General features: G+C 41.8%; 3 protein-coding genes and 2 non-coding genes across 5 annotated transcripts in view; 2 read left to right on the top strand and 3 right to left on the bottom strand.

Moving 5' to 3' along the window:
- Positions 1-27: 27 nt before the first annotated feature.
- Positions 28-160, bottom strand: LOC126012585 (small nucleolar RNA SNORA51). The gene has a single exon (XR_007497039.1). It is a non-coding gene; the product is annotated as a small nucleolar RNA SNORA51 (small nucleolar RNA).
- Positions 161-44,736: 44,576 nt separating this feature from the next.
- Positions 44,737-68,189, top strand: LOC126011412 (cytochrome P450 4B1-like). The gene is made up of 12 exons (XM_049775182.1): positions 44,737-44,916; positions 57,240-57,381; positions 57,525-57,569; positions 58,035-58,162; positions 58,773-58,897; positions 59,161-59,296; positions 59,373-59,507; positions 60,200-60,390; positions 66,050-66,183; positions 67,250-67,314; positions 67,421-67,503; positions 67,930-68,189. Exons 1-12 carry the CDS (start codon positions 44,737-44,739, stop codon positions 68,111-68,113), a joined length of 1,548 nt encoding a protein of 515 aa, XP_049631139.1. The 3' UTR covers positions 68,114-68,189.
- A 9,431-nt stretch (positions 68,190-77,620) lies between these two features.
- LOC126011427 (cytochrome P450 4A11-like) lies at positions 77,621-93,945 on the top strand. Its single transcript, XM_049775199.1, has 11 exons — positions 77,621-77,815; positions 80,394-80,535; positions 81,235-81,279; positions 81,747-81,874; positions 83,042-83,163; positions 83,472-83,626; positions 83,988-84,094; positions 84,350-84,540; positions 84,627-84,760; positions 93,672-93,736; positions 93,865-93,945. Exons 1-11 carry the CDS (start codon positions 77,621-77,623, stop codon positions 93,943-93,945), a joined length of 1,365 nt encoding a protein of 454 aa, XP_049631156.1.
- A 42,456-nt stretch (positions 93,946-136,401) lies between these two features.
- On the bottom strand, positions 136,402-136,533 carry LOC126012614 (small nucleolar RNA SNORA51). Its single transcript, XR_007497065.1, has one exon. It is a non-coding gene; the product is annotated as a small nucleolar RNA SNORA51 (small nucleolar RNA).
- A 3,551-nt stretch (positions 136,534-140,084) lies between these two features.
- LOC126011416 (cytochrome P450 4A11-like) overlaps positions 140,085-144,179 on the bottom strand; it is a 10,420-nt gene continuing 6,325 nt past the window's right edge. The window contains exons 7-12 of the mRNA XM_049775187.1: positions 143,907-144,013; positions 143,412-143,602; positions 143,194-143,327; positions 140,987-141,051; positions 140,781-140,857; positions 140,085-140,269 (exon numbers count right to left, since the gene is read on the bottom strand). Of these exons, the coding sequence (XP_049631144.1) occupies positions 140,101-140,269; positions 140,781-140,857; positions 140,987-141,051; positions 143,194-143,327; positions 143,412-143,602; positions 143,907-144,013 (743 nt within the window). The 3' untranslated portion in view covers positions 140,085-140,100. The remainder of the gene's footprint in view (positions 140,270-140,780; positions 140,858-140,986; positions 141,052-143,193; positions 143,328-143,411; positions 143,603-143,906; positions 144,014-144,179) is intronic.

Genomic DNA, 144,179 nt, shown 5'->3' with positions numbered 1-144,179 from the left:
CCCTACTGCTGTGCTATTGCTCTGGCTCCAAGGACCACAATTCACAATACAGACCAGGCAAAGGGCCTGGGTTGAGGTGTATATGGGGTGCATTTACTGTACCTCCTCTTTCTATACAGTCAGTGGAAAGAACACAGCCTGTGGTAAGAATTGGGAGGCCTTATCTTTTCTCTTTTTTTTGATATATATATATTTATATTTATATATATGTATGTATATAAAATCCTTTACCAGTGCAACATTCTCATGACCAGTATCCCAAGTGTCCTTCCTTCCCAACGCACACAGGCCTGCACTCTAGACAGGCTTTCTAAATTTTTAAACTTTCAGTTCTGGGACTCACAAGAGAGGCTCTGCAAGGAAAGAGATGCATTCCTCTCTGCACTGTGATTTTGTGGCTTGTGGCTATTCGTTCATCATATCTTTTGCCTCTTGAGGGTTTCTCATGGTGACTGGTCCATGAGAGATGTTTCATTTAGGGCACAACCTCTGTGTATCTCCAGCACGCGTCTCTGACCAGTGTAGTTACCCATATTGGCCAGCAGAGGGGAGCATGGAAACATAGAACTTTATAAAGCTCTGACTAGCCAGGTTTGGGTGCATTTTCAGCATCCGAGCCTCAGCTGAGTTCTAAAACAGTAGAGACATGAGCAGTTTGGTTCTGAGAAATGTGCTATTAGCTGATTTTTTTTTCCACTGAGGAAACTGACCCCCCCCCTCCAAACTTTCACTTGTTTGCAGCCATTGAATTGGTAAATGGTATAGCTTGGACACAAACCAGACCTGCTCATTCCGAAGGATATTTGTCAAGACAAATGTCTGGGGGCCAGAGAGATAGCATGGAGGTAAGGCGTTTGCTTTGCAACGGAAGGACGGTGGGTTCGAATCTCGGCATCCCATATGGTCCCCTGAACCTGCCAGGAGCCATTTCTGAGCGTAGAGCCAGGAGTGACCCCTGGGCGCTGCCGGGTGCGACCCAAAAACAAACAAACAAACAAAAAAAGACAAATATCTGGTGAGTGATCTATTGAATGACATCAGGGAAGAGGATGCCTATCTCTGAGACCTTTATCTTCCAACCAGTATCCTTTCCTAAGTTAACTTTAGAGCTGGTGTAGATCCTCAGCTCAAGGAGGGCACCATGCTGTTGTCTGCCTCTCCAGCTAATTTTCCCAGTTCCCAGGCTTTCCAACTATCCTTTCCCCTCTCTTCAGAACCATGTGATGTTGGAGATAGAACCCAGGACTCTGGGTGGTGTTTGGGGGCCATAAGTTGTACCAGGGATGCAAACATGCATTGATCACTTGTAAGGCTAAGGCTAGTAGTGTCCTAGTCACTACTATCTTTCCAGCCAATTGCACTCTTTCAAAATAAACTTGTAAGTCTAAGTGTTTCTCTGATGTCTGTGAACCACCCTTTTAAACCAATCAAACCTGACATGGATAGTAGTCAGATAAGATAATCACTTGGTCAACAGTATAGGTAGCAACCGGGGCTTAACACTGGCATCAGAAGTGTTTGTGGTGTGTGTGTGTGTGTGTGTGTGTGTGTGTGTGTGTGTGTGTTGTGAAACTGGACTAATTCTGTAGAATCTACCACTCTCAGAACTGAAAGAAATTGTAGGATACCCACTTAGCAATTGCTCTGGGTGTAAGGAAAAGTCTCTGTATGTTTGCTGACTGCTAGAATTAGAAGTGATGAGTTCTTGGGGGCGAGAGAGATAGCACAGTAGTAGAATTTTTGCCTTGAATGTGGCTGACCTGGGAGGGACACGGTTCGATTCCCAGCATCTCATATGGTTCCCCAGCTTGCCAGGAGGCAACCCCTGAGTGCTGCTGGATGTGGTCCAAAAAATAATTAATCAATCAATAAAATAAAAAAAAAGAAGTGATGAGTTATCGATGATGAATGAAACGGGAAAGGAAAGAGGTGGTATTTCTAATAAAGAGCAAAAGATGCTCATCTCATTTGAGCTTTACATGGGCTTTCAATGCTGTGTCAGGAGCCAGCACAGAATTTGTGCACATTGGCTTATAAATCCAAGGCCACAATTTCTTTCCTTTCCAGAAGCTAAGGGCCAGACTCTGGATCTCTGAACTGAGCTAGAATCCTGACTTCTGACCTGTTCTCTTGCTGATGGTCTGCACCTGGCATTCCTCAGTGTCCCCTACCATCCACTCTGGTCAGTCATGTACCCTGAAACATTGCCTTCAGGTCTTTCTGCCTTCCCAGGTGAGTCCCACAGAAGAGCTTGAGTGGTCGGTCACTGGAAAACCTCCTCACATCTTCCAACATTTTTCCTGATTCTAGGCTTCGTCTCTAAACCCTCTCCTGGTCTGCAGGCTGGGCATGATCTAATCCAGTGTTTTTCAACCTTTTTGTGTAAAGGCACACTTTTTTCATGAAAAAAGAAAAATGAGGCATACCACCATAAGAAAATGTTAAAAAAAATTAACTCTGTGCCTATATTGACTATATAAAGTAATTCTCTTGAATAGAAATCAAATAAACACAAAGAAATTATTTTATAATTACTTTATTATGAAATAATAAAGTATTTTATAATTGTTCATATTTCTGTTTACTTACTCACTGCGAAACCTGGGCCTGTTTGGCTGAACACAGAGCTGATGTTCTGGCAGGAATCGAAGAAAGACACACATGTAGCTCTTGGTCAACAGCTCTTAGTCTCTCTCTGTCTTTAGTTTTTATAGTCTGTAACTTGTGCTTTGGCTCACAAATAGACCCATCAAGTTGAAGCTGCATATTATGGATGAAATTGAAATTTTTCCCATGGCACACCAGACAATATCACACGGCATACTAGTGTGCCACAGCAGTGGTTGAAAATGCTGATCTAATCTAACTCTCTTGCCTCTTCCCTTATTCTGTCATGTCCTTTTCCTCAGCATTCCAGATTTATTATTATTATTGTTATTATTATTATTATTATTATTATTATTATTTTGGAGGTGGAGTTGGGCCACATCTGGCTGTCCTCATGTGTTACTCCTGGTTTTCTGCTCAGGAATGACCTGGTGATGCTTGGAGAACCATAAGCAGTTGCTGAGTAATCATACAGGATAGACACATGCAAGTCAAATGATTTAAGTCCAGTTCTACCTTTCTGCCATCCACCTCCCACCATTCTAGCTTTATCTAACAACTGGCCAGCTGTTCCCTGTATCTTTGGCCTTGACCATATGAGATACTTCCTCTGCTTGAGAGTACTCATTTCTTTCTACACTTAGTTCTTTTGGCCCTTTCTCTGGGAATGCTTCTCCTTTCACCCCAGCCAGAACAAACTCTTCCTCCCATGCCCATGGTCTGGACACCAACACCACTAACCTGACTTAATTTTCTCTCCCACTCATCTGTGATTTCCTGGAGGGCAGGGACAAGTCTAAGGTCACCCTTTATATATGGTCCTTGCCCTTAGCCTTCTGTTAGGTGCTTGAACTTGGTCTTCATTAGCTTCACAACTCAGGCCCATGGTGTCAGGTTCCTGCCTTTTATAACTCTTCTGAGATTATGAGAAATTTTGCAAAGTTCCTATAAAGAAAGAACTAGCTTCAGTGTCGCTACTGGTCAGAGCCCACCCTTCCCTGACCAAAGCACAAGCCCTTGGCCAAGACCTAAGAAAAATATCACCTTTGAGCTCTGCCATTGAAATCTGCCTTGATCCAAGCTTTTTCTCTCCTCCCTCAACCACTTCTTCTCTAATCTACCCATGAGTTATTATGAAATTCGTGTAGCTTCCAGCCACCACCTGCTCTCCTGATTGTCATTTATCAGGGCAGAGGGAGCCAGTGAGGTTGGAAAGGAGAGAGCAGGAAGAGGGAGTGAGTAATATCTTCTGTTCTGGGATGTCCATCTTCAGGGAAAGTGGCCAGCACTGATTACACCAAAGTAATTCCTCCTGCCCAGAACTTGCCACAGGGGAGGAAATGATTTACTGTTGTGAGCCTCAGCAACCATCCTCGGGAGGATCCTTGGAGGCTGCACTAGAGCTGGTAAGCCCCTGACACTTGCTTTATTCTGTCTCTTAACAGCAGCAAATTCAGACCTTCTGCCCATCTTTTCTGCTGTCCTGTCTGATGGGGTGATCTCTGTATCATTAGACCATATCTCTGATGGGGGGTATTGTCTATGAAGAGACATCTTCCATCCATCTCCTTTCGTTCACCTGCCTGAACAGTTGGGGAGTTTGTTCTATAGAGAAACCAACCTCGTCTATGGTCCAGGGAGCCAGCAGAGTCTGGAGTTAACCCCAGATGCTCATTCCCAAGTGTTCACAGAGCTGTTGTCTTTCACCTGGGGCTGTTCCTTGAGCACCCAGGTTGAACACTTGATTGAACTGTTGAACAAATAAATATGCTGTGTGAAAACTAGAACCACACACACACACACCTCTCTGTCCTGGGTTACTCATTCACCAGCACTGCTCACCAGGCCTACCCAGGGGGGCGAGTAGACAGATGTCACTGACCATGTTGTCCCAAAGTCCACTAACGTCACTCTACTCTCTGCTATTCCAGTAGACTCACTGGTCTCCTATCCTCACAGGCTGGGAAGGGAAGGGTGACCTTTCCAGTGTTCCCTGAAACACTCAGGTTCTGTGCTTCTCTGGGGATCTCAGTAGTACATTTCACACTCTGGTATCCCTCTATCTGGGTGTGGCACTTCTTTTTTTTTTAAATACATTATTTTATTTATTGATTGATTGGGTTTTGGGCCACACAAACAGCACGCAGGAGTCACTCCTGGCTCTGCACTAAGAAATCACCCCTGGCAGGCTGGGGAACCTGCGGGATGCCAGGAATTGAACCAGGTGCCACCGGGTCATTCACATGCAAGGCAAACACCCTACCTCTGTACCTCTGTGCTATCTCTCAGGCCCCCACTCTGTCACTTCTAATGAATAGACCAGAGACTGGTGTGAGAGAGGGGCTGCTGACACCTGGTGAGATAGTCCAAGACTAAAGACTATCAGGTTCTCCGTAGAGTTTAGGGGTTGAGCTGTGAATGGCCTCTGGCCACATGTGCAGGTATTCTAGCCAGCGGCCTCAACTGAAATAACCAGTGGGTGGCACAGGACTTAGGAAGATTTTTGGGAGTACTTAAACCCCAGTCAATGTTCTTCTGCTCACCCCATTTCCTGAACAGACTGTCCTATTTTTTTGTCACTGCATTCCACACTCAGTGTTTCCTCTCCTTTCATGCAAAGCACCAGGACTGCAAAGGTAGTTTGTGCAGTGCAGTGGGTTCTATTAAAGATTGGGGTTCCTGGAAGAGTCATGCATAAGAATGAGGAGATGAATTTCGGTGTCCTTCCCTCTAGTGAAAACTCAAAAGTTCTCCAGCCTGTGGGTAGCTGCGGTCATACTGGCCCCAGAACAAAGCTTTCAGCCTTCACCATGGGTCTTTTTCTTCTTCTACCCTCGGTCTTCTTCCTCTTTAAATAATATTGTAGGGTGTTTTATGTGGCCTTTCCTGTCCACAAAGCCTGTCTCTCTGAACATCTTCATGCAGGTGCCAGATACTTTTGGCCACTTGCTTCCTGTGGTGGTGGATGGGTCAAGTTCTCCAAGTTTTTCCAGCTGCTCCTGGGAGGGGGTGTCCCTCCATGAGCAGTGATTGCTCCCCATTACTGTCCCCTCTAGTCCCTATTCCAGCTCCCAGGACTCTCCAGCTCCAACTCCCTCCAGCTTTCCACGTATCCATTTGGGTTCCCATGTGTTCCCACGGAAGCCAATCATTTTCCTCTCCTCAAGGCTGATGCAAGCAGTCACTGCTTCCTGGAGCCACCTGGAATGGGATGTCCTAGATTCTGCTCCAAGTTTCTGCTGAGCACTTGCTGGCCTTCCTCAGGGCTTTACAGTCTCTCTTCCCACTACTGCACCCACATCCACTCACACACCCTCCCCTCCACACCTTTCCTCTGTGCCTGCTGCTCTCATTCAGTTTTTCTCTTTTTTGTTGCTGTTTTTGGGCCATACTCGACAATTCTCAGGAGTTACTCCAGGCTTTGCACTCAGAAAATACTTCTGGCAGTGTTTGAGGGACTATTGGGATTTGTCACGGATCAATCCCAGCTCTGTGGCAGTCAGGGCAGGCGTCCTACCCACTGCATTCTCTCTGACTCACCTTAGCTCAATTCTGACCTACAGTTTTTCTCCAAATCAACTTTGTGTTTTGTTACTCCACCCTGGATTTACGTGTAGCGACCTGAGACCCACCCATTTCTGGGAGGGGTCTTGGGAACCGGATATTAGGTGTGACTTTACCTGCAAGACCCGGCCCATTCCTGGGAGGGGTCTTGGAATAGGTAGATAAACCCGGAAGCCAGGGGATTAAGGGTCTTGGCCTTTTGGCCCTGCTGGGGGCTCTGAGGAAGATGGCTGAAAGAGTTAAGACACAGGGCTAGCCAAGAATGGCTGAATGCTTAAAAGGTTATGAGATAGGCCACACACATGTGGTGGCTAGGGCCTAAATAAAGATGATTCTTCCTGAAGCCTGCCTGTGAGTGAGTGATTTCACATTTCACCTGGGCCTGAAACTCGCCGGTTCATGGGGTTGCTGAGCCACGTGGCTGGGGCCTAAGCACAAAGGCCTCCATCCATCGCCATCCAGCCACATCGTTAATTAATTAATACAACAGTGTTTTATAAATATAATGCTTTCAGTATGTAGATACTTTGGTGAACTCAATATGCACAGTTTTTGAGTCTCAATATCTCAGTGTCTGAATCCTTTCAGCAACAATGTAATGGAAGTCAAAGGGCAGTGGGTCTGGGGACAATGCAGGGGACTGGGTGAAACTGAGAGGTCTTGAAACGTCTTCCACAGAACCATAACCTAAAGTCTCCTTTATGCTGCCTCACATCTTAACCTACAGTCATCAGTATTTCCTCTCAAAGCTTACCACTCTGGTCTTCCAAAAAACCAAAAGAATGCAAACAAAAGAATGTTCTGCTGATAAGAACAGCCCTGCCTTTTTCCAAAGCCAGTTGGCTTGAATTACAGAGGACTTTTCACAGCTACACTTCCTTTTTCTTGTTATGTAATTGCAAACCATGTAATCAGTGCTTTGGTAACAGCCAGCAGAGGGAGGGGGTGAGATGGACAGAGAATCTGGGGACACTGTGGTTAGTCAGGGTGGGTTAAGGAAGACTTCTTAGAGGAAGAGGCTTCTGAACTGGAGAGAGAGCAACAGGAGCTGCAAGGTTGCCAGGGCACTAAGAGCAGGAGATAAGGGGGGAGTGCAGTATGCAGGGTGCAGGAGGAGCAGGGATCCCAGATGTCCTGAGATAGCCTGGATGTAAAGTGTTCCCTCTCCAAGAAGTGACCCTTGATTAGCTTCTAGAGAGCATCATTGCCCAGTTCCTCTTTGCTCCCTCCACCCCCCTTCCCCCCAGTGTTTGTGCATTCCAGTCTCCTTGCCTGAAGTGTCCAGAGCCATTTGCTTCATTGAGGGGAAGCATTTCTGCCTTTTCTCTGGGCTCCCTTCCCTGTCCTCTCTAGTTCTGGTCTCTGCAACTTTCCTGCCACCATTGTCACCCCCCCATTATCTACCCCCCCCTGCCTGTCTTTGACACAGGCATTGTATTTCTCTCTTATCATTGTCATGGTAGCTGTTAGTGTAGTTATTTCTCTAACTGCACTTACCACTCTTTGTGATAAGCTTGTTATCATGGACTGGTTCCTCCAGCCCTCATCTCTATTATCTCACTCACATATGAATGAGACTATTCTGTGGTTAGTGCTCTCCCTCTGACTTATTTCACTCAACATAAAATCTATTCACTCATAAGCAAATTTTGTGACTTCATTTTAATAGCTGCATAGTATTTCATTGTATAGATGTACCACAGTTTTTTTTTTAAATTTTTATTTAAAGAAAATGCATCACATAGTTGACATAACTGTTTATAATACATTTGCTTCAAGATAAGTGAAAGCAAAGTTATTTAAAAATAGAAAAAAGTAGAAAGGTCATTGCCAAATCTTTGTTCCTTGGGAACAGTCAGGCCTGGGTCAGGGCAGGAACGAGGGGGCTCCTGTCCTAATCCCCTTCACCAAGCTTAAATGGGGCCTCTTTTCCAGCCTTCTCTCAGCCTCCTACTGAGTTCCGGTGCCATCATAGTTTATCTGTCCTTTGGGGCCAGCCAGGTGTGTCAGGGAGCATTAGAGGACCTCATGCTTTAATCTCTTCCACTAAACATAAATGGGGCTATCCTTTTGGATCTTTTCCCAGCCAACTTCTGTGTCCCACTGCCATTGCCAAATCTTTATCATTACTAAAACCACCTCCCTTCCCATTATTCATCCTTTTTCTAAACTGAAGTAATTTCAATTTATATAAAAGGTTTCCTGGCAGATTGGATTTAGCACTTTTTTCTCTTAAAGCTCAAAGACCAGCTGAACAAATCAATAAACTTGTATGCAATATTTTATACCATACTTAGATAACCTTGCTAGTTTAGAAAAATAACCTCTAAGCACATTTTATATAAACAATTTAATAAATCACTTTCTTGGGGCTGGAGTGATAGTACAGTGTAGGGCGTTTGCCTTGCAAGAGTTTGATCCAGGACCAACCTTGGTTTGATTCCTGGAATTTCAGAGTGTCCCTCAAGCCAGGAGCAATTTCTGAGTACATAGCCAGGAGTAACCCCTGAGCATCATAGGGTGTGGTCCAAAAAGCAACAAACAAACAAACAAACAAAAAACACTTTCTTAAACACCCTTATACTACAGTACTCTACACCACTAAATCTAAGTATCAGTGGGGAAGTTAAAGAAGACATCTACTATCTACTGTGGAGAAATACGGAGAAAAATCCTGGCAAATCTCCAAGTCCAAGTCCACCCAAATGCCTGAACCTTATGAATGAAAACCTAAAATCAACATTTAATGGTTTAGCAATGAAAATCAAGAAGTCACTAGCCTTCAAAATAAAGAAATATATAGATAAATAATTCAACCAACTCAAAGAAGAACTCTTTCAGAAGACGACAAAATCCATACAAATGGAACTGAAGGAATAAAAAAACATGTTAGCAAGCCATAATAGTAGAATTACACAGGTGAAGAATCACATAGACAAACTTGAAGACAAATTACAAGCCAACAGTGATAAAGAAGTCAAAAAAGAAAGGAGAGACAAAAACCTGGAAGAAAATATAATGTAGTTAAAGAACAAAGACAAGAGAAAATAAAACTCTGAATTATAAGAACTCCAAAAGGAGAAACAAACAAGAAAAGGGAAAAACAAGTAGTGAGAGAAATAATAACAGAGAACTGCCCCATCCTTGCGAAAGAGGTTTCTCTACAAATCCAAGAGTCAAAAAAGAGTGCCAAACAAAATAGACCAAAACAAAACAATACCAAGACATTTAGTAATCTAAATGGCAAAAAAACAAAGAGAGAGATTGACTCTTTAAAGCAGTAAGGGAGAAAAAGAAAAACCTTCATGTATAAAAGAAACAATATAAGAATCAAACCAGATCTTCCATTTGAAATGAACAGTTCAGGCAAGAAAAGTGTGGAATGACATATTAAAACTACTGAATGAAAGAAACTTTCAACCTAGAGACTACTACCCAGCAAAACTCTCATTTTTATGGGAGGGAGGGTTAAAAACATTCTCAGACAAAAAAGATCTTGCAACATTTGCAACATCCAACACTGAATGAGCTACTCAAAGAGCATTACACAAACCAAACCCTCAATTGTAACAACAACAACAACAACCCTTCACAATATAATGGCACAATAGCCCTTTCTGTCAATAGTTTCCTTAAATGTCAGTGGATTAAACTCTCCTGTCAAGAACAGAGATAGCTGTTTAGATTGAGCAGGTGTCCAACCAACTGCTCTTTATAGATGTCTATAATAATGTGCTAATGCCTTTATCCACAGAAATAAATGCAGAATGCGTTTGGAAGTTATGGACTTCCACTACAATGTTCACTATAAATAGTTTTAATGTCTTAATTTTACTATGTCTATAACTCCTTGATCTTTTTGTCCACAGTGGTACTTGGAGATATAGGTTGGTCACCCCAGTTCCACATTGCAATGCTATACTATATTAGACTCAGAAGACAGGGCTCATTATGATAATGTCATGAAAAAAATTCTAATCTATTCATTTTCTACTTGATTATGCCTGCTAATATAATCTAATGTTTATGTCCACAGATAGCAATGGAATATGCAACTGCATGCCATGGACTCCTGTTACAGAGCTAATTTACTGTGGCTGGAGAGATAGCACAGTGGCAGGGCATTTGCTTTGCAAGTGGCCAACCCAGGACAGATGGTGGTTTGATTACCAGTATGCCATATGTTCCCCTCAAGTCTGTCAGGGGTGATTTCTGAGCTCAGAGCCAGTAGTAACCCCTGAATGCCACCAGATGTGCCCACCTGAAAGGATATGTTATTGTAGGGGCCAGAGTGATAGTTCAATGGTGGGCCATTTGCCTTGCATGCAGCTGATCCAGGATGAAACTTGGTTCGATCCCTGGCATCCCATATGGTCCTCCAAGCCAGGAACGATTCCTTAGTGCATAGCCAGGAGTAACTCTTGAGCATAACTGGGTGTGGTTCCTCCTAAAAGGACTATGTTATTGTAATCTGTTTTCAATTGTAGGTAGTTTACCATTATACCATAATGCTCATTATTTTATATTACTTTTAGGAAATTAGATGCTCAAGACTCATTAGACAATATTTCATGGTGTAGACTCCTCTTACAGCGCTCATTACCATATAACTTAGTTTTTTTTAAATATCTTTATTTAAACACCTTGTTTACAATCATGATTGTTGTTGGGTTTCAGTCATAAAAAGAACACCCCCCTTCCTTCACCAGTGCAACATTCCCATCACCAGTGCCCCCAGCTCCCTATCCCCACCGCCTATATTTTCTTTCTCATGGATACTTTTTTTTTATATTATTTATTTATTTTTTAATTAAACACCTTGATTACATATCATTGTGTTTGGGTTTCAGTCATGTAAAGAACACCACCCATCACCAGTGCAACATTCCCATCACCAATGCCCCAAGTCTCCCTCCTCCCCACCCAACCCCCGCCTGTACTCTAAACAGGCTCTCCATTTCCCTCATGCATTCTCATTATTAGGACAGTTCAAAATGTAGTTATTTCTCTAACTAAACTCATCACTCTTTGTGGTGAGCTTCCTGAGGTGAGCTGGAACTTCCAGCTCTTTTCTGTTTTGTGTCTGAAAATTATTATTGCAAGAATGTCTTTCATTTTTCTTAAAACCCATAGATGAGTGAGATCATCTGCGTTTTTCTCTCTCTCTCTCTCTGACTTATTTCACTCAGCATAATAGATTCCGTGTACATTCTCATGGATACTTTTAAATCTTCATCTGTTGGATTGTCTGCGGCCCCAGAAACCCCAGGGACGCTATCGGGAGAAGAGTGGAGGCAGAGGAAGGTCCCCTACCATCTACTGGCCCCGGAAATCTCGGAGTGAGACTATTCTGTGTCTATCTCTCTCCTTCTGATTTATTTTACTCAGCATAATAGAGTCCATGTACATCCATGCATAGAAAAATTTCATGACTTCATCACTCCTGATGGCTACATAATATTCCATTATGTATATGTACCACAGTTTCTTTAGCCATTCATCTGTTGAAGGGTATTTTGGTTGTTTCCAGAGTCTAGCTATTGCAAATAGTGCTGCAATGAATATAGGTGTGAGGAAGGGATTTTTGTATTTTTGAGTTCCTAGGACAGTGGTCGGCAACCTTTTTTTTTTTTTCAAATCTCGCCAAAACCACAATTGAAATTTATTTTGAGAGCCACACAGGGAGCACACTTACAGAGGCTAGGAGCAGAGTCCTGACTCCTGGAGTGCCGCCTGGCACACAGAAGAGCCAAATTAAAGTGTAAAGAGCCACACGTGGCTTGCAAGCCGCAGGTTGTTGACCACCATCCTAGAATATATCCCTAGGAGTGGTGTAGCTGGATCATATGGAAGCTCAATTTTCAGTTTTTTGAGGAATTTCTATATTGTTTTTCATAAAGGCTGGACTAAACAGCATCCAACCAGCAGTGAATGAGAGTTTTGTTCTCCCCACATCCCTGCCAGTATTGACTGTTTTTGTTCTTTGTGATGTGTGCCAGTTTCTGTAGTGTGAGATGGTACCTCATTGTTGTTTTAATTTGCATCTCCCTGATGATTAGTGCATATCACTTAATTTTCTAGACTTGAAAATTATGATTGTTTTTGAGAATGCTCTATACACAGAACCTTTCTTCAGTAAAGTTTACCCTCTTCAATCATGATTGACCTAGAAAATGAAAACATTTCCATCTGACTTGCTGGCTTTATATTTTTTAAGCATTCTGTCCCATTTCACTGGATCAACTTTTCAACTGTAACCCATGGATTGATCTTAAGTGTCTGTCTATGTGTGCTCATGAGTTTATGTATGGCCACCTCAATGTCTGTCTAATGTCCATCAGTAAAATACATGTCTATCTATATTGTATACTGTCCTTCGCCCTGTTATGTATAACCCCTCTTCTCCCCTTCTCTTACCACCTTACAAATTCTTTTCTCATCCTTCAATTTCTCACCTCCAATCAGTTATTCACCCCATTTATCCCTTTTTACCCTCAGTTCTTAACTCCTCAGGAAGTGGAATATTTCCCCCACCCCAACCAGCTGCCAACCAGCTCTCAAAGTAAAAAGATAAATTCTCAGCCTGAGAAGAAGTTGCTACTGTCGCTGCTGCTGATTTGTTCTCAGTGGCCCCTTTCCCCCCACCTCCCTTTGCTGTGGTCTATTGCTTGCTACCAAATTTGGTTTCTGAGAAGCCCCCAACTTGAGAACATTTCCTGATACGTGACTGCTAGGAGCCAAATTTTAGATTCCACAAGACCAAATCAAATCACAGGCTGAAGCTGTGATATAGATTTTATCCCTCCCCCACTAAACTATTTCAAAAGAATTAAAGGGGACATGTATATCTTCTTTGAATATTTCTTTATATGTATTTTCTTAATAGGTATAACCCTTATTGCCTATCTTCTTATAATGCCTATCCCCATATTGGGGGATCTGTTTAGTAGAGAATTCTAGTAGATATGTTTCTCCAGTGTTTTAGTTCATGTTAGAACCAGGTTATCAGGATTGTTTAGCATGTTATTTTTACCGCCATATGCACCAATAGTACTATGTGGCATTGTTCCTTTTTGCATAGGCACATTAAGAAGAGGAAATCTTACATGTGAAAACAACTTCTTATCTAATAGAGACAGAAACTCATAAATTTTATACTTCAGTGGGGCCTTAAACCCTGAATACTTTTCATAGTGACTTGGCTTAGGCTTCAGAAGACCACACATTAACCATTCACCCCGAATCTTGGATCCTATCTATGGACACAGCACGGTTTTCTACACCAGCACCAGGAATTGGACTTCTACCTGAGAAGGCCTTACAACTGCCCTGGCATAGACTTATGCAAGAGTGGGTTCATATGATACCCTGATGACTTGGTGACAGCAACAAACTGCTTTCAGGGCATGGCTCTCTGCATTGCTACCTAATAGTAAGAAGAAACTAGAAGATGCTCTTTATCACCCTGACTTGTGCCAGATTTTAGGGGAAAGACAGTTTTTCCCCATTGAGTATGTTTGCCATGGGCTTATTATAAATGACCTTGACTATATTGAGAAAAGTTCCTTGCATTCCCATCTTGTTGAAAGTTTTTTTTTTTTTATCAAGAATGGGTGTTGGACATTATCAATTGCTTTCTCTGCATCTATTGATATGATCATATGGTTTTTAATTTTTCTTTTGTTGATGTGGTGTACTATGTTGATTGACTTGTGTATGCTAAAACCATCCTGGCATCTCCAGAATGAATTCTACTTGATCAAATCCTACTTGATTATAGTGTATGATTGACTTTTTTTTTGTGGTCACACTCTGTGGCACTCAGGGGTCAGTCCTGGCTCTTCCCTCAGAAATCGCCCCTGGCAGGCACAGGGGACCATATGGGATGCCAGAATTCAAACCACTGACCATTCTGGATAGGCTATGTGTAAGGCAAAAGCCCTACCACTGTGTTATTTTTCTGGCCCTGGTGTATGACTTTCTTGATGAGGCATTGGATCCTATTTGCTAGAATTTTGTTAAGGATCTTTGCATCCACGGTCATCAGAGATATTGATCTGCAATTCTCTTTTTTTGGTGGCATCTCTGTATACTTTTTGTATCAAAGTGATGTTAGCTTCATAAAAACTATTTGTTTTGTTTGTTTTTTGGGGGGGGCCACACTCGGTGTTGCTTAGGCATTACTCCTGACTCTGCACTCAGAAATCACTCCTGGCAGGCTCAGAGGACCATTTGGGATGTCAAGAATCAAACTCTGAGTCCATCCCTGGTTGGCCATGTGCAAGGCAAACTCCCTACCACTGTGCTATCACTTCAGCCCCCACAGAAACGATTTGGGAGTGTTTCTGTTTCTTCAATGTTATGGAAAAGCTTGAAAAGTATTGGCAGTAGTACTTTTGAAAAGTTTGAAAGAATTCATTAGTGAATCCGTCTGAGCCTGAGCTTTTGTTTTTGGAAAGATTTGTGATTACCATTTAATTTCCTCAATAGTGATGGGTCTGTTGAGATATGCCAGCTAGACCATCATGGTTCAACCTTGGGCAGTTATAAGAGTCCAAGAATTTATTAATTTCTTCCAGGTTCTTATGTTTTGTTGCATAGAGTTTCTCAAAGTAGTCTCTGTTTACCCTTTGAATTTCTGTAATATCTGCAGTAATCTTCCCCTTGTCATTTCTGATTTGGTTTAGTAAGTTTCTCTCTCTTCCTTTCTTTGTGAGTTTTGCTAGTGGATTATTGATCTTGTTTATTTTTTCAAAGAACTAACTCTTGCTTTCATTGATCTTTCAAATAGTTTTTTGGATTTCTCATTTATTTCCCTCAGTCTTTCTATTTTTGATTCATTTTGTTGTTCATGTTCCAGTTTTGTAAGCTATGACATTAAGTTATTTATGTAGACCCCTTCTTTCTTCCTGATAGATGCTTACAAAGCCATAAGTTTTCCTCTTAATATAGCTTTTGCTGTGTCCCACAGGTTCTGATAATTTGTGTCTTCATTCTTGTTTGTTTCCAGAAATCTTTTGATTTCCTCTAATTTTGTCTCTGACTCACTGGTTGTTCAGTAATGTTTCTAGATGTTACAATTTTTTCTCTGTGATTGCTTGTTATTCACTTCTAATTTTAGTGCATCATGATCTGAGGAGGTAGTTTGTACAATATCTATTATCTTTATTTTATGGAGGTATACTTTATGGGCTAGCATGTGGTCTTTTTTTTTTTTTTGAGGGGTCACACCCGGCAGTGCTCAGGGGTTACTCCTGGCTCTACATTCAGAAATCGCTCCTGGCAGGCTCAGGGGACCATACAGGATGCTGGGATTCGAACCATTGACCTGCATGCAAGGCAAACACCCTACCTTCATGCTATTTCTTCTGCCCATCATGTGGTCTTTTTTTGGAGAATAAACCATGTGCATTGGAGACAAATGTGTTTCCAGTTTTCTGGGGGTGGAGAGAACACTATACATACATACATACATACATACATACATACATACATACATACATACATACATACATACATACAAACATATACTAGGCCTATTTCTTCCATTGTTCCTTTCAGTGATAGTATATTCTTTTTGTTTTTGTTTTTGTTTTTGGGCCACACCCGGCGTTGCTCAGGGGTTACTCCTGGCTGTCTGCTTAGAAATAGCTCCTGGCAGGCACGGGGGACCATATGGGACACCGGGATTCGAACCAACCACCTTAGGTCCTGGATCGGCTGCTTGCAAGGCAAACGCCGCTGCACTATCTCTCCGGGCCTGATAGTATATTCTTGCTAGGTCAAGGTCACAATCCCTTCAACCCCTTCTTGACTCTTTTACCTGCTGGCCTTTGCACTTTAAGGTCCTGCTACAGGTTGAAACACCCTTTTCTGGTTATCTCTTACCCATCTTTCAGATGCTGCCTGTACCTGCTTTCCCATATCAAAGTGGCTCCCTCAGGCAAGTCATAGCTTTGCTCCCCTCCTGGAGATGTCTTCTCTTGGGTCTGGGTAGGGTGGCAGGGTGGCATTCTAAGGTGGCTTTCTTTGGCCAGTGAGCAGGAGGATGTTAGGCTGGGTTCCCAGATTCCAAGTCTGTTTGACTCAGGGTTCAGAGTACACAGTGTACAATAGGATTAGAGGTAAACAATTAGGCCACTCAGAGGGTGTGGACACAGGCAGAATAAATCTCCATTGAGTTTCTTCATTCCAGCTTTGCCCTCAGAAATGCAGGCCCTCACCCACCAATCTCTCTCTCCTCAACTCTGCTGCATCCCCTTCTCTCCTGAGCCCCAGTTTTCTTCTCTCTAAAACCAGATGAGCTGTCCCCCACCTTCACAACAGCTCTTCCCCTGCACCAGGCTGGCATTGTGGGTGAAATGGGCATAAAGCAGACTGTCCTATGGTTCTCAGGCTTTCTGTCTGCCACGAGTTGCTGCTGACAATCACTAGGGATAGTCGGGAGCTTTGTTGACCATATAGAATGATTCAGCCAACTTGGGTGAAAAGAAGCTGACAACTTTTGTTTAGGGGCCAGAGCAACATCACAGTGGGTAGGGTCTTTGCTTTGGGGCTCAAACCCCAGTATCCTATATGGTCCTTTGAGTCTGCTAGAAGTTATTCCTGAGTGCAGAGTCAGGAGTAACCCCTGAGAACTGTCAGATGTGGCCCCCCAAAAACAAAAACCAAATAACTTTTGCCTATGGAAGGGGTTAACAAGGTGAAATAATGGTGAGGGGGTGTTGAGGAGTTGGGGAGAGAAGAAACATGTGGAATCAACATGTGTACTGGACCTGGAGGCAGGAAGTACAGCAGTCTGGAGAGCTGTATGGCCCTGGGGTCCTCTTATGCAACGTGCTGGGGACCCCGATCCCTCCTTCATTCCCAACCCCATTCTCTCCCAGCACTAAGAAATGCTCAGCTGTCTCTATGAAGGGTCAACCTCCTTTGGGGCTCCTTCACCGTTCCTCAGAGTTCCAGTTAACCCTCACTTGTTACGCTCTTTACCCTCCTGACTCCTGTTTGCTGGTGTCCAGCCCTGCTGTCCTCTGACCTATGCCCTAATTATTCAAGCACTCTGCACTCTCTGCCCCTCCCCAGTTCTGCTCTGACCACAGGCCTTTTCTCTCAGGCTGCTTGGTGACAACCATCAGCAAGCCTAAAGGTTTAGGCATTGTTTGCTGATCACAGGAAAGCAGTTCCCAGGGCAGGACTGGAGGCCGAGCAGAGACAAAGGTACTTAGAGAGCACTCAGTGAAGCCTAAGTACAGTTCTAATTGTCTGAGTTGCCTAGGGCAAGATGGCATTACAGTAATCTGAGCCTTGTAACTTGATCTCTTGCTCAGACCTGCAACAGTCCTTAGAGACTGGGCCACCTTTCGGCCTGCTCTCAAGAGGAAAATTTCTGAGGGCATTGGCTCAGTTTCTCTTTGCCTCCACCTTCTGTAGAAACCTCAGCCCTCCTTGCTAACTTCTAATGATGCAGGACTCATTACTGCATTGCTCACAAGTAGCTATCCTTTAGGCTGATTATGTAAAAGGCCTGGCATGGAAAGAGTTCTATAGCTGAATCTTGAAGAGTTTGTCCCCACATTGAGTGTGATTCAAGCCTGGTATGTTTTTTTTTTTTTTTTGGGGGGGGGGTGTCACACCTGGTGGCCTTTAGGCGTTAGTTTTGGCTCTGCATTCAGAAATTGCTCCTGGCAGGCACGGGGTGGGGGGGGGGGAAGGCTTATGGGATGCCAGGATTTGAACCACCTTTGGTCCTGGGTCAGTTATTTGCAAGGCAAACACCCTACCACCACTGTTATTTGCAAGGCAAACACCCTACCACCACTGTGCTATCTCTCCGGCCCCAAGCCTGGTATGATTTAACATATCCATACACATAGTTCAGGAGAATCCATGGACAGATGTGCTACATTGCCTTTTTTCCTTCTTTTCTATTTTTTTTTTTAACCTCGCTTGCATTTGGGGGCATTGATTAAACATTTCCTTTTCCCCTTTTTTTAAATTTGGTTTATTTTGGTTTCGGACTACACTCAGTAATGCTTAGGGGTGATTCTTGCCCTCTCTACACTCAGGTGTTAATCCTGGCCTTGCTCTGGGACCATGTGAGATAACAGTAGTCAAACCCAGTTGTCTGTATGCAAGGGAAGTGCTTTACTCACTGCACTATTGATCCGGTCATCTCTTTCCAATTTTTACAAACAAGTTTAAGAAATAAAATGAAATGACTATCTAGAAATTTTAGCATGTATTCTTTATGTATCAAAGTTTAAAGTTACTATGCTTTATTCCCATTCTGAATAATTCAAGAAACTTTGAACACTTGAACTCTTTCTATCCCCTCTTCCAGCCCATAATTTAGTTTTTTTTTATTCCTATTGTTGCATTATTCCACAAATTAGAGAAGATACAAATAGCCTTGAGTGGGGGAGACTGTTGCTTCCCTCTGCACCTACCCAAAAAGTGCTTGGGGGAAATTGAGGAATAAGGAAATTTTGTTTGAAGGAGGATAGTATAGTGGGTAGGGAGCTTGCCTTATTTTTTGGTGCTTTATTTGGAGATTATGCAGAAGAGAAAAGAGAGAGTGTAATGCTTTTTCATCGTGAGCTTCTCCAGAGGCAGAGAAATTTGAGAGTACATATTTCAGGTGGAGAGCTAGGCCATCCCTCAGAATGTGAAGGTGTGCACTTGCCTTTGCAAGTTGGTTTTTACAAGTTTTTTCCTAAGCTTCCCTCATGTGTCGTTGGCTTATATATATGAGAGAGAGAGGAGAGAGAGAGAGAGAGAGAGAGAGAGAGAGAGAGAGAGAGAGAGAGAGAGAGAGAGAGAGAGAGAGAGAGATCAGTTATTGTTACAGCATTATCAAGGAGAAGAGTTTGGAACTTCATTTCTCTTGGTTTTTGGGCCACACCCGGTGATGCTCAGAGGTCATTCCTGGCTATGCATTCAGAAATTGCTCCTGGCTTGGGGGACCATACGGGACATCGGGAGATTGAATCGAGGTCCGTCCTAGGTTAGTGCTTGCAAGGCAGATGCCCTAGTGCTTGCTCCACCGCTCTGGCCCCCATGAGTTTGGAACTTTTTTTATTAATAAGTTTTACTGTGACCAAAGTGAATAATAGAGTTTGGAATTTTATTTGGGGGGGGTCACACCTGGCAGTGCTCAGGGGTTATTCCTGGCTCTATGCTCAAAAATCGCTCCTGGCAGGCTTGGGGGACCATAAGGGATACTGGGATTCGAACCACTGTCCTTCTGCATGCAAGGCAAATGCCCTACCTCCATGCTATCTCTCTGGTCTCCAGAGTTTGGAACTTTTAATGATATTATTTTATGTACATATCGCTATAGCTGATACTGCTGGAACTTCTCTCTAAAGAAAAATAGGGTTCTCTAGACCTGTACTGCTACCAGACTCTTACCAGATTTATTTGACATTTTATATTATTAATAAGTAATAATATAGCATTATATATTAAATTACATATAACATACTATATTATATATTACTTTATATTTCCTCTGTTCACAAAGTGAGTTGAACTAATAATGCTTTAGTAAGGGCTATTGACAGAGTAACTTTTTCAGATTCTATCTTGGTTTTATTATGACTCAAGAACTAATTACCAAGGGTGTCCCCTAAGTAACTGCTGCTTCACTATCAATATGTATAAACAGAAAGTTATTAAAAATTACACATGATTGTATTATTTTATGTCTATAAATACCATACATATTATATTTATTTATGTCAATAAATGTCACTTATTGGTGCTGGAGAGATAGCATGGAGGTAAGGCATTTGCCTTGCATGCAGAAGGATGGTGGTTCGAATCTCAGCATCCCAATTGGTCCCATGAGTCTGCCGGAGCAACCCCTGAGAGCTGTTGAGTGTGACTCAAAAATCAAAAACCACAAAACCAAAAAAAAATGTCACTTATTGACATTAACCTATGCGTTTCTATTCTCTACTCTTTTATTTATTTTTTAGGTTTTTGGGTCACACCTAGCAGTTCTCAGGAGTTACTCCTGGCTCTGTGTTCAGAAATCGATCCTGGCAGGCTCAGAGGACCATATGGGATGCCGGGATTCAAACCACCATCCATCCTGGATTGGCTGTGTGCAAGGCAAATGTCCTATTGCTGTGCTATCTCTCTGGCCCCCATTTATCTACCCTTTATTGCTTCTTAGGCCTTCCCTCTGGTGTCTATATTACTTATTTTTAAAGTATACTCTCTTAAAAAAGTTTTATTATCAATATTTGTTTACAATAGTGTTAATGTTTAGCTTTTGGTGTTCAAAGTTATGCACCTCTAACATCACCACCAATGTGTCATATACCACATATATATATATATATATACATACATACATACATATATATATAGCAATTGTCATTACATCACTTCTAATGCCTTCTTCTATGACTTCCCTCTCATTCTTCCTTGGAATCTCAGATCTGTTGTCAGAGTCCAAGGGTTTGTTTTCTTTGAGTACTGTTCATTTACTTCTTTTGTTTCTTTATATTCATATATGCCTAAGGTCACCTGATATTTGTCCTCCTTCTGACCTGTTTTGCTTACCTGATGCCTTTTTATTCCATCCAAGTTGTAACAAATAGTAAGATTCTCTTCTTATAGCTGATTAGTATTCCATTGTGTAATATATGCGTACCACAATTTATTTTTCTTGTGCGTGTGTGTGTGTGTTGTGTGTGTGTGTGTGTGTGACACCTGGTAGTGTTCAACTTATTTTTGGTTATGTACTTAGATATCACTAGTAACAGTGCTCATAGGAGCATCTGTAGTGCTGAGGTTCCAATCCAGGATGGGTGTGTACAAGGCAAGCACCTTACTTGCTATACTTATCTCACTGACCATACCACAATTTCTTTATTAATTTATCTGTTGTTGGACACTTGGATTGCTTCCATATCTTGGCTATTGTAAACAGCACAGCAATGAAAAGAGGTGTATGCAAAGATTGGAAGGCTGGTAGTATCCCAGGAGACTTAGCTGCTAGGTGGGGCCTTGTGTACACTCAGGAACACTCATTAGTTACCACCACCTGCCTGGAACTGAGAGAGAGAGAGAGAGAGAGAGAGAGAGAGAGAGAGAGAGAGAGAGAGAGAGAGAGAGAGAGAGAGAGAGAGAGAGAGAGAGAAAAGAAGAAGAAGAAGAAGAAGAAGAAGAAGAAGAAGAAGAAGAAGAAGAAGAAGAATGTAGAAATCAATTATCATTTTTATTCCTCCTGGAGTCTGAGGCCTGCTACCAAGGTCTGGGGATTCTGAAAGAGAGGGAGAGATAAATTGAAATTCACAGGCCAGAGGTGGTCAGGGGAAGTCTGGATTCGAGAAAGAAAGAGAAAAGAATAAATACAAAGTGGCAGCATTCCTCCTGATGCTTTATCTCTGCCTTCTCCCACCCCATCCCCAGAGGACCAGCAGGTGCTGGTCTGGTCACTATTCTGTCCCCCTCAACAGTCCAAATTTTTCCTTTTATACTTGGCATGACAAGGGTGTGTGTCCAGGTTCAATTATCATTACTTTGGGGGTATCCAAAGGGTGTGTCCAAGTTTAGTGGAAGTATCCAAGGGGCATGTTCAAGTCCAATTGCCATAACATCAACAAATTCATCCTTTTATTATTTTTTAATTATACGTATAGTTATAATTATCCTCAGTTGTTAGTGAAATTCAGTCAGGTGTGCAAAAGCCATGGTGGTTGTCAGCTGCATTTCTCTTCTTGAAAGTTAATTAATTAATCATTATTTTGTTATTATTATTATTTTAATAATACAATTATTTAATATTATTATTTATTATTATTTTAATAATATCTTTATTTAAGTACCATGATTGCAAACATGTTTATAGTTGGGTTTCAGTTATGAAAAGAAGACCTCCCATCACCAGTGCAATCTTCCCACCAATGTCCCCCAGGTCCCTTCTCCCCTACCTCCTGTCTGTATTCTAGACAGGCATTCTATTTCTCTCACTCACTACCATTTGGGAAGAAATGAAACAAATGAACAAACTTTAACTTTGTAATTTTTTATCAAACCTATGCCTAGCCTAAGAAAGTGAAAAACTTCAATCCTTTAGGGTAAAGGGGTAACAATTCTTTGTAGCTGCTTCTTCCCCTATAAAGTGGAGAGTGATGGGGTTATCAGAATTTTTATTTCTATCTATCTATCTATCTATCTATCTATCTATCTATCTATCTATCTATCTATCTATCTATCTATCATCTATCTATCTAAAAGACAACTATTCTCTATTTAAATTTTACCTTTGCCTGTTTCTCTGTTTAAGTCTTTTGCTGATTTTCTCTGTGTCTGTCCATTTATCTGTGCCAAACATCTCTTTTTATCTCTACATAATAAATCTGTTTTTCTATTTTTTGGGGGGGCACACCCGTTTGATGCTCAGGGGTTACTCCTGGCTAAGAGCTCAAAAATTGCCCCTGGCTTGAGGGGACCATATGGGACGCTGGGGGATCGAACCGCGGTCCTTCTTTGGCTAGCACTTGCAAGGCAGACACCTTACCTCTAGCGCCACCTCGCAGGCCCCCTGTTTTTCTATTTTTATCAATTTCTCTCTCTCTTTTTTGTTTTGACTACACCCGGTGACACTCAGGGCTTACTTCTGGCTATGTGCTCAGAAACCACTCCTGGCCTGGGAGACCATATGGATGCCAGGGGATCAAACCATGGCTCATCCTAGGCTAGCACACACAAGGCAGACACCTTACTGCTTGCCCCACAGCTCTGGCTCCAATTTCTCTCTTTTGATTTATTGATTTATTTTTGGTTTTGGTTTCTGGGTCACACCCTGAAGTGCTCAGGGTTACTCCAGGCTCTGTGCTCTGAAATAGCTCCTGGCAGACAAGGGGGATCATATGGGATGCCAGGATTCAAACCACCGTCCATTCTGGATGGGCTGCTTGCAAGGCAATAGCCTTATTGCTGTGCTATCTTTTCAGCCCAATTTCTCTTTTTTTAATCGTTTTTCTCTATTACTTTTATTTCTCTCTTTATTCAATTTCTCTCTCTTTTTAGCTTTCATCTTTTTACTTACATTTTTTCATTTTCGAAATTCTTGTAGAACCCAGACTTAATTTGACCTGTTAATGCTGCCATTTGCAGGTGTATATCAATCCTTTCTGAATTAGTGTTTTTGTACTGAAAGTATGTTCATTTTGCTTCCTTTAAGTAATATGTTGGTGATAACTCTTGATTCTTGTTTGAAAATTGCTTTTTTTCTCCTCTATCTTGGAAGATAAAGAAATACTCTGATACAGCTCTGGCATCGACTTGCACCAGTGTCTGTACATATGACACCCTGACAATGAAGAAACAGCAATGACTTGACCTAAAGATAGTTGCCCCACCTCATCACCTAATGGTGAGATGAAATCAGAAGACTCTCCATCTTTTGATCTGTGCAAAACCCAAAATCACTAAATACAGAAGACTGACTGCAATGACTGTGACTGAGACGAACTTTGGAAGCATAAAGACTCGACCTGTGCAAAAACCAAGATCTCTAATTATAGATGACTGACTTTGACAACCACAGCTGAGCATAATGTTCTCAGGCAACATAGACCCAGGATTTACAATGAACAGGGCTGGAGCCTGTAGTCAATCCCATGATCAACAGTATGTTTCAAGGGTGGAGAAACCATGTATTTCTTAGGTCAGAGGAATTTTCTTTCTAATTTTCCCAATACTTACACTGTACCTATGCAAAATAAACAAACAGCTTGCTATACCAGTCCCCCATTTCATTTATTTATTTATTTATTTATTTATTTATTTATTTATTTATTTATTTATTGTTGTGGTTTTTGGGTCACACTTGGTGACACTCAGGGGTTACTCCTGGCTATGTGCTCAGAAATCACTCCTGGCTTGGGGCCATCATTCCTGGCTGGAAATTGAATTGAGGTCTGGCCTGGGTCAGCTGTGTGCAAGGCAAATGCTCTACTGCTGTGCTATTGCTCAGGCCCATTTTATTTATTTATTTATTTATTTATTTATTTATATTTTTCACTTTTCTTTCTTGCTTCTATTAAAATTATATTAATGGCCTCTTGACAGGGACTCCTGACTTTTTTCTTCAGTAGAACCATAGAACATGAATCATCTTGTTCTGCCTCATAAATTAAGAAAATAAAAGTGATGGCAGGTACCAGGTACCCCATGAACATTGAGTGGAAACAAAAAATGATCAGATCTAAATACCAAGCCCAAAGTCAATGACAATAGAATCAAGAGACCCAAACTACAGCAAGTTATACAAAAAATGGACCTCTTAAGCTGGCAGTCCAGGAGGCTAAAGGTGGAAGTAAGGGAAGCATGCTGTGGAGGGAGGTCAACAATGGTGGTGGGAATTGCCTTACTTCACTGTCATGATGTATCTTAAATATAACTGCGAGAGACTTGTAATTCACATTGGTCTCAATAAAATAAAAAAAATTAACAACAACAACAAAAGAAGTACTGTGGGTATAAAAATCTAGGTTGGCAATTATTTTCTCTTAGACTTTGAAGATATTCTTTTACATCTTCTGGCTTTTTGCTATGGTTGTTAAGGAAGTTACCTATTTTTTCCTCATTTATTGTAATATCCTTTGTCTACTTTCCTGTAGATTATTACGATGTACTGAAAAATATATTTATTTTTATTTGAAAACATAGAATTTATTATATAATCGATTTTAAGTATTGTTCTCTTTAATCAGTTCTAAAATTCTTACTTATTATTTAATCAATTTTTTTACTTCATGCCCTATATCTTATTCTAAAATCTGTTTAAATGTAGATTATATCTTATTAATATTACTCTGAATTTTTAGTAAACAACAGTGCTTTTATCTATATGCTCTATTATAAAAAGTGACTAGAACTCATTAATCTTTTAGCTTGTAATTATTTCTTAACTTCATTTAATCTTTCATTAAAATAATGAATTTTTATTCATTAATTAAAACGTTTCCCCAAATTTTTTATTATACCACCATGATTTACTATGTTGTTCATACATAAATGTTTAAATACTAATACAACTAGTAGTGTGACCTTTTCTTCACTAGTGTCCCAAATCTCTTTAGGAACATATTTCTTTAGGGCCATAAGCATTAGTACAGTGGTCAGGGTGCTTGCCTTGCATGAGGTCAACCTGTTTGATCCCTGACACCTCATATGGTCCCCTGACCCATGCCAGGAGTGATCCCTGAGTGCAGAGTAAAGAGTTAGCCCTGAGCACTGTCAGGTGTGGTCCCCAAATCAAAAACAATAAAATGTCTTTATACTTACAGCATACTTATTTCATAAACTGGTTAATAATTTTAGTATTGGAAATCTTTGTGTGTCTGATTGTATAGTCTGTTATTTCTTTTGGTCTTGTTCATAGTGTAGTTTTCTGTAGAGCTTTTCTAATTTTGACTATAGCTTATCTTTCTCCTTGGAATGTTTTCTTGTTCAAATATGTTTAATGTGGTTCTTTCTTAGTGAACTCTGCTTTTTTGTGGAAGAGGAAGGGTGGAGAGGAAATATAGAAAGTGAGAAGCACTCAAAAAAATTCCTTGCTCAAGTTTCTTCAAGTAAACTACATTTACTGATATATTCCCAAATAAAGTTTACATTGTCAGTTTATAATTAAATGAAAAGAATCTCTAATCTATGTAGAAGCTTGAGACAACTTTTTCTCTTCTCTTGTGGTGTGTGAAAATTATTTGTTTTTGTTTTTGTATTTTTTGTTTTTCTGGGTCGCACCCGGCAGTGCTCAGGCATTACTCCTGGCTCTACACTCAGAAATCGCTCCTGGCAGGCTCTGGGGACCATATGGGATGCCAGGATTCGAATCACTGTCCTTCTGCATACAAGACAAATGCCCTACCTCCATGCTATCTCTCCGGCCCCAGGTGTGTGTAATTTATAGTGAACTCTTTCAAATCATTTTTGGGGTACTACTGAAGGAGTATTTCATTTTGTTGTTTGGGGTGCTCATAACAGTGCTGGTGGACCTTGCTGTGCCAAGGGTCAAAACTGAGCATATGTGTTCTGTCTTTAGAGGCTTTCATAATATTTTTCTTTGGTATATGTTTCCCTGCCTGCTTTCCCACCTACAGCATTTCAGGTAGGGGCGCTGTTTAGATCCAAATAAATAGGAGTTAAACTGGGGAACCAAGCATCTTTTGCAGCTGGCTAGCGAGCTCTGGAGTTTTGGAGCAGCTGGCAGCTGGAAAAGTATTTGGTGTCTTACTTTCCTGCCTCTTTTTACCCTCCTGTCTGTGTGGATTATTTACCGCGGATCTATTCAACAAGAATTGCTTTCCCTGTCCCAGGAAATCTGTGGGAATCAAACCTCAACCAATCTCTTAGAAAACGTGACTCTACACACGTGAGGCAAAGCATGTGCTCCAGTCCTTTGAGACATCTTCATGCCCCCACCCCCAATAATCTCTTACTAGATGAGGCAGATTTTCTGTATCTTAGACTAGCAAATAGTAGGCACTTGAAAATTGTCTCTTTTTCTTTTTTTACCTTTTTATTATGAAAACTTCTAAGTTTACAGAATAATTGAAAGCATAATGACCATATAAATGCTCCAGATTCTGGATTACTTCATCCTGTTAATTTCTCTCTGTAGAGGCCATGAAAATGTTTTTTGTAAACCTTTAATTTTAGAGAATCAACTACACATGGACTGAGGTACTACACCCATACATGCTTGCTTTTACATCACTTATAGTGAACTAATTCTAGTGCATGATCAAGAACATTAGGATTAGCTGCACCCCCAGATTCAACTATCAGCATAGCCTCTCATTCAGGTAAAAAAAATCAGACCTTATTGGAGACATTCAAGCAAAAATTGGATAACTGCTTTTCCAAAAACAGAAAGGAAACACATGCATCAGAAAAGTGACTAATATTCATACCCAAAATATGCCTGCACAAGTACCAAAATCTGATCAGGTAAAGCAATTTAAGAAATTTCTTGGAACTTATAATAAGCAAACAGCTACAATAATCTTGCTTTGTGAATTGTGTTAAAGACTTCACCACAAGAGAAGTCAAACCTAAAGAGACCACCTGCTCAGAACATTGCTTGCAGAAATATTTAAGAATGACACAAAAACTATCCATGAGATTTCAGGAATACTATTTTCAGTAGAATAAAGTCCTGACAGCCAAGGATTCCTTAGCAAATCACTATAGAAAAGTCCTGATCAATAGACTTTCAGTGAGATATTGCCTACAGTTATTATGCTGGAAATAAAGATCCACCTGACAGAATCCCTTGAAAGCAGTAGCCACTATGTTAAACTCTCTGTCCTGAGTATCTGGCACATGGAAACCACTGGAAAAAACAAAATTACAATCTATCAGGAATAATCAGAAGATTTTATTACTCATTGAAAGTGATAAGATGCAACATTTGTTAAGGCTTTAACAAATTCAGTAGTTTGGTCACTTGATTCAAAAAAATAAGGAAATAAAAAATAAATCATTGTTGAGGCTGGAATAATAGCACAGCAGTAAGGAGTTTTCTTTGCAAGCAGCGGACACAGGATGAACCTGGGTTCAGTCCTGGTGTCCTAAATGCTCCCTTGAGCCAGGAATGATTTCTGAGTGCATAGCCAGGAGTAACCCTTGAGTGTCACTGGGTATGACCCCCCGCCAAAAAATCATTGTTTCACCAATTGTGGCTGTTAAAAACAATCAGGTATTCTAAGGTGACACATTTGTTCCCATGAGTTAGGAAATTTCACTGGTAGATATTGTAGCAAATAGATTTGCTAAACTTGGGTTAGACTATATGGCATTGTGCTCAAAATTTTAATCCTCTTGCTCAGGATCAGACATGCATTACATTTTGATGACTCTTAGTTTTTTTAGGCATTTTCCCCATCTTCTTACCTAAAATCCTTGTATTCATAATTCTGTATTGGTATCTACCCTTTTATTTATTTTGTTTTGTTTTGTTTTTTGGGCCACACCCGGTGACATTCAGGGTTTATTCCTGGCTATGCGCTCAGAAACTGCTAATGGCTTGGCGGACTCTATGGGACACCAAGGGATGGAACCAAGGTCTGTCCAAGGCTAGTGCCTGCAAGGCAGATGCCTTACAGCTCTGTGCCGCTGCTCTGGCCCTGGTATCTACTCTTTTGAGGATGTTGAACTGCAAATTCTTGGGCTCTTCATGCACACACATACTTTACATACATAGTCATATAACATATGTACATGTACAAATCATTATATATTACCTATGCATGTATATTTATATAGGCATGATGTTTTCCTGACTCATTTGAAGTAATTGCAATCAACATACTTTATTCCGAAGTCTTGAACTTTTGTGTTTAATATATTTAAATGTTTTATAAATAAAATTATGTCATTCATATGGATAGCTAAGGTTTTTATTCAAATGTTCAAATTAATATTTCAAATTTAGGTGCTGGAGTGATAGCACAGGGGTAGGGCATTTGCTGTGCATGTGGTCGAACTGGGACTGACTCAGGTTTGAACTCCAGCATCCTATATGGTCCTCTGCCGAGGCTTGCCAGGAGCAATTTCTGAGTGCAGAGCCAAAGTAACCCCTGATGCTAGGTGTGATACAAAATAAACAACCCCCCACAAAATAATATGATTCAAATTTAATTATATTTCCCTATTTTATTCTCATCAAGCAATTGCAATTAGGACTGAGTGATTATCACTCTGTGGAACCAGAAGGGAAGAGTTGGGAAGTGCTGGAGAGAAAAAATAATCTCCCCAGTGGCTATGTAAAGAATAAGTTACAAGGAACACTAGAAGAATGGGACAACATCATCATCATGATGAGTAATGGAACAGAGGCTGCTATGAGCTGGTGAGACAGGCAGAGAATAGAAAACTCAGTGAGCAGAGCCCTGAGAAAGCTGTATGGGGAGTGATATGGGTTCGGGTTATGCAGAAGTGAAGGCCACATTGGGTGAGGTGAATGATGGATGTGTAGATTTCATTCTTGGAGAAAATTGCATAGAGGCCTTAATCTGTGGCCTGACCTCTGGAAAGTACTTGGTGCTCTGGGATATTTTATTGCCACCTGGATTAAGCTGGTTATTTTCTAGAAATTGCTGATATTGAGATGCAGGAAATAGTTGAGAGAGAATATTGCCATCAATAGGGAGGCAAATGTGCAGCTGTGAGAGTCTGGTAGCCTGGTATGGGGCAGTTGGCTTTCACCTGAGCCGTTTTGAATGAGTCCAGAAAAAGAAGTCTGCATTGTTGAATTAAAACAGAGTGGCCAGTTAAGGGAGACTGTTTAAATAGAACATTGGGGGCTGGAGCGGTAGCAGGGAGCAGTAAGGTGTCTGCCTTGCCGGCGCTAGCCTAGGATGGACTGCAGTTCAATTCCCTGGCGTCCCATATGGTTCTCCAAGCCAGGAGCAATTTCTGAGCACATAGCCAGGAGTAACACCTGAACGTCACCAGGTGTGCCCCCAAAAAAACAAAAACAAAAAACAAAACAAAACAAAAAAAAGGAACACTCAAATGAAGCAGAATATGCTAAGGAAGGCAAATAATATTTGAGAAGAGGGAGGGACTTGGAAGTATGTACCAGATAGAATTAGGCAGAATGTTTTTGAACAGAGGATGATAGAGCAAAAGTTTTATAAAGTAGAGGGATGAAAGTTCTTCCTTAATTCCATTAATCTTCTTTTTTTCAGAGAGAAACTTTAATTTGGAGTAGATATACCCGACTTCATAGAAGTCAGAACCCTCCATATGTTGTCCCAAATCTCTAGTCTCCACTTTCCCTTGCGCACATGGAAGTCTATGGCCATGCCACCTGAACATGCCTGAGCTCATCTGAACATATAGAAGAGCATATATATATATATATATATATATATATACAATAACACAAAGTTGGAAGGAGAATAATGCAATGGCTGATTGAATGTGGCCTCAAAGAAGTCATGAGAAGTCAGAGAGTAGGGTAAAATTCACTATGTTTTTCTTTGTTACAGACATGCAGAATTTTCAACAACTCATCAAAAGTTCATCTATATATTTTATAAAATGGGAAAGACATAGTTATAAAAACACTAATGAACAATATTAGGACTGATATAGCTCAGCACAAGTTAAAGCAAAGTTCATTTATTTCCCACCTTCTTTATTACCCTTGGTGAGTCTCAGTGTTGCACACAAAGGATGGAGAGTGAGTACATAGGTTGAGGTGCTTGTCTTGATGCAGCCAACGCTGGTTTGATCCTTGACACTGGATATGGTCTCCTGAGTATAGCCAGCAGTGTTGCCTGAGCTTAGGACCAGAAGTAATCCTGAGCACAACTGGGTGTGCTCTTCCCACCCCCCAAAATAACCTAACTTTCCTAAGGAAAAACAATGTTGCACATAAAGCCGCAATTCACAGCTTGCTAAATCCTTCCTAAGCTGATTGGGATATAATGAATAAATCTGGGTGTGGGTGGCTTTAATTGTTGTTAATGGCTTAGAAATAACCCCAAAGTAGAAGGGAGGAGGAAAGTGGCTAATGGCATATACCAAAGGATCAACTCATTTTGTCTCTTATCCCGTCTCTTCCCTCACTTGCTTGCAATTTAGTGGGATTTGTTTGCTTCTCATAAAGTGCCCATTCTTAGGGCTGTGCCTCTCTCAATCCCTCTAGTAGGCGTTTCTCCCTCTATTAGTGTCTTCCCTAAGCAGTGGAAAGTGGCATAGCAATGTGGGCGTGATGTTTTGCAGATAAGGGGTGTATATGTGTATGTGTGTGAGTCAGAGACATAGAGAAAGAGAAAGAGAAATAGAGAGGAGATGATAGGGTTACTCAAGTGAACCTTGGCTTCTCTGGAGTGTTTATTAGTTACCCGACAGGGAAGAATCTATGGAGATAGGGAAACAATCAGGTCTCCAGGCAGGTGGATTTTACACCAATTTCAGGAAGAATGCCAGGTGGTGTGAAGAATGTATAAAAAGTAAACTCCTCTGAGAAGGAAAAAACAACTGTGATTCTGTCCCTTTTAACTCTTGAGGAGAAATAGGCCAGCCCTACTGGTTAGCATCTGAATAAACTTCTGGTGAGAACAGAAATCAGAAGTAAATACATCTTTCCTGCTCATCCTCTTCTGTCTCTTTCTTCTCATTTCCCCTCACATTTCATAAAGTTCTACTTACCACAATGGCCTCTAAGGCAACATAGGGTAGTGGGTCCTGAAGAGACTTCTCTGGCTATTCTGGCCAGTTTTCTCTTTTCTCTCTAGTTTTCCACATGTGCCACTCCTCTGGTTGAATGTAATCTCAGTAGAGTCACTCACCATGATGTCCACATTTCCTAGTGAAGAAGTGAGCTTCCCACTCTGCTTAGACAAATTTTTGTCATCTGAATGTTGAGATGACACATCCCGGCAGCTGCATAGTTCCTGAGTCCACACAGGCATGGGAATTGCCTCAGAGAGAGCTCAGAGTCTAAGTGAAGTAGGCGTGAGGCAGAAGCAGAGGCCTCTCATAGTCTGTGATCTGAGGAAAGGGATGGAAGTCAGGCTCTAAGCAGCCTCCTGAGATTTATACTTCTATGTAGTTTCTTCCATGTGGTAACATAATCTGTCCATCTGTGTGATCAATAAAATATGGAAAAATGACATGTGGCTTTTTGAGATAAGTCAGTCTCCCAAGACCCTGAAGCCTCCCATTTGTTCACTCTGTAGAGGTGCTTTGTGCCATGTCTATGAATGCCACGTTTACTCCTGTGTAAGGAACTCTGACCCTGAGACCAAAGGAGGGCACCAGGCTCAAGAGCTGCCTGTACCCATCAGGAGGACATCAGGCTTGAGAGGCCTTAGTTGCCTTACCCACAAGGGAGGGCACAGGGCACAGGGCACAGAGGAGGGCATTAAGGCAGCAGTGGCAGTCTATGAGGCACTCAGGGAAATGAGAAAACTGATAGAGGAAGTGACATAAATATTATTTGAGACCTAAGTTTACTAGCATTCTAAAGGACCTTTCTTTGAGCCTCTCTTAAAGGCCACTCATAATTCACCCTAAAATGAGAAGCTATGTATGCTCAATCAATTATTAGTCTTATAAAATTCTTAACTGCCCAAGTACAGTCATATAAAGTGTTAACATTTCAGGGTTCAGCTCAGAATGCATGAGCTGGAGCAGGATCAGGGAAGTAGAGGGTGTCAGTCTCTGGGAGCTGACCTTTCTGGAGGAGCACAGAGGCTGGGGGCTATGCCTTGCTCTGGGTCCATAAAGATAAACATGCAGGTTCTTCTGCACATTTTTTAGGTACAATGTGAGAACTAACAATTATGTCTCAAATTATGATGCCTTGCCAAGAAATTTAATATGAGCATTTTGCTCTATCGCAGAGGAGAGACAAGAATAAAGAGACAAGATACAACCTCACTTATTGTGTTTTAATCTGATCCCATCACAGACTTCATGCACCCACATTCTGAGCAGAGATCCCTGAGAATTCCCTTAGTGTCTAGACTAAGCTGTGATATTTTGTCTCTCTCAATTTTCTCTGGGGTGGGGGAAGCTGTTACCATTCTTTGGACAGTCTCAGAGAGATGCATAGAAGAAGACCTGCCTTCTGCCACTTTCAGCCACAGGAGTGGGCTAGGGTGAATCCTCCAGTTCCTCCAGATGCCAAAGATCTCCTTAAATACCTGGAATTAAACCCACTCAGCCAAATTGCTCCTCACACCTGGGTTCTCCAAAGCCTCCTGACTGAGACACATGCAGTGGTTGGTGGTGGAATTGGGCAACAGAGAGCTGCAAAGAAGAGGAGCCGTGGCATTGGGAGTGCTGAGAAGGGATGGTCTGGAAGGCGAGAGCCCTGTGGCATTGCTTGAGGGATCTAACTTGTAAAGGTTAATCTCATGTGTCAGCCTGACTGGGTTCAGAGCAATCCTGATGTTTGGTTCTGGTTTTCTGGAGATCCTCGGTGAAGGACACTTTTCAGGGTCACATGGAGAGTGTGAGAACCCTACCATGATCTTGTCTTCTGTGATCTTGTTGTGATTTGGCTTCTTGCTTCTTAGCAGCTATGGAGCTGGCCACGTGACTGCTGGCAGGCTCCGCCTAGTTCTCTCTTCTCCATAGCTCTGTGGAAGCTGGAGGCTTGCTTTCCCTTTGGCTCTAAGAAGCTCTGGAGAACTAGACAAATCTTTGGAATTTTCCCCTAGGATCTTTGGGGCCACAGAGCTCAGGACCCTCTGACTTGTGCCAGTGGTGTTGCTCATGCCTAAATTCCATCCTCTGCCACCCTGGTTAAGACTTGCTGCTGGGCTTTCAACACTGCCTGGGACTTTATTCTCAGGATTGTGCAAGTCCAGAGACACATGTTATTTTTCTTGCCTTCTTAGTGACTTGCTAGCCAAGTTCCCTCCTCCTCAAGAGATAAGTCTTCTGTAAACAAAGATTTACCTCCCTTGATCTGATTCCTGTAGTTCTTAAGGCATGAAAATGATAAATTGGCCATGGGTCAAAGAGCTGGAGGAAAGGAGAAAGGTATTTATTTTCCTGTGTGCTACAGGAGGCAGCAAGTTTGAGGGGAACCTCAAATTCTGTAGGAAGTTTCAAGGGGTTTCATGGTAAAAAAAGAGGTGTCTTCATCCCCCAGCACTATACCTACTTACATTTAGGCATCTCACTACCAAACAAAAATGTTCCTTTATCTGAAAATTGAGATCTTGGGATTTTGCTAAAACACTAGAAGTTAGTCAACAGGCAGTCAGGACTCCAGTTTTGCCCAGAATCCTCTGGGTCACCAGAGTTAGAGAAAGTGGTTCTCAACTTGGGTACTGAAACAAGGAATGGGATCTGTTATCAATTTTTATTCACAAAGCAAAATGGAAATTGTCTGTATATTTTGTTAATCTGTTTCCTCCTTCTTTTCTGACATTTATTCTCTAATAATGATATTTATTATTAATTTTTAAAATCATAACATTGTGATTTGCCAAGGTGTTCCTAATATAGTCATTTTAGGCATTAAATGTTCCAACACCAACCCTACCAGCAACTTGATTCCCTTCACCAGTGTCCCCAATCTCCTACCCACTCCTATAGCCTGCCCCTTGCAGGGTAGCTAGTTTATTTAATGAGGAAATTGTAGGGGACAGGCGAGACATAGATGTCTGGGACCAAAACACCAAAGTAAGGATGTAGCCTTCTCTGGATTTCCCAAAGGCTTCTGAGGGTGTGTGTGTGTGTGTGTGTGTGTGTGTGTGTGTGTGTGTGTGTGTGTGTGTGAGAGAGAGAGAGAGAAGCAATTGGAACCATATGTTTGGAGATGCCAAATAAGGCAGAGCTAAACAGGCTGCAAGAGCCCCCATACGGGGACCACTATCAGGGGTGAGCAGATCCTCATAGCTGAGGTGCTCTGAGAGGCAGAGTGCCAACTGGGAAAGAGCTGAAGAGAAAAAGAATAAAGAAAAGAGGGTAGAAGGGGTGGGAGAGAGACAAGAGAAAGAGTATTGGTACTGTCTTGAAAGTGGCTGACACATCCCTTCCCCTTTATAAGTTCTGGAACAATTGAGGAGTGCCTTCCTATCTTTTCCTGGGGATTCACTGAGGTTCCCAAGAGTCAGGTCCTTTGAACTGCCCATTGACCAAAGACCCATCATATGTTTCAGTGTAGTAAAATGAGTTTAGCAATAGCACTGAGTGCCAGCATATGAACCCAATCCCTGTCTTCTGATCTCGATCACCCCAACACCTTGTCTACAGAGAATCACATAATCATGAACCCCACAGCCATATGCTTTAGTTTGAGTTTCTCCAAAATATGAGCTTTCCTTTTTCGAGTCATATCTGGTGGTGCTCAGGGGTTACTTTTGGCCCTGTGCTCAGAAATGACTCCTGGCAGACATGGGGGAACTTATGGGATGCCGGGATTCAAACCACTTTCATCCTGGATTGACTCTGTACAAGGCAAACACCTTACTGCTGTGCTATCTCTTCATTCCCCCTAAAAATATATGGGCCTTAAGGGGAAGGTTTGTTAGTAAATAATTGATCCTAGAAAATAAGAAAGAGGACAGAAACACACAGAGAGATAGAGAAAGGAAGAGAGAGAGATGGGGGATAGATTGTATATGTGTGTGTATTGGGGGGGGGGTTCTGGTTAGTATTACAGTCAAATAGGCTTGGCCAAAAACCTCAGAATTTCCTTCCTGGGGTTGGGAGAAAAGAGCTATTTATTCACTTTGATGACATTTGTCTTGCTGTAAGGTTGCCTCATGGCAATTCCTTGTTGCCATGCATCTTTGTGGCTCAGTGGCTGAGAAGCTTCCAGCAGTGAGGCCCAGGATGGTAAAGAGCAATGGAAGGATGTGAGAGCTGCTGGAGGGAGGTAAAGGAAATGAAGGGGGTCAAAGGCAATGAGGGGTGAGAAGAGATGAAGGGAAGTGAGGAGTCAAGGATAGAGGAAGAGATTATAGATGGAGGTGAGAGGATATGAAAGAAGGGGAGGGGTGACAGAAGGAGATGAGGGGCTATAACTGTGACAATGACTATGGCAGAAATGGCAGGGGCAGAAAGGAGGGTAGGGAATGAGGGAAATGGACACAAACTGTCGAATGGATGGGAGAGTGGACAACAGAAAGCAGAGAGTACTGATTTTCATGCTCTGGCACTCTTTGGTAGCCTCATGTATCCCTTGGCACCATCTGATTCACAGACATGGAGCCCATGAGACCTTGAGAGCAGCAGAGTTTTTTGAGCAAGTGACAGACTTGAAACTAGCACTCAATTCCCTGAGCTCATCCAAGGGTCTTATTTTCTAGGCTTACCTAGAAGTGACCTTACCAGAAAGGCTCACCAGGCAGGCAGGGGGATCCAAGTGCTGGACAAGGGTTACTAAGAACATGAGAGAAATCTTTGTCTCTGCCTCTGTTCTTTGTCTTTCTGTTTCTCTTTGGTAGAACCACATTGGAATAGGAGCTCCTTGTTCATTATTTTATTTCAGACACCCAACATAATTTCTGGTGCTTGGTTGGTACTTAGTCTGTACTGCTGCAAGGATCCTGTGGGAACTGCTTCTGATTTCCATGTTGGCAGCTGATGCTGGCAATCTCCCCATGCAGGGTTTTTCTCTCCTGCACAAACTTGTCTTGGCTCACTGCTTGCACCTCAGGTGTGCTGTATTTTGCCAGTTCTGTTCATTCATTTTATTGCCAAAGCCATTCCCATACTTTCTAGGATACAATCTCATTCTCATCAGAGCTTAACACAATTCCAAGGCTCTTAAGACCTGTAGGCCAGCACCCTCTTAGGTGGGAGCTGGGGCTGACATCCTCAGAAGTGCAGTGACACTGAGCATGCTCTCCCCATCAGGCTACTTCCTTGGCCAGTACTCCTCATGGCACTGCAATCCTTGGGTGGGATTTGCGGAGTACCTCAGGTCTGAATTTGCAAAATAAGCAACTTCTGCCTAAACCAACAGCTTTAGCTGCCAGTAACTTCCACGCCCTTCTCCAGTCATCTCTGTTCATGACTAAGGAGTTCAGCAGATGGAAGGACTGACATTTGCTCCTGCTTTTCCTGATTCACCCTAGACATTGAAAGCTGCTCACAATCATGCACTGGTCTCACACTGTACACCTGGGCAGGAGTGTGCTCTCAGGCTGCCCATGATATTCTTGGGAGGAGGCCATGTAGGCAGAAACAGAGAATAGGATGGTCTTTCTCTTTGTGTGTGTGTGTGTGTGTGTGTGTGTGTGTGTGTGTGTGTGTGTGTATAAATAGTGAAACACATGTCTTGCATGTGTGGTTCTGGATTTGAGTCCCTATATGGCAAAATAAGTCTAGAGATAAATATAACTTCTCCAGGTTATTCAGTAAGTAAGAGTGTCAGTAAGGTAAAGAGCTACTGTCTTAGATATGCTTTTTATTCTCTTCAATGCAATCTAGTTCCCTTCACCCATTCTTTCTGTTTGGCATCCTGGGAAACTGAGTAGGGGTCAGATTGAGAATCTAAGGAAACTCTGGATTCCCCACTTTTCAGGAGCTACAGGGATTGTATCTACAAGAGGATATAGCTACAGCAGTTCCAGTATTATTAGCATTGACCCCAACCTTCTTTCTCCTTTCCTCCCCTTCCCTTCCCTCCCAATCTCCCATCATCAGAGCTAATCCCTCAATTCAGCCAGCACTGAGTTGTGAGATGCCTTCTGGTTTGTTTGCTGTTGTTTTTTTATTTTGGGGAAGGCCATATATTATTGTGATCAGGGCTTACCCCTGGCTTTACACTTAGGAATCTCTCCTGGTGGTGCTCATGAGACTATATGTAGGATTGTGGATTGAAACCATATGAACACATTGCAAGACAAATGCCCTACCTGCTGTACTATCTCTCTGGTCAACGAGGTACACTCTGTGTGCTGGCTGCTGGGACTTCAGGGAGTCCTCCCTGAAGTGTGCAGAGGCTGAGTGGGAGTGAGGCAAGGCCAAGGGACCATGCTGGTGATGTTCTCTCACTTCGTACAGTGCTTAGTGTTTGCAGTATCTTTAGGCATCAGATTTTTCATTTAGGCACCTGGTCAGGACTTCACAAAGGGCCTGCAGCCTGTCTATTCCAGTTCAGTTGTGCAAACAATGGAAAACATAAACTCAGTCTCTGGCTCACGTGCAGCCTGAAAGATCTGAGGGTAAGACAAGCTACCAAATAATAGCTACAAGGAAGGAAGTGACCTGAACAGAAAAGGGTTACAGACCTTAGCTTTATCACATATTTTCTATCAAGTTGATATATAGACTTGTTATTCACTACAGCTGCTATCATCCTCCCTGTGGATTTCTCTCTCGGCAGATCATTTGGAGGGCTAAGATTTGTGTGATTGAAAAACAGGAACATGGTTTTACTGGCAACCACAATAAACCAGTTATTTGATCTTTTTTATGGCAAATTGCCTTGTTGGTTGGTTATGTGACAGACCACTCATGACAACAATGCTGTCAATGAAAATGTTTGCAGGAAAGAACAAAATCCAGGGGCTGAAAAGTTTGAATAAAAGCAATATCATGGCTACCATCTTGTCCTAAATGTGGGGCTGGAAATTATCTTCAGATTTTTTTCAACAGTTGGAGCTTTCTACTAGGCTCGTGAGTGAGAGGCAACCGACTTGAATGAGAAGCAGCTAATGAAAGGTAAATTTTGACATCTGGGAATCATGCTACCTCAATAGTTGGTAGAATCAGAACCAGGGAGTTGACTATTGTCCAGACTCTGACCTTGGCCATAGGTTAACAAGTATTTGGCTCTGGAGGTATAGTTGGCTGTTAGTCTTCAGCCAGGAACTGGAGAACATAGTGAATAAAATGAAGGATGCAGGAGCAGACTTTTTTTTGGCAGGACCTCTGAAGCCAGAAGCAACATCTATCTACCCTGTTGGTCAGCTGGTTCTGCTCTCACTTCCTTTTCCTCTTTGCTAGGTGGTCTTCTGCTGATCCAGCTCCATGCCACTGAAAGCACATGAGGAGGATATCTTCCTAGAAAAGGCTGAACACTTGTTCTTCTATATAATCCTCTTCACAATGGCTAAGGTCTAGCCTCAGCCCCCAACTCTCCCAGGTCCCATCACAACCCTGTTTCTGACATTCCAGTCTCCTGATGTCTTCTTTGTCTTGTGATTTATGATTCATAGCACCTCAAATATTTGCTTCTTCAAACTTTCAACACACAGATTATTTCTTGCCCCCTTCATGGGAGGTTGGCTGAGGACAGTCTCTCTTAAACCTATAAGCCCCCTTGGGATCTTGGAAGGCAGATGTGCTGCGTAGGACATTCTAAAATCACTCATGCCCTGTCTGATTTAATTCTCTTAGTCTGTCTCAGAGTTACTCCCTAAATATGTTTCAGCTCAACTTAATCAGGCCTTTGGTATTCAAATTGAATTTAAATAATAAAGCAGATTGATTGGCTTTCATAAAAGACCCATAGACACTCCTAGCTGCTAACCACGCTTGATCCAGGAGTTCAAACAATATAACTAGTATTTTATTTCTCTCTTTATGTTTCTCCATTCAGTACCACATTAATGACTGAGGAGGGTATATACTCCAGTTCAAACCCAATATTAAGGAGACAATCTTTTTCCAAGGGGCTTCCGTTAGAGCAGGGGTCTCAAACTCGCAGCCCGTGTGCTGTTTGCGGCCCTCCGTACAACATTTTGTGGCCCGCGGCCGGCCTTCAAATATCGCAGTATTTGCGATTATTCGCTTACCGAATAATCCCAATAAAAATCGCATTAGTAAAAAAAAAATCGCATTAAACATTTGCATACCCTGAGCAGTTCCGTTCGGGTATGCAAAGTTCCGTTCGGGGTATGCAAATGTTTAATGCGAATTTTTGCGATTTTTTTCTTACTAATGCGATTTTTTACTGCGAATATTCGGTAAGCAAATAATCGCAAATACTTTGCGCCTAGCGCAGACGTCATTTCCGCTGCTCCTGCCCGATGTCTCTTGAATTATCGGAGGCCTAAGGGAGAAAAAGGAGAGAAGGGAGAGAAGTTTATTACAGAATTAGATTTTGTCATACCATCATCATGACTTCATCAAAGCCTGCAGTAAAGAGAAAGATTGATGACGAGCACAGACAATTTCAGAAAAAGTGGGAGACACAGTATTTCTTTGTTGAGCACAGGGCCATCCCCACATGTCTTATTTGCTCAGAGAAAGTTGCAGTTTACAAGGAATACAACTTGAAACGCCATTATTCAACTAAACATGCTGAGGAATGTGCAAAATATCAAGGAAATGAGAGAGCCAAGCGGGTTGCCAGTCTTAAAGCATGTCTAATGAGGCAACAAGATTTCTTCAAGAAAGCAACCAAAGAGAATGTTGCATCAGTCGAAGCTAGTTACATGGTTAGTGAGATGATTGCTAAGGCAGGGAAACCATTCACAAAAGGAGAGTTTGTTAAAAAAATGCATGTTACAGGCTGCAAGTATTATCTGTCTGGAAAAGAAAGGTCAGTTTAGCAAAATCAGCCTTTGTGCCTACACTGTGGCAGAGCACATTTCTGACATGTCAAGTGACATTTATCATCAACTGTGTGAGAAAGCCAAATGTTTTGATGCATACTCAGTTGCTCTTGATGAGGGCACATATATAATAGACACTGCACAGCTCACAATTTATGTCTGTGGTGTTGATTGCAAATTTGAATTGACAGAGGAGCTGCTCACAATAATTCCAATGCATGGCCAGACCACCGCTAATGAGATATTTCGGCATCTGTGTGATGCTATTGAGAATGCAGGTTTGCCATGAAAGAGGTTTATTGGAATAATAACTGAAGGAGTGCCCTCAATGACAGGGAGAAAAAATGGACTGGTGGCATTTGTTCAAAAAACACTTGAAGAGGAGGGTGTAGAGAAGGCCACTGCTTTTCACTGCATTATCCATCAGCAGGCCCTTTGCAGTAAATGCCTGCCATGTGACAATGTGATGTCTATTGTTGTGAAATGCATGAACCAAATCAGATCCAGGAGCTTAAGCACAGGAGGTTCTGTGCTTTTTTTTTTAGAGGAAATGGAGTCAGAGTATGGAGATGTCCTCTATTTCACCAAGGTACGTTGGCTCAGCAGGGGAAATGTCCTGAAAAGATTTTTTGAGTTGAGAGAAGAAGTGAAAACCTTCATGGAGATGGATGGGAATGCTGTTTCTGAGTTGAGTGATCACAAATAGCTCATGGACTTAGCTTTTCTTGTTGACATCACACATAAACTAAATGTACTAAACAAGATGTTACAAGGCCTGGGGCAGCTTATCAGTGCTGCCTATGACAACGTGAGAGCATTCTCCACAAAACTTGTGTTATGGAAATCCCAGCTCTCTCAGACAAACTTTTGCCATTTCCCAGCATGCAAGGAACTTGTGGATGCAGGCATACCATTCAGTGGTGAGAAATATGTTGATGCTATTTTTAAGCTAGAGAAGGAATTTGATCACAGATTTGCAGACTTCAAAAAGCACAAAGCCACTTTCCAAATTTTTGTGGACCCCTTTTCCTTTGATGTGCAAAATGCCCCTCCTGTGCTTCAAATGGAGCTCATTGACCTGCAATGAAACTCTGACTTAAAGCCAAGTTCAGGGAGATTAGTGGAAAAGCAAACATGCATGGACAATTTTTGAGAAAATTGCCCCCCAGCTTCCTTGAGCTTTCCTGAACGTTCAAGCGCACCATGTGCCTTTTTGGGAGCACATATTTGTGTGAAAAGTTATTCTCCACATTGAACTTCAAGAAGTCAAAGTACAGGTCTAGACTTAATGATGATCATCTTCAAGCCATTCTGAGGGTCTCAACTGCTTCCTCTCTAAAGCCAAATGTGGTTCAGATTAGTGAGAAAAAGTGCTATCAAGTCTCTGGCAGCAAGGAATAGGCAAAAGATGCCATGTTCAGAAGAACTGTTCATGATCTTCACTCAATGTTCTATTCATGTTCAAAAGAAATAATTAAAACTTTAAAAAATAATGTTTGAGGACTTTTTTTGTGAAATCCCTTATTCAGCCCTGCCTCAACCTGACTTAGCCTCCTGTGGCCCCCAGGTAAATTGAGTTTGAGACCCCTGCGTTACAGCCTGCAATCAAGTTTCAGTAGCCCCTGTAAACTGAAGGTGATCATGTTTCTCTTATCCAGAGAGCTGATCACTATGGGCAAGGTGAATGCAGACTGATTTTCGAGGGGTTTCTTAAGCAGAAGGGGGCCACTTGTTTAGCAGTGTTGAGGGTCACACTCAGGAATGGTCCTTAAGGCCTTTGTACACCAGGCATATGATTCAAAAAAATTTTTTGGTCACACTGTTAGTGCTCTGGGGTTACTCCTGACTCTGCACTTATAAATCACTTTTGGGACCATATGGGATGCCATGGATAGAAGCAAGGTTGACCACTTGTAAGGCAAATGCCCTTTCTGCTATACTATCTCTCCTGCCCCAGGTGCTTCAAATTTTTGTGGATTTTTTTATTATATAGCATTTTATTTAAAAAAATTATTTTTATAGAATACATTTCCACATTAAGGGGTCCCAATGGGAAAATAACAACTTATCTCTTAAAGTTTTATATTTGCAAACAGATTATTTTAGGACAAGTAAAACAAACACATTTGAGGATTAAATTCAGAATCTGTAATATTTTGGGCCACACCCAATGGTACTCAGGGGTTACTCCTGGCTCTGTGCTCAGAAATTGCTCCTGGCAGGCACAAGGACCATATGTGATACCAGGATTTGAACCATCATCAGTCCTGTGTAGGCTGCTTGCAAGACAAATGCCCAACCACTGTGCTATCTCTATAGCCCCTTTTTGTGGGGTTCTGTTTGTTCTTTTGGGTCACACATGGATTACTCCTGACTCAGCATTCATGGAGGGCTCAGGATACCATATGAGTGATTGAACCAATTGCACCAAGTGCAAGGTAAGTGCCTTACTTATTGTGCTATTGCTCTGGTCATTATGTCAGCTTTCTGTGTCATGAATGCAGTTCTTTAATTTGTTTTGCAGCCATACCCAGGGCTACTCCTCAATTTGTGTTCAAGGGTTACTTTTGGCAATGCTCAGGGGATCATCTGTGGTGCCAGAAATCTAACAGGCATTGTGCAAGGCTAGTGTCTTAATCCCTGCACTATCTCTTGGCCCCACAAATATTTTGGGGGAGTTAGGGTGTGCTCAGGGGTTATTTGTGGCTCTCAAATTGGGGATGAGGTACAACTGATTGATTTGTGGTGTTGACTGGAGGAAAGCAAGGGAATGAAAACGAAGTCATGAATCAACATGTATACCTACGCACCATCTCTGAGGCCACAGCTGCTCACATCCTTTCACAACCTTGCCCAGGTGCTTGTTCTATAGGTGGGAACCCAAGTGGTGCTTCCCCAAACATTCCACTGCCAGGCTGAGACTGTGCTGATGATTCTCACCACAAGAAGCATGATCTGATGACCACTCTCTGCTTCCTCATTTCCTTACTGAGATGACTTGCACTTTATCTGGGACACTGGCTTTCTTGAGGGAATTAAATGCAGAATTGTAGGAACTCCCTTAGATTCCATCTCTTGGGCTCTCATCTTGCCGTTGCCCATGGGCAGGGCTGGATGTGGAATCTTCTCCACAAAGGAGGTTTTGCTGCAGGAGGGACAGGGAGAAGGTTGGCACTTTCCCCTCCTCTGATTCAGCATTTACTGCTTGAGTTCTGGAAGCCGAGTTCCAAGTTCACTCTTTTTGTAGCTTTGCCCCCTGCCAGCTCCATGCCAGGCATGGTCTAGAGTCTAGAACCTTCTCTGTGCTTGCATGGAATTTGACTCCCTCAGGCTATCTGGCCACCTCTCTTTTGGCCAGGAAAAACCATTAGAAGGCTAGGGTGTTTCTCTCCCTCTTCTCTCTGCCAATAACCTCTTTGACTGGGTCGTAGGAGCACCCCCCACCCTCAGCCATAGGGATGGCCATAGTTCTGGATGTCTCATCATGCCTTATTCGGTTCCCACACCTTCTCCATACTTCTAACACGCGTTCTTCCCAAACATCTCTATGTATTCTGTTTCCAGGGGACCCCAATGGGTTCATCCAGAAAAGTAGAGAAAGCAAACTCTGAGCAGGGCTGGGGACTGGGTCAGCTTTCTGTTCCTCAGATTTCCAATCTGAGTTTCTGTAGCTTTACAGAACGATACTACTTTGTCCCTTTCAGGTACTTGCCCCATCAATCCAGGAGGGCTCAAATTTGGGTCACTCACAATGATGGTGGGTGGACCATACAGTGCTGGGAATCAAACTCTGCTATTTTGTTTTGTGTATGTCTGTGGAGAAGGGGGGGACACCTGGAGGTGCTAGGGGTTACTCCCAGTTCTGTGCTCAAGGAATCACTGCTCCTGGGCTTGGGAACTATATAGGGTGAAGGGGATTAAACCCAGGTTGGCAGTATGCAAAGCAAATGCTCTCCTTACTGTACTATCATTCTAGTCCCAAATTCTGGGCTCTTGTATGTGAAGCATGAGCCTTTTGAGCCATCTCCCTGGCCTCAGGAGGATTTGAATTTCATGCTTTATCCTCCTCACCCTGAAGGCAATAGTTTAAGTAGATTAGTTTGTACCCAAATCTTGGAGGGTACAATTGGCCTTTTCTTTAATTAGATTTTTTTCCCCATTCCTCAGGGTTCTGGGGCTAGAGCATTGCTCTGAAAGGTGCCTCACAAATAACATTTTAGAGCATCAGGAGAATGACATACATACAAGCCTTCTCAATAGTCCATTTTGCAGAGACACTGGACACAATTACTCTAAGAATCACCTTTGTTTCTCCAAGGCTCTAAGGTGAGATACACCCTGTCTGGTCTTTTTTTGAGCCCACTTCTGGAGACATCAGCTAGGCTGTCTGCTCTGTTGTTTATGACTTTTTGGGGCTGCTTGCTATCTCCACCCGTGGAACTCAGCCCAGCTAGGGCGTGGCTGGGGGTGGAGTCTGGCAGGGAGCCTGGGTCCAGAGTATAAGGATCCTGGGGCACAGGCAGCCAACTGCAGTCTGGACAGCTTCACTCTTGCCATGCTGCCTGTTTTGGTCTCCCTGAGCCCATCCCGCCTGGGGTTATGGGCCTCAGTGCTGGTCTTGGTCCTGATTCTTCTCAAATTTGTTACTTTGGTGCTGCGGAGACAGATGTTGGCCAAGGCGATGGACAACTTTCCTGGGCCACCTACTCACTGGCTCTACGGGCATGCCCATGAGGTACACAGGGGTGGGATGGTGGGGAGAAAGAATGTTTTTCTTTCCCTTAGAGAGAGGTGACCATCATTTTCCTGGGCCCTTACAGGGTACCCAGGTCATGGGGCAGGGAGAAGATGTCCCAGGAGGCCTACATCCCAATCAGCTTTCCCACAAACCAACCTCCTCGTTCTGCAAGCTGGCCTCACAGTTGGGGGTGGGCTCTTCAAAATTGGGGCTCATTCCCCTGATGTCCAAGGTGCAGTGAGTGTGCAGTGAAAGCTGATGGCACAGTAGAATCAGGCAGCAGTTCTGGCAGAGTGACTGCAAGGTTCTGATGCCCAGGTTTATTGCAGAAAATGACAGTGAGGTTGAGATGTCTGCTGTCCTATGTCTGAAGGGTTCGTGCTCCCCAAAGGTGTGGTTCTCCTTGCTGTGCCCACAGGCTGGTTCTGGAATCTGATCCTGGCATGCCTGTATGGTTATGGGACCACCTTAGCACCAGGGGCAGGAGCACCTCTCAACTTCTCCTGTCATGGAACCTTAGACCTGAGGGTTCTGCCACTCACACTAGGCCCAAGTGGGAGCAGAAGATTCCTTAGCCTCTAGTCCCTGGAGATTCTAGTTAATACCTAGACGTTAATTGAAGAAGTTTCCTAAATGTTTTGATCTATAGCCAGGTTTGAAAATCCAGGTTTGGTTGCCAGACCAAGATTATGGCTCTCAAAGAAGACATAATTCTACCCTCTGGATATGCTCCTCATCATTCTTAATCTGGGGAATTGCCTCCCTTTCAGACTGAAACAGAGAATGACCTTGACTTCTAGTTGAGGACTACTCAGGCTTACTGGGCTTGAGGGCTCAGTGTCATCTCAGGAACAGTCTGGGAGCCAGCTGTTTTTGGAGATACAGGAAATATAGGGGTTGGCAAGGGATAATGGAATATGCTCTCAAGATGTTGACTAGAAGGGAAAAAGGCCCCAGAGGCTTCCCTGTCCTAGCTGGAGGAGTTCTGCCTTTCCAGACTTTTGCATTAGTCCTACATCTCAGCACCTGTTCCATGGTCATGTATTTCCTGTTTACTGACTCAGTGTCCCCTCCCAGTGGTGGTCCAGGGGCTTATCTGATGTGTCCACACAAGTATGTTTAGGCTCCAGTACAAAGGCTGGATCTAATGGGCATTACAGAGAGCAGTGGCTATGGAACAACAGGACAGGTATTGCCTATGGAGGAGACAGAAGGTGGCAAAGTGAAGGGAGGATCTGGAGTGGGGGTGGGCTGGGACAAGCTCCATTGAGTTTGAAGGGGTCAGGCAAGATTTAGGGGCCGGAGCAGTGGCAAAAGCCATAGGGCACCTGCCTTGCCTGCGCTAGCCTAGGACAGATCATAGTTTGATCCCCTGGCATCCCACATGGTCCCCTAAGCCAGGAGCAATTTCTGAGTGCATAGTTAGGAGTAACCCCTGAGCATTACCTGGTGTGGTCAAAAAAACAAAAGAAAATAAAAGATTCAGATCTGACTCTGATGGAATCCAGGAAGCATTTAGTATGCCCCTTTATTCCTTTCCTATCATGTCCCTCCACTTCCACTTTGCTCAAAGCTGGGGTTACTCAGCAGTGGGCTTTTCTAGCACAGAGCTTGCTGACTCACACCTTGTAGAATCTGACTGCCTTCTCCCCCTCCCCAAACTCTCCAACATTCCAGCTTGGATATCTCTTGAGAGCCTGGAACATAACATAGCACTAACTTCAATGGCTCTAACAAGTATCTGAAGTGGCTTTGTACCAAGAGAACCAGAGAATTTGGAGAGGTGGGTGCTTTTCAGCCAAACAAAGGTCTCCTAGGTAAACTGGCCAGCACTTCTGTATACTTTTGCTCTCAGATTCATACCTGAGCCCAAAAAATGGGGCGGGCAGTGTAAATAGGAGTGTTCAAAAGCCCAAAATATCTGCTTATATCCATAGAGAAGGTCAAAGTCAATCCAAGCTGGTGTAGAATTTGTTCATTTTCATCAAAATTATTATCAGCCATACAAGGTGCTCCCAGGACCTGCTCCTAGGCCATGATGGAAATAGAGAGAACATGAGCCAGTGGCCTACAGAAAGGCCAGGGCAGGGAGATGCTGGCTGGCTATCAGAATTAGTCTCTCCTTTCTTGAACTCTAATTGCAGTTTTCAGGCCCTAGAAGTTCCAAACTATTGTACTCAGTTCTCAGAAAGAGTCATCTTGGAGATAGGGTCATGCCCTGTTTTTCCTAAGGCTCCTTTCAGTTATTCTGAGGTTCAGGGAAAACTTTACCTCTAGAAGATACTATGCCTTATTGTTGGCCTGAGAACAGGCTTCTGAGAAGGTCAAATCTGACTGCACTTTTATGGGGGTGCAGTGGGAGGTGATCTTCAGAGACCATAGGGGTCTCTTCTTGGTCCTGTGGTCACTCACTGAAATATTTCCCTTGACCTTGTGACTCCAGTGAAGAGAAGTAGTAAGGCTTGTTTCCATTCAGAAGGCACTGACCACAGACCTCTGCTGTTTCCATCTCTCCATTTCCTTTTTCAATATCTTACTTTGATAGGGCTAGAGAGACAGTACAGCAGGTAGAACACTTACCTTGTATGTAGCCAACGTGGTTTTGCGCTCTAGTATTTTGATATGATTTCCTGAGCCCTACCAGACATGATCCCTGAGTGCAATAAGCATAGTTTACTAAGGCGTAAGCATAGCTGGGTGTGACCCTGACCCAACAAACAAAAGAACTAAAGAAAACAAATAATAAAATACATTTACCTTGGTGACTAGAAAAGGATCAGAATAGCTGAAGCATGGCAACTATGCCAACTACTGGGTGGAAGGTATCAGGTCACTGCAGAAAGATTTGTTTGTAATAGGGCCAGACCTTATGATGTTGGGGAGCCTGGGGCATTCATGGAGGTAGTTGGGGAAGACCAGTGCTACACACAGTCATATTGAGGGAGTTAAGTGGTGCTGGAGATTGAGTGTGGGCCTTGTACATACTGGGTATGATCTCCTTTTCTGGAGCTGCCTCCTGGCTCTTAAGAGGGCATCTTACTGACAACCACTCAGGCATTTAATTTCTTCATCCTTGTCTTTTCTCTCCAAGCAACCCAGCATTTGGAAACCGCTCTTGATCTCTGTTGTGTGATCCTATTTCAAAGCTGGGGGATGAAGAAACTATACTAGAACCCAGCCAAAAGAACTGAGCTGCAGGAGAGATAGGCAGCAGAGACCAGTGTTCCAGCTGTGGTGAATCTTGAAAACTCTGGAAGGAGCAGCCTATAGAGTGTGGGAGGCAGGGGGCAAGAGGCATTCTCTTCTGAGCCTAGTGAACTAGGAAGAGTCCTGGATTTTGGAAGTTAGTTTGTTTAACTAATGTTTGCATCTCCAGGTCCTGTATGTGCTGAGCAGTAATTCTACCTTTTGTGAGAGATCAGAGGGGAGAGACAGAGGGATGAAGATGCAAGTGTAGAAGGGCAGGTGGCAAAGGACACAGCACCTCATTTCAGGTGTGATGGGGAACCCCTGAAGTAAGAAAGTGATGAGTCACGTCTGGATGATAGAAAGTTCACTTGGATTTGGGGCAGTGGCTGGACTGGCAAAGATTGGTGGCAGAGGGCTGAGATGGAGGTAGAGGTTCAAGGCAGATGCTGGTGGGGTGAAGCATAGGCCAAGAACAGAGGCATAGGCGTGTAGTGGAAGGCAGTCTGCTATGTTCTGGGGTTGGGAGAGAAGCTTGAAGGCCTCCTGACAGCTGCATGTGAGGGAATCAATGAAAACCCTCTCTTGCATCAGGAAAGGGGCTTCATTTAACTAGAGCATAAATGAGGCTGGGACAGAGCAGAAGCTGACAAAGTCACTCTTTTTTTTTTTTTTTCCCAAGAGATGTACTCTAACATGGGATGGCAGGCTTCGAACCTGATTGATCCGAAGGCAGCTTGCTAGTCAAGCACCAAGCCACTAGACTAAGTCGCAGCCCCAACAAAGTCACTCTTGAGATATACTCCTGGGGCTGCCCAGCTGGACTGCTCAGCTGGAGAACACATTTCTATGTCTGAACTGAAATAATGAGAACCTGAGACCCTTTGGGGGATGCTGCAGAACTGCTTGTATTTGGGGTGTGACTTGTAGAGTTTCCTGACAGGATCCTCAGCCAGGGATAGCTGTATCTGGCTCTCTTGGCTTCCATCTGCATATTCCTGTGGAGAACTATTGGAGAGCTATCTCTGGGAACTGCTGAGATCACAGAGTGAACTTCTCATCACTGCTGCCAGGGCAGATGGTAATTCCAGTCCTAGACATAGAATGGGGGTGAGTCTGGAGAACAAACATACTGCACTCACATTGAAAAGGCTGTCTGAGGCACTTGCAAGGCACAGAAGACTAGGGGTGGCTGATAATGTTCCTAGAGCTCAGGAGAAAGAGAAGATGAGGCAAACAGTTGGTTTAAGACTTCAATCTCCTGGCAAAGGAAGCCATGGGAGCAAGTGAATGTCACAGGGCAACGCTCAGCATGCAAAAAGACCCAGGACTGGATTTGGGACTTGGAAGAACAAATGAAGGGTGAGGAGCTGCTGAGAGGGCCCGGGAGGGATGAGAGGAAATTCCAGAACACATTCAAGAAAGGAGGGGTTAGAACATGACATTCCTGTCAGGAGCTACTGGTATTCTCCTGCCAAGATTCTGCTCCCTTGCCAGCAGAATTGGAGTGTGGCTGACATGGTCCTGGCGCAGCAAAAAGGGTCGTGGAGACACAGGCTGTGAAGAGAGGAAATCCGGGTGTTGGTTAGAGTAGGAAGCACAATGTAGGTTTGGTTCACCTTCAGTGGGGAGACTTGTGTGTGTTTTCAGTTCAGGTAAGAGGGGTCAGAGGAGAGAGGGGTGAAGATAGGAAATGCCTAAGGGGAGCAAAGCTTGGTGCTTCTTCCAGGAACAGAAAGAAGGTAGAGAAGCTGCATGTCTGCAGTTGACAGAGAATTTCCTTAATTTACCATTTGTTTTTAATATGATAGCTTGCTTTCTCTGCAAAATACATTTCAGAGGAAAGGGAGCATGGCAGAGTTGATAGAGGAAAAAAGAGTTTTTGAGGAGTGAATAGTGACTCTTGCTACAGGGATTTCTAGAAGGTGTTTTTGCTGATTTCTGCTATAGTCTCCAAGAAGCCTCATCAAACTTGCCCCACTTCCATTATTAGTAGCAGCTTTCTGTCCAGCTTTCTTTTATTTTTCTAGAATTACAAAATCCTAAAATTATGTTACTGACGTATTTGAGTTAATTTTCTTTAATTTGAGTATGTATATTAATTAATTTTCTTTCTTTTTCTTTCTTTTTCTTTCTCTTTCTTTCTTTCTTTCTTTCTTTCTTTCTTTCTTTCTTTCTTTCTTTCTTTCTTTCTTTCTTTCTTTCTTTCTTTCTTTCTTTCTTTCTTTCTTTCTTTCTTTCTTTCTTTCTTTCTTTCTTTCCTTTCTTTCTTCTTTCTTTTTCTTTCTTCATTCTCTTCCTTCTTCCTTCCTTCCTTCCTTCCTTCCTTCCTTCCTTCCTTCCTTCCTTCCTTCCTTCCTTCCTTCCTTCCTTCCTTCCTTCCTTCCTTCCTTCCTTCCTTCCTTCCTTCCTTCCTTCCTTCCTTCCTTCCTTCCTTCCTTCCTTCCTTCCTTCCTTCCTTTCTTTCTTTCTTTCTTTCTTTCTTTCTTTCTTTCTTTCTTTCTTTCTTTCTTTCGAAAGAACCCTCAGAGGTTACTCCTGGCTCTGCCCTCAGAAATCACTCTAGGCAGTCTTGGGGACCATATGGGATGCTGGGAATCGAACCACTGTCCATCCTGGATCGGATGAGTGCAAGGCAAACACTACCTCTGTGCTATCTCTTTGGTCCCAATTTTCTCTCCCCTTACTCAAAGGGAAACAGGGAGGACAGAGCTTTGTGTTACTTGTCACTGTGCCCTCAGACACAAGCACCAGGCATGGGCAGTGGGGCATTGTAGCTCAGAGAACAGCAAGAGACTCAGGACTCAGGAAGATTAGCCAAGAGCAGCATTCGGCATTGTAGCTCAGAGAACAGCAAGAGACTCAGGACTCAGGAAGATTAGCCAAGAGCAGCATTCGGTCTAGTGCTAAGAGGATTTTGAAATAATAGAACTGTCCAACCAAGATCACTGAATGGTTTTGAAAAGCAGAGAACTTCCTGTTCTAGTGATAATAGAGTTCTTAGGGGGAATCAGAAATCCATATGACATACCCCTAGGGAGCCTGGCTACTAAAAATATGTGCTCCACCCTGTTTTTCTGAACTCCCATCCACCTCAGGGGGAGAATTTTTTTTTTCCCTCAAGCAGAGACTCTGACCCCTCCTTTGGGATTGCTGTGGCAGCAGTCCCTGGCTAAGCAGATAACTTGTTTCTGGAACCCTCACCAATTGAGCTTCAGGTCAACCAGGTGGCAACTTGGCAGGCTCATTGCTAGGAGACTGGATCCCATCTTCCAGTTCAAGTGACAGCTCTCTGTGGTCTTTGGGCTGCTTTGTTCCTGACTATAAAGGGATTATGGGGGTGTGGTTCAACCAGGGGACATTGATGTCCTTTCCAGAGCTGATTTTCAGGGCCAAGTTGGCTGGGACTTTCGGGGAGCAGAGACGGAGAGTGGTGACTCAAGCTTGCTATCCCAGTTCTTCCTGTTGTTTATTCTTGGCCAGGCCAGAGAGGAGTGCAGCCATGAGGATGCAGGGTGGGCTGAAAGCTGGGTCTAGGGAGTGAGCACCATGTCTTGTACTTTTCCTGCTTCCTTCCTTTCAGAGAAAAACACACTGGCTCAGATCACAGAGCTCCAAAGGCACTCAGGCTTCAGGTATGGGCGGGTAGGTGCCAAAAAATGTTTCCTGTTTCTACCAGATTTCCGGACAATCAAGAACATGCAGGAGAAAGTCTGCATAGAGATGTGCCCATTCAGGTCAACAGTGTGATCAGCAAAGGTCAGGGGCTCTTGCTTTGAGGGCAAAAGGAAAAGAGAGCACCATGGCCCATGAGGAGGGCCTGAGACTCTAAGAGAGCCTCCCACCCAGTGATCTTGTGAATCTGGATCTTCGTGAATCTGGGACTGAAGCTGCCCCTGGTCCACTATTGGGTTTGTCAGCCCTGGAGGGGGCAAGATGGACACAGGCCTGGGGACTAGGAAGTTGCAAGGGAAACCTAGGAGGCAGATAAGGTAAGAAAAGTCTAGGATTTGGGTGGGGGCAATAGTGAGGGGCACTAGATTAGAAGAGACTGGAAAGGGCCCGGGAATCTGCAAAGTTCCATCTTACCAGGCAGTAGATGTGTTTGTGCAGCTTTGTGCCAGTGTGGGAAGTGTGGCTGTTGGGAGGCAGGCAACCATCTCTGCAGCCTCCCCTGGCTGAGCTGAGGGTAGCATGTCCAGAGGGAGTTTTAGGGCTCTGTATGGACACCACCAGGCCTCTGCTGAGGCTGAGAAAAGAGTGAAGACACAGATGGTGGCTGGGGAGCCAAGGAGCTAGGTCTGGTCCCCAGAGCCCCTGAGGGAAATGGCTTGGGTAGACTAAGATACCTGGGGGCTATGCTATCAGATCTTCAGTGTTGTTCACCTTCAGGGCTTTTTGCTAGAAGACTGGATGAGGATCGTGATTGGGGATTTACAAGGAGGATGAGTTGGTTTAGTTCTTGACATGCCTTAACAAAAGGGCTACTCTCTAAGACTTCTCTGTGAACAGCTGCTACTGTGGAATAAGCAGCTTCAACAGATTCAGTGTGCTCTCACTTGAGGGAGAGCATACTAATCCACAAACTATGGCAAGTCCACACACATCCCTGAACCTCAGTTTTCTCATAGTTAAAATGGGTATGATTACAATTTCTATGTTAGGCCGGTGAGGCAAACTAAATATTTACTACCTGTATTATTTCCTCACTCTATGTATTTACTCCTTTATTATTTCCTCACGTAGAATGAGGAAATACTCATTACATATCAGTCCCCTGCCAATTTCCTATGTGTAATGAGAGGATGTGGGAACTAGTGGCAAATCTGGAAACCAACCAGAGTGCACAGGCTTGGGTCTAAAGGGAAACACATCGAAGTCTCTATTGCTGTTTACCACAGGGGAAGTGTCAAGTGACCCCTAATGCTTGAACTCCTCTTGACCGCCCTGAGTTGAGCAATATTTTGGATTGTTTTGTTATGAGATTGGGGAGCTTGTGCCAAAGTTTGGATAAACCAAAGACCTTTGTGTTCTCTCATCTTTTTTTCTTTTGTCTCCCTTGTTTTTCATTTTCATCACTCATTCCCTTCTTTTAGCACCTGATTTATCACCCCTAGAGCTTGTTTCATGCTACTGTGTGAGCTCCAGGCTCTTGCAGAGGCTAAGAGATAGGTGATGGGCTGGAGAGATAACAAGGTAGTAGGGCATTTGCCTTGCAGGTTACCAACCTGGTAGGGACCTGGTTCGATTTCTGGCACCCATATGGGCCCCCAGTCTGCCAGGGGAGATTTCTTTTTTTGTTTGTTTGTTTGTTTTTTTGTTTTTGTTTTTTTGGGCCACACCCGGTGGTGCTCAGGGGTTTCTCCTGGCTGTCTGCTCAGAAATAGCTCCGCCAGGGGAGATTTCTGAGTGCAGAGCCAGGAGTAACCCCTGAACACCACTGGGTGTGGCCCAACAACCAATCAATGTATCTCTTTTTTATAAACTTTATTTATTTATTTATTGAACCAATCAAGGGAATCAATCAATCAATAAATAAAGTTTAAAAAGAAGAGATAGGTGATGTGTGTGTGTGTTTGTGTGGTGAACCCTAGCCCATTGTTGACTAACCAGGGAACTGAACTTCTTCTCTTCTTAAGTGTAGATGATGATTGCACCTATTTGGGAGAACTTTCTGAGGATCAACACTAAAGAATTTGTGTCTGAGGATTAGAACAAAATCTTGAACATTTTAAATACTTAATTGATGCTATTAGTTTGAGGGATTATAAGGGGCAAGGATGCGAGCAGGTAAAATATGAAATAGCATGTAGCTAAAGGGCTCATAGTGCTGAGAAAGGCCGCACAAAGTGAGGTGCATTGAGCAGAGGAGTAGGAAAATTCTACTTTCAAAAACAGGAGTGTTAGGGAACATGCAGTGTATCAGCGGGAGTGCCTGATGAAAGGTGTAGAGGAGGGAGGAAATGAAATAAGCCCAGGCACTTGACAGGAGGTCATCTTAATTCTGAGATTCAGACTCACCAGGTTATTCTTGGCACAGTCTTTGGTGATGGATCCAGGTAGTTGGGCAGCTTGTCCGGATAAAGCACACTGCTGGAGAATCCTGCTCCAGCCACCTGAGCAGTATGTAGTGTCAGAGAGTGAACTCTACCCTGGTGGGAGGTGCCCTTGATTTAGGCTCTTCTCCCCCCACTCAAATCCTATATCCACTTCAGTCTCTTCATCCCCACAAGGGTCATGCCCATGCCAAGGGCTACGATACTGGGGCAGCCCAAATCTTGGGGGGACTTTAGGATAATCCATTCATTCTTTGTTTTCTCTAGTCCAGATGCTCTTACCAGTGAGAGCTCAGAGCTCATTTCTACTTAAATTGCCTGTGTAATTTGTCAGCTTAATTGATGCTAGTCATCAGGTTTTCTGGGGAAAAGAATTGGAGAGTGTAACCCTTGATCTGTTTCTGTGGGACAGGAGCAGTGGTTGCTTAAGTCTTTATCTTTAGGTAAAAGTATCTTGGCTCACATTCCCTATTGCAGTTTGGGGACTTTGGAGCTAAGATGTGGTAGAAGAGGCAGCAGGAGGAGTTGGCTGAATGGGTGAGAGGCAGGCTTGATCGGGATGTAGGGAAGCTATTATTTGAGGGCTTCCCCAGTGCAGAATGCAAAGTTAGGTCCTCAGCTAAATAAAGCATAAAATCAACTAAAATCACAAGACTTCTAATAACATGACCTGTGTGTGTGTGTGTGGTTCTTTGATGGACTTATCCTCTCTGATTTAGACATAGACGAGGATGATCCAGGGAATTGAAGTGATGGGCCCAACGAATAGTACATAATTTATATGTGTGGCCTTGTTCAATACCCAGTGCAACATGCCCCTTAGAGTATTATCAGGTATATATCTGGAGGACCCCAAGCACTGCCAGGAGGCCCTGGTGGTTCCCAGTACCACAAAGCCCAAGTAGCACAGCCTCTTCAGGCATTAGCATTTAACCATCTCACCCAGCTGCCCAAGAATCACTGGGAGTGGTTCCTGGGCTTCCTGAGCAAGGAGCACTAATTGGAGGGTCTTCAAAGAAGAATAGAGTAATTGGGACAGGGATATAGCTCAGTGCTGCTCATGTCTTGCACATGTAAGGTTTGATTCTTGGCACTAATAAGAAAAAATCAAAGGGGAATAGGATAATGGCAATCAACCTTCTACTAAGACTATCAGGCTGCGTGGCTTGTGGCCTGGTGGGACTTCTCCATCCACAACTTCTTTCAGTTCATGCAACTCACAGCCCTGAGCCCCACAGGAGCTTCTGAGAGCTTTGAGGAGTCTAAAAGGCAGGAGCTCAAGATTTAGAGCAGTGCTAGCAGTCAGCGAGTGTGCAAAGGGTTAACAGCAGAGTCCAGGCTGTTTTGAGGCCTGAACAGGATGAAGAAAGGTCTGAGCATAGCTTTGAAAGATTTTAATCAGAGGACCTATGATTTAGTACGGCAAGGAGGAACTTGCCTTGCACAAGGCTGACCCATATTCAATCTCTGGCACCACATGTGGTTCCCTGAACCTCCCCATGTATAATCCCTGAGCACTTGCAGATGTGTCCTCAAGATAAAACAAAAACTCTTTCAAGGGGGGGACATGAACAGTTAATGAAGCATGTCATTAAGCACCGTGTGGTCGTTCACAATTTTGAGATACTTAGTTGCCATCTCCAGGGAAGGAAGAAAAGAAATATAAGTAAAAAAAAAAGCAGATTTGAAAAGTTTTTTTTTTTTTTGTTTTGTTTTGTTTTCTTGGGCCACACCTGGTGACTCTAGGGGGTTACTCCTGGCTATGCGATCAGAAATCGCTCCTGGTTTGGGGAACTATATGGGACTCTGGGGGATAGAACTGCGGTCCATCCTAGGTTAGCGTGTGCAAGGCAGATGCCTTACCACTTGTGCCACCGCTCTGGCCCCATGAAAAGTCTTGATTCTATAACTCCACTTACATCAAGAATTTGGAGTGGGGAGTGAATATGTATATGACTAGAATCCCTCTACCCCTGGAAGAACATATATGCCCCTCCTGGGTCCCCAAAGCCCCATGGCCAAAGCCACCACACACTCACCACCACATCACACAGAGACAACACAGCTCTTTCCCAGGCTGTTTCCAAGAGTGTCTGTTGTTCATCCATTCCATCCTTCCTTCTCACATTGTCAGCTTTTCCTCACCCTTAGGCTTCATTTGAAGGGCATCTCAAGTCAAAGCTCCTTCATTGATCCCCAAAGTAGGTCTCCCCTTAGTTTATCTTGTAGCTCCATCACAGTTACTCCTGGCCACTTGACAATATCTAATTATTCTTATCAATTGCATAGTTCCTAGTCAGTGGAGTGAAAGACTATGACCATTTCTCCAAACCCCTCCAAAATGGCCAGGGTTTTGCATATGATAGGTCCTTAACAGAACTGTGCTCAGTGACAACAGGGTGCAATGAAAGGGACCCCCTGGCTTCATAACAAGCTACAGTGACTTATCTAATGAAAAAAGTGTTTCTGCAACTAAAAGCAAGAGACAGACTAATAGTGGCATTAGGATAGAAGTGAAGTATCTGGGACAGTTTGCTGGTGAGGGTGAAGTACCTTTGGACACCCAAAGAAATATAAACATTAAGACTATTTATTGTAACCATGGTACCTTAGCTACAATAAACATTAAACTTCTCTTTAAAAAAAGGGAGGGGCAGAGAGATAGCACAGCAGTAGGGCATTTACCTTAGATGCAGAAGGACAGTGGTTCGAATCCCGGCATCCTATATGATCCCCCAAGCCTGCCAGGACAGATTTCTGAGCATAGATATAGGAGTAACTCTGAGTGCTGCCGGGTGTGACCAAAAAAAAAAAAAAGAAGAAGAAAGAAAGAAAGAAAACATTCTGGCAGCTGCAGATTGGGGCATGAAGCTCACTCAGCTCTATAAAAGGGGCTCAGATTAAAAGGGGTGGCAAAGGGCAAAGAGAAGGCAGAATTTAGGATCAATGATGGTTGTTAGAGGGGGTCATGCGTGTTAGAGGAATCTCCCTGGATGTATCCTCCCTCCCTTGTTTACCCATGTGGCTTGGATTGTGAGTTGGAGTTCCTGAATTTCATATTTTTTTTCTTTATTTCAGATAAAGAAGGTAGGAGGATTGGATAAGGTGGTGTCCTGGGCCAACCAGTTTCCCTACGCCCACCCACTCTGGTTTGGGCAGTTCCTGGGCATCCTGAACATCTATGAGCCTGACTATGCCAAAGCTGTGTACAGCCGAGGGGGTGAGTGTTCCCAGAACAGCAAGAGTTCAGTGCAGCAAGCAAAGCAGAGGAATCTGCAAGCCCAGGATAGTTGTGGTTCCCCATTGTCATCCTCAATGGGCATCTCTTGATGCCTGTGAGAGCCAAGTCTCTTTCTCTTCTAGACCCTAAGGCCGCAGATGTGTATGATTTCTTGCTGCAGTGGATTGGTGAGTGAGCCCTATCCTCCTGTCTTCCAAGCCCAGTTGGTTGACCATGATCTTCCCCTAACCTCCCTGACATGTTCTCCTCAACTATCCCATCAACTCAGCTGCTTGGGCCCTGTGGGGAGAGAGAGGAAGCAGCAGAGTACCCTGTTGTCATAGTTTGGCAGTGCTCAGTCATATTGTCTGGTCTGGCTGCCTCATTATTCCCACACAAAGTGTGGGAGGTGAGGGTCCATTTTTGGTGGGTGAGACTCATTTATTCTAGGAGATTTTATTGGAGGTACTAACCAGAGCAAGGTTCTAAAGAAAGCTGAGGTGGCAGGGCCAGGGCTGTGGGTACCCTGAAAGGCAAGCTGGCATTGAGCTTTGAGGATAGGTAGAGAGGGTTGTGGGGCTGGGGAATTGCTTGGCTCCACACTGCCAGGGTGGGGCAGGATTGGGTGAACCTCCTTCTCCCTTCTCCTCCAGGGAAAGGGCTACTGGTCCTCCAGGGGCCTAAATGGTATGAGCACCGAAAGCTGCTCACACCTGGCTTCCATTATGACGTGCTAAAACCCTATGTGGCTATTTTTGCTGAGTCCACAAACATCATGCTGGTGAGTTCTTTGAGCTAGGCTCCTAGAGGTTGCAGTAGACTTGCAGTCCCTTACCACTCTGACTTCCCTGGGAAAGGCTTCTGTCCCCCAAGACTACTGCATTCTGCTCTGCATGCTGGGAACTAGGTGCTGACAGAGCAAGATGAAGGGATTCAGGAACTTATATAGGCCTGAACCTTGCTTTTAAGTGGATACCCACTTTTAGACTTTCTACCACCTTTATAGTGCCACACAGCAGCACACTTGTGAACTGAGAGCATGAGGAAGAGCCTCACATCTGGAAAGCATCTGGGCAGACTAATTGTCAAAAATCTATGACAAACACAACAAGAATCAGGCTCCCATCTCAAAGCTGAAGTCCCCAGAGGTTATTCTGCCTTTCAGGACTCTCCTGAGTAACCTCAGGCAAGCCAGCTGACACCCAGAGTGTTCAGACTGCCTGGGGGAAGTCTTTCATGCAAGTTCCCTGCTTCTGAGTCCCAATCCCCAGCCACATATTCCAGCAAGATGGAGGCCTGGACAAGGATCCGAAACTATAGATATCAGAAGACAGAGGTGGAGCCCCCAGCCTGGATGAACCCCTACATGACCTTTTACTCCTGGATTCTAGGACAAGTGGGAGAAAAAAGCTTGTGAGGGCAAGAGCTTTGACATCTTCTGTGATGTGGGCCTCATGGCGCTGGACACACTCATGAAATGTACCTTTGGCAAAGGAGCCAGTGGCTTGAATCAGAGGTCAGGACCCCAGGGGCTGACCACATTATCCCCTGCATGGCTATGGGGGAGGTTTGCTGGAGGAGCTGACCTGGCCCAAGAAGAGGTTGGGTCCCCAGATGCCTGGGCTGGGTGGGGGAAGAGGTCTTGTCTGTGGCAGGAGACTTAGTCTGGGTTTTGTGGTGGGGAATGGAAGGGCGGAATTGCTGGAGCTGTGCTCCTGGTTTTGAGCTTCTCCAGGCTCTGCAGCCATCCAAGTGTCATTTCTCCCTCTGGCTCTGCAGGGACAAAGCATACTACTTGGCAGTCAGTGACCTGACACTGCTGACGCAGCAGCGCATCGAGACCTTCCAGTACCACAACGACTTCATCTACTGGCTCACCCCACATGGGCGCCGCTTCCTGCGTGCCTGCAAAGTGGTGGGGTTTCTCTGTCCCCCTCCATCCTGGATCCAATCTGCTCCTGGGATGTTGGGAGCAGAGGATGGGCTCCCAGGAAGGGACTTCTTATATTTGTGCTCCAGACCAGGTTATCAAGGAGAGGAAAGCAGCCCTGAAAGATGAGAAAGAGTTACAGAAGGTGCAGAACCGCAGACACCTGGACTTTCTGGACATTCTCCTGGGGGTTAAGGTAAGATCCTAGTCCTGGTCAAGTCTTTTTATTGTTCTCCTGGGATAGAGATAAAGATGCTGTAGAAAGGGCAGATCACAACCTTCTTCCTTCTTTAAGATTATGATCTGTTCCTTGTTCTGTGACACAGACAAGCAAAGGCTGAGGGTGGGTGTGTGGAGCATAGGACTGGCACTGGGGAAGAGATAAAGCCATTAACTAAAGTGTGAAAAGCCCCAGATTCAGAAGGCGGAAGAATTTGGCATCTCCCTCCCCTTAGAATCTCAGATAGTATTAATTATTTCCTCACTAACTCCACCCTCACTTTCTTACCCTTCTGCCCCTCCTCTTCAGGAGCTTGGTTTCTCTGTTAGTGCCATAACTTAGGGATACTAAAATGAGAAAGTAGGTCCATACCCTTCAGGCATTATAGTCTAGTTGATACTGATAAAGAATTTATAGATTTTCTTCTGCCAGGTGGCATTCTTGTGTGCCAAATGACCAGAACTGACAATTGTTTCTGGGTAAAGGTTGCACTTAGAGGGATCAAGCCAGGTGTCCAGAAGTAGGAAGTATGAGCACTGGGGAAGGCTTTGATTCTGTCTGATAAAAATGCCTTTCCTCTTGCCCTTGAACCTAAATTGGGGACCTCTACTGTGAGTCTCTTGTACCTACCTCAAATGTCGCCTGTCCTCACACATTCCTTTACCTAGGATGAAAATGGATCCAAGCTATCAGACAGGGACCTCCGGGCTGAAGTGGACACGTTCATGTTTGAAGGCCATGACACCACAACCAGTGGCATCTCCTGGTTTCTCTACTGCATGGCCAAATACCCTGAGCACCAGAGTCGTTGTCGGGAGGAGATCCGAGAAATCCTTGGGGACCGGGACTCTATACAGTGGTGAGACTGCTGGGAGCTGGGTCTTCCCTGTTAGCCCCAGGAATTATCCTGCCATGCTGGCAGGGATATTCCTGGAAGCTATGTATGAAGCGTCTGTCCTGTTTCTTCCAGAGCTGTGACTTTTGGGGACTTTCTGTGCAGGGACACGCCTCTGAGCCATTCTCACATGAGGAGACTTTTCAGATGGGAATGGGCTAAGGGTTGTTAATAAAATGATTTCTTGTGTGTGGATGCCCTCTGCTGGCAGAATCTGCCTGCCTGCCTAGAGGGCAGATGTGTAAAGGGAGAAAGGTGGTAATTAGGAAAGAGCAGAGTTGGGCCAGGGTAGGCTGGATCAAAAGTTTCTTTCTTGTGGGTGCCCCAGCCTGCAGGGACACCAATTAAGATGTGCTTATTCTTTCTAGGAGGGAGATCTCGCAAACACACAAAGACAGGCACTGAGACAGACAAAAGTGGGAAAAGGATTCCAGCCAAATTCGAATCCAATTCCTTTTATTGAAACTCACCGCCCGGCTTATATACTTTTTGTGGGCACAGTTCAGCTCGTAAATATGTCGATAGGAAATAGATATATAGAACAGGCCATATTGTCCAGATAACAGGACCCATCGGCAAGTAGGGTGGAATGTACAGATAATGGAATCCATCTTCATCAGGCCGGGGTGCACTGATAATGGAACCGATTTCAGGCAGGTCGGAATGTATAGATAACGGGGACCTCATAATTTAGACTTATTTTCCCAGTACCAAAATTCTGTGCCTTCTTTGTTTCTGTACAAGCCTTAAATCTTAAATGTTTATGTTTATTTCTCAGGGCTGCCTGCTTTTAGCATAGTTCTCTGCTTGTTGCTCTTCTGTGCCTTACAAGCCTTAAATCTTAAATGTTTACATTTATTCTCAGGGCTGCCTGCTTTTAGCAAAGTTCTGTACATGTCACAAGGCCCTACATCTTCTGCCTGTTCTTAAGGGCGCCCATCACTTTCTGGGCTGTGTTTGGAAGAGCAAATATAGCCCTTCAGAATTTCCCAATGCTCTGTTTGGTGGCACATGCTGGCTCCCATGAACATGACACAGGCTGAGGGTGAACTCTGGCTGTGTCTTACACATCACCCATTTCTGAAGCTTGTGTAATCTCCAGCATCACACAGCAAGAACCCATGGGATAAGTTCAAAATTCATGGAGGGCTAATGATCTGGGATCTGAAATTTGCAGTCTTTGTAACCTTTATTTATTTATTTATTTATTTATTTATTTATTTATTTATTTATTTATTTATTTATTTATTTATTTATTTATTTGCACCATCCTGGGGTGCATATGGGGATCCTATCTGGATTGGCCTGCATGCAAATCAAACTCCTTACTTGTTGTCTTACCACTTTGGCTCCTTAATTATCATTATTGTTGGTCTCTGGGTGTTCAATCATATGTCTGATGTTGTAGGGAGAGAAGGAAGAGCCAAATGCCACACCTTGAGGGAATCTTAAATTTTTTTGAGGGTGGGTCACATTTGGGTGTACTTAGGGGCTACTCCTGCCTTAGTGCTCAGGGGTCACTGCTGGAAGTGCCTAGGGATCCTGCATACATAGCATACATTACAAATTTTTTTTTTTTATCTTTCGTTCTGAGTCCAGTTTTTACTGGCAGGTATCACATCTGATGGTGCTAAGGGCTATTCATGTGTCAGTTCTTTGAGCTAGCTTTTTTTTGGGGGGGGCACACCTGTTTGATGCTCAGGGGTTACTCCTGGCTAAGTGCTCAGAAATTGCCCCTGGCTTGGGGGGACCATATGGGACACCGGGGAATCAAACCACGGTCCTTCCTTGGCTAGCATTTGCAAGGCACCACCTCTTTGGCCCCATGAGCTAGCTCCTTGGACCAGGAGTCTTAATGTTTTTTAATTAAACATAAAATATATTTTAGTTCTCAAGGGGGTTTCTATTTCCTACTGAGACAATGTTTGACTATAATATATGTTTTAGAGGCTCACACCTCATCAGACACTTGTTATCATACCTCAATCACCACACCCTCAGTGACCCTCCTCTATAGGACCCCCCTGCCCACCACCACCATTTTGCTTTCATCTCCTTCCTCTTTGGTAAGTTCAATTCTCCAGTCAGAACTTAGAGGGTTTTTTTTTTTTGCTATGTTTTTCTTTTTTTGCTATATTCTGCATGAGTGAGATAATCCAATATTTCTTTTTCCTATATTCTTCACTTAGTTTCCATCAATATTGTCAAATGGGGCAAGTTTTAAAAATAAAATATTTTAATAGCTAAGTAGAGTGCATTGCATATAACACATCTTTATCCACTCTTCTTTTATTGGGTACTTGGGGTGTTGACAGGTTTGGTCACTGTGAATAGAGGTGAAGTGAACATAAGTGTGCATAATATGGCTTTTAAAATTAGCATTTTTGTGTTCTTGGGATAGATACCTACAGGAGCAACTGCTGATTTCTGTGACAATTTCATTTTTAATCTTTTTTGAGAGACTTTTGTAGAGACTAAACCAGTTTACATTTCCTTGGGTGGGGATTTTTCAAGAGACAAATCCATGTAACAAAAACATGGGAGGAAAAAAAAATCACAAAACAGGATTAAGATCAAATGACCTTATGATGAACTCAGAAGATTTTGTTCTTGTCTTTTTGGGCCACACATGGTGGCACTCAGGGGTTACTCCTGGCTCTGTGCTCAGAAATCGCTCCTGGCAGGCTCTGGGGATCATATGGGATGCAGGGAATCAAACATGGGTCTGTCCCAAATCAGCCACATACAAGGCAAATGCCCTTGCTATCTATCTATGCCATGCTGTGCTATCTCTTCGGCCTATATATAGTTTATTTCTTTGCAGAATAGCTCTTAAACATTTCCTGACCTCCATTTCCTTCCCTCTCCCCATTAAGAAGGGGTGAAGTGAGATAGGCAAAGGGAGAGACCAAGGCATTTTAGACTGGAAAATGATGTGAGCACAACTGAAAGGCAGAGAGTTCAAATATTTAGTTGTCTTCTTTGGAGGACTTTAATTACTACCGGCCTGAATTTAAAAAGTTTCCCAAATTTCAATGTCTTAATACTTACTTTTTACAACCCAGAACATCTTTTTTCTGGTTTAATCAGCAAATTGGTCTAATTTAACCCACATAGGCTAACACCACCTTTAACCCTCATCTGCTGCTCAGACTGTCTGGCTTTGTGCCAACCCTCTTGCCACCTGTGTTCCTTTGAAAACACTCTAGCAACTTGCTTAGGGAGTGGAGAAGGGGCGAGGTCTCATGCTTTTCTGGGTGCGCGATCTCCCAAGGACAGCCCAGTCCCAATCTGGAGTGCCTTTCCTGCTTTCCCCAACCCTGCCTGCTTCCACAGCAGAAGCAGGGGAGATGGCAGGTTGTCTGTGAGTGCACTCTCCTCACAAGCACCCTCCAGCTCTGGCAATCCCCAATGGCACTTCCCTCAGCTGCTGCAGTGGCAAATTCAGAGACATAACAAGCCAACACATATAAGCAGAACACAGAACACAGAATATGACAGGGGGTAGACAAACAAAGAGATTAGATACACACATGATTACCCAAGGCCTTTTACTTTCCTCCCCTTCTGATATTACTGGAGTTCGCCATTCCAAGGGAGTACAAAGAGTACAGGGGTGTCCCCGAGCACTCTTCTGGGGGAAGAGTAAGTCTGTTAGGCTCACACCCTGTTCTAGTTCCGGTGCAGATTGTCCCGCACCCCTCAGTCAGGCCCTATGGCCCTAAGTCCAGTCCTGACATGCAGATTGTCCTGCAACCCCTCAGTATGGTCCAAAGATTGTCCTTGACTGTCTGCAGGTCTTTTGGTTCCAATCCTCCCTATATTGGGACTGACCTGAGGGAATAATCCTGAATGAGCCCCCATAAGTTAGGGTTTGAGTTGGCACCCATGTCAATGCTGAGAGTCAAAGACCACCTCTGATAATGCAAGATGCTAAATGGAGTTTATTCCGTTAACCAAGGTTCGAGCCTCAGCCAGCTAAGGGGTTCTTGGGAAGGACCCCGAGTCAAATCTTCAAACAGTTTATATAGAAATCACAAGCAATAACAGTACAATTATTTCATTATATAGATGTCTTAAGTAATCATTTATTTTTCTGGCTCAACCCTGTCTGTTTAGGGACACTCTGATTAGAACTCTCTCTGTCTAGGGACATTCTGATTCGAACCCTGGCTGTCAAGGGTTACTCTGACTCAAACTTTGGCTGTTAAGGGAACCTTTTCAGATAGAACATTCCAAACTAGCTCAACCACAGTTCCCCATTCCTGGAGGGCACCGACTTTTCTTATTCCCGAGCCAACTCTCTTTCTGCCTTCAGCTAGGAGTGGAAAAGCACACTTCACTCGGGTTTGGGTTCATCCCAATTCAAACTTCCCCATCATAGCCATCATAGACCCAGGGGGAAAGTCTTGGTCCTTACAGTTGCTGTTGTTGTTTTGTGTTTTTGTTGTTGCTTTGTTCCATACCCAGCAGTGCTCAGGCCTTACTCCTATGCACTTACTCCACATAGAGATGCCAGGGATCTAACCTGGGTTAGCCACTTACAAAGCAGGCTCCCTGCCTGGTACTCTATCTCTCTGGTCCAATTTTTTAGTTATTTATTTTATTTACTTCATTTCATGTAGAAATTGAGGCAACTTAAAGGACATTTATTTATAATATAACAAAGCACAACTGAAAAATAAGGGAACACTCTGGAGTTTGGATAATGAAGTGTTGTTCCAGACCCCAGACCTGAATCCTTATGCTCTCAGGATAGAAGTCACAGAGAGACAGGCAGCACACGAATGAGATTTTAATTGGAAGAGACTTTTACTTGACTAGAAGAGAGGTGGCTCAGGCCCCAAGCTGACTTCCTGAGGAGATTCTTACCGAGTTCAAGAGAGTGATGTCAAAGCAGTAGAGGTGACCTCTCCTTTGTACTTGTAAAGTTGATCTCTAAGCCTCTTCAAGCTCTCATGTTCTGAAAATGACAACTCTGCCCCTCTTAGAGATAGTGACTTTATCAGATGAAGCAAAGAGTGAAAGTAATTCAAGGCCGAGAGACTGGGACCTGGAAAATGGCTTAGCTCTTGCCTGGAAAAGTCTCTGTCTCAAAGTTCAAACCCTGGTGCCTCCTGCAAATGCCAAGACATTTCTGAATTCTCAGAGCTTCACTAGATCAACTTTCTGGTAGCAATGGGAAAACTTTGGAAGTATATATCCATACTGGTATAACCTGAGTTTGTCATTGTTTATGCACATATTACTTTATTCAACCAAACACAAATAATGTCTGTGTCTTACTATTCCAGTTCCATGGAAAATAAGTATTCTACAGGAAGCACCTAACAAATTGTCCTATACAGGGTTATATGGGATCTGAGAGACAGAATATCCCCAACTTTGATGGTGAGGGACACATTCATGCACACACTTAGGGTTCTGTGTCTTCCTTGCCTGCAGTGAGGTGTGCAGGATGAAGAGAGTGAGGGCACTGTGGCAGAATTGCAGCAGCTGCCCCGTATCTAGTGTGGATGGGCACAGGCAGTGTGATGCCTTTGACTGAATGAGGGAAGTTGGGGTTCTGGCATGCCTTCCATTGTTCCCCAGCCCTAGAAAGACCTGGTTGTGTTGCTGGCAGGGATGATCTGAGCAAGATGACATACCTGACCATGTGCATCAAGGAGAGTTTCCGCCTTTACCCGCCTGTGCCCCAGGTGTACCGCCAGCTCAACAAGCCCGTCAGCTTTGTGGATGGTCGCTCTCTGCCTGCAGGTGAGATGGGAGTGCTAGAGGCTAGGGGGATGCAACCTACATCCTTATGGATACTTCTCTGACATTCTTTGTACCTTTGCCCAAATCTTTGCACTAATAGGGAAGAGGTCAGGTTTGGGGTTTAGCCTGGGTTCAGATTCAAAAGCTACAATGTTTTGGATCCCGCCCTCTGTAGCTAGCCCTCTATTTAACTTCTATAAATTTGGATTTTAAAAGTACCTGATTTATAAGATCTAGTCAAGATGAGGGAGACAATGACCAGGGATTGTCATGTACCATTGAGCAGGTTGCCCTGAACAACTTAAGGCTTCGTTCACATCATATATGAACATGTGTGGCACACAACCTAGAGATCTCTGGGTGGCAGCTTTGTGAAGGGTATTTAGTTCTGTATCTGGCACACAGTGAGTAGATGGAAAGTGAGTGTGACTCAAGTGATATGAAGTAAATTTGTTATTTGCCTTCCACAGTGACAGGCTGGGGGGGTATAAAGGAAGCTGGGGACATTGGTGGAGGGAGGTCGCACTGGTGGTGGAATTGAAACAAAGTCTGCCTTAAACAACTGTCTTAGAAAAGACTGTAAAAATCATGGTGTTTTCATAAACAGAAATTTAAAAATTAAAAAGGACAGAGAGAAAAAAGAATGTGACCCAATGCAGCCTCTATTACCTACTGGGGGGGGGAAGGGCCAATATTTAAAATAAAACTTGAATGTTTTGCCTGAGGAAAAAAATGAGTGTGACTATTGACAGGGATAACTTGCTTGAAAATTATAGACTTGAAGATTCCCAGGTCTCTTTGTGTTTTCATTCCCAGTGGTGCACAGGTTCTCTTCTCTCCATTCTACAGTTCACTCCTGTTTCAGTCATGGGATGGTCTAGCTCTGGAGCTATAGGAAAAAAGGGGCAATGATCCCTGAGTGGTTTCACTGTGTTGAAGGAGGCATAAAATCTGTTTCTGACAGGGACATTGTTCAATTAGGGGATACAAGAGGTGTCTGGCCCTGTGAAGCAGGGGCAGGACTGTCCCTGAGCTGCCTAATCACCAGCTTCTGCTCTGCCCACAGGTAGTGTGGTGTCCCTGCACATCTATGCCCTCCACAGGAACAGTGCTGTGTGGTCCGACCCTGAGGTACCCCAGCTCTAAGATTCGTGGTTGAATGGGGTGGGAGGTGGGAGGGGTTACCTCACTTAGTGCCTGGCAGGTGTGCAAGCAATGTCTATCGCCCCACCCCCAGGTCTTTGATCCCCAGCGCTTTTCCCCTGAGAACGTGTCTGGACGCCACCCCTATGCCTTCATCCCGTTCTCTGCAGGGCCCAGGTAAGGAGAGGTTCAATATTCCAGACCATTGGGATTGGGTTATGATAGATGAGGAAAACTGTTGGGGAAGCCTCACTCTGGGTACTCAGGAGGGGCCACATGATCCTACTGGAGGGTGTGTTTTGGGAATCTCCATCTTGCCTTTACAATATTCTCACAGGCAGGTGGTAGGGTGGGTTTGTGGTTCCATGTGAAGACCCACATAAAAATTCCCAATATGAAGCTATTTGATATGGGGTCCATACTTCATTTGTATGATCTACTACACCTTAAGATAGATATTATAGATATCTATGGTCTACACCTTAAGCCCTGGTTAAACCATGGATCAACAAGAAATAGTTACTAAATCTTGCTAGCTGTGAAGAATGTCTGGCTTTTATTTCACCAACACCAGGGCTCTTGTCTTTGTGTTGCTTACTGTAGGAACTGCATTGGACAGCAGTTTGCCATGAATGAGACGAAGGTGGTCACAGCTCTCTGCTTGCTTCGTTTTGAGTTTTCTTTGGATCCCTCTCGACTCCCCATGCAGATTCCCCAGCTGGTTCTGCGCTCCAAGAACGGCATCCACCTGCACCTGAAGTCACTAAGACAATGCTCTGAGAAGTAGCTCTGTTGAGAATAAAGCCCTAGACCTATTGGTCTCTTGCCCAGGACCTTTCCCTGGGCATCGCTATCTTGAGTAGTTGGGGACTCTTATCTTTGGGAAACTTGTAGTTTAGAAGGGGAGTAGGGTCTATCCTACTTCATCCCTTTGAGGGCTATGCCATGGAAATTCATACTTATTGTTAAGTAGATTAAAGAGCTCATTCATTTATCCAACAAACAGTGAGCATGTACTTCTAGATTCTTTAATCCTCTAATCTCCAAAAATGATTATAGAGCTATAATGTATCAGAAACTCATCTCAGTCCAAGTGACACAGAGCACCTTTGAAGCTGTAATTTTTGAGTCATGATTAACACCTGTTCTTACCACTCAACACATAAGAATAGAGCAATTGGGACTGGAGAGACAGTACAGTGTATAGGACATTGGTCTTGCACATGGCTGACCTGGGTTCAATTCCAGGTATGCCATGTGGCCCCATCATCCCAGCTAGAGATTCCTGCATGCAGAATCATAAGTAAGCCCTGAGCACTATTGGGTGGGACCCACAAACAAGCAAACAAAAAATTTGTCCAACTTTCAATATTTGTCTATTGATATATATTTTTAATTAATATCTTTATTTAAACACCTTGAATTCAAATACGATTGTAGTTGGGTTTCAGTCATGTAAAGAACACCCCCCTTCACCAGTGCAACATTCCCATCACCAATGGATATATATATATTTTTTTCATTTAACTTTGTATGTGTGTGTATGTTTGGAATATGACAGATATAAGGGAAAACAACCAATTTATTTTTTGTATGACCTTTGGGTCACACATGTTGATGCAGAAATTATTCTTAGAGGTGCTCAGGGACCAAATGGAAAACCAAGGATTAAACCTAGGTCCTCTGCATGCAAGGAAGTGCCCTACCTGGTCTTGAAAAAACTACCTAAACTAAAAATATTTATAGAATAAGGAATTTCCCCAGAAAAACTCCAGTAGTTACAGACCACTTCCAAGGACTGCCAAGTATGATTCCTTGGTGTATCTTCTACCTGTCCATTGGTAGTGTGATGTGCCTGCCTTCATTAGCATCTGATTCATCTTCACTGGGAGTGGGGCTCTAGTGAAGGTGACAAAGTGACATTAGAGGGGTTCTTCCAGGAACAATGGAGATGAGGTGCCTGAATCAGAAAGAATGTCAGAGGACTTTTGGAGAGGCCTCCATATAGGGTTACTTGATGAGAATGAAATCCTTCTCTGCTAACTAATGGGGTAAGAGCACATATATCTCTGGGTTTAAGATCTGGCCTCTCATGGGTTCTAATTTATAGATTAGAAAGGCATGGGAAGAAGAGCACTAGAGTCTGAGAGGTCTGGGAAAGAGAAATCCTGCCCCTAACTCAGGAAGGACTCTATTGTGATCTTCCATCTGGATGGAGACATGGTATTTATGCTGCTCACACTTTCTCTCTCTCAGTAGTCTCAGCCCTGTAAGGTTGGCACAGGCACCTGCTTACTCCTGCCAGGATCCAGACTTGCTTATCCTCTGAGACTGGGTCACAGAGACCCTGGGCAGGAAGTATCTCAGGTCATCACCTCTCTGCTCTATTCCTTTCTCTGCACCAGAGTAGACACCATTTTGACAGCTATTACTGAGATGAACCCAGAAATAATGACTATCTTTGACCCATGAGGCTGGATTATTTCCCTTCAAGACTGTGGTGGAGAAACCTGCAAGGATGCTGCTGAGGGAGGAGCTTGAACAGAAGCCTGATGAGTCTGGCCTCTGAGGTTCTTGAGTCTGGGCTCTGTACATGATTCTCTGGGGTCATATGTCAATGGGTAATCTGAGGGTAATTTGATTCTAGACTATGTGTTCATTTGTGTGGAGAAAGGAAAGCGTGTGTGTGTGTGTGTGTGTGTGTGTGTGTGTGTGTGTGTGTGTGTGTGCTTTAAGCAGCAGTAGCTGTACAGGAATGCAGTGGGTATGTCAGGAGGGGAATGTATGAGTGAGAATGCAGCTTGCACCATTCCCATTGCTGAAAGCCAGAGTGGTCTCCTCCTGATCACTTTCTACATTCCCTTGTGGAATCCCTGTGCCCATTGCTGGTTGCCCAAAGTGCTCAGTTCCAATGTTCTGTGCTTTCTAATATCCCGGGACCTATCAAACTTCCTGTGTGGGATGCTCCCTGTTCATGCCTGGTCAGACTCTCCCACTTCTCTGTGCAGAGCTGCCACAGAGCTGTGGCTGGGGCCAGAGTGTGGGAGGAAGATCCAGCTACAGACTCAGTTGGTGAGAAAAGCAGCCTTCAGTGAGGCAGACAGTGCTGGTACAACAGTGGGCAGCCTGTCAATAGCATCAGAATCTCAAAATGAACAACGGCCAAAGTGATATAGGAGAGGGACCTATGAGTAACCTGAAGAAACCTTCCTCAGCACGTGTCCCACTATGGGAGGGCACTACAGTGGATCATCCCATTGCCAGGTGCTTGGAGTCTGAAAGCACCCAAAACATTTGTCCACCTGGGCTCCTCCCAGTAGCTCTGGGACAGCTTCCCAGTCCATGACCTGGGAGATGAGGGAACACACCTGCATTGGAGGAGCTAAAGCCCCTGCATTGGAGTAGATAGCTGCTCTCCTCATCCGTTCATCTTTTCACCCCATAGTAGCAAAAGGCAGTGTGGAAACATGTTCTAAGAAATAGAAGGGGCTATTTCATATGCCTGAAGAAAGAAAGGCCCTGAGTATTGAGAAGGCAGCCTTGAGATTACCAACTACTAGACAAAGAAAAAACTGAAAACTATTCTAGTCAGTTACTGGAACAGATGTCAAGATCAGAGCCTGGAGAATAGTTTTCCTTGTCCCATATATGTAGACATTTAGATGTCTTCTAGGAGCTGGAGAGATAGCACAGAGGTAGGGTGTTTGCCTTGCATAATGGTCCCCTGAGCCTGCCATGAGTGACTCCTGATTGAGTCACCCAATCAATAAAATTAAAAAGATGTCTTCTAGCTACATAATGGGGTGCCAATTATATATACGGTGAATGAGCAAGCACACTGTTCTCAGAGGCATGGGTAGCACCACTTAAATCCTGCCAATCACACCCAAACCTTTCTGTCTATCTCTCCCCTTAGCTTAATCCTGAAAAACTCTCTCCCAGGGGCCAAAGCAATAGTAGAGGAGGGCATTTGTCTTTCATATAGCTAACCTTGGTTCGATCCTCAGCGTCCCATATGATCCCCAAAACACTGCTAAGAGTAATTCCTGAGTACAGAGCCATGTGTAACCCCTGAGCACCACTGGATGAGATCCCAAAACCAAAACAACAAGAATAACAACAATTTCCCAATAGCAAAAACGAAAAAACCTCTCTCCCAACACTCAATGCAAGACTCTCCCTTGAGGGTGCCTGCAACCACTTCTAGGACAATGCTACTATTTCAATAAATTCTTTTGCTTTTTATGTACTTTGTCTTTATTATTATTAGTATTATTATTATTAACACTACAATGAAGACAAGATTCTGGACCCTGGTGAAGGGGGATACATCAGGCCAATTCTTTTCATTCTTATGTCTGAAAAGAACATGATCTTACCTTTTTTCTGAGAGCCACAATTCCCAAACATGATGCCAGGTCATGGAGATTATGCAGAACTCAGGTATAGTCTGACTGTTGCCTCCCTAGCAGGGGTTTATCTCTAGTAAAGGAGTTTATAAGGTGAAGAGGTTTATCTGAGATCATGAAATCTCCTACTCTTCTAATATCACTGGGAATTACCCTGATAACATCAGTTCCAGTTCAAGTTACTCAATATCTCTTTCTGGACATCAAAGACAAATCTCATCTCAACCTAGATTCTGAGACTCAGAGTGACAGGGATTGATTTTCAGGCAGACAGATCAGACAGTCACAGGTGTGGCCTAACGGCCACTCTGGAGGGTTGGGAGGGTAACTTTCTATGCTGAAGAGGAACTGATCGGGGTTTAACTTTGTGACTTCCTCCAAGTCTAATATCTGGCAGCATATCCTTTCCTTTTCTCTTTAACCTACTTCCATCAAAGGAAAAACAGACGCTTACATAATGTGAAAGTTATTTGCCTTCATATAGCTAGGTTATTTCTGGTAAAACCCCTAATTCTGAGTAATAACCTAGACTGCACTCAGTTTTCAATATTTTAGATAGCCAGAGAGTAGAACAGTTTTCTTATTGGTTTTGGTTTTGGGTTGCTTAGGAGATACTCCTGGTTCTGTGCTTGGGGTTTGCTTCTGGAGATACTTAGGGGACCACATGGAAGAAGGGATTATACCAAGACCTAAAGTTATAGAATAGATTGCTTCAAGTAACCAAACCTGTCTTTTTCCTGAAAAAGAGATGAGTCAAGTTAAAAAAACAAAAAACACCCAACAACAAGACACATTTTTGGGTAGTGATGCTGGGTTTAGGACTTTGGTGAAAGCAGCCAAGCATTTAATACAAGATATTTCTATGGAAACAAATGAAAAGTAATGGTTTATGATTGGAATAGACTATAATCTCAGTTTCAGATTCTGAGCACAGTCAGCTGAAGTTTCTAGAAGTACACATCTGCTGGTGCAGTGGGGGTGGCTATGAGCATTAGCAGATTCTCCTGGTTTGTAGTTTGGATGTGTGTGGCTCATATAATAATAATAATAGATATGAAGATTGTTGATACTCAATCTGCAGTGGTAATTTCTTGCTCTTTTAAAAATATTTAGGCATTGTGATTTACAAAACTATTATTGATAAGGGAGTTTTATGTATTCCATATTCTGGCTCCAAACTTACCAAAACTGTCAGTGTCCCTCCTCCAATGACCTAAGGTTTCTTCCCTCTCTCTACCTAGCAAACTGCTCCATAGAAAACTTACTTTTAAAATATTCTTATTGTTTGGCCCACATGTTTACAGGTGTGTTGAAACCTTTGGATTTGATGAATCACTGAAAAGTCCAAGATCCTTGACCAATGCCTTTATGTTATCTCCAGTTTGGATCCTTGTTACCCACCTCCATTATCCCCCCTTTCTTGGTATTCTTATTTATATAGTTCAGGATAAGACAAAGACTTGCCATCCCTTGGTACCTTCAATTCCCTTATTACTTGGTATTGTACAGATAAATGAGAACATTCAATATTTGTCCTTCTCCCTCTGACTTATTTGCGTAATATGAAATCCTCCATCCAGTTCCAACCAGGTTGTAGCAGGCTTCAAGATTTTATTTTCTTTTTATGGCTGCATAGTCCAAATGCAAATATTTATGTAATGATTTTTCTTAAATAAATTAAATTTAATTAATTAATTTTCTTAAATTAATGTTAAATTTGTGCAAAAAGTGACAGCTTTTATTTTCAATAATTACAAGTGACAAGAATGGGATATAAGGTGAAAACATTAGTTTGGAGAAGATTGGGTGACTATTTGCAGTGCTATGAATAGAACTGGGGTTTCTCTGTGCAAAGTAAAGTGCCTTAGGCATGTGCCATCTCTCCAGTCTCTAGTTTGGAAAGTCTTATTCAGATATTGGAGACTCTAGGAGAATACAGGATCCAGTTTGGGTTATAGGATAAAAAATAAAATCCTCAAAAATGATTAAAGAACTAGAATTAATATTCAGATGTTCACTGAAACATATTTGTGGACCTTCCAAAGGATTCTTAGTGGCTCTGGGAACCAGTCAGCCAGATGATTATTAATTCAGTGCTAGGGTCCAAGATGGTGCTGCTCTGACACTGCAGTGCTGGGGACCTCTAGGACCACTTGCCAATGCTCTGGAGGTTCTTAGGTCACATCTAGGATGGATAGGGACCTCTAGGGCTACATCACAGTAATACACTGGAGTCTATGTAGTGCTGGGTATAGAATTAGGTTTAGTACATTCTAGACATGTGTACAAGCACATGTGTACTAGTACAGCTGTACTAGCTCCTGCCCCTTGAAATTATTTTTCTCTCTATTGTCACTTCCATTTCTACCACAGATAATTATAGTGATATTTGTTTGTGAATAGAATTATTGTTAATAAACTTTGCTTGTTATTTGCATAAGTGCAGCAAGAATAGAAAATAGTCACAAAAGGAAGGCTCTTTAAAAATTTGTTTTGGTGGAACTTTCACCAGGATTGTTAGATTGTGTGCTTGTTTATTTAAATTTTGGGGCCACATCAAGCATTACTGCGGATGGGAGTGGACTACTTCAGACTCAGTACTTAGAGGGTGCTTCCAGCAGTGCTTGAGAAACCATGCAGTGCTATGAGTAAAACCCAGATCTTCTACATGCAAATCATGTGCTCTACCTAATCCATCTATCTCCTTGGTCCAACTTGAGTTTTTAAGTCATACCAAGGCATCACAGTGAGACTTAGCCTACAATAACTACATATCTGGGTTAATGCCTCAAGGTTCTCAAACAATCCTCAGTTTCTGGGTCTGCCAAGGGCAACCTTCTTTTTACTTTATTAATTTTTTATTGAAACCATTGTAATTTACAAAGTTATTCATGGTTGGGATTTAGAAATACAATGTTTCAGGGCTAAAAATACCTCCAGAGTCAACCCTTTTCCACCAATTCTCCCCAAGTGCATCCCATACCACCATCCCCTGATACCCAGCCTGCCAGAATAACAGACCCATTTAAGTTTTGATTATTAAAGTTGGGTCTCATGATTTCATTGTTGTTCATTCTGGCTTGGATATTTAGTTCTGTTCTTTCTTAATACCAACAATGCTCCTAAGACCTTTTGGTCCCTGTCCTCCATTCTTTCAATATTTGTGTTTCTCTTCCTCCACTCAATTCCTTTCCTTCTCTTTGCTATACTCTGGAGCCTATATATCTTATTTAAAGCATTGGATTTCTTCTTGCCATTATTCTAAATACGACATATAGGTGGTATCATTCTGTATTTATCCTTCTCCTGGCATCATTTTATTGGTGCTCATCAGGGGCTACATACCCTAGTATATACTCACCTGACTGTGTTGAGACTAGCAACCTTTATTTTTCATCTCCTTAGGCAGTTTGGAACCATCTAAATAAGATGTTTTTTTGTTTGTTTTTGGGTCACACCTGGCGGCGCTCAGGAAACCCCATCTTACCTAGATGGTTCCAAACTGTTCCTGGTAGGCTCAGGGGACTATATGGAATGCCAGGATTCAGTACAGAACTGAACATGGAACTCTTAGATTACTTAAAGCCTTATTCTGATTATTAAAAAATCATTTCATCCTGTAATGGTTAGCACTCTGGACTTTATTAAAATGATGGTCACAATAATAAACATAACATAATTATAAAGTGATTGACAAGGAAATTTGCATAGCTTTGTAGTACATAACATTAAAACTAATATCCAAAAGTAATATAATGTTAGAACATTCTAGATTTTGAGGATTTTTTTGAAGGGGAGGGGTTCTCCAAGAGGTGTTCAGGAGTCTTGAGGGCTCCACATGTGATTCTTGGCCAACCAGATCAGAGGTTAAAGTGAGGATTTGAGAACATGTTGCTACTCCTAAACTTATTTGGTCCATTGTCTGCTTTTTTAAAAATTGACTTTAGTGTACATATGCATGTACATGAATATGTGTGTGTGTGTGTGTGTGTGTGTGTGTCCTTCAAGTGGTACTTGTTACTCAGGGAACCTCAGGGTTACTCAGATGGATCAGATGGACGTGGTCACACTTGGCTCATTTCCTTCTGACCTTATTCAGCTTGATAGTACTCATTTTTCATTGTGCATGTCTATTTTTGGTTCTGATATGACTTGTGTCTGCATTTACTTCTTTCAATAAGAACTGAGCAAGTCATTGAATCTCACTTAAATCCTGCTTCATTGATAAAAGCTTCTTAAATGTGTTTCCTCTCATGTCTAGTTTATTCAAAATTTGTTCAAATGTGGATGATGTGTGGAAACTTCCTGGAAGTTTGAGTGGTTAAAAATATTTAGACAAAAACAGTTAGACAAAAGAGATTCTTTAATCATATCTTGTTAGGGAGCCTGCTTTAAAGACCATAATTAGAAAAGTGATTATGTAACTAAGACTCTAACTGATGTGTCTTAATGTGAGAGATGTTCATCAGCTACAATATGGACAAACAGCCTAAGGGAACTAGGCTTTACTTTAAAACATTAAACACTCTTAGAAACTTTGGCCTGATATCTTTCTGAGAGGATTTCAAATAGCCTTAACAGTTGAGTAAAGAAGTTCCCAAGAAAACCCCAAGATATTTGGGGAAACAAGAAGAAAAGCAATAGGGGCCGGGCGGTGGCGCTAAAGGTAAGGTGCCTGCCTTGCCTGCGCTAACCTTGGACGGACCGCGGTTCGATCCCCCGGTGTCCCATATGGTCCCCCAAGCCAGGAGCAACTTCTGAGCACATAGCCAGGAGTAACCCCTGAGCGTTACTGGGTGTGGCCCAAAAACCAAAAAAAAAAAAAAAAAAAAAAGAAAAGCAATAGCCTGATCTATAGGTATCATAAAGTTAGGCTGTCAGAACTCAACATGACTTCTATGTCCTGAGACTCTGAAGAGCTCAACTTAAAACGTTTATGAGAATTTTTTAGCAAAGCTGATTGAAAGTTGAAAATCTGTTTGATCATTATTCTTGATACAATCCCATAAGTCATAGATAGGTCAAGTTTATTGAAACTAGGTGTATTTTGCAAGCAAATTAGCTTTAGTAGTAGTATTATTTTTATTGCTTTGTTTTACTCTTGGTTTTGGGGCCATACCCAGCAGTGCTTAGGGCTCTCTGCACTCAGAAATCACTCTTGGCAGGCTCAGGGGACCACATGGGATGCCAGAGATTGAACCCTGATCAGCTGTGTGAAAATGCCCTACCAGTTGTGTGATCTCTCCAGCCCCTGTATAATTGTTTTTAATAGAAATTAAAATAATTTGGTAATATTTCTCTACTTGGGAATATCAATGACTATTTTCCTTTCTTCTTAGATAACATCTCATCCTGAAAAGCAGGTAATAATAAAACCACACATGCCTACAAGATTTTTGGTCTGTGAGACTGAATTTCTTAAATTCAGGATTCATGATTGTTTTTGCTTATAGCTATTATCAGCACCTAGAAGAACGGGGAGCATACAGTGAGTTTTAAGGAATAGCTGCTGAGTAACATGGAGAAGGGTCAGGAGAGTGTAGACCTTATTACTATAACTAGAAAAGCTTCCCCACACTTTTCTCAACTAGATCTTCCAGTTTTGTTGCTGAGTATAGCAATTTGCAACAGAACCAACATTGCTGTTTATACTTCCCTTGCACTGTACCATGCCCAAAACCAAAGTGTTTCACCGTTGTCCCTGAGGCCCGTCTCTAGTTCCCCCTCTTGGCCTCAGTTCCCAGTTCTGAGAATTAGACACACTTACCTTTGCCAGCCTCCCCAAGGTAGGTGTGGTCACCTTGCCATGAGACTAAAATGGGCTGAGTGGCCGGAGACAGTTAGGGAGAGTCAGGCTGACTCAGTCAGTCAACAGTCAAGGCATCATGGGTGTCTCTGTGCTGAGCATCACCAGACCCCTGGTCAGTATTTCTGGGTTCCTGCAAGTGGTATCTCTGCTTGGCATGGTGCTGCTGCTGATCAAGGCTGTCCAGCTCTACCTGCACAGGCAATGGCTGCTCAAAGCTGTCCAGCAGTTTCCATCACCCCCCTCCCACTGGTTCTTTGGGCACTCCAAGGAGGTAAGAAGGAGCAGGGAGGGTTAGAGGATGGCCAGGCGTGGATTCAGAAGATGGCAGTCAGTGAACTATTGGGAAAGTTTCAAACAGGGTTTCAGAGAGAAAGCCATCTTACCTCTCAGGTCTCATCACTCCAGTCTAGAGAGCTTCCTCCTTCCAGGAAATGGGCTAGTGCCTTAAAGTCCACTGGACTCTTCGTCTTGGATTAGACTAGTAGCTTTGTACTGTACATGCAACAGCTGTGCCTTCCTTAGTCTCCTGCTGGACAACCTCAGCTGTTTCCACAAAACAAAGCTTCTAGATGCTTCCCTGATCAGTCACTCAATTCATCCTCTACCTTTACCAGATCGAACCAGTCACTGCTTATTGTGGAGTTCCCAGTGTATCATGTGACAGAAACAGAACTTTAAGAGGCCAGGGCACCAACTAGTCCTGTTTGATGGTACTAAGGATTGATGTATTTTCTTTATCTTTGTCCAAACTATGACTACACATGAGTGATAGGGCACCAGGATTGCCTGGATGAGAAGAACTAATATTTGATTACACGGTATAATAGTTTACCTCCCAGGTTTCATTCACCAGACTCTGTATTTGAAACAAATACACTCCCCCACCCTAAATTCTGTGAACTGAGTCCAAGGACTTGCTTGTTTATGGCTACACCTGTCCTGCTTTGCTTCTCTCTACCACACCATTTGTCTTTCTTCTTCTGATGAGTCACTTAGCATGACTCCCTGTTTTTATTTCGGTGTGTATTATTTTCATTATGTGTGTGTTTTTGGGAATTGAGCTGGTGTCATATATGCAGAGCATGCCATTTACCACTGCATCACATTGCTAACCCAACTCTATTCAGACTCTGTGAACTCAGAACCAGCATCAGATTCCATCAAGTGAGTTGATTTAGCTTCCCACAACTGCCCTTGACTTCAAATGCCAGTCATCAGTCCAGCAGTTTTTTTGTGCTTCTGAGCAACTGAATGCAAGCCAGAAGTTGTCATGACAGCTTCTGGGTTTAATGGATTTGCTAACTTCATTGAGATCACAGCATTCAGGTGAACCATGTTATTGGAGATAATCACTGCTGTGTGGATAAAAATAATTCATCTTTTCAGAATCAGTAAGGATAGTCAAGGAGCGAAAGATCTTGCTTTCCATTGGCCAACCCCAATTCAATTCTTGGCACCCCAAATTTCACCTGTGCACTGCTAAAAATGACCCCTAAACCCTGCAGATAGTTCTAAGTAATTGCTCTCCATTTTGTCTGGGTGGAGCCAGCTTATGTGCTGCTCTCATTTGAGGAAAAATTTCCATGAAGGTTATCACTTACGGCTGGAGATATTACAGGGGTTAAGGTGATTGCATAGGACATGGTTGGCCCTGATTTAACATTCAGCATCACATATGCCCCTCCCCTCCAATCACCACTAGAAGTGATCTCTGAGCAAGACCAGCTCTGGAATCTAAATAAGCAATAAGTAAACACTTTAACTAGTATGCACTTATAGAAGTGTGGATCTAAATTGTGGATATTCTCTAATATAAAAAACAGTGATAAGCTAACTAAAGAATTCAAAAGTGTCAAGGATTTGTTTTAGACAGACATTCTGTTTCCTATATCCTGAGTACATAAGAAAACACAGGTTGTAAGATCAGGATTAATCTTGCAGGCATGGGTGAGGAACTTGGTGAAGAGCACAGCTCTGTGTTCGGCTGCTCTGGTTCTGGTCTGCACAGTTGCTGGCCTCATGCACTAGGCACTGAAACTTAGGCTCTATGGCCTAAGGAAATGGGTCATTTTATTCTAGTTAAAAGATCTGAAAATTCATCTTCACTGTACCCTCAAATGCTATATTCCCAAATGCAAATTTACAAGGGATTTAAATCAAATCTACAACTGCTGAAGAGAAACTGAAGCCCATGTCCCAAAGACAAGAACTTCTGTCTCTAAACTTTAAACTTTAAAAGGGTTCTCATTCCCCAAACTGACTCTGAAGCATACCCTTAATTTACATTCCTGGCAATTAGGAGGGGAATAAACGTTTCTTAAGAATTGGCAGGGCCTGGACTGAGGCCATGTACCAAGAGGTAAGGCTTACAAAGACTTGTTTGTCTATTTTCTATCTACCCTATACAGTTCTCTGTTATCAAGTACTTAGATGTATGCTTGATAGTATTGCAAACAGACAATAAACAGAATGGTAGAACAAAAGTAATTGCACATTTAAATATTTTTCAAATTATCTATTTTATTTCTAAGCAAACATAGAATTTGACAAAAATTGCTTCCCAGTTGACTTAAAGGGTCAAATTGTTCTTGCAAATGCTGTAGTCATGACTTCCAAAAGTTTGCTAACAATAAATCAGTTCCTAAGGTAAATATCTACCTAGTTTTGTCCCCAACGAGAAGACTCAATATGCCTTGAACAACCATCAAGTGTTGACCAGAGTCATAAAGAAGCAGTTGAACTATTAAGTTCTGCTGATCGATCCAAAACTATCTCTTTTGTGTTCCATTTCACTATTCTGTCTCCAGCTACAAATAACTATACATTTTTCTTTGGTTTATCTTTGACAGTTCCCAGAAGTGGAAGAGCTGTCACAGATAGTGAAAAGGGTAGAGAAGTTTCCGTGTGCCTCTCCTCGCTGGCTCTGGGGCACAAGAGTCCAGATTATGATCTATGACCCTGACTACATGAAGGTGATTCTGGGACGATCAGGTGAGAGAGAGCAAATTCCCTTTCAAAACTGATGCAGATCTTCCTACATGGGGTTAAAGAGACAATACAGGGGTTAGTGTTGACAAGAATGTTGCTGCTTTTGGTTTGATCCTGCACCTTATAAACCCTGAGATTAAAAGAAATAGCCCAGAGCACAGACAAGAGTGACCAGCAAAATCATGTGTGTTCATACACTGGATAACAAGGCAAAAGTAGAGTTCAGTAAATAGAGCTTGAACCTTCTATAAACATCCTCCCAGTCTTGCATAAGCCAACAATATTTACTTAAATGACATACAATTTGAGTGGCTATTTACTATTTTCTTTCTTTCTTGTTTAACCATTTACTATATAAATTAGAAACCTTGATCTAAAACTTAGGAAATAATTAGTCATGATGGGAAGCCTCCACAAATTATATGAAAACCACAACCTCGTGTCTTTTTTGCGGGGGGGGGAGGGAGTTGAGGAAAGGATATGCTTTTTCTGAGTCACCTCTTGTCCGGAGTGTTCTGATGTTAAATTGGAGTTTGAGTTCCAGGCACTATAGGAACCATGGCAGGAGCATTAGGAGTTGTGAGTGTAGCCTAAGACAGTCATTGGGAGTTCACAAACCTCTAGTCTGAACCCCAACTCTGGCTGGAACTCCTGCTTTGTTTGTGCCTTAGGTAACTTATAATGTTCTTCCTTACTTTTCAGATCCAAAGTCTACTATTCCCTACAGATTCTTGGCTCCCTGGATTGGTAATTACATCTAACATTCAGAAATACAGTCCTTTTGCTAGTCAGGTGCTAGAACTCCCTCTGAATCAAGAGAACAGCAGATGTTACATACCTTGACAGCACCCATTTTTCTAAATCAAACCTCATTTCCATCTTCTAATAAAACCCTCACACTTTTAAGGTATTTTAGCCTCCTCCAAGTTAAGTTTTTCCACGTCACCCTCAATCCTCTCCAACATTATTGGACCAATTTTCGTTCAAGTTCTTGTCTGACCTGATACACAATATCATTTGAGCCTTTATCCCTCATATATCATCATTACATCATAGAACCAGAATTTGAGAAAATTTATATTTCTGAAAATTGTTGGTCTCCTTGCAAGTACACATCATGTGCCTTCTTGGAACACCCTTAATTCTGTCCAAAGTGCCCCTAGTCCTTATAATCACATCTCTTCTATCCATGTGCACACACCTATCTGTTCCAGGGTACGGTTTGCTCCTATTGAATGGCCAGAACTGGTTCCAGCACCGGCGCATGCTGACTCCAGCCTTCCACTATGACATCCTCAAGCCCTATGTGGGAATTGCAGCTGACTCTGTGCAAATGATGCTGGTAAGTCTGTCCTTCTCTCACCTGCTCACCTTCAACCACAGTTCAGAGTTTACTCTCACACATAGTACCTTACATTTCCCTTAGACATGTCTTAGACACATCCATGCAGAAAACCAAGCCCATGTGGGTTGGTCATTCCCTAAATTGAATGAATTAGGAAATAACTCAGGCACCAACTTGGAGACACATATGGTTCTTCACCTGCAAAGGTCATCATGAAGAAAATGGCCTTTTTCCTGCCCCTCCTCATCTTTGACTTGACACATGTCTCTGGACCTCTAGACATATTGTCCTGAACTGGCCTGAATGTGGCCACCTTCACTGGATGGTTGCGCCATCATAGGATGTTTTGCATGGGGCTCTGGCTGAGCCTAAAGCTTCTTCAAGGCACAGCATCCTCCATGGAGGGCCTTGAAGCACCTCAGTGTGTATCTTAGAGCCACCTTGAGTTACAACTCTTCACAGCAATTATCAATTCTTATGTACCAGATCAACTTACAATAAATGAAAAAAGGAAATGAATCCATAGCTTTCTTTTCTCCAGAGATCTGGGCTCACTTAACTTGTTCCTTCATCAAGCTTACAGGTCAGAAAAATGTTCCTTTTGACCTCCAATCAACCAAAGTTATTGGTCTCCAAAAGAGAAAGAAATTATTATCATCACTTGTGTTCTTTTTCAAATAAAATTTTAAATATAAATATTCTAATTTTATCCTTTGTTTAATGCTTATGGTTTAATGAACAGAGTTACCTCATCTTAGCACCACAAAAATGCTCAAGATCCTTAATCAATGTCCATAAGTTATATCCAATTCACCTCACTATTTTTCCCCAGGAATCACTGCCCACCTTACTTGGCTTCTTAGTTATATAACCCAAGGCCAAACGTTTGTCATCATTTCATACCAACTATACCATATTAGTTTCTCTAGACCACAATAACTTGTTCTTAGACTTCAAAGAAAATTGTAAAAAGTAGAATAATTTGATAGACATTTTTAGTAAATAATTATCACGTTACCAAGACCATATAATATGCACATATTTTACCAAAATTTACCTGCTTTAGAAAAAATAGAAAAGAGCCATCATAATCTTTGGGGACAGGAAAGACATAGTCTGTCAATCGAGACCTTCCGAGGCACAAAAGCTATTTCCCTCCTACAGGACAAATGGGCTAAGTTTCACGGAAGTGACGCCATTGAGATCATTAAATCCATCTCCTTGATGACACTGGACACTATCATGAAGTGTGCCTTCAGCCATCACAATAGCATGCAGACTGACAGGTTAGTGGCCTCACCGATTGGGACCTGCTCTGCCCAGCTCTGGGACCTACCTTTGAGAACAGCAGAACAGTTTGTATATGAACCAGCACAAACAGAGGGGTTCTCAGGAGTCTTGGTCAGGGACAAGGACCACAGCCCAACTCTAGTTCCTGATTCTGATCCCTGGCTGCTCAAATTTTGTATAAAATTTAGGTTCTTCAGCACAGACAGAAAAATCAGTGTCTCCCTATTGCCTGTAAAAGCCTACATCCAGATCCCCACTCCAATCTCAGAATCCTCTCCCATAACTCTGTCCCATATCCCTGCAGGAAGTCCCAGTCCTACACACAGGCAATCGAGAGACTGAAGAGCTTCTACTATTCCCGGGTGAGGAACGCCTTCCACCAGAATGATGTCATCTACCGCCTGTCCTCCAAAGGCCACAGTAACTCCCAGGCTTGTGAGGTTGCCCACAAGCACACAGGTGAGACTCCATATCTGAAATGCTCCCCTTTGTCATCAGCCATATCTAAGGGAACACAATGATGTCCCCAGTACAGCTGGAACCTTGCAGGCCACTAAGGGAAGGGGATGTGAGGTTGTAAAGTGCTGACCTAAGAGAGTATTACAAGTGTCTCCTTATCTCCTTGGAAAGCTTAGCAATGTCCCTGGATTCAGCACTGTGGGGAGACCTGAGCAAGCATCATGGAGTTCTTGATTACTGTGTACACTCCCTCCGACCTTCCTTCTGGTCCACTCTACGCAGACTCTTGAAGGATAGGTAACTGGGGCTATTATGGAAACTAATATGGAAATTTATGTGTCTGAACATTCTATCTTGACAGACCACGTGATCCAGCAGAGAAAGATGCAACTGCAGAATGAGGGCGAGCTAGAAAAGATCAAGAAAAAGAGACACCTGGATTTCCTGGACATCCTGCTCTTTGCCAAAGTGTGTGTGGAGGAATGAGTGTGGAGGGGTTGAATAAGAAGGGTATAAGTATGAAAGGAATAAGTGTGAAGGGAGGAGTGAGTATTCCAGGCTGAGTGTGAAGAGAGGTAAGTGTGAAAGAGGATAATCATGATGAAATGATGGTGGAGGGGACAGCAGCTGTGCCCACATGCCCAAAGGATGATGTTGACTCTCTCTGTCTCTCTCTTTCTCTCTGTCTCTGTCTCTGTCTCTCTCTCTCTCTCATGTCTGCAGACAGAGAAGGGGAGCAGCCTATCGGACAAGGACCTGCGAGCAGAAGTGGACACTTTCATGTTTGAGGGTCATGACACCACAGCCAGCGGCATCTCCTGGATCCTCTATGCTCTGGCCTTGAACCCTGAGCACCAGCAGCTGTGCAGGGAAGAGTTGCAAAGCCTTCTGGGAGATGGCACCTCCATCACCTGGTGAGTGCCAATCATGGGGGATCCCTGGCTTATCAGGAGAGGAGCCTGAGCAGCTCTACTCACCCTCAGAATGGGCCTCTATTCAGGGACCACATGGACAAGATGCCCTACACCACTATGTGCATCAAGGAGGCAATGCGAATGTACCCACCAGTGCCCAATGTGAGCAGAGAGCTCAGCACACCAGTCACCTTCCCTGATGGGCGCTCCCTACCCAAAGGTAAGCCTATACCTGGCATGCTCACTAAGCTGCTGTTTATTGAAAGAAGAGCAGGCCACAGAGCCAAAGACAGCCCTGGACACTTTGAGGTGCTTCACCTCAAGAATAAATACTTCTGAAACTAGGGGCCGGTGAGGTGGCGCTAGAAGTAAGGTGTCTGCCTTGCAAGTGCTAGCCATGGAAGGACTGTGGTTCGATCCCTTGGCATCCCATATAGTCCCCCCAAGCCAGGGGCAATTTCCGAATGCTTAGCCAGGAGTAACCCCTGAGCATGAAATAGGTGTGACCCAAAAAAACAAAACAAAAACAATAATAAAAATAAGTACTTCTGGAACCAAAAATACAGTTGATAGGGCACTTGCCTTGCACAAGGTTAGAGTTAGGGTTAGGGTTTGATCCCTCACATTATGTATCATTTCCTAAGCCTCTATAGGAGTGAGGCCTGAGAACAGAGCCAGAATAGTTCTTGAGCACTGTCATAATGACCCACCCACCCACCACCAAAAAAACCTCTATAGTTAGGATAAGTCTATAAAACACTACCAAAGTACTTATCCCACAAAAATTTAGTCAACAAGATCCTGCCTCTAAGTGTGGTCTCACAATTCAACTTTAAAACCATTTCCAAACAATATGGATATTCCTTAAAAAATAGAAACCAAGCTTCCATATGATCCAGCAATGCCACCCTAGGAACACAATACAGAAAAGCCCACTGCTCTTCTATGTTCATTGTGGAACTATTTACAGTAACCAAAATTAGAAAACAACCCAAGAGTCCAAAGAACAGATGACTGGATAAAGAAACCATGGTACATCTACACAGCTGTTAAGAAAAACGAAGTCATGAAATTTGGTAACACATGGATGGATATAGAGATTTTTATGCTGAGTGAAATAAGTCAGGGAGATGGATAGGCAGAGAATAATATCACTGACTGGTGGGATATAAGAAATATAAAAGATAATATGGTAATAATATCCAAAGACAATTGAGATGAAGGCAGGAGGACCAGTCGATGGTAGGAAGCTTGCCACAAAGAGCAATGAGTGCAGTTAGGGTAGAGAAGGGTCCTTTATGGCAATGATAGTTAGAATTGATCACTCTGGACAAGAATTGGGTGTGAAATGGGATAAAATGATATGCATGGTACCCCTTAATTAATAGTAGTCAAAGCACAGTGTTAAAAAGGAAAGGGGAAGTAAAATGATTTTCCCAGAGGCAGGTGGGAGGTGGGGTAGGTGGCATGTGGGAGAGAAACTGGGGACATTGAAGGTAGGAGAAGTGCACTGGTGAAGGGTGTATATTCTATAATAGAAATTTAATCATGAACAACTTTGTTTTTTTTTATTTAAATATATATATTTTTATTTAAACATCTTGATTACATACATGATTGTGTTTGGGTTTCAGTCATAAAAGGAACACCACCCATCACCAGTGCAACATTCCCATCACCCAAGTCCCAAATCTCCCTCCTCCCCACCCAACCCCCGCCTGTACTCTAAACAGGCTCTACATTTCCCTCATACATTCTCAATATTAGGACAGTTCAAAATGTAGTTATTTCTCTAACTAAACTCATCACTCTTTGTGGTGAGCTTCCTGAGGTGAGCTGGAACTTCCAGCTCTTTTCTCTTTTGTGTCTGAAATTTATTATTGCAAGAATGTCTTTCATTTTTCTTAAAACCCATAGATGAGTGAGATCATTCTGCGTTTTCTCTCTCTCTCTGACTTATTTCACTCAGCATAATAGATTCTGTGTACATCCATGTATAGGAAAATTTCATGACTTCATCTCTCCTGACAGCTGCATAATATTCCATTGTGTATATGTACCACAGTTTCTTTAGCCATTCGTCTGTTGAAGGGCATCTTGGTTGTTTCCAGAGTCTTGCTATGGTAAATAGTGCTGCAATGAATATAGGTGTAAGGAAGGGATTTTTGTACTGTATTTTTGTGTTCTTAGGGTATATTCCTAGGAGTGGTATAGCTGGGTCGTATGGGAGCTCGATTTCCACTTTTTGGAGGAATCTCCATATTGCTTTCCATAAAGGTTGTACTAGACGGCATTCCCACCAGCAGGGGATAAGGGTTCCTTTCTCTCTACATCCCCGCCAGCACTGTTTGTTCTCATTCTTTGTGATGTGTGCCATTCTCTGGGGTGTGAGGTGGTATCTCATTGTTGTTTTGATTTGCATCTCCCTGATGATTAGTGATGTGGAGCATTTCTTCATGTGTCTTTTGGCCATGCGTATTTCTTCTTTGTCAAAGTGTCTGTTCATTTCTTCTCCCCATTTTTTGATGGGATTAGATGTTTTTTTCTTGTAAATTTCTGTCAGTGCCTTGTATATTTTGGAGATTAGCCCCTTATCTGATGGGTATTGGGTGAATAGATTCTCCCACTCAGTGGGTGGCTCTTGTATCCTGGGCACTATTTTCTTTGAGGTGCAGAAGCTTCTCAACTTAATATATTCCCATCTGTTAATCTCTGTTTTCACTTGCTTGGAGAGTGCAGTTTCCTCCTTGAAGATGCCTGTAGTCTCAATGTCCTGGAGAGTTGCCTATGTGTTGTTCTATATATCTTATGGTTTGGGGTCTGATATCGAGGTCTTTAATCCATTTGGATTTTACCTTCGTACATGATGTTAGCTGGGGGTCTAAGTTCAATTTTTTGCAAGTGGCTAGTGTGCCAACACCACTTGTTGAAGAGGCTTTCCTTGCTCCATTTAGGATTTCCTGCTCCTTTATCAAAAATTAGTTGATTGTATGTCTGGGGAACATTTTCTGAGTATTCAAGCCTATTCCACTGATCTAAGGGTCTGTCCTTATTCCAATACCATGCTGTTTTGATAACTATTGCTTTGTAGTAAAGTTTAAAGTTGGGGAAAGTAATTCCTCCCATATTCTTTTTCCCAATGATTGCTTTAGCTATTCTAGGGTGTTTATTGTTCCAAACAAATTTCAAAAGTGCCTGATCCACTTCTTTGAAGAATGTCATAGGTATCTTTAGAGGGATAGCGTTGAATCTGTATAATGCCTTGGGGAGTATTGCCATTTTGATTATGTTAATCCTGCCAATCCATGAGCAGGGTATGTGTTTCCATTTCCGTGTGTCCTCTCTTATTTCTTGGAGCAGACATTTATAGTTTTCTTTGTATAGGTTCTTCACATTTTTAGTCAAGTTGATTCCAAGATATTTGAGTTTTTGTGGCACTATTATGAATGGGGTTGTTTTCTTAATGTCCATTTCTTCCTTATTACTGTTGGTGTATAGAAAGGCCATTGATTTTTGTGTGTTAATTTTGTAGCCTGCCACCTTGCTATATGAATCTATTGTTTCTAGAAGCTTTTTGGTAGAGTCTTTAGGGTTTTCTAAGTAGAGCATCATGTCATCTGCAAACAGTGAGAGCTTGACTTCTTCCTTTCCTATCTGGATTCCCTTGATATCTTTTTCTTGCCTAATCGCTATAGCAAGTACTTCCAGTGCTATGTTGAATAGGAGTGGTGAGAGAGGACAGTCCTGTCTTGTGCCAGAATTTAGAGGGAAGGCTTTTAGTTTTTCTCCATTGAGGATAATATTTGCCACTGGCTTGTGGTAGATGGCCTTAACTTTATTGAGAAAGGTTCCTTCCATTCCCATCTTGCTGAGAGTTTTGATCAAAATGGGTGTTGGACCTTGTCAAATGCTTTCTCTGCATCTATTGATATAATCATGTGGTTTTTATTTTTCTTGTTGTTGATGTTGTGTATTATGTTGATAGACTTACGGATGTTAAACCATCCTTGCATTCCTGGGATGAAACCTACTTGATCGTAGTGGATGATCTTCTTAATGAGGTATTGAATCCTATTTGCCAGGATTTTGTTGAGGATCTTTGCATCTGCATTCATCAGACATATTGGTCTGTAATTTTCTTTTTTCGTAGCATCTCTGTCTGGTTTAGGTATTAGGGTGATGTTGGCTTCATAAAAGCTGTTTGGGAGTGTTTCCGTTTGTTCAATTTTATGAAAGAGTCTTGCCAGGATTGGTAGTAGTTCCTCTTGGAAAGTTTGAAAGAATTCATTAGTGAATCCATCTGGGCCTGGGCTTTTGTTTTTCGGCAGACTTTTGATTACCATTTTTATTTCATCAATGGTGATGGGGGTGTTTATATATGCTACATCCTCTTCCTTCAACCGTGGAAGATTATAAGAGTTCAAGAATTTATCCATTTCTTCAAGGTTCTTATTTTTAGTGGCATAGAGTTTTTCAAAGTAGTTTCTGGTTACCCTTTGAATCTCAGTCATATCAGTAGTGATCTCTCCTTTTTCATTCCTAATACGAGTTATCAAGTTTCTCTCTCTCTCTCTCTTTCTTTGTTAGGTTTGCCAGTGGTCTATCAATCTTGTTTATTTTTTCGAAGAACCAACTTCTGCTTTCGTTGATCTTTCGGATTGTTTTTTGGGTTTCCACTTCGTTGATTTCTGCTCTCAGCTTTGTTATTTCCTTCTGTCTTCCTATTTTTGGGTCCTTTTGTTGAGCACTTTCTAGTTCTATTAGCTGTGTCATTAAGCTACTCAGGTAAGCCCCTTCTTCCTTCCTGATGTGTGCTTGCAAAGCTATAAATTTTCCTCTCAGTACTGCTTTTGCTGTGTCCCATAAGTTCTGATAGTTTGTGTCTTTATTGTCATTTGTTTCCAGGAACCTTTTGATTTCCTTCTTGATCTCATCTCGGACCCACTGGTTATTGAGCATGAGGCTGTTTTACTTCCAGGTGTTAAAGTTTTTCTTCTGAGTCCCTTTGGAATTCACAAATAATTTCAGAGCCTTGTGGTCAGCGAAGGTAGTCTGCAAAATTTCTATCCTCTTGATCTTATGGAGGTATGTTTTATGTGCCAGCATGTAGTCTATCCTGGAGAATGTCCCATGTACATTGGAGAAGAATGTGTATCCAGGTTTCTGGGAATGGAGTGTCCTATATATATCCACTAGGCCTCTTTCTTCCATTTCTCTCCTCAGGTCTAGTATATTCTTGTTGGGTTTCAGTCTGGTTGACCTATCCAGTGTTGACAAAGCAGTGTTGAGGTCCCCCACAATTATTGTGTTGTTATTGATATTGTTTTTCAGATTTGTCAACAGTTGTTTTAAATATTTTGCTGGCCCCTCATTTGGTGCATATATGTTTACGAGAGTTATTTCTTCCTGCTCTACATACCCCTTGATTAATATAAAATGTCCATCTTTGTTCCTTACAACCTTCCTGAGTATAAAGTTTGCATTATCTGATATTAGTATGGCCACTCCAGCTTTTTTATGGGTGTTGTTTGCTTGGATAACTTTTCTCCAGCCTTTTATTTTGAGTCTATGTTTGTTCTGACTATTCAGGTGCATTTCTTGTAGGCAGCAGAAGGTTGGATTGAGTTTTTTGATCCATTTAGCCACTCTGTGTCTCTTAACTGGTGCATTTAGTCCATTGACGTTGAGAAAAAGAATTGTCCTGGGATTTAATGCCATCTTTATATCGAAATTTGGTGTGTCTTTTGGTTAGTCTTGTTTTAAATTAGGTCTTTCAGTTTTTCTCTTAAGACTGGTTTTGAGTCTGTAAAGTTTCTGAGCTGATTTTGTCTGTGAAACCATGTATTCTTCCGTCAAACCGGAAAGTGAGTTTTGCTGGGTACAGTATTCTAGGTGAAGCATTCATTTCATTCAGTCTTGTCACAATATCCCACCACTGCTTTCTGGCATTGAGTGTTTCTGGTGACTGGTCTGCTGTAAATCTCAAGGATGCTTGCTTGAATGTAATTTCCCCTTTTGATCTTGCTGTTTTCAGAATTCTGTCTCTATCTGTGGGATTTGTCATTGTGACTAGGATGTGTCTTGGGGTGGTTTTTCTGGGGTCTCTTGGTTGGTACTCTTTGTGCATGCAGGATTTGATCACATATATTCTTTAGCTCTGGAAGTTTCTCTTTAATGATGTTCTTGACCGTTGATTCTTCCTGGAAATTTTCTTCCTGGGTCTCTGGGACTCCAATGATTCTTAAGTTGTTTCTGTTGATCTTATCATAGACCTCTATTTTCATCTGTTCCCATTCTTTGACTAATTTTTCCATTGTCTGCTCATTTGCTTTAAGTTTTTTGTCTAATCTCTCCTGCTGTATGGAATTGTTATGTATCTCATCTTCCACAGCACCAAGTCTATTCTCAGCTTCTGATACCCTGTCCCAGAGCTTATCCATTTTGTCATTCACTTCGTTTACTGATTTTTTCAGGCCTGTTAGTTGACATGTTATTTCAGTTTGGACTTTTGTGATTTCTGTCTTCATATTTTCTTGGTTCTTATTAGTGTTCTGTTCTACTCTATTCATGGTTTCTTTGAGTTCTTTGAGCATATTCCATATTGCTACTCTAAAGTCCTTATCTGAGAGATTGGTTAGTTGGTTGGTCGTTAACTGGTCATCAGAATTGTCATCTTCATTCTCTATGTCTGATGCTGGCCTGCATTGTTTCCCCATTGTCACACTTGTATTGTGGGTTTTTCTACGTGTTGTGGTGGTATTCATTGGTTATATGATGCAGGCAACACTCTTCTCTGGCTCCGCCCTTTCTGGATGGGCCGACTTGCCTCCAAGTTAGGGGAGTCCTCCGTGGATGAAGCCTCACACAGGATCAAATCTTAGGCCTGAGCACGCAGCAGAGTAGACAGTCTGGAGAGAAATTCTTGCTTCTGTGATCCAGCACAGTTCTTAGTGTGGTTTTTTTTCTTCTTGTGATAGTGTTCTTTTTTTAGAAAGAGCGCACAGCTGCATAGCGAAGTGGAGCTAAGTGCCTTCTGGAGCCTCTTTTCAGCCCATTCTCAGGAGATTCACGCAACAGGATAGCAGAGAGACACACACAGGCAGCACTCACAGTTTTTCACAGTCGGGCCCCACTGGTCAGGCGTAGTTTTCACTTGCTCGCTGGGCAGCTTCAGAATGCTGTATTTTTGGTGTTCACTTCCCAGGACTCTGAGGAGAGTCACTGGCTCGCTGGGTAGCTTCCGAATGTAGTTTCTTTGGGGTTCGCTTCCCAGGGCTCTGAGGAGAGCTTCCAGAGTTCAGGAAAGACAGAGAAGAGTAGGACAGGGCTCCCTTCAGGTGTTCAGTTTCTGGCTTGCTGGGTAGCTTCCAAATGTAGTTTCTTTGGGGTTCACTTCCCAGGTCTCTGAGGAGAGCTTCCAGAGTTCAGGAAAGACAGAGAAGAGTAGGACAGGGCTCCCTTCAGGTGTTCAGTTTCTGGCTCGCTGGGTAGCTTCCAAATGTAGTTTCTTTGGGGTTCACTTCCCAGGTCTCTGAGGAGAGCTTCCAGAGTTCAGGAAAGACAGAGAAGGGTGGGACAGGGCTCCCTTCAGGTGCTCAGTTTCCTCAGAAGAAGCACAGCCAGGTGGAGACTCTGCAGGTAGAGCAATCAGCACTCTGCCTGAAAACCCCCACATCCAGCCATTTCTTACTCACTCACTGGCTCGCTGGGTAGCTTCCGAATGTAGTTTCTTTGGGGTTCGCTTCCCAGGGCTCTGAGGAGAGCTTCCAGAGTTCAGGAAAGACAGAGAAGAGTAGGACAGGGCTCCCTTCAGGTGCTCAGTTTCCTCAGAAGAAGCACAGCCGGGTGGAAACTCTGCAGGTAGAGCAATCAGCACTCTGCCTGGAAACCCCCACATCCAGCCATTTCTTACTCACTCCCTGGCTCGCTGGGTAGCTTCCAAATGTAGTTTCTTTGGGGTTCGCTTCCCAGGGCTCTGAGGAGAGCTTCCAGAGTTCAGGAAAGACAGAGAAGGGTAGGACAGGGCTCCCTTCAGGTGCTCAGTTTCCTCAGAAGAAGCACAGCTGGGTGGAGACTCTGCAGGTAGAGCAATCAGCACTCTGCCTGAAAACCCCCACATCCAGCCATTTTTTACTCACTCACTGGCTCGCTGGGTAGCTTCCGAATGTAGTTTTTTGGGGGTTCGCTTCCCAGGGCTCTGAGGAGAGCTTCCAGAGTTCAGGAAAAACAGAGAAGAGTAGGACAGGGCTCCCTTTAGGTGCTCAGTTTCCTCAGAAGAAGCACAGCCGGGTGGAGACTCTGCAGGTAGAGCAATCAGCACTCTGCCTGGAAACCCCCACATGCAGCCATTTCTCACTCACTCCATGAACAACTTTGTAACTATAGTGCTTAAATAAAGTAATCATAAAACTTAAAAAAAGAAATAAAAGAAAATATTAAGATGTAGACAAATTTCTAAAACCAGATAGGGGTTAGCTTTTTGGCTTCACATGAGGATAACCTGAGTTCAAACTCTGATACCACATGATCCTCTGAACACAGCCCTGAGTGTTCAACACAAGCACAGAGCTGGTAATCACATTCAATATAGGTCTGCACCAAATAAATCAAACTAGCCTTTTCCTGATCTGGCATGTGGTTCTTTTCTCCTGGTCCCCAAGGCAGGGAGGGAACAGGAATTTGCTGCATGGTCCAAGAGCCCAGTCTCTCTGGGCTGCTTCCCCTCAATGCCAAACTAGCTGTGTGTTCAGTGGCGAGTTTCTCAGCCTCTCCTGAGCTCAGCAGCCTCATCTGAATGAAGATTTGTCCTTCTTGGAGGCTCTTCTGAGGAAAAAGTGAATTAATGCTTGGTCCCCAAGGTCTCAGGGAATAATTGGAAAAGTGAATGTTGCTTGAGTTTTTCAAAAGAAAGGCTTGCTTTCCTCTCCTGGTCCTGGTCTTCTCCTGATCTGAGCACAGGCGATTTACCAGACCACCTCGCCCCACTCCCCGTTTTACATAGGATCTTCCAGGGAGAAATACGACAAGATAACAGACACATGGCACTCCAGGGAACATGCACACTACAGGTTGGGGACTGGGACCCTGTTATAGGGGATATACTCAGCCTTCTCTCTCCTCCCTGCCCATAGGTGTCTCGGTGTTTCTCTCCTTTTATGGCCTTCACCATAACCCAAACGTGTGGCCTGACCCAGAGGTATGATTTAGGGCAGTGGGCTGGCCAAGGTCTCCTTACCCTCACTCCTTCTCTCTTCTGTTAGGGCTGGTCCCACCTAGACTGCAGATGTCCTGACCCCACTTGTCTGTTACTGTGCTCCTTTGCAGGTGTTTGATCCTTCCCGGTTTGCACCAGGTGCTTCTCGGCACAGCCATGCTTTTCTGCCCTTCTCTGGGGGCTTCAGGTGAGCTTTTCAGAGTTGGTGGGGAGGAACATTACTGACTGCACTCACATACAGGTGACCTCTTATGTGTATGTGCCCCTGAGTTGGCCCAGTGATTTTTTTTACAATGACCATTGAACAGGCAAAGCAGCATGGCAGCAGCAGAACTGACCCCATGTATTTTGGCAGTTCCCTTTCTCAGATTAGCCTCTAGTTAATTGCTTTTGTCCATCATGATGATTCACTCTGCCCAGAGCCTCAGGTGGCCCGTGCCCACTCATCAGAGATCAGTGATGTTGGGTGTGTTGGAATTACCCTGGGAGTCTTACAAGTAGCTCCCAAGAAATTCTGAGGAAATTTATACCTATGATGTCTTTCCTTTAGGCTTCCACTAGCCACTTCCATGTGGCTGCCAGGGAAGGGCAAGGGAGAACCAGAGAACTTGGAGGCCCTGGTTGCAGGTCCCAGAAAGTCAGGCCTGATGCCTGACTGTTCAGAAGTAGCTCTGAGGTCCCTTATCACATGGTTATTCCCTCTCACAGAAACTGCATTGGGAAGCAGTTTGCCATGAATGAGATGAAGGTGGCTGTGGCACTGACTTTGCTTCGCTTTGAACTGGCTCCTGACTCTTCCAGAGTCCCCATTCCCAAATCCAAGCTTGTACTGAATTCAAAGAATGGAATCCACCTGTACCTCAAGAAACTCACCTAAGTATGGTGAAAGGAATGCCTACCACCCAGTCTACTGCTATCTACTTTTGCCGTGCTCCTGTCCTTTGCCTTCCTTCTTGACATCTGTTCAGACAGCATGCTCTCACTATTCCCCATTCATGATTTGTTTAATTGTTTTTTGCTTTTGTACCCTCTCCCTCTCACTACCCATAGAACTACTGACCACCTGCCTGTCCCACCTCTCTGCATTTACAGTTTTTCTGTCTGCCTGACGTTTGTCCTGTGAGTCTTTCTGCTGCAATAACAAATTACCCAAATATATAGTCTTACAGTAACACAAATCTATACTCTTACAACTTAGGAACCAGAAATCTACAATGAAAATTGCTGAGATAAATATATTTAGGTGATGGTGGAGGACAAGGAGATAGACTTTTCTAGCCTTCTAAAACTTTATCATGCTTAGACTAGAAGTCTCCCAGATTATCACAGAAATCTCTTTTTCTCAAATCCACTGAATTCATATGTTAATTAACCCCATCTCCAAAGATTCACAATGATTTCAACTAGTGTTTCACTGAATCCCTGAATCCTGTAGCCAATCCATATGACACTAAAACTAGCCTCACTATCCACCCCTTGTCAGCCTGGCATTCATATGTCTTTTCATGTCTTCCATTCACCTTCACTAAATCTTCAAATAAAGATGTTTACAACATCATTCTTTGCCAACCAGTGGTCATGTATTACATAAGTAGTTGAAAGTGTGTTCTCCTTCCCCCTGAAAATAGGGAAGAATTGCTTGATGATGATCACTTCCCCTATTATGCTGCTACTTAAATGCTGTGATACATAAAGATAAAATACATAAAGTGCTTTTTATATACTGTCTCATGGATGAGAGGCTAGTTCATTAGGCCTGAAAGTATGCAGCTTGCCTGCAGGGATCTAAGGTTCCATCTGATGGATCCTATGGTCTCTCATGGTCTCTCAAGCACTTCCAGGATCATGTCCTCAGCACTGAATTGGGAATGACATATGACCCATGCATCACCAAAATAAATAAAGTATTATTTTATATTTAAAGAGCTAAGAAAAAAGAAAAATTGACACCCACCCAAACACATTTATTATGAAATATGGGATTAACATGACCACTACTGCTTGGATTCTGCCACTGGTCACAGTATAAGTTGGTATTCATTTACTAATTAAATATTTAAAGTGATCTTTTTAAATCTTTTTAATATAATCAATGTTATCATAATTGGTGTAACATAGTTATAATAGTGTTAATGTTTATGGTCATATAGTAGGTTTCTGTATCTCAGCACTTCCAAAGTTTCCAAAACCTTCCACCACTGTCTCTCTGTCCCCTCTTGTACAGGTCTTCATTCACTCTCTACCTCTTCCTCCATTGTCTGATAATCTGAGGTTTATTATCCAAGGGCTTGTCATCGTTTAATATTAAATGATATCTCTATTTTGGAGGGGGTTAGATTTTTGGGTCACACCCAACAGCACTCAGGGGTTACTCCTGGCTCTACACTCAGAAATTGTTCTTGGCAATTTCTTATGGGATGCGGGATTCAAACCACAGTCCTGCATGCAAGGCAAATACTCTACCTCCATGCTATCTCTCCGGCCCATGATGATGACATCTCTTGACTGTCTCTCTAGGCCACAGATGAATGAGATCCTTGGTATTCATCCTTCTCTCTCTGACTTAAGTGAGCATTTAGATCTACCATTGACTACTAAACTACCATTTATAATACTGTTTTTCAATCTTTGTTGTGCAAAGATAAAATTTTTCATGAAAAATAATCTCAAGACACACTACCATCAGAAAATGTTAAAAAAAATTAATTCTGTGACTATATTGACTATATATAAAGTAATTCTCTTGAATAGGAATCAAATAAACACAAAGAAATTTTTTTATAATTACTTTCTTATGAAATAATAAAGTATTTTATAATTGTTCATATTTCTGTTCACTTACTCAGTGCGAAACCTGGGTCTCTTTGGCTGAACACAAAGCTGATATTCTGGCAGAAATTGAAGAAAGGCACATACATAGCTCTTTGTCAACAGCTCTCAGTCTCTCTCTGTCTTTAGTTTTTATAGCAATCAGGCTTGAAAAGCTCATCTCACACAGATATGTAGTGGAAAATGGGAGCAATGTCAAAATAGCTTTGTTTGCCAGAACAGGGAACTCCTTGGCAGTATCCAACCAAAACCTGTCCAAAGGTAGATCAGCAAAATCTTAGTTTGAAACCACAGCTTTGTCTCAGTTCAATTAGTTCCTTCTGCTCCTGTAAAGTATGTCCTTTTCACCAACTGATGCTGAGCTATAAGGGTCCCTAGCCCAGTCACGGTATTCAGTGGAGACTGAAGAGAAATAAAATGACAACTTCTCCTCAAGAGTTTTTAAATTTAATTCATAATATTATCTCACACAGTGCAGCAGTGTGAACATCTTGACATTGCTTGGTGAGTGTGAACAATTCAGGATTGCCACATTCCATATATTGTTGCCAGAGTTGCACCTTTGAATGGAATCCATTTATTTTATCTGTACTTGTAAGCAGGTTTTCATTTTCTGCCTTGCATTCATGTGTTTAGTTTATTCAGATGATGAAAAATATCTGCCAGGTATACCAACCTTGCACACCACTCATCACTTGCAAGCAGCTTTGAGTAATTTGACCTCTCATTGGTCAGAAACACTTTAAGTTCCTCCCACAGCTCATACACATGAACCAACACCTTGCCACTCGACAACCAGCAGACCTCCGTATGGAACAGCAAGGTTTTATGCTTCGCTTTCATCTCCTCACACAAGCTGTGAATATGCAATTTTTCATGGGTCATGACTTGACAAAGTTTACCATGTGCACATCAACCAACACAGGAACTAGGTCTGCTGGTAATGTCTTGGCTACGAGGCGCTCATGATGTAAAATAAACAATGCGTAACAATCACATCTTGATTTCTTTCCTTCACTCTGCTTACAAAGCCTTTGGTGTGCCCAACCATGGCTGCAGCTCCATCAGTGCAGACACTTGTGCAGTTTTTCCACTTAAGTTCTCCTTGTTCAAAGTATTCTGATGTGACCCAAAATTTTTCCTCTCCTGTTGTTTTTTCTGGCAATGCCTTACAAAATATAAGTTTTCTCTAATTGCATCACCATCCACAAAAAGCACATTGGCCAAGAGTTGAGCATGTCCACTGATATCAGTAGACTCGTCAAGTTGCAATGCAAATTTCTCACTGATACAGATCTTTTCCAAAACCACACTTTTAATGTCTGCAAATATGTCATTAATATGCCTGAAGATTGTGTTGTCTGAGAGAAGGACTTTGGCTATTTCCTTAGGTGCTTCAGGTCCGAGCATCTCCTCTACAATAGCTTTGCAGGCAGAAAGTATTAAGGTCTCTGCCACAGTGTGTGACTTTTTGACTTGGCTCTCAGTTCATAAACTTAATAGCTAGCTTTAAGAGCTCTTTTATTTACCTTTGTGGTTTTTCTCATGAAAGTTGCCTGTTTCTCCGTGTTTTCACATAGGCAAACAAAAAAGTCTGCATTCTTGTTTTGAAGTGAAGGGTGTTTCATTTGGAGATGGCATTTAAGTTTACTTAGGACCATAGCACTGTTAAATAGCTCTTTATCACACACTACGCACAGTGGAGTTGGTTTCTTTGCATCTCAGGTGAAAGTAAATCCAAATGAAATACAGCTTTCACTATATTGCCTTGAGCCAGATAATTTGCTTGAGCTAACTATCTTTGCTTTATTTTGATCCCCACTAAAACCTGGGCTCTCATCTGACTCCAAATTTTATTCAGAGTCCAGTTCTTTTCTTTTCAAAAACGTGTTCATCACTGCAGTATTTGCTTCTGTCTCACTGTCAATCAGTACTTACTGAGCTTGTCTCCTCCAGATGCCACTATCCGTCACATTCAGCACTCTTCTGCACATGTCTCCATCCAGATCCGACAGTGTTCTTCTGCTCATGTTTTCTCAAGATCCATCACTCAGTGTTCTTCTGTGCTGTGTCCGCAATAATCCTCCAGAGCCCATATCCAACAGCACTCTTCTGTGCATAGGCAATCTACTGCAATGCCTCCTCCTGTCAGTGTAACAGTGACACTAGAGCCATTTATAGTCCATAGCATGTGTTATAGCCCATAACATGTGTTATAGTTCATAACATGTGTTATAGTCCATAACATGTGTTATAGTCCATAACAGTAGAATCTAAGATTGGTCTATTTATGAGCTGAAGCCGCATGTTACAGATGAAATTGAAATTTTTCCCATGGCACACCAGACTATATCTCATGGCACACTAGTGTGCCATGGCACAGTGGTTCAAAAATGCTGATTTAGAACTACCCATCTATAGTCTGTCCTCAGAAAATACTTGATTAGTTGTATTAAATATTAATTACAAAGTCCTTGGTGGTGCATGGATAGATAGATGGTGAGGCCTTTCTCAGCAAGCCCAACTCCTGTAGGTATCAGGGTAATGGTGAGGAAATGACCGACAGTAGTCAGGTGAAGTCAGGAGACATGCAGCTTTATTATAGGCCCTAACCACCATGTGTGGCTCCTAAGCTAAACAGCCTTTGCATCCATGCTATCTCTGATATCTGTGTGTGTGTGTGTGTGTGTCTTCTTCCTGCTGCTTCTCTCATCTCCATGAGCTTCTGTCTCATTCTACCCTCAGGCAACCCTTTAAATTACCAACTATAGACTCCTCCCAGCTATGGGAGGGTCTCTCTCTCCAGGTGAGATAAGCAGAAAGTTGGGTGGAAGGTAACACTAGTTATGGTTCTCTACTTGGTATAGAGACTCAGTCCATCATTTGGAAGAATCTGGACTATTTCTTCCTGAATAAGACTGTGGCAGTTCTTCCATTTTCTCTAAAAAGAGCAAAGTATACTATGAGATGCATCATAGTATCTCCTGTATTTTTATTGGTTTGTCAGCTACCTATTAGACAGTTTGACCAATAAGGTGGAACAACTAGTCATTTTGAATGAAAGGTATTTCACAGTTGATTCAAAGTATGACATCTAGTGCAATGCAGTCTTTAAGTCAATCTGAAACTAAGGCCTCTAGGCCAATAGAGCAAAACATTAGCAAAAAAAAATTGCTATAAGGATCAATACTGATAATCAATAGTGGTGCCACACCCATTTTCATACCTTGGTTCCTGGACAATGCATCCCAGATACAAAGCAAATAGCTTCACATATTGGGCATTGATTTAAAACATGTAGAGCTTCCTACAAATCTTCTGGGTTTGAGGAGCAAAGAAGATAAATGAATACTTTCAGTGGGGCTCTGTACTCAGGGGTCATTCACAGTAACACAGAAGAAACATGCAGAGAAGTGATCAAATTTCAGCATCCCCTGAGCAAATAACCTGCTTAGCCTATTGAGTGCTCTCTCTCTCTTTCTCTCTCACTCTCTCTCTAAAAGATTTCATAATATCTGGTAGGCACTAATCCATGTAATGAGAATATCTCTGCAGTCATTTTTTTTTAATATAAATTTTTATTTTGATCATAATGGCTTACATATTGTTGACAATAATATTTTAGGTACATATTTACATAAAATCAGGGGGGATTCCCATCGCCAAATTGTCATCCCTACGCCTCCGTTTCTATCCTACCTCCCTTTTCCTTTTCCCTCACCCCAGGGCGGCTAGAATATGTGGTCCCCTCTGTATCTAACCCACTACTTAGTAGTCTTGCACCTGTTTGGTCCTGATGCCTCCCTTATTTCCCCCTCTATCTGGAGTCAGGACTAGCTAGTTCAAGTTGCGTGGTTTTGTTTGAAGGAGAAAAAAGCAATAAACTGGGGTAAGAGTCTAATACCCCGAAAATGGGCGGAGTCCTTCTAAAGGCTCTCATCATCACTCTGGGAGATGGAGAAAAAGTAGGTGAAACACTCCACTAGTACCAAAAGAAGTGTCAAATATCCAGTGAGGGCTCCAGCTATTTCGATAAGCACCACACAGAGCAGACAAAACAAACAAACAAACAAGTAGAAAAAAAATAAAACAAAAACAGACAAACAAAAATCACGCCATGGTCTTGAATTAAGAAACATGCATAGTACATAACGAAAGAGAAGAAAGGAAGAGAAAAAAAAATAAAAAAAATAAGTATAATTGGGGACTACACTTTCAATAATCACACCCAAACAGAGAAATCGACCAAAATAGATTGGTAAATCAAAAATAATAATAACAATAATAAATGAAGGTACTATATATATTTATATCAAAAAAATAACCAAGGTTTTGTGCTTTTTGTATTTTTGTTTTTTTCCCTCCTGCACTGGCACAGTAAATATTGGGGTCATTCGAAAAAGAATTCACTTGGCCTAAGAGATATGGGATTTCTCCGTCCTTGGAGCATACTGTCATGGGATCGACTCTAGACATTGCTCAGGATCCTTTACTTTCCCGGTGGTGTTTTTTTTTTTTTTTTCCTTTCTTTTTTTTTTCCTTTGGTGTGTGGAAGACTTCTGCTCTGTGTTTAGAGGTCTCAGTATCTGTACAGATCCTGAGGTGGGACTTATGATGAAGTCAGTCTTTGTGGTTCTAGAGGTTCTGTTACCTCAGTGTCATTTTAACCCATCTTCTGTGGTTGATGATCTTGGTCTTTGCACTGAGCCTAGGGTGGCACCTAGGATAGCGTCTTTCTTTGTGCTCCCAAAAGCCCCATTCCGTTACAATTGTCTCTGCCGGATCTTTGGGGCTGGGGATCATGATTCTTGTGCAGGTCATAGTTCAAACCCTAAACTAGGGCTTATTTATTGGTCCCAAGATGTATACAGTCTGGTCGTGAATCAAGCAGCCAGTCATCTGTAAATCCCGATCTTGGGTTTTTGTCCTACCAAAGGGAGCCAAGACTTCTGGTCTTGTCTTGTCGTTAGTTGGTAAGGTAGGCTAATCTGCTCTAAGGTCAAAATGATCGCATTTTTCCCCGTTGTCAGGATATCATGTTAGAGGTGGGCCTTGTTGTTGGTCTCGTCGTATTAAGGCCGTCCTGGATGGAGTTTATTTCCTGCAGCTGTTGTGGAGAGCTGTGCCGTTTCTATGTCGGAGATCCAGGGTTCAAGGCTGGATGAATGGTATCTAATCACCTGAGGTCTAATTTGATTCCACATGACATATTTTCAAGGCAGGAGATATCCCTATATTTTAAATAACTATGAGTTCCTATCTCTAGTAGATAAGAGCTCTCTTTTATTTTTTTTTTAAATGTAAAATTTCCCCTTTACTTAGTGTGCCTTTGTAGGGGGAAGTGGTGCTACATTATAATGTCTGTGTATTCGTGGGTGGACTGATGGGATAACAGCCACAGGTCACCTACCAAAAAACGAAGAAAAAAAAAAGGGGGGGGGGATTGAAACTGTATGTGCTCACAAATATATATGAAGGACAAACATTTAAAAAAAAAAAGATAAATAAATAAATTAAAAAAAAAAAAGAAATAAAATGAGTTAGCGAAATTTTTATGGGACCAAAGTGGTGCAAAAGACTACCTTACATTTGGGGGAGGGCAGGTAAAGAGGTGGTGTATTACAGGTCTTATGCCTATGTTGGAAGTACAGTTTTTCCCATTGTCTTTTGGGTTTTTCTTGTGGTGTGTGGGTTCCCAGGCATCTTCCTAACCCACCCCCTGACCTTCTTCAGATTGGTAAATATTTGCGGCAGGGGGGTCTTGGAAGAGTTCTTGCATTGGGGATACTTTTGGATCTAGGCCCGGTTTCAAGGAGCAGTTCGCGTTAGGGGGAGTTGGTCGGGAGGGCCTCGCAGCATGAGTCCATAGGGGAGTTGGCTGTCTTTTCTTTCAGGAGACGAGGTGTGGTTTTATCTGGGTGTCCTCTCGCCTGGGTGCTGGGTACTGGTTCATTGGGTAGGAGGTCGATCTTGATTCTGCAGTCATTTTTAGTGATTCATTATGTCAATTGTTTGCTCATAAAAGTGACAACTTAAGATAATAGAAAATCACAATTTCTCAAAATCAAAACAATGGAAATCTTTAGCACAACAATTTGTATTAATGAACAGACAGGTTCTGTGTGGGTATGACCACTTTTTTTTCTTTCTTTAATGAAAAATTTGAAGTACATGTATGCTTAATTTTAAATAATATATTTAAACACCATGATTACAAACATGATTGTAGTTGGGTTTCATCCATAAGAAGAACACCCCCATCACAACATTCCCACCAAATATAACCATTTTCAACAACTCTTGTTGCTGAAAATTTTGTTGCCTTTTTCTCTAAGAAGGCCTTACTCTGTGTTGGAACATACTTTCTACTCCCCAGTCCCACCTTCAGTACTTGTTGCAAGTCAACCCCTGAAGAGGTTGGCTGATGGAGGGATGGAGGATGAGGTCTTTCCCCTCCAGCTCAGAGCACGCGTCTGCCACCCTGTCCAGCCAACGGTTCTGAGGTGAAACGGCGGGTAAACAGCTCGCAGATAGTCAGGCTTGTGGAAATATTAGCTTTATTAGGTGGACAAGACTGAAGTCCAAGGTCTCAGCCTCAGTTCCAGCACAAAGCTTCTCGCCTTCCACAGACCCTTGTTTTTATTCCCCAGAATCAGGTACCACCCAATGGTGGGATCAGAATCAGGTACCACCCTAGAGTGGGGGCATAATGCCAAGTCACACCCTAGGGTAGGGCACAATCACGATCAGGTTAGGGTCAGTAACATAATAATCCCATAAAATATTTACATACACAACAAGTGCTGGCTAAACTGTGGGTAAATCTAAAATCTGCCAAACCTACAAGTTTTTCTATCTTCTGACCATTGTCTTCTTCCAATTATCTAGCCAAACATTTCCTAGGTCAGACTTTGTGGAAGATACTGAGGTACAGAAATAGGGAATGACAACATACTCAGTCTCAATACATTGCACAACACAATGTGAAAACTGAAAAGAAACAACCTGAGGTTAATAGATTACTTTTGACAGCACAAAAGTCAGTAGAGGCTTTTGTAGCTGCCTGATTTATCGTATTTGTTGGCCTGGCATGCCACAATGAAACACTCAAAGCTGGGCATTCCATAAAATCCTCCAGTTCCTGGAAAGCTGGGTAGTCTGATCCCCTACACTGAACCTTCCTCTCAACCCCACTTCAAGTATGAGTCTCATTTACTATGACAGGACAGACTAGACACATTCTTAGATTTCTGTTTAGGTTTCATCTTAGACTGAGCCACTCATGGCAGAATTGCATTGCAATGTTAGTGCTCTCGGGTCAGCTCAAGACCTGACAAGAAGACCAGGAAGTAGATAAAAGTCCTGTTTTTACTTGAAACTCAATCATGAATAATTTTTAACTCTAAAATTTATGGTGATTCAAGTTAAAAAATTAATACAGGTTGCCTTGTCTGCATTCAGCCAGCTCCATAAGTTTACTCAGTTCTCAAAAGAAGTGTAAACCAAACCATGAAAATTTATGGGTATACAGGCCACACAGCTGAAAGCTAGCAATCTTGGAAGAAGAGGGTGGGCCAAGTCCCCACCATGCTGAAGGCACACCTGCCACACTCATCACTCACAATCACTGCTTCACTAATGGTCCAGCTTTACCATTCATCTATGGTTCTCTGCAGAGATATAAATCTGACTAAAACACCAGGTATGCCAGTATTTGGACTGACATAACTAAGCCTTTTTATAAATTTTAGTTCATTGAAACCTTTGTGTTCTACAAAGTCTTTCATAGTTGACTTTCAGATATACAGTGAATCAAGACCAATCCTACCACCAGTGTCAACCTTTCTCCACTAACGATCCCAGAGTGCATCCTATACCATAACACTTTGTCCCCTGACCTGCAAGTATAACAGGCCCATTTAAGTTTAGATTGTTAAAGTTTATGTCTCTTGATTCTATTGTTGTTGACTTTGGCTTAGATATTTAGTTCTATCCTTTTTTTCTCCACCAGTGCACCACTTAGCCCCTGGCCCTCATTTTCTTTTTTAGCTTTCTTCCTAATTTTATAGAAAAACACAGAAATATAAGGCAAAAAAAGTAATCTATACCCAAGGTTCTATGAAAAAAATGTGGTAGCCCAATTTAAAAGATAAAAAGAAGAAACAAATAACAGGGGTATATGGCAGGGTTTTGTTTTTGTTGTTGTTGTTTTTGCATAGGCACAGGAAAAGTTGAGGAAACTAGAAAGAAAAAATGTTTGGCTTAAAAAAAGGAAGAACCTGTCCTTGAAGCATCCTACCATAAGATCAACTACAGGTTCCAGGCATACTAAATTGTCTAACCCCAAACTCTTTATTCATGGTCCCAGTAAAAGTTTTTCTCAATCATGGTTGTCACAATCAGGTTTCTGTAATCAGAGATCTTGATTTTTGCACAGATCCCATGTCAAAGTCAGGTTTCACAGAGTGTTTTCTCGTTTCATCTCACCATTAGGTGGTGATGCAGAGAATGCTACCCTGAAAGCAAGTTGTTGCTGTTTCTAAGTCGTCAGGTTGTCATATGAATCTATTTTGGAGAAAGTCAGTGTCAGCCACTTTCTTCCATTTCTCTTTTCAGAGCTAGTATATTTTGGTTGACCTATAAAGGGGTGACAGTGCAGTGTTGAGGTCTCCCACTATTATTGTGTTGCTATTAATATCTTCTTTCAGATTTGTCAACAATTGTATTAAATATTTTTCTGGTCCCTCGTTGTGTGTGTATATGTTTAGGAGATGATTTCTTACTGTTGTACATATCCCTTGATTAGTATGAAATGTCCATCTTTGTCCCTTATAACTTTTCTGAGTCTAAAGTTTGTGTCATTTGATATTACTGTGGACACTCCAGCTTTTTTAAGGAAGGTGTTTGCTTGAATGATTTTCCTCCAGCCTTTGATTTTGAGTTTGTTTGTTCTGACTAGTTAGATGTGTTTCTTGTAGGTAGGAGAATGTTGGATTAAGCTTTTTGATACATTTTGCCACACTGTGTCTCTTAACTGGTATATTTAGTCATTGACATTGGGAGAGATAATTGTCATGGGATTTAGTGTCATTTTGTGTAGAATTTTGGTGTGTCTGTTGGTCTGTTTTTTCTTGAAGAAGACCTTTCAGTTTTTCTTTTAAGGCTCATTTTGAATCTGTAAAGTTTCTGAGTTGTTATTATCTATGAAGCTATGTATACTTCCTTCAAGCCTGAAAATGAGTCAGGCTGGATGCTGTATTCCAAGCCAAGCATTAATTTTGTTGAGTTTTGTCACTATATCCCACCACTTCTGGCCTTCTGGGTTTCTTGTGACAGGTTTCTTTCTGCTGTAAATCTTTTTTTTTTTTTTTTTTGGTTTTTGGGCCACACCCAGCAGTGCTCAGGGGTTACTCCTGGCTGTCTGCTCAGAAATAGCTCCTGGCAGGCACGGGGGACCATATGGGACACCGGGATTCGAACCAACCACCTTTGGTCCTTGGATCGGCTGCTTACAAGGTAAACGCCGCTGTGCTATCTCTCCGGGCCCTGTAAATCTTAAGGATGCTTCTTTGAATGTAATTTCCCTTTTTTATCTTGCTTCATTCACTAATATATCCCTACATGGGGGAATTGTCATAGTGACTAGGATGTATCTTGGAGTGCTTTTCTTCAGGTCTCTTTTATCTGGTACTCTTTGGGCATGTAAGATTAAGTTACATGCACTATTTACTCTGAGAGTTTCTCTGTAATGATGTCCTTGATCGTTGATTATTTCTGGGGATTTTTTTCCTGGGTTTCTGGGACTCCAATGATTCTTCTGTTGTTTCTTTTGAGTTTATTAAAGACTTCTATTTTTATCTGTTAAAATTCTTTGAGTATTTTTTTCATTGTCTGATCATTTGCTTTAAGGCTCTTTACCAATCTCTTCTGTTGTATGGTGTTGTTATGCATCTCATCTTCCAGCTCATTGATTTTATCCTCAACTACTGTTACTCTTGGAGAGGCTTTCTATTGAGGTTTTTATTTCTTCCACTGATTTTTTTAGACTTGTTATTTCACTTTGGAGTTTTTTGATTTCTATCTTCATATTCTCTTGATTCTTATTCTTGTTCAATTCAACTCAATCTATGCTTTCTTTGAGTTCTATGAACATCCTCTATATTTCCTCTTTAAACTTCTTATCGAGAGGCTAACTAGATAGTTTGCACTTCTTGGGTCATCAGAGATACCACCTTCATTTTCTATGCCTGGTGTTGGCCTGTGTTGTTTCCCCATTGTCACACTTGTGTGGTTTTTCCCCCCCTACGTGTTATGGTAGGATTCATTGGCTAGAAGATGTGCACAGTTGCAAAGTGAAGAAGAGCGGCCAGGCTCCTCTCTCCACCCTCCTTGGGCATTACCAGCTCATCTCCAATCACACAGCTTCCCAGACACTTCTGGGCTGGATTGGTCTGGCTGGATTGGAATGGTCTGGCTGCAGCCTCTTGTAATCTGTATCTGTAATATTAATTCAACTAAGCTAAAGCACAGTGAGTCAGGAACAGATTTATGGATTCTAGGGATGATGTATACTATAATTGTCTGATTAAGATAGTGGACACTGAAGCCACACTTCAAAAAAAGAAACCACAACAAAGCATAAAACATAAACACAAAAGTACAAGACAACGGAAATTAAAATGGTAATCAAAAATTTGTCCAAAAACAAAAGCCCAGGCCCTGATGGTTTCATGAATGAATTCTTTCAAACCTTTCAAGAGGAACTACTACCAATACTGGCCAGGCTCTTTTATAAAATGGAAAAAACAGGAAAACTTCCAAATAGCTTTTATGAAGCCAACATCACCTTGATACCTAAACCAGATAGATATGCTGCCAAAACAGAAAATTATGGACCAATATCACTGATGAACATAGATGCAAAGATCCTCAACAAAATCCTGGCAAATAGGATTCAATGCCTCGTTAAGAAGATCATCCACTACGATCAAGTAGGTTTCATCCCAGGAATGCAAGGCTGGTTTAACATCCGTAAATCTATCAACATAATACACAACATCAATAACAAGAAAAATAAAAACCACATGATCATATCAATAGATGCAGAGAAAGCATTTGATAAGGTCCAACACCCATTCTTGATCAAAACTCTCAGCAAGATGGGAATGGAGGGAACCTTTCTCAATATAGTGAAGGCCATCTACCACAAGCCAGTGGCAAATATTATCTTCAATGGAGAAAAACTAAAAGCCTTCCCTCTAAATTCTGGCACAAGACAAGGCTGTCCTCTCTCACCACTCCTATTCAACATAGTACTGGAAGTACTTGCTATAGTGATTAGGCAAGAAAAAGATATCAAGGGAATCCAGATAGGAAAGGAAGAAGTCAAGCTCTCACTGTTTGCAGATGACATGAAATTCTACTTAGAAAACCCTAAAGACGGAGGGACTACAGAGCATGAAAACCGGCAAGATTTTGCAAAAGCTGGCTCCCTGTGTGTGACACCAGGCGGGAAAAACCCACGAAAGTACACTGGCCCAGTGGGGCCCAACTGTGAAAAACTGTGAGTTTGACCTGTATATGTCTGTCTACTGTCCTCTTGCGTGAAACTCTTGCGATTGGGGCAAAAAGAGGCTCCAGAAACCTCGCTTGCCCAGACGCCATTTTCAGGGAGGGACTACAGAGCATGAAAACCGGCAAGACTTTGCAAAAGACGGCTCCCTGTGTGTGACACCAGGCGGGGAAAACCCACAAAAGTACACCGGCCCAGTGGGGCCCAACTGTGAAAAACTGTGAGTTTGACCTGTATATGTCTGTCTACTGTCCTCTTGCATGAAACTCTTGCGAGTGGGGCAAAAAGAGGCTCCAGCGGAGCACGGCCGCTCCGCTTCGCTACGCGGCCTTGCACTCTTTCTAAGGAAAGAAAACCATTGCAACAAGAAGGAAAAATTACACTAAGAACGGTGCTATATCACAGAAGCAAACATTTCTCTCCGGACTGTCTTCTCTGTTGCATGCTCGGGCCTAAGATTTGACCCAGTGTGAGGCTTCATCCACGGAGGACTCCCCTCCCTTAGAGGCAAGTCAGCCCATCCAGAAAGGGAGGAGCCAGAGGAGTGTGCTGCCTGCATCATATAGACAATGAATACCACCACAACACGTAGAAAAACCCACAATACAAGTGTGACAATGGGGAAAAAATGAAGGCCAGCATCAGACATAGAGAATGAAGATGACAATTCTGAGGACCAGATAATGACCAACCAACTAATCAACCTCTCAGATAAGGACTTTAGACTAGCAATATGGAAGATGCTCAACGGACTCCAAGAAACCATGGATCGAGTTGAACAGAACACTAATAAGAACCAAGAAAATATGAAGACAGAAATCACAAAACTCCAAACTGAAATAACATGTCAACTAACAGGACTGAAAAAGTCAGTAAACGAAGTGAATGACAAAATGGATAAGCTCTGGGACAGGGTATCAGAAGCTGAGAATAGACTTGGTGCTGTGGAAGATGAGATACATAACAATTCCATACAGCAGGAGAGATTGGACAAAAAACTTAAAGCAAATGAGCAGACAATGGAAAAATTAGTCAAAGAATGGGAACAGATGAAAATCGAAGTCTATGATAAGATCAACAGAAACAACTTAAGAATCATTGGAGTCCCAGAGACCCAGGAAGAAAATTTCCAGGAAGAATCAATGGTCAAGAACATCATTAAAGAGAAACTTCCAGAGCTAAAGAATATATGTGATCAAATCCTGCATGCCCGAAGAGTACCAACCAAAAGAGACCCCAGAAAAACCACCCCAAGACACATCCTAGTCACAATGGCAAATCCCACAGATAGAGACAGAATTCTGAAAACAGCAAGATCAAAAGGGGAAATCACGTTCAAGCAAGCTTCCCTGAGATTTACAGCAGACCTGTCACCAGAAACACTCAATGCCAGAAAGCAGTGGTGGGATATTGTGACAAGACTGAATGAAATGAATGCTTCACCCAGAATACTATACCCAGCAAAACTCACTTTCCGGTTTGACGGAAGAATACATGGTTTCACAGACAAAAAACAGCTCAGAAACTTCACAGACACAAAACCAGTCTTAAGAGAAAAACTGAAAGACCTAATCTAAGACAAGACTACCCAAAAGACACACCAAATTTCGAAATAAAGATGGCGTTAAATCCCAGGACAATTCTTTCTCTCAACGTCAATGGACTAAATGCACGAGTTAAGAGACACAGAGTGGCTAAATGGATCAAAAAACTCAATCCAACCTTCTGCTGCCTACAAGAAACGCACCTGAATAGTCAGAACAAACATAGACTCAAAATAAAAGGCTGGAGAAAAAGTATCCAAGCAAACAACACCCATAAAAAAGCTGGAGTGGCCATACTAATATCAGATAATGCAAACTTTATACTCAGGAAGGTTGTAAGGGACAAAGACGGACATTTTATATTAATCAATGGGTACGTACAGCAGGAAGAATTCACTCTCCTAAACATATATGCACCGAATGAGGGGCCAGCAAAATATTTAATACAACTGTTGACAAATCTGAAAAATAATAACAACAACACAATAATTGTGGGGGACCTTAACACGGCTTTGTCAACACTGGATAGGTCAACCAGACTGAAACCCAACAAGAATATACTAGACCTGAGGAGAGAAATGGAAGAAAGAGGCCTAGTGGATATATATAGGACACTCCATCCCCAGAAACCTGGATACACATTCTTCACCAATGTACATGGGACATTCTCCAGGATAGACTACATGCTGGCACATAAAACATACCTCCATAAGATCAAGAGGATAGAAATTTTGCAGACTACCTTCGCTGACCACAAGGCTCTGAAATTATTTGTGAACTCCAAAGGGACTCAGAAGAAACACTTTAACACCTGGAAGTTAAACAGCCTCATGCTCAATAACCAGTGGGTCCAAGATCAAATCAAGGAGGAAATCAAAAGGTTCCTGGAAACAAATGACAATAAATACAAAAACTATCAGAACTTATGGGACACAGCAAAAGCAGTACTGAGAGGAAAATTTATAGCTTTGCAAGCCCACATCAGGAAGGAAGAAGGAGCTTACCTGAGTAGCTTAATGTGACAGCTAATAGAACTAGAAAATGCTCAACAAAAGGACCCAAGAATAGGAAGACAGAAAGAAATAACAAAGCTGAGAGCAGAAATCAACGAAGTGGAAACTCAAAAAACAATCCGAAAGATCAATGAAAGCAGAAGTTGGTTCTTTGAAAAAATAAACAAGATTGATAGACCACTGGCAAACCTAACAAAGAAAGAGAGAGAGAGAGAAACTTGATAACTCGTATCAGGAATGAAAAAGGAGAGATCACTACTGATATGACAGAGATTCAAAGGGTAATCAGAAACTACTTTGAAAAACTCTACGCCACTAAAAATGAGAACCTGGAAGAAATGGATAAATTCTTGGACTCTTATAATCTTCCACGGTTGAAGGAAGAGGATGTAGCATATCTACACACCCCTATCACCATTGATGAAATTAAAACAGTAATCAAATGTCTGCCGAAAAACAAAAGCCCAGGTCCAGATGGATTCACTAATGAATTCTATCAAACTTTCCAAGAGAACTACTGCCAATCTTGGCAAGACTCTTTCATGAAATTGAACAAGCAGAAACACTTCCAAATAGCTTTTATGAAGCCAACATCACCTTGATACCCAAACCAGACAGAGATGCTACCAAAAAAGAAAATTACAGACCAATATCGCTGATGAATGCAGATGCAAAGATCCTCAACAAAATCCTGGCAAATAGGATTCAATGGCTCGTTAAGAAGATCATCCACTACGATCAAGTAGGTTTCATCCCAGGAATGCAAGGCTGGTTTAACATCCGTAAATCTTTCAACATAATACACAACATCAATAACAAGAAAAATAAAAACCACATGATCATATCAATAGATGCAGAGAAAGCATTTGATAAGGTCCAACACCCATTCTTGATCAAAACTCTCAGCAAGATGGGAATGGAGGGAACCTTTCTCAATATAGTGAAGGCCATCTACCACAAGCCAGTGGCAAATATTATCCTCAATGGAGAAAAACTAAAAGCCTTCCCTCTAAATTCTGGCACAAGCAAGGCTGTCCTCTCTCACCACTCCTATTCAACGTAGCACTGGAAGTACTTGCTATAGCGATTAGGCAAGAAAAGAATATCAAGGGAATCCAGATAGGAAAGGGAGAAGTCAAGCTCTCACTGTTTGCAGATGACATGATACTCTACTTAGAAAACCCTAAAGACTCTATCAAAAAGCTTCTAGAAACAATAGACTCATATAGCAAGGTGGCAGGCTACAAAATTAACACACAAAAATCAATGGCCTTTCTCTACACCAATAGTAATAAGGATGAAATGGACAATAAGAAAACAACCCCATTCACAATAGTGCCACACAAACTCAAATATCTTGGAATCAACTTGACTAAATATGTGAAGGACCTATACAAGGAAAACTATAAAACTCTGCTCCAAGAAATAAGAGAGGACACACGGAAATGGAAACACATACCCTGCTCATGGATTGGCAGGATTAACATCATCAAAATGGCAATACTCCCCAAGGCATTATACAGATTTAATGCCATCCCTCTAAAGATACCCATGACATTCTTCAAAGAAGTGGATCAGACACTTTTGAAATTCATTTGGAACAATAAACACCCTCGAATAGCTAAAGCAATCATTGGGAAAAAGAAAATGGGAGGAATTACTTTCCCCAACTTTAAACTGTACTACAAAGCAATAGTTATCAAAACAGCATGGTATTGGAATAAGGACAGACCCTCAGATCAGTGGAATAGGCTTGAATACTCAGAAAATGTTTCCCAGACATACAATCACCTAATTTTTGATAAAGGAGCAGGAAATCCTAAATGGAGCAGGGAAAGCCTCTTCAACAAGTGGTGTTGGCACAATTGGATAGCCACTTGGAAAAAATTGAACTTAGACCCCCAGCTAACATCATGTACGAAGGTGAAATCCAAATGGATTAAAGACCTCGATATCAGCCCCAAAACCATAAGATATATAGAACAGCACATAGGCAAAACACTCCAGGACATTACAGGCATCTTCAAGGAGGAAACTGCACTCTCCAAGCAAGTGAAAGCAGAGATTAACAGATGGGAATATATTAAGCTGAGAAGCTTCTGCACCTCAAAGGAAATAGTGCCCAGGATACAAGAGCCCCCCACTGAGTGGGAAAAACTATTCATCCAATACCCATCAGATAAGGGGCTAATCTCCAAAATATACAAGGCACTGACAGAACTTTACAAGAAAAAAACATCTAACCCCATCAAAAAATGGGGAGAAGAAATGAACAGACACTTTGACAAAGAAGAAATACGCATGGCCAAAAGACACATGAAAAAATGTTGCACATCACTAATCATCAGGGAGATGCAAATCAAAACAACGATGAGATACCACCTCACACCCCAGAGAATGGCACACATCACAAAGAATGTGAATAAACAGTGTTGGCGGGGATGTGGAGAGAAAGGAACTCTTATCCACTGCTGGTGGGAATGCTGTCTAGTTCAACCTTTATGGAAAGCGATATGGAGATTCCTCCAAAAACTGGAAATCGAGCTCCCATACGATCCAGCTATACCACTCCTAGGAATATACCCTAGGAACACAAAAATACAATACAAAAACCCCTTCCTTACACCTATATTCATTGCAGCTCTATTTACCATAGCAAGACTCTGGAAACAACCAAGATGCCCTTCAACAGACGAATGGCTAAAGAAACTGTGGTACATATACACAATGGAATATTATGCAGCTGTCAGGAGAGATGAAGTCATGAAATTTTCCTATACATGGATGTACACGGAATCTATTATGCTGAGTGAAATAAGTCAGAGAGAGAGAGAAAAACGCAGAATGGTCTTACTCATCTATGGGTTTTAAGAAAAATGAAAGACACCCTTGTAATAATAATTTTCAGACACAAAAGAGAAAAAAGCTGGAATTCCAGCTCACCTCAGGAAGCTCACCACAAATAGTGATGAGTTTAGTTAGGGAAATAACTACATTTTGAACTGTCCTAATAACGAGAATGTATGAGGAAAATGGAGAGCCTGTCTAGAGTACAGGCGGGGGTCGGGTGGGGAAGAGGGAGACTTGGGACATTGGTGATGGGAATGTTGCACTGGTGATGGGTGGTGTTCTTTACATGACTGAAACCCAAACATAATCATGTATGTAATTAAGGTGTTTAAATAAATTAAAAAAAAAAGAAAACCCTAAATACTCTACCAAAAAGCTTCTAGAAATTATAGATTCATATACCAAAGTGGCAGGCTACAAAATTAACACAGAAAAATCAATGGCCTTTTTATACACTAATAATGATAGGGACGAAATGGACATTAAGAGAACAATCCCATTCACATTAATGCCACACAAACTCAAATATCTTGGAGTCAACCTGACTAAATATGGGAAGGATCTATACAAAGAAGACTATAAAACACTGCTCCAAGAAATAAGAGAGGACACGCGGAAATGGAAATGCATACCCTGCTCATGGATTGGCAGGATCAACATCATTAAAATGGCAATACTTCCAAAAGCATTGTACAGATTTAACGTGATTCCTCTAAAGATACCCATGACATTCTTTAAAGAAGTGGATCAAACACTTCTGAAATTCATTTGGAACAATAAACAGCCTCGAATAGCTAAAGAACTCCTTGGGAAAAGGAATATGGAAGGCATTACTTTCCCCAATTTTAAGCTGTATTACAAAGCAATAGTTATAAAAACAGCATGGTATTGGAATAAAGACGGACCCTCAGATCAGTGGAATAGGATTGAGTACTCAGAGAATGTTCCTCAGATATATAACCCCCTAGTTTTTGATAAAGGAGCAAGAAATCCTAAATGGAGCAAGGAAAGCCTATTCAACAAGTGGTGTTGGCACAACTGGTTAGCCACTTGCAAAAAAGCAAACTCAGACCCCCAGCTAACACCATGTACAAAGGTAAAATCCAAATGGATTAAAGACCTTGATATCAGATCTGAAACTATAATGTATATAGAACAGCATGTAGGTGAAACACTCCAGGACATTGAGACTAAAGACATCTTTAAGGAGGAGATAGCACTCTCCAAACAAGTGGAAGCAGAGATAAACAGATGGGACTATATTAAGCTGAGAAGCTTCTGTATCTCAAAGGAGATAATGCCCAGAATACAAAGGCCACCCACTGAGTGGGAGAAATTATTCACTCAATACTCATCAGATAAAGGACGATATCCAAAATTTACAAGGTACTGACAAAACTATACAAGAAAAAAAAAAAAACAACTAACCCCATCAAAAAATGGGGAGAAGAAATGAACAGACACTTTGAAAAAGAAGAAAGGCAAATGGCCAAAAGGCACATGAAAAGATGCTCAACATCACTAATCGTCAGGGAGATGCAAATTAAAACTACTATGAGGTACCACCTCACGCCACTGAAATTGGCACACATCACAAAAAAAGGAAAACAAGCAGTGCTGGCGGGGATGTGGAGAGAAAGGAACTCTTTTTCACTGCTGGTGGGAATGCCATCTAGTACAACCTTTATGGAAAGCAATATGGAGATTCCTTCACAAACTGAAAATTGAGCTTCCATATGCTCCAGCTATACCACTCCTAGGAATATACCCGAGGAACAGAAAAATACAATACAAAAATCCCTTCCTTACACCTATATTCATTGCAGCACTATTTACAATAGCCAGACTCTGGAAACAACCAAGATGCCCTTGAACAGATGAGTGGCTAAAGAAACTGGTACATATACACAATGGAATACTATGCAGTTGTCAGGAGAGATGAAGTCATGAAATTTTTCTATATATGGATATACATGGAATCTATTATGCTGAGTGAAGTAAGTCAGAGAAAGAGAGAAGGATGCAGAATTGTTTCACTCATCTATGGGTTTTAAGAAAAATGAAAGACATTTTTAACAGTATCTCATAGACAAGAGAGATGAAGGCTGGTAGGTGCAGTTCATGACATGAAGCTCATCACATAGAGTGATGAGTGCAGTTGGAGAGATGACTATCATAACAATGTGAATGAATGAGGGAAGTAGAAAGCCTGTCTCGAGTACAGGTATGGGGGTGGGGAGGAGGGAGATCTGGGAAATTGGTGGTGGGAATGTTGCACTGGTGAAGGGGGGTGTTCTTTACATGACTGTAATCATACAACTATAATCATATTTGTAATCACGGTGTTTAAAGATAATTATAAAAATAATTTGCATCTTCCTGATGATTAGTGATGTGGAGCAGTTTTTTATGTGCCTTTTGGTCATCTCTATTTCTTTGAGAAAGAGTCTATTTTTTCTTTCCATTTTTTGATACAATTAGATTTTTTTCTTGTTAAGTTCTGTCAGTACCTTGTATATCTTAGATATTAGCCCCTTATCTGATGAATATTGGCTGAGTAGTTTCTCCCATTCTGTGAATGATCTTTGTATCCTAGTCACTATTTCCTTTGAGTTGCAGAGGCTTTTCAGCTTGATATAGTTCCATTTTTTTAAATCTCAGCTTCCACTTGTTTGGACAGTGGTATTTTCTCTTTTAGAATGCCTTTAGTCTCAATGTCATGGACTGTTATACCCATATTTTCTCCTATTCTTTTTTATACTATTCTTTTATATACCTTATGGTTTCAGGACTGATATCAAGGTCTTTAATTTATTTGGATTTGACCTTTGTGCATGGTGTTAGATGGAGGTCTGAGTTTGCTTTTTTACATGTGGCTGACCAGTTGACCCAACATGACTTGTTGAAGAAGCTTTCCTTGCTCTATTTTGCGTTTCTTGCCCTTTCTCAATGATTAATTGATTGTATGTCTGGGGAACATTCTCTGAATACTCAAATCTATTTCATTGATTAATGGGTGTGTCTTTATTCTAATACTGTATTGTTTTACTGACTATTGTTTTGTAATACAGTTTAAAGTTGGAGAAGTATGCTTCTCATCTTCTTTTTCCCATGAATTGCATTAGATATTCTTGGGCATTTATTATTCCAAATGAATTTCAGGAGTGTTTAATCCACTCATTTGAAGAATGTTATGGGTTATTTAGAGGGATTGCATTAAATCTGTACAATGCTTTGGGAGTATTGCCATCTTAATTTTGTTAATTTTCCCAATAGATGAACAGAGTGTGTTTCTCAATTTCCTGCGTCAGCTTTTATTTTTAAAGCAGTAAAACTCAACATCTTTTGAGCTCACAGTTTATCATGAGACACCAATAAAAGAATAAATATGCATATAAAATATAATAAATGTACCTAATGAGTAATTCACCTAGGGTAAAAAGAAAATTAATTAAGATTTTATCTGTAATGGATAAAATTTGCTAGTTGTAATGTGATATAAAAATGAAAAATTTTATATAAAAATATATAATATAAATATCACATGTTTGTATATTTATAAATATTTATAGATATAAATAAAATATATAAATATTACATATAAATATATATTATAAAAATGAAATATAAAAACAAAATTCTTTTTTTTGTTTTTTGTTTTTGGTTTTTGGGCCACACCCAGCAGTGCTCAGGGGTTACTCCTGGCTGTCTGCTCAGCAATAGCTCCTGGCAGGCACGGGGGGACCATATGGGACACCGGGACTCGACCCAACCACCTTTGGTCCTGGATCGGCTGCTTGAAGGCAAACACTGCTGTGCTATCTCTCCTGGCCCTTTTTGTTTGTTTTTTTGAGGGGTGGGCCACACCCGGTGCTCAGGGGTTACTCCTGAGCTATCTGCTCAGAAATAGCTCCTGATAGGTATGGTGGACCATATGGGATGACGGGATTCAAACCAACCACCTTAGGTCCTGGATTGGCTGCTTGCAAGGCAAATGCCGCTGTGCTATCTCTCTGGTCCCAAAAACAAAATTCTTGACCATCATATACACAAGGCAGACCAAGGAATGGCAACTAATTCATCTTAAATTTACTATTCCTCTTATTGTTTACATGAATGTCTTTTACAGAGTCTTCTCTAAGGACCAAAATTCATAAAGAAAAAGTAAATTTCAGAAAAAATTTCTGAGTAGGTAACCTTCCAAGAGGTCCCTCTTTGTCCTGACTTTTCCCCATGTACCTAATATTGTACTCCTAAAACTTCTCCTTTGCATCATGATAGACGTTTCATTACACAATTTCTGTGGTCAGAGACCTTTTATTTCAACGTAAATCCTGGGCTTCTTTCCAGGTCAGAGGGTAGCAGCATACAATCATTAACAGTATTTTACCATGGTCACTTTTCAACTCACTTTTACGCTGCACTAAGAACTCTTAACTCCTTGATCTTTCCCTTACTTAACTCAGCACCTACTTTTCACATCAGCCCTGAGACCATAGTAGATAGAGTTTTGAAGTCATAAAGCTTGGGTTTAAATTCTGGTTGTATATTTTTCTCTCTTAGTCTTAAGTTTCTTTCTTAAAGTTGGGTTTATAATACTGGCAATATCAAACATTAATAAATACTTTATATTTCTTAAGTATTCTATATGTAATTTTTTTCATATTTCTTATAGAAAATTATTTTTTTTAATTCTTCTACTCTGTGCAAAACTAAAATACAAAGACATCAGCTACCTTCTGGCTCACCCTACTTGTAAATGGTGCATTTAGGATTCAAATCCAGGCAGTCAGCTCTGGAGATCTGGTTGCTGATTATGGCTATAAAGATGATTGTTGGTTGTGCCTTATGGCCATACATAGATGTCCCCAAACTTTTTGAGGAGTCTTATACTGTTTGCACTGTTTTGCCCCTTGTATCCAAGGAGTGGGAGTATTTCAGGGTTTCATCATCACATGTCGGCACAAACAACCCTCATTTGTTTTTTGAGAGAATGTATTAATTAAGCCATTTATGAAAAGAGTTCAGGAAATATTTTAATGATATAAGAAAGCTTCATAACATTTTTAAAAGCCATCAAATAAGCATGTAGAGTACTGATGCTGGGTTATGATCAGAGTTTCTTGTTTTGTTTCATTTTGTTGTTTTGGGGGCACATCTGGCAACATTCAGGGCTTACTACTGGCTCTGCACTCAAAAATTACTCCTGGCTCTGCTCAGGGGGCCATATGGAATGCCAGGGATTAAACCTGGATCAGTTGTGTGCAAGCCAAGTATCCACCCATATACTATCACTCTGACCACATGGTCAGCATTTCTTATTTAGTAAAGTATTTCCTAATCCCAAACTCTTGAAAGTTGTAACGAGGCTTTCCATGTCTGTAGACTTTCCATATAATGGAAATACAGTACATGCCTACTGATTAGATGAAGAAATAATGAGGGAGTGGCAAAATTTTTGGATTGGAGTGCCACTTCTTGAAAGAAAAGTAAGACACTGCCCTCTGCAGTCATATATATTCCAACTCTGGTGCATCACCTATTCTTTACTTTGTTTTTGGACTATCAATTTCTTTATCTGAAGAATTCCAGTGTCCTTAGAATTAGTACCCTCCCTGATAAAGTTATTTTACTGGAGAAAAAAAAAGAAACTAATACTTTTATTGCTGTATATTTTCTGACTCCTTTTATATGGAACAGAAACACAAAAGTGGGCTCAGTCCATCATTAATGTGACCGGTTGCCATATTAGAGTCACAAGTTACATAGGACATGAAAACAGGATAAGATTGACAAAGTGTTTTGGGTCCTCCATGTATGTCCAGGAGGCTCACCAGTTAAGCAGAATCATCTTTACAGTCATGGTCAAAAACCAGTTCTCTAGAGCTGACAGCCTGGGTTGGAATCATGGATGCACCACTTACAAGTAGGGTGTGCTGGAAGGTAGCTGATCTCTTGTATCTTAGTTTTTGCATAAAGTAAATAAATAACAGAATAGTTTTCTATAACGTAATATGGACAGTGTCCTATATTAAGGAACACATATAGGACAATGGTCTCAACAGTTCACACCAAATAGTCTAGGTAGATAATAGGTTCTACCCTGTATGTTTAAGTAATCACACCTATGTTAGCTGCACATTTGAACAAAGTCCCTAGGATATTTTTGAGCACATAACCTTGTGAGGAGATCCTGTATAGTCACATTGCTGGGCAGAGATGAGCTTCTTATTTCCTAGATTAGATTTAGTTAACTTGATTCATCCAATGCTGTTGAATTCCATTTCTCTTCAAGGGCTTCTTCTTTAAGAAGATTTTAAAACCTAAACAATCCTTGTTTTTTTCCCCTCAAAGGGAAGGCACATAAATATCTGCTTATTTGGAGCCAAGGGATATTCTATATCTCTGTCTTCTAAGAAAGGTAAGTGGAGATGTGACTAAGGACGAAGTTTCCCTCCCTGGTCTCCTCCTCACATAGTACTGACATGCATTAAATCTCCCCAAAATGTCTCTGAGGTGTTTGCTAAGGGAAATGGTGATATGGAATATACAGTATCAGGAGATAATTATAAATTCTAGCTTAAAACCATGTGATCAGTTATTGAAAAAATGTACTATTTTTGTTTTATTATAACTGTTGTGTATATTAATATATCAGTGCATTGCTTTTTCTCCTGTATACCTACGATATATATGATATGTTTGAATGACAATTCATTTTTTACAAATATTACTGTAGTTGGATTTTAGTCACAGAAAGAACACCCCCCTTCACCAGTGTAATATTTAATTTTTTTTTGTAGTTTTGTTTTTGTTTTTGGGTCACACCCGGTGAAGCTGAGGGGTTACCCCTGGCTATACACTCAGAAATTACTCCTGTCTTGGGGGATCATATGGGACACTGAGGATTGAACCCAGGTGTTTTGGGTCAGCCACTTGCAAGGCAAAAACACCGTACCACTGCACTATTACTCAGGCCCCATGACTCATTTATTTTAAAGCATTTCAGTTACAGGTTTTCAGAGAAAAAGGGTATTGACCATATAGTGACTTTTCATTGAATAAACAAAGGGTTATTAGCTCACTTAAATTTTTAAAAAAATTTTTAACATTGTAACTTACAAAGTTCTTCATAATCCTATGGATATACCCAAGGAATAAAAAAGCATGATACAAAAATGCCTTCCTCACACCTATATTCATTGTAGCACTATTTACAATAGCTAGAATCTGGAAACAATCAAGAAGTCCTTGTACTGATGAATGGCTAAAGAAACTGTGTTACATATATGCAGCCTTCAGGAGAGATGGAGTCATGAAATTTTCCTATACATGGATGCACATGGAAATTTTTATGCTGAGTGAAAAAAGTGAGAGGAAGATAAATAGCCTCAGAATAGTCTCACTCATCTTTGGGTTTTAAGAAACATAAAAGACATTATTATGATACTGCCCAGAGACAATAGAGATGAGAGCAGGAAGCACAGGCTCCTGAGATGAAGATCACCATAAAGAGTGGTGAGAGCAGTAAGAGAAATAACTACAATAACAACTATCATGACATTGTTAATGAGTGAGAGATGTAGAATGCCTGTCTCAAATACAGGTAGGGATGGGGAAGGAGGGAAATCAGGAACATTGATGGTGGGCATGTTGCACTGGTGAAGGGGGGGTGTTCTCTTTATGACTGGAATCCAACTACAGTCATGCTTGTAATCATGGTGCTTAAATAAATATATTATTAAAAAAACAAAGTTTTCATAATACTGTTGTTTCAGACCATCAAAGTTCCAACACCAATCCCATCACAAGTATGACCTTCCCTCTACCACTCTACCAATGCCCCCAGTTTCCCACCAACTACATAAGCTTTCCCCATTAGCATGCACAAATTTACTTCATATTTCTTGTTACAACAAAAATAACAAATGGAACCAGCAAAAAATAGCTCAACGTCAATTTATGATGAATGTTATCTCTTACAAGGGTGTACTAAAGTCATTGTCTTTACTTAACAGCTTGGTGCTAAATGAACATTTTGTATTATTGTTTACTTTCATTGAACTTTAACATTTTCTATTTAATTTGTTATCATTCAGATATACTGTGCTCCTGTTAGACTATCAGTACTATGAAATTTGGAGGATTGCATGACTGCATATATGACCTTGTTCTCCAAGAGCTGTGGAGCTGGGAATACTTGGTGGCTTGGCAGCTTGATAGATTCAGTTGTGGAGGGACTTTTTCTATGCTATAGGTTAAATATGCAATCATGACTGTTGGGCCTTCTGGCAATGTCTGTCCACTCCCACTAGAAGGCCCCAGAGTTCTCAGCCTGGAGACTGTTAAACCTGTGATGATTCAGCAGCTTGGAGTTCTTTTACTGGCTCACTTTTAATTATATGCAGGAAAGTCAGCAGAAGTATGCTCTTATTATCAACTTTGATTTTATTCTATTTTTTTGTTTTTGTTTTTGGGTCAAATTTGGAGGCACTCAGGGGTTATTCCTGGCTCTGCGCTCAGTAATTGCTCCTGACAGGCATGGGGGTCCATATGGAATGCTGGAATTCAAACCATCATCTGTCCTTGGTTTGCTGCATGCAATGCAAACACCCTACTGCTGTGCTAGCTCTCTGGCCTCTCTTTATATTTATTAAGATATGTGGTTTACAGTACTATTTATAATATTTTCTTATATGCATAATTCCAATGACATAGCCATCACCATTGTACCCACTTCTCTCTCTCTCTCTCTCTCTCTCTCTCTCTCTCTCTCTCTCTCTCTTTTTTTTTTTCACTCCCTCCTTCAATTCAGTTGTGTGGATCAGTTTTCCCAGATATTTCCTTTGGATTTATGTTGCTTACCTTGTTGTATATCTTTAATTTTCACTTCTGAGAAAAATCATTCTGTATTTATCCCTTTCCTCCAGACTGACTTCATTCAGCATGCTATTCTTTACTCTACCCATGGTGCTGCAAAATGTTTTATTTTGTTATTTCACATAATATATTCCATTATTTGTGTAATTATTATATATATATCCACCATAATTTCTTGACCCATTCATCTGTATTTGGACATTTGGATTGTTTCCATATCTTGGCCATTGTACTAAGTGTGCCCATGAATATAGATGTGCATCCACCCTATCTAATTATTTCTTTTGTGTTTGGGGGCTAAATGCCAGAAGTAATATGCCTAGACTGTATGATATTTAGTTTCATTTTTTAGATATATCTCCATACAGCTTTCCATAAAAGCTGGACCATACAACATTCCCACCAACAGTGAATGAGAATTTCTTCCTCACCACAACCCCACCAACACTGGTTGCTTCCAGGCTTTTTGACATATGACATTATTATAGTTATGAGATTATCACCTTTATTTGAATATTAAGTGATTTATGAAGAAAATACAGTATATGAATGACAATTTGATGTAGGTGGATAAGGGCATTTGACTTTATATGCCAACTTGGATAGAATATGGTATCCAGTTATTCAACCGAATATAAGTTTATCTGTTGTTTGAATATTTAGAGTTTCAATTAATATCTATACATAATTCAATTTAAGAGATGACTATTTCCAGAAAATCTGGATACACTCATTATAATACATACACTCACTATAAGATCTTAAGAATACATGTCTAAGAGCTGGGAAAAGCAGATATGACATTTCCTTTTAGAAATTTGCAGTATTTTTCATAAACATATGTTAAGTCTGATTTCCCAGTGGTAATATTATAATTTGTATTTAATGTCTTAATATTGGAATTCAAAGACTCACTAACTAAAGAAATTAAGAAATCCATAGATAAACAGTTCATCCAAATCAAAGAACTCTATCAGAAACAGAACTGAGGGAGCTAAAAACATGCTAGCAAACTAAAAAACTAAACTGAAGTAAACTAACAAACATGCTAGCAAGCCACAATAGCAGAATTACACACAGAGAATCACATGGATGAACCTGAGGACAATATACAAGCCAGAAACAGTAAAGAAGTCAACAAAGAAATGAGAGACAAAACAGTGAAAGATAATGTGAGGTACTTAATGAACAAAGAAAAGAAATAATTTACTAATTGTAGGAATACCAGAAGGAAAGAACAAATGGTGAAGAAAATAATAGCAGAAAACTTCCCTACCCTCTTAAAAGAGACTCCTGTGCAAATCTAGGAGGAGAAAAGAGTTCCCAATAAAATAGACCCTAGTAGACCAACACCAATACATATAGTAATCCGAATGGCTAAAAACAAAGAGAAAGATGAACTCTTTAAAACAATAAGGAAGAAAAAAGACCTCAAGCACAAAAGAAGGAACATAAGAATCAATCCAGATCTCCCACTTGAAAAGCTTCTAGCAAGTAGTGGAATAACATATTTAAACTACTGAACAAAAAAAATTTCCAACCTAGAGTCCACTACCCAGCAAAACTCTCATTCATATGGAAGGGGACTAAAAACATTCTCAGACTAAAAAGAACTCACACTATTCGCGATAACCAAACCATCTCTAAATGAACTACTCAGAGATGAATTACACAATCTAAACACCCAATTATAAAAACAACAATCCTACACAATACAATTACACAACAATTGTCTCTGTCAATAATTTCCATAAATGTCAATGGACCAAACTCCCACATTAAAAGACACAAAGTAGAGTTTTGGATCAGAAAACAAAAACCTGACATCTGCTGTCTGCAAGAAACACATCTAATAGAATTTGATAGACACAGGCTTAGAGTAAATGGATGGAAATCAATAATTCAAGCCAATGGAAAACAAAAAGAAAGCCAGAACAGCCATTTTTATATCAGACCAAATTACATTCAACCTCAAAAAAGTGCTCAGAGACAAAGAGGGTCACTACATATTATTGATCAGGGAAACATTAGACCAAGAAGTACTAACTCTGATCAACATTTATGCACCAAATGTAGAGCCAGCAAAATAAGGCATCTGATCACAAACCTGTAGAAACGTATGAAAGAAAATATGATATCAGTAGGAGACTTCAACACACAACTATCACCACCAGACAGATCTACTAGGCAGAAAACTAGCAAAGACATAAGAGCCCTAAATTAGAAATTAGAAGAACTGGTACTAATGAACCTATACAGGGCCCTTCACCCCCAGAAAGCAGAATACATCTTCCCTAGTGCATATGGGACCTTCCCTGGAATAAACTATGTCTTAGGATATAAACCTAACTTACACAAAGTCATAAATATAAAGATCATAAGAAGCACATTGCAACAGAGATCAAGATTGACTGTAAAAAGAATGTATGAAGAAAATCCAACATCTGGAGATTAAACAACATGATGCTAAACAATAGCTGGACCAAAAAGGAAATCAAAGAAGAAATAAAAATATTCCTTGTGATGAATGATAATGAAGAGACAAATTATCAAAATCTGTGGGATACAGCAAAAAGGACTTATTACTGGGAAATTCATAGCAATACCCGCCTATGTTAGGACCTGGAAAAACAGCACAAAAAAAAGCCTAAACACAGGCAGAAGATAAGAAATAATAAAAACCAGAACAGAAATAAATAGCATAAAAACAAAGAAAACAGTACAAAAAAATCAATGAGACCCAGAAGCTGCTTCTTCAAAAGAATAAACAAGATAGACAAATGGTTGACAAGACTCACCAAAAAAAAATAATAATAAAGGAAAACACCCAGATTACAAATGAAAGGGTAGAGATTACAATGGAACCTTAAGAAATCAAAGACATCATGAGGGCTTATTATAAACAATTGTTCTCAGTTAAGTTAGAGAACCCAGAAGAAATTGACAATTTTCTAGAAAAATATCTTCCAAGACTCAATAAGGAGGATGTAGAAAACCTAAACAGGCCAATCACATCTAAGGAAATTGAAACAGTAATGACGAAACTCCCCAGGAACAAAATTCCAGGACCAAATGGTTTTACAGGTGAATTCTATCAAACATTTCAAGAATTACTACCATTGATCCTCAAGCTCTTCCAAAACATTGATAGGACAGAAATCCACCCTAACTCTTTTTATGAGGCTAATATCACACTCATTCCCAAAGCTGACAAAGACATTCCCAAAAAAGGGAACTACGTACCAATCTCACTAATGAACATGGATGCAAAAATCCTCAACAAAATCTTAGCAAACCTAATTCAATAATACCTAGCAAACCTAATTCAATACTACATCAAAAAGATTATACACCACGACCAAATGGGTTTCGTCCCAGGGATGTAGAACTGACATAGTTCCCTGCAATAGCACCAGGAACTCCCCTGGGAAATTCCTAATACCACGGTGGCACCAAGTTGCACCAGTTTTGATATGACATCCTGACAATAAGGAAATGGCAACAACTTGATGAAATCAGAAGACACGTCATCCTTTACTCTGTGCAGAAACCAAGATCACTAACTACTGTTAGTGACTACTGTTAGTCAAAAGACTGACTTTGACAACCACAACGGGGCAGAATTTACTGTGGGACAATAAGAAAGATCCTAGCCTAGGCTTCAGCCTAGGATTTGTACAAAAACCAAGATCTCTAATTGCAGAGGTCTGACTTTGACAACTGTGACTGAGCAGAACTTCTGGAACCATAATGAAAGACTCCATTTTAGGCTTTGTCCTAGGATCTAAGCAAAAACTAAGACCACTAATTACAGAAGACTGATTACAACAATAGTGATGGAACAGAACTTCTAGAACCGTTAAGAAAGTCTCTATCCTAGCCGTTGTCCTATGACCTGTGCAAATACTGATATCTTTAGCTACAGGGGCCTGATTTTATAATTGACAACTAAGTGCAAAGTTCCCCGGCACCATAAAAAGACCTGGAGTATGAAAACGAGCATGTATGAAGCCTGTAGCTGTTCCCATAGCAGTATGCTTTAAGGGCTGAGAAACTCTGTATCTTTTAGGCCAAGGGAATTCACTTTCTAATTTCCCCAATACTTACTATGCCTATGCCAAAAAAAAGAACCCCAAACCTTGTCACACCAGCCCTTCTTCCTTGTTTTTTTTGTTTCCTTTTACTTCTATTTATTTATTTATTTTTCTTATCTTTTTCTATTTTTCTTTTTTTTTAATTTTCTTTTTTTCTCGTGGTCATTATATGATGGTGGTTGTTTTTAGTAACTGGGTGCCTATTTATGTAGTTGCTTGGTTTTGTTGTTTTGCTTTTCTTATTTTTTTCCCTTTCTTCTTTTAAATTGATATTTATAACCTCTTGACAGAATCTTCACCTTTTTCCAACAGAACTACATACCATATTTTATGGCACATAAGACGACTTTTTAACCCGTGAAAACTTCTTAAAAGTTGGGGGTCGTAGCAGGGGCCCGGAGAGATAGCACAGTGGTGTTTGCCTTGCAAGCAGCCGATCCAGGACCAAAGGTGGTTGGTTCGAGTCCCGGTGTCCCATATGGTCCCCCGTGCCTGCCAGGAGCTATTTCTGAGCAGACAGCCAGGAGTAACCCCTGAGCACCTCCGGGTGTGCCCCCCCCCAAAAAAGTTGGGGATCGTCTTATACACTGACATATGGCATGTTGAAACTTACTCCAGCTTCAGGAAAAAGTTATCCGCCCCCCCTCTTACGGCCACATTCCAGCCAGCTGCCAGGAGTCATCACTCAGTTTGCTGCTTGTCCTGATTAGTTTTTCAGGGTACACAGAGGAGTTGAGTTACCCAGTGCTGCATCCCATTGCTGATATGTGGCTTTTTCGTGCTCAGTCCTCTGTGCAGCTTCTAAGGGACACAGAGGAGGTGCTCTGTCTTTCTCTAGTCATCCTATTAATCACTGCACCCTAACCAGCTGCTCTTGGAGGAGCCCCCTCTCCCTACTCTCAATGTAGATCACAATTAAAATCACAGTCACTCACTACAAATGACAAATGTAAAATGATTGTTGGCACTTCAAAGTCTAGCTTTATCTTTTTTTTTTTAATTTTTTTTTATTTAAACACCTTGATTACATACATGATTGTGTTTGGGTTTCAGTCATAAAAGGAACACCACCCATCACCAGTGCAACATTCCCATCACCCAAGTCCCAAATCTCCCTCCTCCCCACCCAACCCACGCCTGTACCCTAAACAGGCTCTACATTTCCCTCATACATTCTCAATATTAGGACAGTTCAAAATGTAGTTATTTCTCTAACTAAACTCATCACTCTTTGTGGTGAGCTTCCTGAGGTGAGCTGGAACTTCCAGCTCTTTTCTCTTTTGTGTCTGAAAATTATTATTACAAGGGTGTCTTTCATTTTTCTTAAAACCCATAGATGAGTGAGACCATTCTGTGTTTTTCTCTCTCTCTCTGACTTATTTCACTCAGCATAATAGATTCCATGTACATCCATGTATAGGAAAATTTCATGACTTCATCTCTCCTGACAGCTGCATAATATTCCATTGTGTATATGTACCACAGTTTCTTTAGCCATTCGTCTGTTGAAGGGCATCTTGGTTGTTTCCAGAGTCTTGCTATGGTAAATAGAGCTGCAATGAATATAGGTGTAAGGAAGGGGTTTTTGTATTGTATTTTTGTGTTCCTAGGGTATATTCCTAGGAGGGGTATAGCTGGATCGTATGGGAGCTCGATTCCCAGTTTTTGGAGGAATCTCCATATCGCTTTCCATAAAGGTTGAACTAGACAGCATTCCCACCAGCAGTGGATAAGAGTTCCTTTCTCTCCACATCCCCGCCAACACTGTTTATTCTCATTCTTTGTGATGTGTGCCATTCTCTGGGGTGTGAGGTGGTATCTCATCGTTGTTTTGATTTGCATCTCCCTGATGATTAGTGATGTGGAACATTTTTTCATGTGTCTTTTGGCCATGCGTATTTCTTCTTTGTCAAAGTGTCTGTTCATTTCTTCTCCCCATTTTTTGATGGGGTTAGATGTTTTTTTCTTGTAAAGTTCTGTCAGTGCCTTGTATATTTTGGAGATTAGCCCCTTATCTGATGGATATTGGGTGAATAGTTTCTCCCACTCAGTGGGTGGCTCTTGTATCCTGGGCACTATATCCTTTGAGGTGCAGAAGCTTCTCAGCTTAATATATTCCCATCTGTTAATCTCTGCTTTCACTTGCTTGGAGAGTGCAGTTTCCTCCTTGAAGATGCCTGTAATGTCCTGTAGTGTTTTGCCTATGTGCTGTTCTATATATCTTATGGTTTTGGGGCTGATATCGAGGTCTTTAATCCATTTGGATTTTACCTTTGTACATGATGTTAGCTGGGGGTCTAAGTTTAATTTTTTTGCAAGTGGCTATCCAATTGTGCCAACACCACTTGTTGAAGAGGCTTTCCCTGCTCCATTTAGGATTTCCTGCTCCTTTATCAAAAATTAGATGGTTGTATCTCTGGGGAACATTTTCTGAGTATTCAAGCCTATTCCACTGATCTGAGGACCTATCCTTATTCCAATACCATGCTGTTTTGATAACTGTTGCTTTGTAGTACAGTTTAAAGTTGGGAAAAGTAATTCCTCCCATATTCTTTTTCCCAATGATTGCTTTAGCTATTCGAGGGTGTTTATTGTTCCAAATGAATTTCAAAAGTGTCTGATCCACTTCTTTGAAGAATGTCATGGGTATCTTTAGAGGGATGGCATTAAATCTGTATAATGCCTTGGGGAGTATTGCCATTTTGATGATGTTAATCCTGCCAATCCATGAGCAGGGTATGTGTTTCCATTTCCGTGTGTCCTCTCTTATTTCTTGGAGCAGAGTTTTATAGTTTTCTTTGTATAGGTCCTTCACATATTTAGTCAAGTTGATTCCAAGATATTTGAGTTTGTGTGGTACTATTGTGAATGGGGTTGTTTTCTTAATGTCCATTTCATCCTTATTACTATTGGTATATAGAAAGGCCATTGATTTTTGTGTGTTAATTTTGTAGCCTGCCACCTTGCTATATGAGTCTATTGTTTCTAGAAGCTTTTTGATAGAGTCTTTAGGGTTTTCTAAGTAGAGTATCATGTCATCTGCAAACAGTGAGAGCTTGACTTCTTCCTTTCCTATCTGGATTCCCTTGATATCCTTTTCTTGCCTAATCGCTATAGCAAGTACTTCCAGTGCTATGTTGAATAGGAGTGGTGAGAGAGGACAGCCTTGTCTTGTGCCAGAATTTAGAGGGAAGGCTTTCAGTTTTTCTCCATTGAGGATAATATTTGCCACTGGCTTGTGGTAGATGGCCTTCACTATATTGAGAAAGGTTCCCTCCATTCCCATCTTGCTGAGAGTTTTGATCAAGAATGGGTGTTGGACCTTATCAAATGCTTTCTCTGCATCTATTGATATGATCATGTGGTTTTTATTTTTCTTGTTATTGATGTTGTGTATTATGTTGAAAGATTTATGGATGTTAAACCAGCCTTGCATTCCTGGGATGAAACCTACTTGATCGTAGTGGATGATCTTCTTAACGAGCCATTGAATCCTATTTGCCAGGATTTTGTTGAGGATCTTTGCATCTGCATTCATCAGTGATATTGGTCTGTAATTTTCTTTTTTGGTAGCGTCTCTGTCTGGTTTAGGTATCAAGGTGATGTTGTCTTCATAAAAGCTATTTGGAAGTGTTTCTGTTTGCTCAATTTCATGAAAGAGTCTTGCCAAGATTGGCAGTAGTTCCTCTTGGAAAGTTTGATAGAATTCATTAGTGAATCCATCTGGAACTGGGCTTTTGTTTTTCGGCAGACATTTGATTACTGTTTTAATTTCATCAATGGTGATGGGGGTGTTTAGATATGCTACATCCTCTTCCTTCAACCGTGGAAGATTATAAGAGTCCAAGAATTTATCCATTTCTTCCAGGTTCTCATTTTTAGTGGCGTAGAGTTTTTCAAAGTAGTTTCTGATTACCCTTTGAATCTCTGTCATATCAGTAGTGATCTCTCCTTTTTCATTCCTGATACGAGTTATCAAGTTTCTCTCTCTCTTTCTTTGTTAGGTTTGCCAGTGGTCTATCAATCTTGTTTATTTTTTCAAAGAACCAACTTCTGCTTTCGTTGATCTTTCGGATTGTTTTTTGAGTTTCCACTTCGTTGATTTCTGCTCTCAGCTTTGTTATTTCCTTCTGTCTTCCTATTCTTGGGTCCTTTTGTTGAGCATTTTCTAGTTCTATTAGCTGTGTCATTAAGCTACTCAGGTAAGCTCCTTCTTCCTTCCTGATGTGTGCTTGCAAAGCTATAAATTTTCCTCTCAGTACTGCTTTTGCAGTGTCCCGTAAGTTCTGAGATTTTGTGTCTTTATTGTCATTTGTTTCCAGGAACCTTTTTATTTCCTCCTTGATTTCATCTCGGACCCACTGGTTATTGAGCATGAGGCTGTTTAACTCCCAGGTGTTAAAGTGTTTCTTCTGAGTCCCTTTGGAGTTCACAAATAATTTCAGAGCCCTGTGGTCAGCGAAGGTAGTCTGCAAAATTTCTATCCTCTTGATCTTATGGAGGTATGTTTTATGTGCCAGCATGTAGTCTATCCTGGAGAATGTCCCATGTACATTGGAGAAGAATGTGTATCCAGGTTTCTGGGGATGGAGTGTCCTATATATATCCACTAGGCCTCTTTCTTCCATTTCTCTCCTCAGGTCTAGTATATTCTTGTTGGGTTTCAGTCTGGTTGACCTGTCCAGTGTTGACAAAGCCGTGTTAAGGTCCCCCACAATTATTGTGTTGTTGTTGATATTATTTTTCAGATTTGTCAACAGTTGTATTAAATATTTTGCTGGCCCCTCATTCGGTGCATATATGTTTAGGAGAGTGAATTCTTCCTGCTCTACGTACCCCTTGATTAATATAAAATGTCCGTCTTTGTCCCTTACAACCTTCCTGAGTATAAAGTTTGCATTATCTGATATTAGTATGGCCACTCCAGCTTTTTTATGGGTGTTGTTTGCTTGGATAACTTTTCTCCAGCCTTTTATTTTGAGTCTATGTTTGTTCTGACTATTCAGGTGCGTTTCTTGTAGGCAGCAGAAGGTTGGATTGAGTTTTTTGATCCATTTAGCCACTCTGTGTCTCTTAACTGGTGCATTTAGTCCATTGACGTTAAGAGAAAGAATTGTCCTGGGATTTAACGCCATCTTTATTTCAAAATTTGGTGTGTCTTTTGGGTAGTCTTGTCTTAGATTAGGTCTTTCAGTTTTTCTCTTAAGACTGGTTTTGTGTCTGTGAAGTTTCTGAGCTGTTTTTTGTCTGTGAAACCATGTATTCTTCCATCAAACCGGAAAGTGAGTTTTGCTGGGTATAGTATTCTGGGTGAAGCATTCATTTCATTCAGTCTTGTCACAATATCCCACCACTGCTTTCTGGCATTGAGCGTTTCTGGTGACAGGTCTGCTGTAAATCTCAGGGAAGCTTGCTTGAACATGATTTCCCCTTTTGATCTTGCTGTTTTCAGAATTCTGTCTCTATCTGTGGGATTTGTCATTGTGACTAGGATGTGTCTTGGGGTGGTTTTTCTGGGGTCTCTTTTGGTTGGTACTCTTCGGGCATGCAGGATTTGATCACATATATTCTTTAGCTCTGGAAGTTTCTCTTTAATGATGTTCTTGACCATTGATTCTTCCTGGAAATTTTCTTCCTGGGTCTCTGGGACTCCAATGATTCTTAAATTGTTTCTGTTGATCTTATCATAGACTTCTATTTTCGTCTGTTCCCATTCTTTGACTAATTTTTCCATTGTCTGCTCATTTGCTTTAAGTTTTTTGTCCAATCTCTCCTGCTGTATGGAATTGTTATGTGTCTCATCTTCCACAGCACCAAGTCTATTCTCAGCTTCTGATACCCTGTCCCAGAGCTTATCCATTTTGTCATTCACTTCGTTTACTGACTTTTTCAGTCCTGTTAGTTGACATGTTATTTCAGTTTGGAGTTTTGTCATTTCTGCCTTCATATTTTCTTGGTTCTTATTAGTGTTCTGTTCAACTCGATCCATGGTTTCTTGGAGTCTGTTGAGCACCTTCCATATTGCTAGTCTAAAGTCCTTATCTGAGAGGTTGATTAGTTGTTCAGTCATTATCTGGTCCTCAGAATTGTCATCTTCATTCTCTATGTCTAATGCTGGCCTGCGTTGTTTCCTCATTGTCACACTTGTATTGTGGGTTTTTCTACGTGTTGTAGTGGTATTCATTGTCTATATGATGTAGGCAGCACACTCCTCTGGCTCCTCCCTTTCTGGATGGGCTGGCTTGCCTCTAAGGGAGGGGAGTCCTCCGTGGATGAAGCCTCACACTGGGTCAAATTTTAGGCCCGAGCATAACAGAGAAGACAGTCCAGAGAGAAATCTTTGCTTCTGTGATATAGCGCCGTTCTTAGTGTGATTTTTCCTTCTTGTTGCAATGGAGTTCTTTCCTTAGAAAGAGTGCACGGCCGCGTAGCAAAGCGGAGCGGCCGTGCTCCTCTGAGCCTCTTTTTGCCCCACTCGCAAGAGTTTCACGCAAGAGGACAGTAGACAGACATAGACAGGTCACACTCACAGTCTTTCACAGCTGAGCCCCACTGGGCCGGTGTACTTTCGCGGATTTTCCCCGCCTGGTGTCACACACAGGGAGCCAGCTTTTGCAAAGGTTAGCCAGTTTTTATGCTCTGAAGTCCCTCCCTGAAAATGGCGTCTGGGCGCGCGAGGTTTCTGGAGGCTCTTTTTGCCCCACTCGCAAGAGTTTCACGCAAGAGGACAGTAGACAGACATAGACAGGTCACACTCACAGTCTTTCACAGCTGAGCCCCACTGGGCCGGTGTACTTTCGCGGATTTTCCCCGCCTGGTGTCACACACAGGGAGCCAGCTTTTGCAAAGGTTAGCCAGTTTTTATGCTCTGAAGTCCCTCCCTGAAAATGGCGTCTGGGCGCGCGAGGTTTCTGGAGGCTCTTTTTGCCCCACTCGCAAGAGTTTCACGCAAGAGGACAGTAGACAGACATAGACAGGTCACACTCACAGTCTTTCACAGCTGAGCCCCACTGGGCCGGTGTACTTTCGCGGATTTTCCCCGCCTGGTGTCACACACAGGGAGCCAGCTTTAGCAAAGGTTAGCCAGTTTTTATGCTCTGAAGTCCCTCCCTGAAAATGGCGTCTGGGCGAGCGAGGTTTCTGGAGGCTCTTTTTGCCCCACTCGCAAGAGTTTCACGCAAGAGGACAGTAGACAGACATAGACAGGTCACACTCACAGTCTTTCACAGCTTAGCCCCACTGGGCCGGTGTACTTTCGCGGATTTTCCCCGCCTGGTGTCACACACAGGGAGCCAGCTTTTGCAAAGGTTAGCCGGTTTTTATGCTCTGAAGTCCCTCCCTGAAAATGGCGTCTGGGCGAGCGAGGTTTCTGGAGGCTCTTTTTGCCCCACTCGCAAGAGTTTCACGCAAGAGGACAGTAGACAGACATAGACAGGTCACACTCACAGTCTTTCACAGCTGAGCCCCACTGGGCCGGTGTACTTTCGTGGATTTTCCCTGCCTGGTGTCACACACAGGGAGCCAGCTTTTCCAAAGGTTAGCCGGTTTTTATGCTCTGAAGTCCCTCCCTGAAAATCCAAAGTCTAGCTTTATTAAACATGTAATGTTAACCTTTGAGAGTTTTACTCTTTATTTCTTATGTTTTTTTTTTTAATTTCCATTTGGTGTGTGTTAAAAGAGAAGTAGTCTTATTGGCAAATATAGCCCAAACCCTATATTTTAACAAGAAAAGTAGGGGGTTGTTTCATATACCCAGTCTTATTTTATTATATTTATTTATTTATATTAATAATTTTTAATTTGACCAAAGTGGTTTACAAATAATTCACAGTAGTATTTCAGGTACATAGTGACATTGAATCAGGGGCATTCCCACCACTAATGTTGTCCTCTCTCCACCCCTGTTCTCAGCCTGCATCCCATATTGCCCTTCCTTTGCCTCCTGGCTGCCAGTATAAGTGGTCCCTTCTTTGTCTAGCCTGTTGTAGATTGGGTATCATTTCTATCCCAGTCCTCTTATATGCCATAAAATATGGTAACTAAATCATCTTATTCTGTCTTATGAATTGAGGAGGGAAATGGAGGGTATCAGAATCAAACAGTCGTATGAACATTGAGTGGAAAAAAATGATCAGACTCAAACACCAAACCTGAAGTCAACTACAGAATTGATACCCAATCTACAACAAGCTACATACAGAGGGGAGCAGTTATACTAGCAGTTTGGAGACAAATGAGGGAGAGATGGGATGCATGCTGAGAATAGGGGTGGAGGGAGGAAAACACTGGTGGTGGGAATGCCCCTCATTCATTGTCACTATGTACATTAAGTATTACTGTGAAAGATTCATAATTCACTTTGGTCACTATAAAAATTATTTAAAAAAATGAAACATATATGTAGACCTTACAAAGGGTTTTCAGTGGCTCTGGGAACCACTCAGCCAGTTGAGCTAGTAATTCAGCACTAGAGTCCAAGGTGCTGCTCTGACACTGCAGTGCTGGGGAACTCTAGGACCACTTGACAGTGCTCTGGAGCTTCTTAGGGTCACATCTAGGATGCTTAGGATCTCCAGTGTTACATCATGGTAATTCACAGGAGTCTATGTGGTTCTGGGTATAGAATTAGGTTTAGCACATTTTAGACATATGTCCTAACAGCTTGTGTCCTGACTAGCTCCTAGCTCTTGAAACAATTTTTCTCTCTACCATCACTTCCATTTCTATCACAGATAATTACACTGATGTTTGTGAATAGAATTATTGTTAATAAACTTTGCTTGTTATTTGCATAAATGCAGCAAGAATAGTACATAACCACAAAGCCTCTTTAAAAATTTGTTTTGGTGAAACTTTCACTAGGATTGTTAGATTGTGTGTTTATTTGGATTTTGCACATTTCAAGCTCAGAGGATGCTGGAATTTGATCACTTCACTGCACGTTCTTCAGTGTTACTGTGAATGATTCCTGAAGTATAGAGCATCAGAGCCCCAGGGAAAGTATTCTTTCCTTTCCTTTGCTCCTCAAACCCAGAAGATTTACAGGAGGCTTTATATCAATGCCCAATATGTGAGGCTATTTTCTTTTTATCTCAGATGCATTGTCTAGGAATCAAAGGATGAGAATTGGTGTGGCACCATTATTGATTATCAGAATTGATCCTAAGAGCAATTATTTTGCTAATGTTTTGCTCTCTTAGCCTAGAGACTTTAGTTTCAAATGGAGTTAATGACAGCATTGCTCTAGAAGTCATGCCTTGAATCAACTGTATAATTCTTCTGACTCAAAAGTAGTTATTCTCTCAGATTGGTCAAACTGTCAATTAGGTACTTTATCAGTCAATAAAAATACAGGAGATACTATGGTGCAACTCATAGAACTACTTTGCTATTGTTAGAGAAAATTCAGTCTAATTCAGGCAGCAATGGTCCAGATTCTTCTAAATGATGGGCTGAATCAACCAGAGAACCATAATTAGATCAAGTATTTTCCAAGGAGAGATAATATAGATGGGTAGTTAACAGTAGTTTTAAATGCTCACTTAGATCAGAGAGAGAAGGACAAACACCAGGGGATCTCACTCATCTGTGGCATAGAGAGACAGTCAAGAGATGTCATCGTTTAATATTAAACAATGACAAATATTTGACCTTGAATTACAGACCTCAGATTAGCAGGCAATGGAGGAAGAGGTGGGAGTGAATGAAGACCTGTACAAGAGGAGACAGAGAGACAGTGGTGAAAGGTCTTGGACACTTTGGAGGTGATGAGGTACAGAAACCTAGTATCTGACCATAAACATTAACACTATTATAACCATGTTATCTCAATTATAATGAAGTTAATTATATTAAAAATATTTATTTATTGTCCCCAATTCACAATACAGACCAGAAAAAGGGCCTTGCTGAAATGTATATGGGGTGCATTTACTGTACCTCCTCTTTCTATACAATCAGTGTAAAGAACACAGCCTGTGGTAAGCATTGGGAGGCCTTATCTTTTCTTTTTCATATATATATATATATAAAACCCTTCACCAGTGCAACATTCCTATCATCAATATCCCAATAATCCAAGTGTCCTTCCTCTCCACCCCACACCAGCCTGTACTCTAGACAGGCTTTCTATTTCCCTCATTTAGTCACATTTTGTTATGATTGTTCTAGGTGTAATTATTTCTGAGACTGCACTAAACAATCCCTGTGGTGAGCTTCATGTCAGGAGCTGGACCCTCCAGTCCTCTATTTTGTTTCTGAGAATCACTACACAAATGTTTTTCATTTTTCTCAAAACCCATAGATGAGTGAGACCATTCTGTGCTCATCTCTCTCCCCCTAACTTATTTCACGCAGCATAATAGATTCCATATACATCCATGCATAAGAAAATTTCATGATTTCATCTCTTCTGATGGCTGCATAATATTCCATTATATATATATATATATATATATATATATATATACACCATAGTTGTTTTTTTTTTTAGTCATTCATCTATTGAGCGGTTTCTAGGCTGTTTCCAGAGTCTGGCTATTGTAAACAATGCTGCAATGAATATAGGTGTGAGGAAGGGATTTTAGTATTGTATTTTTTTGTTTCTAGGATATATCCCTAGGAGTGGTATAGCTGGATCATATGGGAGCTCAACTTCCAGCTTTTGGAGAAATTTCCATAGCACTTTCCACAAAGTTTGGACTAGATAGCATTCCCACCAGCAGTGAATAAGAGTTCCTTTCTCTCCACATCCCACCAGCATTTCTTGTTCTCATTCTTTCTGATATGTGCCAATCTCTGTAGCGTGAGATGGTACCTCATAGTTGTTTTGATTTGCATCTCCCTGATGATTAGTGATGTGGAGCATTTTTTCATGTGCCTTTTAGCCATTTGTAATTTTGTCAACATGTCTGTTCATTTCTTTTCCCCATTTTTTGATGGGGTTAGATGATTTTTTTTTGTAAAGTTATGTCAGTGCTTTGTATATTTTGGATATTAACCCCTTATTTGATGGGTATTGGGTGAATAGTTTCTCCCACTCAGTGGGTGGCTCTTGTATCCTGGGCTCTATTTCCTTTGAGGTGCAGAAGCTTCTCACCTTAATATAGTCCCATCTATTTATTTCTGCTTTCACTTGTTTGGAGAGTACTGTTTCCTCTTTAAAGATACCTTTAGTCTCAATGTCATGGAGCATTTAACCTACATGTTGTTCTATATATTTTATGGTTTCAGGTCTGATATCTAGGTCTTTAATCCATTTGGATTTTACCTTTGTACATGATGTTAACTGGAGGTCTAAGTTCACTTTTTTACAAGTGGCTAGTCAGTTTGCCAACACCACTTATTGAAGAGGCCTTCCCTGTTCCATTTAGGATTTTTGCACCTTTATCAAAAATTAGGTGATGGTATATCTGGGGAACAGTTTCCGAGTACTCAAGCCTGTTCCACTGATCTAAGGGTCTGTCTTTATTCCAATACCATGCTGTTTTGATAACTATTGCTTTGTGATACAGTTTAAAGTTGGGGAAAGTAATACCACTTATATTCCTTTCCCAAGTATTGCTTTAGCTATTCGTGGATGTTTATTGTTCCAAATGAATTTCAGAAGTGTTTAATCCACTTCTCTGAAAAATGTCATGTGTATCTTTAGAGGGATCACATTAAATCTGTACAAAGCTTTGGGGAGTATTGTAAAATTTTAAAATTTCTTTAGTATTGTAATTTTAATGATATTAATCCTGCCAATCCAAAAGCAGGGTGTGGATTTCCATTTCTGTGTGTCTTTTCTTATTTCTTGAACAGGGTTTTATAGTTTTCTTTGTATAGGTCCTTCACATCTTTAGTCAAGTAGACTCCAAGGTATTTGAGTTTGTGTGACACTAATGTGAATGAGGTTGTTTTCTTAATGTCCATTTCTTCCCTATCATTATTGGTGTATAAAAAGGCCATTGATTTCTGTGTGTTAATTTTATAGCCTGCTACGTTGCTATATGCATCTATTGTTTCTAAAAGCTTTTTGATAGAGTCTTTAGGGTTTTCTAAGTATAGTATCATGTCATCTGCGAACAGTGAGAACATGACTTCTTCCTTTCCTATCTGAATTCCCTTGATTTATTTATTTATTTATTTTTTGCCTAATCACTATAGCAAGTACTTCCGGTACTATGTTGAATAGGAGTGGTGAGAGGGGGCAACCTTGTAAAAAAGATTTAAAAAGATCACTTGAAATGTGTAATTAGTAAATGAATAGCAATTTAAACCATGTGATCAGTGGCAGAGTCCAAGCAATAGTAATCACATTAATTCCATATTCATAATAAAATGTTTGGGTGTCCAATTTTCTCTTCTCTTAGATCTTCAAATATAAAATAGTACTTTATGTATATTGGTGATGCATGGTTTCATATGTTATTCCCCAACTCAGTGCTGAAGGACTGAAGAACTTGCTTCTGGAAGTACTTGAGAGACCATGAGGTATTGGAGATGGTACCTTAGACCCATGCAGGCAAGAATTTTCTCTGGCCATTGAGCTAGTCCCTCAGGTCATGAAATAGTATATGTTAATAGCAGTTATATTTATGTATCACAACACTTAAGAAACAGCATACTGTGGGGTAAGTGGTCATCATCAAGCAATTCTTCTCTATCTTCAGGGGGGAAGATACTTCAACTATTTATGTAATACATGATGACTGGTAGGCAAAAGAATGATGTTGTAAGCATCTTTATTTGAAGATTTAGTGAAGGTTAATGGAAGACATTTGAATGCCAAGGTGACAAGAGATGGATAATGGTGGTAGTATTAGTGTCATGTGGATTGGCTACAGGACTCAAGAATTCAGTGAAACACTAGTTCAGATCCTTGTGAATGTTTGGAGATGGGTTTAATTAACATATGAATTTGGTAGATTTAAGAAAAAGATATTTGGAGCCAGAGCAGTGGTGTAAGCTTTAAGGCGTTTGCCTTGCATGCCACAGTTTGATTCCTTGGCTTCCCATATGGTCCCCCAAGCCAGGAGCGATTTCTGAGCGCATAGCCAGAAGTAACCCTTGAGCATCAATGGGTGTGGCCCAAAAAAGCAAAAAAAAAAAAAGAGATAGAGATGTCTATGATAATCTGGGATGCTTCTAGTCTAAGCATGAAAAAGTTCTAGAAGGCTAGAAAAGGCTGTCCCATACCATCATCTAAAAATATTTCTCTCAGCTATTTTCAGTGTGGACTTCTGGTTCCTAAGTTGTAAGAATATAGATTTGTGTCACTATAAGACTATACATTTGGGTAATTTGTTATTGCAGTAGAAGAGACTCATAGAATGACAGGCAGGCAGACAGAAAAATTGTAAATGCAAAGAGAGAGGTGGGACAGGCAGGTGGTGAGTAATTCCATGGGTAGTGAGAGGGTGAGAGTACCAAAAGAAAATAAAGAAAACAGTCAAACAAACGAGAAATGGGGAACAGTGAGAACGTGCTGTCTGAGCAGATGTCAAGAAGGTCAACAAGGGAACAGGAGCTGGGCAGGAATAGGTGGCAGTAGTCTGAGTGGTATGTATTCCTGTCGTCATACTTAGGTGAGTTTCTTGAGGTACAGGTGGATTCCATTCTTTGAATTTAGCACAAGTTTGGCATTGGGAATGGGGACCCTGAAAGGGTCAGGAGCCAGTTCAAAGCGGAGCAGGGTCAGTGCCACAGCCACCTTCATCTCATTCATGGCAAACTGCTTCCCAATGCAGTTTCTGTGAGAAGAAATAACCATGTAAGAAGGGACCTCAGAACCAGTTCTGAACAGTCAAGCATCAGGCCTGACTTTCTGGGACCAGCACCCAGGGCCTCCAAGTTCTCTGGTTCTCTCCTGCCCTTCCCTGGTAGACACATGGAAGTGGCTAGTGGAATGATAGAGGAAAGACACAATAGAATAAATTTACCCAAATTTTCTAGGAGCTACCTGTAAGACTCCCAGGGTAATTTCAACACACTCAACATCACTGATCTCCTATGAGTGGGCTTGAGTCACCTGAGGCTCTGGGAGAGTGAATCATCATGATGGAAAAAAGCAGAGGTTAATCTGCAGTAGAGGGAAATGCCAAAATACATGAGGTCAGTTCTGCTGCTGCCAGGCTGCTTTGCCTGTTCAGTGGTCACTGTCAAAAAATCACTGGTGCCAACTCAAGGGCACATATACCTAGGAAGTCACCTGCATGTGAGTGCACCCAGTAAAGTTCCTCCTACCAACTCTGAAAAGCTCACCTGGAGCCCCCTGAGAAGGGCAGGAAAGCGTGGCTGTGTCTAGAAGCACCTGGTGAAAACCGGGAAGGATCAAACACCTACAGAGAAGCACAGGAATAGACAAGTGGGATCAGGACATCTGCAGTTTAGGAGGGACCAGCCCCAACAGAGGAGAGAAAGAGTGATGGTGAGGAGACCTTGTGCAGCCCACTGTCCCCACATCATACCTCTGGGTCAGGCCAAACGTTTGGGTTATGGTGAAGGCCATAAAAGGAGAGAAACACTGAGATACCTATGGACAGGGAGAAGAGAGAAGGCTGAGTATATCCCCTACCACAGGGCCTCAGTCCCCCAGCCTGTAGTGTGCATGTTGCCTAGAGTGCCATGTGTCATCTTGTCATATTTCTGCCTGGAGGATCATATGTAAGATGGAGAGTGGGGTGAGGTGGTCTGGTGAATCCCCTGTGTTCAGATTAGGAGAAGACCAGGGCTATGAGAAGGGAATAAGCATTTCTTTTGGCAATCTCAGGCAACATTCACTTTCCCCACTATTTCCTGAGATTTTAGGGACCAAGAATTAATTCACTTTTCCTCAGAAGAGCCTCCAAGAAGTACAAATCTTCATTCAGACGAGGCTGCTGAGCTCAGGAGAGGCTGAGCAACTTGCCACTGAACACACAGCTAGTTTGGCAATGTGGGTTCAGCCCAAGGTGTGTGTGTGTGTGTGTGTGTGTGTGTGTGTGTGTGTGTTGGGTGTTGTATGTTGTATGTGTGTTGGGTGGGTGTGGAAATGGGAAAGGTACCTTCATCATTAGAGGTGTCTCAGGTATGTCCCTCCCTTTGTCTTTCTCTGTTCACCCAGATCTTTAGGATTAAGAAACAATATATATTTTGGAGCTGAAATCCTGAGGCCACACTTAGAGGCCAGAACTTGTTTTGATTGAGCTTTCCTGAGACAGGAGCTGTGGTGGCATTTCATAGACATTATCTTCACTGAAGTTTTGATTTCTTGAGGGAAAACAGCCCACAGAGACTGGGCCCTTGAACTAAGCAGCAAATTCCTGCTCCCTTCCTGCTTAGGGGCCCAAGAGAAGAGAACTATATGCCAGATCAGGAAAAGGCGACTTTGATTTATTTGATGCAGTCCTGTGGGGAATGCTATGACCAGCTCTGTGCTTGTGCAGGTCACTTAGGGCTGTGTTCAGAGGATCATGTGATATCAGCATTTGAACTCAAGTTGTCCCCATGAGAAGCAAACAAGCTAATCCCTATGCTATATCCAGGTCTATAAATTTTTCTACATTGTAATATTTTCTTCTCTTTTGTTAAGTTTTATAATTGCTTTATTTAAGGACTATGTTACAAAGTTGCTCATGATTGAGTTTCTGTCATGGAATATATACTACCCTTCACCAGTGCACTTTTTTCCCCACCAATGCCCCCAGTTTCCCTCCCACCTGTCACCTGCCCCACCCCCACCTACATCCGGGGCAAGCATTTTACTCCCACTGTGCTTTGAAGGGATACCATGCAGATCATTTTATTTCCTTTCAACACAAAATTCTTGTCCAGAGTGATCAATTCCAACTATCAATGTCATAAAGGATCCTTCTCTACACTAACTGCATTCACTGCTCTTTGTGGCAAGCTTCCTACCATGACTAGTCCTCCTGCCTTCATCTCAATTGTCTTTGGATATTATTACCATACTATCTTTTATTTTCTTATATCCCACCAATCAGTGATAACATTCTCTGTCTATTCATCTCCCTGACTCATTTCACACAACATAATAATCTCTATATCTATCTATGTGTTAGCAAATTTCATGACTTTATTTTTCTTAACAGCTGTGTGGTATTATTGTGTAGATGTACCATGGTTTCTTTATCCAGTCATCTCTTCTTTGGACTCTTGGGTTGTTTCCTGATTGTGGTTACTGTAAGTAGTGTGGCAATGAAAATAAAAGTGCAGAGGGCTTTTCTGTATTGTGTTCCTAGGGTGACATTGCTGGATTGTACGGAAACTTAATTTCTAATTTTTGAGGAATATCAATATTGTTTGGAAATGGTTTTGAAGTTGAATTGCTGAGGCTACACTTAGAGGTATTTGTTGACTAAATTTTTGTGGGATAAGTCCTTTTGCAGTGTTTTATAGACTTATCCTATCTATAGAGAGATGATATTTTTTGATGGTGCATGTGTGGGTCATTATGGCAGTGCTCAAGAACATTATGTAGTGCCAGGGATCAAACTCAACCCTAACTCTAAACTTGTGCATGGCAAGCGCCCTATCTATTGAACTATATTTTTGTCCCTGAAGTATTTATTCTTGAGGGGAAGTACCTCAAAGAGTTCGGGGCTGTCGTTGGCCCTGTGGCCTACTCCTTTTTCAATAAACATCAGCTTAGTGAGCATGCCAGGTATGGGCTTACCTTTGGGTAAGGAGCGCCCATCAGGGAAGGTGACTGGTGTGCTGAGCTCTCTGCTCACCTGGGGCACTGGTGGGTACATGCGCAGTGCCTCCTTGATGCACATGGTGGTGTAGGGCATCTTGTCCATGTGGTCCCTGAATAGAGGCCCATCCCGAGGGTGAGTGGAGATGCTCAGGCTCCTCTCCTGATCGTCAGGGGCCCCCATGACTGGCACTTACCAGGTGATGGAGGTGCCATCTCCCAGAAGGCTTTGCAACTCCTCCCTGCACAGCTGCTGGTGCTCAGGGTTCAAGGCCAGAGCATAGAGGATCCAGGAGATGCCACTGGCTGTGGTGTCATGACCCTCAAACATGAAAGTGTCCACTTCTGCCCGCAGGTCCTTGTCAGACAGGCTGCTCCCCTTCTCTGTCTGCAGACATGAAGAGATGGGGGAGAGAGAGAGAAAGAGAAAGAGAGAGAGAGACAGACACACAGACAGACACACAGACAGACAGACAGAGAATAGGCATCCTCCTTTGGGCATTTGGGCATGTGGGCACAGCTGCTGTCTCCTCCACCCTCATTTTATCATGATTATCCTCCTTCATACTCCATCTACACTTACCCTTCTCTAAACTCATCCCTGCAACACTAAACCCCTCCCTCCACACTTATCCCTTCCACAGTTACACCTTCCTTATTTAACGCCTCCACACTCATCCCTACACACACACCTTGGCAAAGAGCAAGATGTCCAGGAAATCCAGGTGTCTCTTCTTCTTGATCTTTTCTAGCTCGCCCTCATTCTGCAGTTGCATCTTCCTCTGCTGGATCACGTGGTCTGTCAAGATAGAATGTTCAGACACAGCTGGGAAGTATAAAGGCCCATGTCAATGTCCATGATAGCCCCAGCTACCCATCCTTTAAGTGTCTGGGAAGAGTGGACCAGAAGGAAGGTCGGAGTGAGGGTACACAGTAAGCAAGAACTCCATGATGCTTGCTCAGGT

The sequence above is a fragment of the Suncus etruscus genome, chromosome 6, assembly GCF_024139225.1.
Source record: "Suncus etruscus isolate mSunEtr1 chromosome 6, mSunEtr1.pri.cur, whole genome shotgun sequence".
Taxonomy (NCBI): Eukaryota; Metazoa; Chordata; class Mammalia; order Eulipotyphla; family Soricidae; genus Suncus; species Suncus etruscus.
This window is presented reverse-complemented; position numbering and strand designations above follow the sequence as displayed.

What these genes read in the sequence shown, in the direction of transcription:
- LOC126011412 (XM_049775182.1), top strand. Translation starts at nt 44,737, where the DNA reads ATGCTGCCTGTTTTGGTCTCCCTGAGCCCATCCCGCCTGGGGTTATGG. An exon ending in TCTACGGGCATGCCCATGAG is followed by an intron (nt 44,917 to 57,239) that starts GTACACAGGGGT and finishes TCTTTATTTCAG; the next exon opens with ATAAAGAAGGTAGGAGGATT. An exon ending in ACATTCTCCTGGGGGTTAAG is followed by an intron (nt 59,508 to 60,199) that starts GTAAGATCCTAG and finishes TCCTTTACCTAG; the next exon opens with GATGAAAATGGATCCAAGCT.
- LOC126011427 (XM_049775199.1), top strand. Translation starts at nt 77,621, where the DNA reads ATGGGTGTCTCTGTGCTGAGCATCACCAGACCCCTGGTCAGTATTTCT. An exon ending in ACTCTGTGCAAATGATGCTG is followed by an intron (nt 81,875 to 83,041) that starts GTAAGTCTGTCC and finishes TCCCTCCTACAG; the next exon opens with GACAAATGGGCTAAGTTTCA. An exon ending in AATAGCATGCAGACTGACAG is followed by an intron (nt 83,164 to 83,471) that starts GTTAGTGGCCTC and finishes ATATCCCTGCAG; the next exon opens with GAAGTCCCAGTCCTACACAC.